General features: G+C 39.9%; 2 protein-coding genes and 1 non-coding gene across 5 annotated transcripts; 2 read left to right on the top strand and 1 right to left on the bottom strand.

The window, feature by feature from the left end:
• The first annotated feature begins 17,310 nt into the window (after positions 1 to 17,310).
• On the top strand, positions 17,311 to 45,046 carry SRPX2 (sushi repeat containing protein X-linked 2). The gene is made up of 11 exons (XM_056124194.1): positions 17,311 to 17,471; positions 19,826 to 20,037; positions 26,048 to 26,128; positions 33,855 to 34,046; positions 36,621 to 36,797; positions 37,257 to 37,383; positions 37,549 to 37,670; positions 39,835 to 40,014; positions 40,530 to 40,663; positions 42,762 to 42,883; positions 44,353 to 45,046. Exons 2-11 carry the CDS (start codon positions 19,956 to 19,958, stop codon positions 44,531 to 44,533), a joined length of 1,398 nt encoding a protein of 465 aa, XP_055980169.1. The 5' UTR covers positions 17,311 to 17,471; positions 19,826 to 19,955; the 3' UTR covers positions 44,534 to 45,046.
• A 7,913-nt stretch (positions 45,047 to 52,959) lies between these two features.
• On the bottom strand, positions 52,960 to 123,955 carry SYTL4 (synaptotagmin like 4). 3 transcript variants are annotated; one of them, XM_056124192.1, is made up of 17 exons: positions 123,845 to 123,955; positions 82,460 to 82,632; positions 81,996 to 82,211; positions 81,750 to 81,859; positions 81,418 to 81,520; positions 69,078 to 69,179; positions 68,526 to 68,607; positions 68,132 to 68,222; positions 67,910 to 68,017; positions 67,303 to 67,403; positions 65,778 to 65,956; positions 65,376 to 65,478; positions 64,695 to 64,856; positions 59,958 to 60,066; positions 57,894 to 57,993; positions 56,917 to 57,125; positions 52,960 to 53,816 (listed from the first exon to the last, which is right to left on the bottom strand). In XM_056124192.1, exons 2-17 carry the CDS (start codon positions 82,567 to 82,569, stop codon positions 53,668 to 53,670), a joined length of 2,034 nt encoding a protein of 677 aa, XP_055980167.1. In that variant the 5' UTR covers positions 82,570 to 82,632; positions 123,845 to 123,955; the 3' UTR covers positions 52,960 to 53,667. The 3 variants fall into 3 exon arrangements, with proteins under 3 accessions (XP_055980167.1, XP_055980168.1, XP_055980166.1); XM_056124193.1 differs by having other exon boundaries at positions 67,303 to 67,400; XM_056124191.1 differs by having other exon boundaries at positions 67,303 to 67,410; positions 67,914 to 68,017.
• Positions 108,220 to 108,326, top strand: LOC130032693 (U6 spliceosomal RNA). Its single transcript, XR_008793869.1, has one exon. It is a non-coding gene; the product is annotated as a U6 spliceosomal RNA (small nuclear RNA).
• Positions 123,956 to 144,179: the final 20,224 nt, after the last annotated feature.

Raw genomic sequence — 144,179 nt, 5'->3', positions numbered from 1 at the left:
GGGAAATGAAGTTGCGTAGTCTTTCACATATGCAATGATTTTTCTCCCAGGGCAAAAGAACTAAGGGGGAATTTATATTAAGACAAGTCCAAGTGAAGTATTTGTTAACTCCATGTCATCTTAAATGGAAGTTTCCTCTGAAGGTTTGGTTTGTACCATGTCCTGAAAGGGATTTTTGTTGTGAGCCACAGTGCAAAGAAATATTTTTGTGGCTGAAGTAAAAGCAAAATAGTCTAGGCAAACAACACTTATTTCCAAGAATGTGTTGATTTTTGTTCTGCGCTCTTCCTCTGCCACTCATAACACTGCTTGGTTTGAATAATGGAGCCAAATTAAACCAAAAACTGACATAAAATTTAATACTCTTTTTATTTGAAATTTAATATTCTTATAGAAAACAACACCTTCTGCCACTGCCTCCCAAATTGTTATGTTTCCCTAGCCCCACCATCATGCCAATAAACCCAGAAGCTCAACTTAAGCTTAGGCCTGGGACTGGGTCCAACTACACAGCAATGAGGCATCTAATCCTAGTAAAGATGGTGTAAAAGTAATTCTCTAGATCTTAACATAAATTTACTCACTAAAGTGATAATGACTATAAGGTGGATCATACACTATGTACTAATCATCATTGCTCATTAACTATATAGCAACCACCATTGCTAAGTGTAGTCATCACTAATTACTTCAATGCATACATCACAAAAACCCTTATTGTGAGGTAGCGCCTATGATTGCTATCAATTTACAGATAAGAAAACAGGGGCAAAGAGGTTAAGTAACCTGACTAAAAGTAAGTCCTAACAAATGCTATTTTCCTCATTGGAAAGACACCTCACTCTGTCAAAAGACACAGTTGCCATATAAACAGCTCTCTCAGCTGAGAATAATCTGAAAAAAAATTGGACTATTCTCAGATATTTAGCCAGAACAAGGTCTCTTTGGCATCTATGAAGCAATTGAATTCCTCAGTTGTGCTTAGTAAAGGGTTTTTTTTTTTTTTGCCTTTATTTCAACGGCCTAATCACGTAACCCCGCTAGTTCCAGAAGGAAAGGTATAGAATACTTTTCCTATTTCACTTCCTTTCTTATTTTTCCCTTTTTCAGATTATAATTACAGATTATAATTTTCCACACTTCTGACTACCACAAATGTATACTGCTGTAGCCTGTTTCAACATTCAAAATTTAGTACATTTTCATTTCTTCCTTATTAACTTACTGTAAGCTTCAAAAATCATATTTAGATTTTTTCTTTAGAATTTAAACACTGTTCTCTGGAAATATACCCTGTTTATTTCCTATTGCATTTACAACATGAATTTTCTGTTTCATAATAGGCTACTATGCTAATCTTTCCAATAAGCAAGATCTGTTTCATATTCTCCCTCCTCACTCCTAAACCTCACTCAAAATTATTTCCCACAACTATGTAAGATTCATCTTAACCCACACAGCTCCCTCTCCTCCCTGATTCCCACACCCTGCACCCTATACCAATGCTCATAGTCTGAGCACTCATGTTAACCCTCAATTACTATGTTGCCTGTTACCTGCTTTCTTCTCTACTTACCTGTCCTATGTCCTGCCATCTAGATTATCAGAAACTACTGAAAAGCCAGTTTGGTAGGACCCCCCTGCACTCTGTTTTATACTAGCCTAACAGTTTAGGACACAGTGGTCAAGTGATAACCACATTTGGCGCTTATCCAATCCCTGTTGATATCCTTGGTTTATTGCTAAGGATAGCCACTAGGTAGTGAATTAAGTTAAATAATACATGTTGAAGCCACCCAGTATCACCCTTTTAAATAAACAGAAATATATAGGTGACCTGCTGGTTAATTTCTTAGACCATTACTATTCACTGTTTTAGAAATAAATCAGTACAAAAACAGCAACCAGAGATATTGGTGAAGGGAATAACACACTGATGGTGGGACTGGTGTTGGAACACTGAATGCCTGAAACAACTTTATTATGAGCAACTTTGTAAATCACAGTATTTAAATAAAGTTTCAAAAATATATTTGGAGCAAAGGAGAGCACAAAGAACAAGAACATATGTTTTGCCTTAGGTAGTCCTGGATTCAATCCCTAGCATCATGCATCACCTGATCCTCCAAAGACAATCAGGAACAACTTCACAGCGTTGACCAAGGAATGGGTACTGGAATTCCTCAGGTGTGGGCCAAAAAATGAAATTTTTGAGAATTTTTTTACAGTGCTACTAAATTTTATTTTACCTTCTGTGATGCAATGATTATTATCTTCTCTCTTATCTCTTAAAGCGAATGAGCCAGAATATTTCACTTGATTGGTGAAGCCCTAGAATAATAATCTGGAAGACTGTGAGGTTTACAACTGATTGATGCACTATCCTCACCAAAAGGAGGTTGTTTTACCCTTCACTTTTTTTTAAATTTTTATTAGTGAGACACCATGAGGTACAGTTGTAGACTTACAAATTTTTGTGCTTGGGTTTCAATTATACAATGATCAAATACCCATCCCTCCACCAGTGCCCAGTGAGATAGTTACACAGTTTTTGTGATCAGATTTCATTCATACAATGTTCCAGCATCCATCCCTCTACCAGTGTACTTTTCCCACAATCAATAAATACCCTCCATATCTCTGTCACCCCCCAAGCCGCCTCCTCCTCCTTCTTCTTCTTCCTCTTCTTCTTCCTCCTCCTCCTCCTCTTTCTCTTCCTAATCCCCCTCATCCTCCTCATCCTCATCCTCCTCCTCCTCCTCCTCCTCTTCTTCTTCTTCTTCTTCTTCTTTTTCTTCTTCTTCTTCTTCTTCTTCTTCTTCTTCTTCTTCTTCTTCTTCTTCTTCTTCTTCTTCTTCTTCTTCCTCCTCCTCCTCCTCCTCCTCCTCCTTTTCTTCCTCCTCCTCCTTCTCCTTCTTCTTCTCTCCCATTCCCTCTCTCTCCCTCCCTCCCTCCCCCTCCTTTTGGGCATTATGGTTCACAATACAGATACTGAGAAGTCATCATGTTTGGTCCTTTACCCACTTTCAGCACATATCTCCCATCCTGAATGAGCCCTTTCAATCATCATTTTCATAACGGTCCTTACTCTACCCCAACTGTCCTCTCCTCTAGCCCTTGAGGCAGGTTTCCAACCTCGGACCAATTTTCCTGGTCATTGTTTCTACTGTCATTGGGTCTCATACTATGTATATATATATATATATATATATATATATATCCCATAAATGAGTGCAATTATTTTATGTCTGTCCTTCTGACTCATTTTACTCAGCATGATACTCTCCGTGTCCATCCATTTATAAGCAAATTTCAAGACTTCATTTTCTTAACAGTTATATAGCATTCCATTGTGTAGATTCACCATAGTTTTGTTAACCAGTCATCTGTTCTAGGGCACTCATGTTGTTTCCAGATGCTGGCTATTTTGAACAGTACTGCACTCAACATACAAGTGCAGATGTCATTTATGCTGTGTGTTTTTGCAACCTGGGAGTATAGCTCTGAAATGTTATGGCTGGATCACATGGAAGCTCAATTTCTAGTTTTTGGAGGAATGCCTATATTGTTTTCCAAAAAGTCTGGACCAATAGTTGACATCCCCACCAACAATGAATGAGAGTCCCTTTCTCCCCTTATCCTCTCCAGCACTGGTTGTTCTTGTTCTTTTTTATATGTGCCAGTCTCTGTGGTGTAAGTTGATATATCACTGGTTGTTTTGATTTGCATCTCCCCTGACTATGAGTGACGTACAGCATTTTTTCATGTGTCTTTTGGCCATTTGTATTTCTTCTTTGAGGAAGTTTCTGTTCATTTCTTCTCCCTATTTTTTGATGGGGTTGGGGATTTTTTTCTTATAAAGCTCTAAAGTTGGATATTAACTCTTTATCTGATGGGTATTTGGTAAATAATTTTCCCATGCTGTCTCTATATCTTGGTCCACTCTCACCAATTCGATTCAACATAGTACTGGAAGTATTTTCCATAGCAGTTAGGCAAGAAAAAGATATCAAGGGTATCCAGACAGGAAAGGAAGAAGTCAAACTATCACAATTTGCAGTTGACATGATAATATACTTAGAAAATCCTCAAGACTCTAAACAAAAGCTCTTAGAAACATATAGGCTTGTATAGGAAAGTGGCAGATTATAAAATCAATATCACAGAGTCCATGCCTTTCTTATATACATATAATGAAAGAGAAGAGAGATATATTTAAAATACATCCTGAAGCTGTAGCGATAGCAAAGTGGGTAGGGCATTTGCCTTGCACACGGCCGACCTGGGTTTGATTCCCAGCATCCCACATGGTCCCCCAAGCACCGCCAGGAATAACTACTGAGTGTATGAGCCAGGAGTAATCCCTGTAAAGCAAGTACCTCAGAATCAGCTTCACTAAAGAGGTGAAGGACTTGTACAAAGAAAGCTACAAAACAGTAATTTAGGAAAAATAAGAGCACTCAAGAAAATGCAGACATATCTCCTCCTCAAGAATCAGAAGTCAAAATGGCAATACTCCACAAAGTATTGTAGATTCAATGCGGTACCTATAAGCACACTCATAACATTTTTTAAACAAATAGATAAAACACTCATGAAATCATATGGAGCAGAAACCCCCGCAAAAATAGCTAAATCAAGCTAAATTTTGAGAAAAAGAAGATGGGAGGCATCACCTTCCCCAACGTCAAACTGTACTACAAAGCAGTAGTAATTAATACAGCATGGTATTGGAATAGAAAAGACCTGCAAGCCAATGGAATAGGATTAAATATCCTGACAGAGACCCTCAAGTATATGATCACTTAATCTTTGGCAAAGGAGCAAGAAATGTGAAGTAGAGCAAGGAAAGCCTCTTCAACAAGTGTTGCTGGGAAAAATGGACAGCTACAAGCAAAACCTGAATGCAGACCTCTCTCTAATGCCAGATATAAAAGTCAGATCAAAATGGATTAAAGACCTCAATATCAGACATAAGATACATGGAGGAAAATATAGGTAGAACCCTTCATGACATTGCAACTAAAGGCATCTTTAAAGATGAAATACCACTGACCAAGCAAGTGGAAGCAAAGATACAGATGGGACTACATTAAGCTAAGAAGCTTCTACACCTCAAAAATAAATTAAAATTTTATAAAATGGACAACCAAGCAAAGTAAGACTATACAAAATAATTATTTGTAAAGTTAATTGAATATTTTTCAGAGGGTAGTTTTCAGATAACTATTTGCTAATAATAAAAGACTCTTCTAACACCCAAGCACTTTTTCATGAATCATAATTATATGAAGAAAACACTAAAATTATTTCACTGTCATCATCACTGTCATCCCGTTGTTCATCAATTTACTCGAGTGGCCACCAGTAATGTTTCATTTGTCCCAGCCCTGAGATTTCAGCAGCCTCTCCTTACTCGTCTTTCCCAACGCTGCCATATTGGAGGCTCTTTCAGGGTCAGGGGAATGAGGCCCATTTTTGTTACTGTTTTTGGCATATTGAATATGCCACGGGTAGCTTCCCAAGCTCTGTCATACTAAAATTATTTATTTGTTAATATTACAAATTATTTATTTGTTAATATTAATAATACACATACTAATGTTTGAAAATGTTTTAAGATTTTCAGATTGCACGTCAAGTCTATGTTCTCTCCTGAACACATATTCTTCCCTTTATCTCCCCTCATATCTAAGAAAGTTTCAATAAAAATCACTTTGCTTCACACAAAAGGGAAAGAAAATGGTTTACAATTTTTTAAGAAACAGCATGGCTTTATTCCTCCATTTAAAACAATCTACCTACATATACAATTGCAATTTTTACTGCTATGTGAATATTGAATTCACAAAATTTGTCAGGAAATTTCTCCTGGCTACTTCTGCCTGTGCTTCACTAAAAGTTGTCAGCACATAAAAAAAAAAACAAGTTGATGGAGGCCAGCCGCACATGCTAGGGGGAAAGGCAGCTCAGACAGAGAAGGGAGCACCAAGTAAAGGGTGTTGGGAGGATCCTCCCAGGATAGGAGAAGCATGCTGAAAGTGGACTCCTGACCAAACATGATTGCCACTCAATGCCTCTTTTGCAAACCACAACACCCAAAAGGAGAGAGAGAACCAAAGGGAATGCCCTGCCACAGAGGCAGGGTGGGATGGGGAGGATGAGGGATGGGAGGGATACTGGGACCCGTGGTGGTGGAAAATGGGCACTGGTGGAGGGATGAGTACTTGATCATTGTATAACTGAAACCCAAGCACTAAAATTTGTAAGTCTACAACTGTACCTCATGGTGTTTCACTATCACTGTCACTGTCCTCCCGTTGTTCATCGATTTGCTCGAGCAGGTCCAGTAATGTCTCTATTGTGACAACTGTTACTGTGTTTGGCATATCAAATGGTCACGGGTAGCTTGCCAGGCTTTGCTGTGCAGGCGAGATACTCTCAGTAGCTTGCCAGGAAGGAAGGAAGGGAGGGAGGGAGGAAAAATGGAGGGAAGGAAGGAGGGAAGGAAAGAAGGAAGGAAGGAAGGAAGGAAGGAAGGAAGGAAGGAAGGAAGGAAGGAAGGAAGGAAGAAAATAGTGTTGGTCCTTTAAAAAGTTAAAATTAAAAAAAGAACCAAAATTTTATATGATCCAGAAATACCATTTTAAGGTATTTATCCAAAGAATATGAAAATGCTAATTCAATAATATATGTGTACTTCTATGTTCATAGTAGTACTATTCAACAATTAACATGATATGGAAAATAAAAGACACAAAATACTGTATGGATATAGAAGATATCACATATACATACATATACTCAATGGAATATCAGCTATTAAAACCAGAAATTGTGTCTTATGCAATATGAATGAAACTTGACATAACTATGCTAAGAAACGTCACTGTCACTGTCCTCCCGTTGTTCATCGATTTTATCAAGCGGGCCCAGTAACGTCTCCATCATGAGACTTTGTTGTTACTGTGTTTGGCATATCGAATACGTCACGGGTAGCTTGCCAGGCTTTGCCACATGGGCGAGAGTTACTCTCGGTAGCTTGCCGGGCTCTCCGAGAGGGGCGGAGGAATCGAACTCGGGTCGGCCATGTTGATTGCTTGCAAGGCAAGAGCCCTACCCGCTGTGCTATTGCTCCAGCCCAGGCTAAGAAACATAAGTCAGAAAATTAAATAACAGATAATCCCTCTCTTATATGAAATAAAAATAACCAAAGAAAACCAAAAATATTACAAAATGAAGATAACTAACTCTGTCTTACCTCTTATTCACATAGCAACCTTACCATTTTTAGTTTTCAATTACTTTCACAGAATCCCTTCAAATGCTTTTGGCTAAGTTCCTATAATAATATGCAAAAGTACTTCCGACTTATTTTCCTAAATTTTGACAATTTACATTACAATCATCAGATAATATTACTTAAATAGATCATAAAAACATTTAGATATATAATTTATATGTACATTTTGAAAAGTCAGTTTCTGGTATAAGATTATCCATTTTCCTACTGTCTTTATACATTCTTATTTCTTCTCTGAAGTTCTCTTCTATAAAATTTATTTATTTTTTACCACTGACACCCTTCAGATTCTCCAAGAATCCCTTCCTTTCCAGCTCTCATCTTTCCTTATTAAGGAAACAACATACATATTAAGACATATAGAAATGAGAAATACTTTTGAATGGTATTAAAATTCACAATTCCTTCCAATTCATTTTAGTATGTTTTCTAAGATAATTGTTTCTGATCTACCCTTATTAATCTTTGCTGAGATTAACAATTATTTCTTATTACATTTACAATGTGAATTTTTCTGGCCTCAATAGACTACTATGATTATCTCTTTTTTAATTTTTATTAGTGAAACACCAAGAGGTACAGTTGTAGGCTTACAATTTTTTGTGCTTAGTTTCAGTTATAAAATGATTGAGTACACATCCCTCCACCAGTGCCCATTCCCCATCTCCAATGCTCCCAGCATCCCTCCCACCTCCCCAACCCCCATCCCACCCCACCCCTGTGACAGGGCATTCCCTTTTGTTCTCTCTCTCCTTTTGGGTGCTGTGGTTTGCAAAAGAGGCATTGAGTGGCAATCGTGTTCGGTCTATAGTCTATTTTCAGCGTGCATCTCTCATCCTGGGAGGATCCTCCCAACACCCTTTACTTGGTGCTCCCCTCTCTATCTGAGCTTCCTTCTCACCTAGAACGTGTGGCTGGCCTTGAAGTCATGGAGCAAAATTCCTGGTACTAATCTCAGCCATTACTGGGTGTTAGTCTTCCGTTTTGTTGCTTTATGTTCCCCAGATTAATGCAATCTTTCTATATCTATCCCTCTCTTTCTGACTCATTTCGCTTAGCAAGATACTTTCCATGTAGTACCACTTGTATGTAAATTTCATGACTTCATCTTTTCTAACAGCTGCTTAGCACTCCATTGCGTAGATGTACCAAAGTTTCTTTCCAATAACCAAGATCTGTTTCTTATTCTCCCTCCCCACTCAAAAACCTCACTCAAAATTACTTCCCATTACTATGAAAGATTGATTCTTGTCAACCCACGCAGCTCCCTCTCTTCTTGCCTCCCATACCTTGCACCAATTACCATAGTTTGTCCACTCAAATTAACCTAGGCCCTTAGCCAATTACTGTGGTGCCAGATACCAGCTTTTTTCCTCTGCTTACCTCTTCTATATCTTGCTGTTCAGATGTTCAGAAACTACTAAAGAGTCATTTTTATAGGGCTCCTGCACTCCCTCACTCCCTTTTATACTCTCCCAAGAACATAGGACACAATGGCCAATTTTGACTACACTTGGTCTTTATCCAAACCCTGTTGAGATCCTTGCTTCACTGCTGGTCTCTAAGGGTAGCCACTTAATAGTGATTCAAGTCAATTCCCAAATATTATATTTCTTCAGGTAATATCTTCTTGACTGTTGATGGGTTTAATATTAAATCTTGAAGTTGGAGGCCAGAGCGATAGGAAAGCAAGTAGGGCATATGTCTTGCACACTACCAAGCTGGGTTCTATCCCCAGCAGCCGATAAGGTCCCCAGAGCACCACCACCAACAGGAGTAATTCTTAGGTGCAGAGCCAGGGGGAGAAACCTCTGAGTACCACCAGGTATGGCCTAAAAGGGAAAAAAAACCCTAAGGTTTAAAATGCTAAATGCGTTTTAAGATTCAATTTTTTATTTAGACCATTATTTGCAATTTTATTAGTGCTTAAGGTAAAAAATGTTTCAACTCTACACCCACCACAGTGTCAATGTCCCTCCACTGAGCACCCTGCCATATCCTTCATCCACCTCCTTTGTAAACTTGTTTTTATAATTTAATTACTGTAGTTTTGTTCATATGTCTGTAATAGTGTTATTGCTTATAGTTTTGATGTAAAAAGTTAACTCAACGTCCTTCACGCCCTACCGAGGTCACCAGTTGCCCCCCACGAGCGGCTCTCCAGCACGGCCACAGCCCCAGAAGCACAAGGGCTTAATGCAGAACCCAGCAGCTTGGAGCAGAAAAGTGAAAGGACTATACGTTAATCCAGGCAATCATTTCTGCCCAGAGGGGAAAGGGTGTTGCTCCCTTCCGCCCTCCTCCCTCTGGAAAGAAAGATGGCGGCCACATGGGAGCCTTGTGGACAGCAGGTATGAGCCGGGGGTGTGGGGGCGACTAAAACCTCATGGGAAGGGGGGCGTTCCGGTCCGTCCTTCACGCCCTACCGAGGTCACCAGTCACCCCTCACGAGCGGCTCTCCAGCACGGCCACGGCCCCAGAAGCACAAGGACTTAATGCAGAACCCAGCAGCTTGGAGCAGAAAAGTGAACGGACTATGCGTTGATCCAGCCCATCAAGTCTGCCGGAGGGGAAAGGGTGTTGCCCCATTCGCCCTCTCCTCTCTGGAAAGAAAGATGGCGGCCACATGGGAGCCTTGTGGACAGCAGGTATGAGCCGGGAGTGTGGGGGCGACTAAAACCTCATGGGAAGGGGGGGCATTCCAGTCCGTCCTTCACGCCCTACCGAGGTCACCAGTTGCCCCCCACAAGCGGCTCTCCAGCACGGCCACAGCCCCAGAAGCACAAGGGCTTAATGCAGAACCCAGCAGCTTGGAGCAGAAAAGTGAAAGGACTATGCGTTAATCCAGGCAATCATTTCTGCCCGGAGGGGAAAGGGTGTTGCTCCCTTCCGCCCTCCTCCCTCTGGAAAGAAAGATGGCAGCCACATGGGGGCCTTGTGGACAGCAGGTATGAGCCGGGGGTGTGGGGGCGACTAAAACCTCATGGGAAGGGGGGCGTTCTGGTCCGTCCTTCACGCCCTACCGAGGTCACCAGTTGCCCCCCATGAGCGGCTCTCCAGCACAGCCACGGCCCCAGAAGCACAAGGACTTAATGCAGAACCCAGCAGCTTGGAGCAGAAAAGTGAACGGACTATGCATTGATCCAGGCCATCAAGTCTGCCGGAGGGGAAAGGGTGTTGCCCCATTCGCCCTCTCCTCTCTGGAAAGAAAGATGGCGGCCACATGGGAGCCTTGTGGACAGCAGGTATGAGCCGGGAGTGTGGGGGCGACTAAAACCTCATGGGAAGGGGGGCGTTCCGGTCCGTCCTTCACGCCCTACCGAGGTCACCAGTTGCCCCCCATGAGCGGCTCTCCAGCACGGCCACAGCCCCAGAAGCACAAGGGCTTAATGCAGAACCCAGCAGCTTGGAGCAGAAAAGTGAACGGACTATGCATTGATCCAGGCCATCAAGTCTGCCGGAGGGGAAAGGGTGTTGCCGCATTCGCCCTCTCCTCTCTGGAAAGAAAGATGGCGGCCACATGGGAGCCTTGTGGACAGCAGGTATGAGCTGGGAGTATGGGGGCGACTAAAACCTCATGGGAAGGGGGGCGTTTCGCTCCGCCCTTCACGCCCTACCGAGGCCACCAGTTGCCCCCACGAGCGGCTCTCCAGCACGGCCACAGCCCCAGAAGCACAATGACCTAATGCAGAACCCAGCAGCTTGGAGCAGAAAAGTGAAAGGACTATGCGTTAATCCAGGCAATCATTTCTGCCCAGAGGGGAAAGGGTGTTGCTCCCTTCCGCCCTCCTCCCTCTGGAAAGAAAGATGGCGGCCACATGGGAGCCTTGTGGACAGCAGGTATGAGCCGGGGGTGTGGGGGCGACTAAAACCTCACGGGAAGGGTGGTGTTCTGGTCCGTCCTTCACGCCCTACCGAGGTCACCAGTTGCCCCCCGCGAGCGGCTCTCCAGCACGGCCACGGCCCCAGAAGCACAAGGACTTAATGCAGAACCCAGCAGCTTGGAGCAGAAAAGTGAACGGACTATGCATTGATCCAGGCCATCAAGTCTGCCGGAGGGGAAAGGGTGTTGCCCCATTCGCCCTCTCCTCTCTGGAAAGAAAGATGGCGGCCACATGGGAGCCTTGTGGACAGCAGGTATGAGCCGGGAGTGTGGGGGCGACTAAAACCTCATGGGAAGGGGGGCGTTTCGCTCCGCCCTTCACGCCCTACCGAGGCCACCGGTTGCCCCCCGCGAGCGGCTCTCCAGCACGGCCAGGACTCCAGAACACAGAAACCAATTTCTTAACTATCTGACTTTCAGTAGAAATACTTCCAGGGTCAATAGGTAAAAGAGCAGAAATCCAAAACCAACATTTAATTCTTGAACCCAGCCGTAGAAAGCAAATCACTTCACAATGCTTTTTCAGCATGTCTGATTTGGGGGGGGGGGTAAACTCTAAATAATAGTGGTGAATCTTTTATTGAAACAATGAATCTAATCAAAGCAGATAGAGTGTTAACTAGAATTCATCTGCCTCACAGGGACGGGGAGGGGTGGGGGGTGGGGTTTTATTGGGGTTCTTCATGGTAAAAAATAAGTATTGGTAAAGGGAAATGTGTTTGATATTTGCATGACTGAGACATAAACCTGAAAGCTTTGTAACCTTTCCCACAGTGATTCAATAAATAAATAAAAAAAAAAAAGTTAACTCAAACCAACCCCAGTAAAGCACCCAAGACTCCAAAGTAATCTGATGTTTTCTTATGGTTTACTTCATCATTCCCAAACATCCTCATTCCCTAACCCTTGACATTTTCAGTTCTGTAATATAGGGCCAAGGGTTTTTCATCATTTGAAACCTTCCTTTCAGATATAGATATATGTTAGATAATTTCATAAATTTCATTTTTCCTTCTGACTTTACTTAACATAATACCCTCCAGTTTTGTCCAAGTTGCAATGAACTGCAAGATTTCATCTTTTCTTATATATAGTTGCATAGTATTCAAATATATATATATATATATATATATATATATATATATACCAAATTCATTCATCTGCCATTGGAAATTTAGGTTGTTTATCTATCTTGACTATTGTACTAAGATTTACAATGAACACAAGTGTGCATATATATTTTCAAATCAATGTTTTTTGTTTGGAGGTAGATAGATACCAAGACATGCAAGATGTGAAATCACTGGGTCATATGGATGTTCTCTACTTACTTTGATAAATTTCCATATTATTTCTCACAGAGGCTGAAACAAACAAAATTCCTACCAATGGTGAATAACGTTCCTTTATCACTACATTCCTGCCAACACTAATTATTTCTGGCCTTCTTTATATATTTTCTTCTTTATATATGCTATTCTTACTGGTGTGAGATGTTAAGTAAAGATAAACATTTTTTTCTTGTGCCTATTGGACATCCCCATGTCCCTCTCCTCAACCCATTTTATGATGGCATTACTATATTTCTTTTGTTACTCAGCTTGGATAGTACTTTACATATTTTGTATATTAGCCCTTTATCAGATATATTATTTGCCAATATGTTCTCCCATTCAGTAGGGTGTCTTCATTTAGAGGTGGATTGGGACCACACTTGACAGTGCTCAGAGCTTACTCCTGGCTCTGCACTTAGGTATCACTCCTGGTGGGCTCAGTGCACCACATGTGGTGCCAGGGATCGAACACAGGTTGGTTGTATTAAAAATAAGCACCATACCCACTATACTATCACTCCATGCCCCAGTGTCTTAATTTTTAATCCAACTTTCTTTTGTCATGTAAAACCTTTTTAATTTGATCAAGTCTCATTTACTTTGTTGTTATTCTTGTCTTTGCCAATGGAATAAAAACATACACATTAAAAATATCTCTAAATTCCATATCCTAGGGAATCATGTGAAGATTTTGCTTACTATACTTATCACTTGTTGTCAAATCTAGAGATTCTTAATGCACATTGAATTAATTTCTGTGTACTGTATAAAATATTTACCCAATCTCTTTCTTTAATTTTTTTCTTTTTCATGTGGCTATCCAGTTTTCCCAGAATCTTGGAAAGGCTTCCATTGAAGAAGCTTTCATTTCTCCACTTCATGCTCCTAGCCTCTTTGTCATAGATTAACTGTCTATAAATCTGAGGGTTTATCTCTGGGCTCCCTATTGTATTCTAGTGGTCTGAGAGACTATCAATAAATTGCATCATACCATTTAAATTACCATTTAAATTGTACCATACTAGTACCATTTTGATTACATTTTGATTATACTTTAAGCATTTTAACTTATGCATTTGTTTTTCCTTTGAGGTTTCATAGTTATTGTTTATACTTGTAGTGTTGCTATACCAATCCCTCTACTCATGAGGTGTGGAGGAAACAATAACAGTTTTATATTTATATGTGAAAATGTAATAAATCTATTTATATGTCTTTGTCCTATCTTCAAAAAATATGAAGAGGTATTTTACGTAACTGGATTTTTGTTCTACGTTTTATATAACCTCACAATGTCCAACATAGTGTGATCTGTATATAGTAGTTACTAATGAAATGTTCTTATTGGTAGTGCTGGTGGTGTTGCTGTTGTTTTTACATTAACCCCACCTGATGAGGGTGAGCTCTTCATATTAACCATCCAGGACTCTATAGAAATTCTGTTCTCTTCTCTCATATATCCCCTTAATTTCAGCTCCCTGTGATTTCCATAATCTTCCCTTCACTTTAACCTTCTTCCACTCAGCTGTCCTGCTCCTTCCAGTTCTAAGCGTGATGTGAGGCCAATCACTGCATTCTCATCCTAGAATGTGTACGCTCTGCGATTAATGCTAGGGATATGATTAAGAGTGAAACACTTTTCTCATCTTCTGGGCACTTGTAGTCTAGTAGGAAACATGTAAATTTGAAGAGAACAAGATAATATAATAAGTGACAGAAATTGTTATACATGAGGCCCTCCCGTTGATCATCGATTTGCTCGAGCGGGCCCAGTAACGTCTCCATTGGAGACTTTGTTGTTACTGTGTCTGGCATATCAAATACTCTCGGTATACATGAGTAATAACAATAAATGTAATAAGTACTGTCATTGAGATAGGTAAAATGTTGTATGAAAGAAAAGGAAGGTCAAGTAAATCATGTCTTGCTGGGGTGGGCTGAGGGAAAATTCTCAGCAGCAATGATGGACTGTTTTCAAATGGCTAAGAAAAGAGGAAAAAGAATATAGGACAGAATAAATATGTCTGGAGATAGCACGAGGTTTAAGGCAGTTTTCTCTGCATATGTTATATCCTAATTCACTCTCTGCCTTTACATGGTCCCCCTCCGGAGAGCTGGGATTAGGCTAGCACCGGGGTATGGCCCAACATCCCCCACCCCACCATAAAAGAATAAATATGTCTGTGGAAAGGAACCAAGATGTGAAATGAATACCAGAAAACAGTTTGATCAGAATGAGGAAATCACAGAGTGAATGTTTAAAACTAGGCTGGGGACATACCAGGAGTATCCTTACCCGGCAGGCTCTGTTAAGAACTTGGACTGTAGTCTATCAAGAGAAAACCAGTGAAGTAGTTTTGTTTTGTTTTTTAAAAACCTGAGATTTACTCTCTCTTTCTCTCTCTTTCCTCATCTTCCTCTCTCCCTTCTTCTCTGTCTCCTTTTCTTATCTCTCCCACTCTCCTCTTCTCTTTTCCTCTCTCTCCATTTATTGCCTGTTTCTTACACTCATATCTCTCACACAAATACACTTACTAAATTCAATATTTCATAACACATAAGTTGAGTCAAATCTTGTATTTTATTCCAAAGACCTCACAATCTGACCCTATTTTCTCCCACCATCCTGAAACCCTCATGCTGCCCACCTGTACCCCTCTGACTTATCAGTGAGTTCTTGTTTATTTCACTTCCTCTGCCTGTGAACACATTATGGCAGACCTCTTCCTTACGGTATATATTACACTTTTAAAAACTGGTTCTTTTATTATTTTCTACTTTATTTCACCCTTCTTTCTCTTACTAATCATAAACCCTCTATAATCTGTAGAGTTAGTTCCATAAAATCATGAATCACACTGTTCTTACCACTGTATCTATCTCAATTCTTAGCTTGTCACTTATGCCCAGCGAAGTTTAGTTCCCTGAAAGCACTGTCATTAAGAATATTTTTGTTAAATATCCAACTCCTCTATACAATAAAAGCAAGTTTTTTGTTCTATTTTGTTCACTGATGCCTGATGACTACTTGCACATGTGGCATATAATAAATGCTCAAAAATATGTGTTAATTATGGTTGAAGATGTCAGGGATTTTCGCTTGTCTTACTCCTCACTATATCCACCATCCTTATATAAGAAGAGGCTTGATGGGGCTGGAGTGATCATACAGTGGGTATGGCATTTACCTTGCATGCAGCCAATCCGGGTTCGATCCTCAGCATCCCATATGATCCCCTAAGCACTTCCTGGAGTAATTCCTGAGTGCAAAGCTAGGAAAAATCCTTGAGAATTGCTGGGTGTGACCCAAAAAGAAAAAAAGAGGCTTCATAGATGTATTGAATGAATGAGGCCAAGATCTTTTGGGGTTTTTTCTCTTTCATTATTTTGTTTGGCCAGGCCAGACCTGGAAGTGATGCTCAGAGCTTATTCTGGCTCTGTGAGCAGGAGTTGCTCCTGAAGGTGCTCAGGGAATCATATGCACTGCCTAGGATGAAACCATACTTTCTGTACTATCTCTCCAGCCCCTTCTTTTATATATATAGTCCACACCAATCGTGATTTTAGGGCCATTTCATGCCAGAACTTGAATCCAAGCTTAGCATATGCTACATACTTGCTCTACCACTTTGAGGTGTCACCCTGACTCTCTTCTTTACAACAATTTACCACTTAATACTTCTTTCCAGTGCTGAAAGCAGGCTAGACAACATATTTTAGTGATTGGTGAATTGGAAAATAAAGCAGATTCATGCTTTTCACTGAAATGTTATTATGGTAAGGACAATTTTCATCTTCATGACCAAATAAAGGTTACCAATTTGAACACAGCTTACCATTTTTTTCTACAATTGGTGCTTTTTTAAGGCTGGATAGATCAACTAAGAGAAGGAAGAATGTAATGAGTTGATCTACATTGCAGTAGAATAGTCTCATAACCAGACCTTAAAATGAAGAAAGCTGACTTAGTGAATAGAAACATATCCCTCCATCAGAAACTACTGGGGAAAAGCTTACAACTGGCTATAAATTTCATGTGTACATATCACCTACATTTATTTAAACAGTCTTCTGCTAAAGCCTTTCTAAGCATACTATCCCTCAACTCATTTTTTAAATTAAGTCACTATGAGATACATACAGTTACAGAGCTGTTTCAGTCCTACAATGTTCCAACACTGTCCCTTCACCATTCTACATTTTCCATTACCAATGACCCCAGTTTCCCTCATGTCACCCCACCCCAACCCCCAGCCTGTCTCTATCATTCTTCAACTTTTATTACAAAAATCTATCTTGATTCTTCAGGCAAATTGTGGTAATTTTTGTAAACAATGTTATCAGAAACTGAAGTCCACAGAAGTTAGATCATCAGTAAGAAGATTTCATAAGTGTGTCTGATCCAGTACCACATGGAGAGCACAGCAACTTGGGCAGAGATAATGGAAATCTCCAGGGAATGGCAAACTCAGAGGCACTCTCCTCCAGGCTTTAAAGTCTGTGAAATTTCTTTTCATTCACTTCTGGAGTCATGCTGACTCATACAAAAAGTAAAGGAGGCTTCAGTGTACTGCATTTCTGGGGGCCCTTTAACCAGTCTCTGTTAGTCATTACTATATTCATAGGCACAGGGCCAGTGCCATTCACACTTTTCCCTCTTCTGCAGTAGGCAGACTGAGTTCCTCTAATCCTTGTGTTCTTTTTTTCCCCTCATTTCTCTAAAACCCTCTTTGAGGGAAAAACAGCTATAGCTTTGGGGATAATATAGCTTTAAGGAAACTTTTGGCAGCTGTGGACATCTGGGCAGTGTTAACCGAATCCCAGAGGCCCGGACAGACCAGGAGCCACTCATCTAGGAATGTTAAAGTTTTTCCAACTGATGAGAGGAACAGAAAGGAAGGAGGAAGAGAGACAAGAAGAGAGAAAGAGTGCACCGAAACACACAAAACAGGTAAGATCTGCTACTTAACCCCTTCATACTCTGCTACTAATTGTCCTACCATGGGAGGTGAGAGTAAGGAGAACTAGACTTTAGGCAACACTTGGAGGGGTGGGATGACATGAGGAAGATGTTCTTTTATAAAACTGGATCATATACTGCTTTACACATGAGCCTGGCCAGATTGTACGCATGGGTTCTCACTATATTCCTGGTCTGCACCAGAGGAGTGGCTGACTCCACTATGAGATTAGGGAGGAAGTGGTTATGGAAAGGTCTCCAACTTAGCACTAATTCTGAAAAGGAAAGTCCTTGCTCCAAAACCACGGGGACTGAGACTAGAAGCGAACAGACATCATTGATTATTTTTTTATCTAGCTGTTTATTTTCCTGACATTTCTTTAATCTCTTTTTTAATCATTTCATATCCTCTTTCTACTTTTTTCAGTTCATAGAGATTTTCTTTTCTTTCTACCTTCCTTCCTACATCTTTCTACTTTCCTTGCTTCCCAGGCTTACTATCTGTTTACTCTATCCTGCTTCCCTATTACTCTAAATATAACATAAAGCCAAATAGCAATCAACTGGAAAACAACTTTTTGCCATTGTTACAGTCTCACATCTGTTAGGGTGGCTGGCAGAATCTGAAACATGTCACTTGAGGGGGCTGGGGATAGGACAAGGAGGGGGCACTCCTATAAGGGAGGGAAGCACTCAACCAGGAGGAGGAGGTGGTATTGAAAGGTGGTAAGATGTTATGTATGAAACCCAATCAGCAATAGTACTGTAAGCCACAGTGAAAAAACTTTTTGAAAAGTGCCTCTCACCTTCCAGTATGCTTCTATGAAATGGGGGAGGACTTGGTGGCAAGAAGTATACACTGGTGAAGGGATCAGTGTTGAAACACTGTATGCCTGAAACCAATTCAAGAATAGCTTTGTACTTTCATGGTGACTAAATTTTAAAAAGAAAGAATCAGCCATATTTTTTGTTTCTCCATTTTGAGGATTGATGCCTCCCCCAAAGCATGCATTTAATTGAAGGCATGTGAATGAATGGGTATTTGTTGAAAGGCTCAGTTTGTACCAATGGGAAGAAAGTTTGATTGCTGTCAATTACAAACCATTTGCTTGCGGGGTTGGAGTGACAGTACAGTGGGTAGGGCATTTGCCTTGCACACGACTGACCCAGGTTCAATTCCCAGCATCCCATGTGGTCTCCCAAGCACCACCAGGAGTAATTCCTGAGTAAAGAGCCAGGAGTAACTCCTGAGCATCACTGGTGTGACCCAAAGAGGAAAAAAAGCATTTGCTTGCTGCAGGACCACAAAATTCTCATCTCAATGGAGTGAGGGCATAATACAAAGTGCAGTCAATTGGAGTTTGCACACCTTCTCCTCACTTATCAAATTAAGTTCTTTCCAATCTCACTGACTTCCTGCAGGATCATCATGGTAAAATTAGTAGGTAAGGCTTGACTTGAAAGTCATACGTCACCACCAAACCACTAAACCTCTGAATTCAAAGAACAGAATCAGGGTACAGTTATTGCTTGAAAGACTGGAAAAGGAGGAATCCAGTTATGTTCAACAAAAAGTTGTTTATTATATCGAATGTATATTGATATTTATTATATGAATGTATATTATATGAATGTATATTATATATGTGGCAGGCAGTAATATATTTATACTAATGTAGATATTGTTTGTCTCATTTTGTAAATTATAAAACGAAGGTGGGGGAATGAAGGGATTTGTCCAAGACTCCCTACATAAACTTAGGGTATAATTATATATACATCAGATCTGTGTAACTCCAGAGTTCATGCTTTTAATCCATTCACACTAATGCTTTCCCAGATTAGGGATTAGAAAATAGTTAAATGAAAAAAAAGAAAATAGTTAAATGAATTAAATCATCAACTGGCAACCTGTCAAACACAGAATCCCCTTTTAACTTCATAGGAATTTATCTATGTGTTTTCCTAATGTTGGTACCTTAATGTCCCTCTCTATAAACTGGACCAAATAATATTTGCATCTGACCTCATTAAAGTCTAATGAGAAACTTTCGTTTGTTTGGGACCTACACCCAGTGGTACTCAAAAGTTTCTCCTGGCAGTGTTAGAGGGTCCATGAGTCGCTGTGGATTGAATCTGAGCCTCCTATAGGCAAAGCATGCATTCCAACCCTCTGAGTTATTTCCCTCAATAGAAAACTTAATGTTTTACACTCTCCGTGTCCCAGGAGTAAAAGGGACCATTAACAACAAATAGAATCTTGTTATTCTATAAATTAGGAGATAGTTATGAGCTGGGCATTATAATAGGAACTCATTAATTTTAAGATCTCTTTTTCCTTGCAGATCTTGCACTTCCCTTTACTCTTCAAAGTTCATTGATGGCTTATTTTTGAAAGTTATTTTCCATTTCCCTGGTACTTCTGCCACATATTCTTGTCTCAACCCCCTGATACCACAACCACACCTTTCAACAATGGCAAGTCAACTAACTCAAAGAGGAGCTCTATATCTGCTGCTATTCCTTATTCCTGTAGTGACACCAACATGGTATGCAGGTAAGTTCCAGAGCTATGCCTTCAAATATTTTCCTGTCTGCCAAGGAGAACAAAACCTAGACCAACTCCTGGAGGATGCAAAAGTTAGACTGCAATAAAAGATACTTCAATTAGATACTAGGAATGACTATTCTTAATAATAAAGTTGGTTAATGATTACAGTCAAGGATGGAGAAGGTAGAATGCTTGCTTTGCATGCAGTCAATGCATATTTGATCCCTGGCACTACATATGGTCCTCGGAGCCCCACTAGGAGTGATTACTAAGTTCATAGTCAAGAGTAAACCCTAAGCACCAGGTGTGGCCCCCAAACAAACAAAAATTGTAACAGGCTGCCAAGGGAGATTTTGGGGCAAAGAAAAGATACTAGAGAAATAAAGTATAACAGCATGGGAAAAATTATAAGACAATATATACTTTGATATATAGCCACTGTTTCACTTGCTTCTGAGCTTAGTATCTGAAAACCATTTTTGAATATTTATTACTTTATGGGTTCAATCTTAATACCCTTATCAAGACAACAAAAATACCGAGGGCAGGAGAGAGAGAGATAGAGAGAGAGAGGTGTCTGCCACAGAGCTGGGGTGTGGGGTGGGAGGGAAACTGGGGACACTGGCAGTGGAAAATGTACACTGGTGAAGGGACAGTCATTATATGACTGAAACCTAATCATGAAAAACTTTGTAACTAAAAAAGGGTGAGAGGAATACAAAACTTAGATCTGTCCTACTTGGAAAAATATGGGAGACAGGTAATCTTTTTAAGGAGTTCTTAAAACTACCTCTCTCTCTTTCTCCACCCTTTTCCTCTCTCTCTTTTCCCCAAGATATTTATAGGATAAGATTTTTATAGCCCATCTCCACAAAAAATGATAATGGCAATACAGAAATACAGATCACGTTCTTTTAAACAAGATCTCTGGCTTGTTCCTTACTTCAGAACAGATGGAGATTTCTATTTCCTGAATGTTTCATTCTTTGCCCCTGGAGACACAGGAAGCCAAAGAGAACAGTTTTGGTGAGGAGAGAGGATAGGGAGAAGAAGGAATACAGGAAGGACAATGAGGTGGCAAATAGAGGTTTTTTATGGGGTCCAGCTGGCATTTCAATTGCTAAGAATATTCTGTGGCCTGCATAATCTGTTCCCACAGAGGATGGGGAGAGTAGGGGACAGAGACAGACCCAACCAGTGGATCTAGGAAGATATCCAGATGAGTAAATAACAAGCTACTGCCATCACAGCCACAGTCATTGCAGCTAAAATTTTCCATATGCCATTAGCTTCTAGTGAAGGTCTTTTGGCAGTAGGTCTGTTTATCTGGAACAGCTGTATCAAGCTTCCAAACAAATATGCAAGCTTCTTCCCGAACTCTTTGGCTTAACACGACTCTGTAGGGGGTGACACACAAGGGCTGACATTGAGATGAAGAAATTAAAGCCAGGCCCTTGGCAGATTACACACTGTTCAGGGTTAAAGGAGCCCCAGGTCTCCAGGAAACAGCATGTATATTGTCCTCCCCGAATTTCCCCAGCTTCAGTTCAAATATATAAGCTCAAATTCTGGTCAAAACCCACAGGACTAGGTAGTGGAGATTACTTGACTTAAAATTGAATTTAAACAAATGTGAAAAACTTCATGGCATTCAAAAGCCGTTATCTTTCCCTGAATGGAAGTCTGAGTTATGAAATCTTGAAGACAGAGCAATATTTTAAAATCCTAGATTCACATGAGGCTTTCGAAGGGCTTTTTGCGAAGGTGGCATTCTACACTTCAACAAGAATCACCAAGGTCACCACTTCTAGGCAGCAGAAGCTAGGGAGGTCTCTGATAGTCCTGAAAACCCACTCATCTTGCCCGCTTCTATTTTTAGGAATCTTCAAGACTGAGAAATAAGGGACTTTTCCTTTAATTTTCCCATACATTTCTAATTCAGCTATCTAAGGATAGTTTGTTCATCCGTTAACTCATTCATCCAACAAATACTTATTGACCAGTCTATATATCCACCAATTTGAAAAAAAATTGGGGGCCATACCCAGCTGCACTTAGGGCCTATTCCTGGCTCTGTGCTCAGGGATCACTCCAGTGGTGCTGAATGGATCATATGGGACGTCAAGGATTGAATCCTGGTTGGCCCCACACGAGGCAGATGCCCTACCCACTATTTTTGTTTATAGTTAGCCTTGTCTTAAATGGGAACAGAACAAAGATAGCAACAAAGTGCAAATTTAAAGATAATGGGGAAAAGGGTCCAGGGGTAATAAGCATGGGTTGGGAAAGGTTAATCACTGTCACTGTCATTTTCCACCCATTGTTCATCGATTTGCTCAAGCGGGCCCAGTAACGTCTTCATTGTGACAATTGTTACTGTGTTTGGCATATCGAGTACATCACGGGTAGCTTGCCAGGCTTTGCCGTGCTGGCGAGATACTCTCGGTAGCTTGTCGAGCTCTCCAAGAGGGGTGGAGGAATCGAACTCAGGTCGGCCATGTTGGCCGCTTGCAAGGCAAACGCCCTACCCACTATGCTATCGTTCCAGCCCTCAGGAAAGGTTAATAATATAAGTAAAACATAGTTGGTTGAAAGTGTATATTAACAGAGCCTAAACAATAGTATTTAGCAGGGAGCTTGCTTTGCATGTCGCTGACCCCTGTTCAGTCCTTGGAACCCCATACATATGGCCCCAGCAGGAGTCATCCCAAACCGAGGAGTAAGCCCTGAGCACCATCAGGTGTGGTCCAAAAGCTCCCCAAAAGTGTGTATTAACATTTTTTCACAGTTCAGGAACTCAGATTGTACTTGTCATCATGAAATAAGTATTATAGTGTTATATCATCATATATAATATATGTAATAAATCATACAGCATTTCCAATTTTGTGAGGTGAAGATCTTACAGGTATGACTGCTATGGAAATTAGAGGAACTCAGTAATGACCTCACACTGATTAAAGGAACTGAGGAATACTGCCCAAACATCTCCCCCACAAACCCAAGAGGAACTCAAGAGGGTCAAGCCAATAGTACAATTCTAGAAAGCTACCGAGAGTATCTCGCCCGCACAGCAGAGCCTGGCAAGCTCCCCGTGATGTATTTGATATGCCAAACACAGTAACAACAAAGTCTCCAATGGAGACGTTACTGGGCCCGCTCGAGCAAATCGAGGAACAACGGGAGGGCCTTTACTTTTACTTTTACTTTAGAAAGGTTGTCCATCTAGTGTTACTTTTATACATCATCTCAGTATCCTATTATTTGAAAAAAATACCCCAATACAAAGAGGGGAAATAAGGAGGCTTAAAGTAGTAAGGTAACCAAGTCCATACCTGTTATTAGGCAAAACTGGCACTACAACTGCCTTCGCATGTGGTTGTCAATGGTAATTATATAACTGAATCTTCCCTTCAACTTTCTCACCTCTCCTATAATCTTTATAAATCCAGATGGCCTTTGATCTCTCTCTCTCCCCATATTGCCCACCTCCTCTCTCACATACACACAGTAAAAAAGCTGAGCTGCAAGAAAGATTCTGGATTTTAATCCCTACTGCCATCTTTAGTGAAGTATCTGAGTTTAGTTGGTATCAAGGGGTTAAATAATCCTGGACTGGAATGCTTACGCTGCTCCTTACTATCTGGGAGACTTTGAGCTATACCCAGACCTCCCAACTTGTTATCCTGATCTGAACAATAGACAGCAATAAGGGAATCTACCTCTGTGATGTCAGGGTCCATAATGAAATAACATATGTAACGGGCTGAACATAGAGCACATGTTGGGTGATGGATGCTAGCAGTCAGTAATGTTTGTTGCTGCTGTTATTCAGTCATAGACCCTTCATACCCCTATGTGTTACTATGGTAAACAGAGGCTTACTATTGCCAGATTTCTTCTCAAGCAAGCTCTGTAACAAGAGTATTAGGGCCAAATACTTGAAGGAATCACAGATATTTGACCTCATTACAGGAGTTTTAAGGCTCTGAGGCTGATACTAAACTGAAACAGCTGAGGAGAATCGCCCCCCACCCACATACACACACATGCACAAAGAAAGCTCCCATATGGAAGAAAGAGAATAAAGAAGATGAGGCCTAAGAGAAATAGAGGGGGCTGGAGAGAAAATTCAGTGAGCACGGTGCTTTTCTTGCATGCAAGCTGACCCAGGTTCCATCTCCAGCACCCCAAAGGATCCCCTGATCACAATCACTGCTAGGTTAACCCCTAGCTGGTTGTGCACCCCCACAATCTCTGCTGCTGAAAAAAAGAATAAAGGGAAATCAGGAGAAGAACTAATTGGGATAAAAAAAGAAATTTCAAAAAGGAAAAAGGAAAAATGAACTTCTGCTTCTGGAATGAGGATAAACCAAGCAGGACATGATTTCATAAGTCAAACCTTCAATTTGATTCATTCTCTTGTTCATCAAGTTGGACTGGTTTTCCACCGTCACTCCCAACCCTCAGGAGGGGCTTGTGGGAAATGAAGGAGCTTCATCAGCTAACCCTCTACTCCACCCTTTTGTAGAGGGGGCCCTGTGCCTCTCCCCTGGGAAGAAGCGTGCTGGTTTGTGGTCTGAGTGTTTACACAAGCTAAAAGGCTCCAGAACTAAAACACTCCTGGAAGTTCACCCGCCCCTGGAAATGAAGAATTGTCTTCTGATTCTGACATGGTTGGCGGCTGTGTTCCTGTGCGTGCATGAGGGCTTCCGAAAAACTTGCTCCGGAAAGAACCTAGTTGTTTTCCAATTAGTTCGTGCTCATAACTGATTTCCTGCCGTCTGGTGGAACACATTGTTTAGTCTCCTAGACAGCCGCAGACCTGTCTTCACCAAGGACTGGGCCACTTACCCATATGGGGGTGGTCTGGGAAAGTTCTCTAGTTAGACTGCTCCCTTCTAAAGCTCCTGATGAGAGGAAACATAAATTATTCCAAAGGACTTTGCCTCTTTTTAGTTTTTAAATTCTTTTTAAACCAGGAACAGCTGCTCAGGATACAAAACTATTCTTATTCCTCCTTGTGTTTTGAGCCTTCCTTTTCTGCCTCAGCCTGCTACCCCTAGCAACAGCAACCAGGTTACACAAAGCTCATGTCAGCGAGCTAACGGAAATTTGAGAAATTGTTTCATTTTGAAGACCATAAATAGGCCTGTCCTAGTGAAAGACCCTTAATTGGGCTCCATTTTTCCTTCCTATCTGAGAAAACATTCCATCCCCAGTGCCTGATGACAAGCTTCTCACCAATCAAAGCTTGTGAAGCACATCAAGGAAATGGATCGTTTATAACACAGATTAATGAGAATAATGAATGGTCAAAAAGTTTATTTTTTTTCAAAATTAGCTTCTAGTGCTATCATAAAACACTGACCATGCTGCCTTAACCAATGATGTCTGAAATACCCAGCAACCTGAGTTGATGAGGTTGGCCCACAACAGTTCTATTGCTATGCTAGGCAGAAATTTCCCCACTATCTCCCTGTCTTCCTATCCATATCCTCAAGAAAGAACCAAGCTGTTTAGGGGGAAAGGTTAGCAAAAGCTTGAGAGAAATTAATATATCATCTTGATGCTGTTTTCTTTAATTTTTTAATTTTAACCACAATTGATAATTTTACAACCTTGTCAATTAAAGAGTTTCATGCATACAGCATTCTAACACCAACCCTACCACCAGAGTGACTGTGGTATTACTGTCACTTCTGTCTCAGAATTCTCCCCCCCAACTACCTCTTACAAAAATATCCCCACTGTACCCCCATATCTCATTGCCCTGGTAAACTCCGTTCTGTAGACCAGTTCCTAGATTCTGTTTCTTTTAGCAATTTGTTGTTCCCTTACTATGTGGTTTATATCACACATTTGAGAGAGATCATTCTGTATGTCTCCTCCTAGCTAACTTCAGCTATCATGATAACTTCTAGATTTACCCACACAGCAACAAATTGCATAACTTTATCTTTTCTTGCAGCCAAGTAGTATTCCATTGCGTATGATATCATCTTCTTTATTCTAGGCTCAGGCTACTCTCCAGATGAAATCTACAATGAAGTATATGCTGAAGCAGCTCCACGTGACCCTGCCCTAGACTACAGAGGTAATTCTCACTCCTCAGGAGCAATCTTTTCTGGCCCTTCGCCTAAGCTTTCTGTAAAGTGTAAAGCTTGGTTCCTATTTATTCAAGTCACGGTCATGGTCACGGTCCTCCAGCTGTTCATCGATTTGCTCGAGTGGGCCCAGTAACGTCTACATCGTGAGACTTGTTGTTACTGTGTTTGGCATATTGAATATGTCACGGGTAGATTGCCAGGCTTTGACTCTCGGTAGCTAGCCAGGCTCTCCGAGAGGGGCGGAGGAATCAAACTTGGGTCGGCCATGTTGGCTGCATGCAAGGCAAATGCCCTATCTGCTGTGCTATCGCTACTATTCAGTAAATTAGGAACTGTGGTTTCTAAACACAAACTTGGTTACTGACTTGCTATGTGGTAGGTATCAGCTTTCTAGCACTAAAATAACACATCTATTAGTAATCATTAAGAATAAACTGGGTAGCTATTATATGAATAATGCTTTGTAAGATAAGACAGTGGGTGATACAAAATTTGTAAGATAAGACAGCACAGCGGGTGATACAAAATCTAAGAAAGGGGTTTGTTCCCTCAAGGAGCTCCATAATGCGCTCTCTCTCTCTCTCTCTCTCTCTCTCTCTCTCTCTCTCTCTCATGTGTGTGCGTGTGTTGTGTGTGTGTGTGGTGTTGGGGTTGAAACCAGAGCCTCACACATGCAAGGCAAATGTTATACTGTTGGAAAAATTCTTTTTAAGAAAAAGAAGTCAGTGACCAGAGGTTTGGCTTGATATCACATGCTAATTAGGAAGGAAGAAAGAAGGAAGGGTTGGAGGGAGGGAAGGAGGAAGGGAGGGAGCGAGGGAGAAGGGAGGGAAGGAAGGAAGGAGGGAGGGTAGGAGGGAGGGAGGGAGGGAGGGAGGAAGGAAGGAAGGAAGGAAGGAAGGAAGGAAGGAAGGAAGGAAGGAGTGACATGCAAGGTGAAATTTAGATTAGGCCTTGAATAATGAGTAGATTCTGATAACTGGAAAAGGAGGCAGAGTGTTAAGCAACACAGATGAACACAGTTATGGATGTAAAAATGAATAAAATGTAAAAATGAAATAAGCCTAACAGGATAGAGGAGATATAATACGGAGGACGTAGTATACAATAAAGTTGAATATAGATACCATATTAGGAAAGGCTCCAAGATCTTGGGACCCTTTTAAGTTTCCCTAGAGGCAAATGGAAATAGAAAGATGAAGTTTAGTGACTCAGCAGTTTAGATGCATAAGCTGTCTGAGGGAGCAGAGGGCTAAGGTCAGAGCTTTAGAAGGTATCACAGATAAGACTAGAAGAGCAGCCAAGAAAGGAAAAAGGAAGTTAGAGATCAGTCATATAGAGGATATCAGAGTATATCTATGTTATTACAGAAGATACAGAAGAACATTTTAAGGAAGGGGAAGGCCTTGTAAAAGATCAACAATGTCATATAATGCAGAGATAAACTACAACAATGTCAGAGGTTGAACTGAAGATAGAGCAAATATTATATTTGGCAAGAAGGGAATTAAATGGTGACTTTTGAGAAAACAGTTTTGACAGAAAAAAGTGATCAGAGCTATGAGTTCCTCTGAATACCTTCCTGGCTGGAGCAATAGCACAATGGGTAGGCCTTGCACACAGCTGACCCAGGTTCAATTCCTCCATCCCTCTCAGAGAACCTTTAAAGCTACAGAGAGTATCCCACCCACAAGGTAGAGCCTGGGAAGCTCCCTGGGGCATATTTGATATGCCAAAAACAGTAGCAACAAGTTTCACAATGGAGACATTACTAGTGCCCGCTTGAGCAAATTGATGAACAAATGGGAGGACAGTGCTACAGTGCTACCTTCCTTGCTTCCTTCTATCTATCTTCTTTCTGGCTAACAGTCCACCACCACTGTCTTTCTGACTCAGCATCCACTAACTTCTATGTGTCCCAGAGTCTATTTCCCACCCACAAATCTCCACATCAGCACAATATCTATTTTTTCTCTTTCAGTTGAGGTTCTGTGGTTTGTAACCATTTCCATATCACTTCCTCCTACTATAACACCACTCCCACCAACAGTAACCCTCCACCACCATCCTTAAGTTCCTTCCACCTAGCTCTTTGTAGCGGCTGTTCCCATTCTGGTGATAATGCCCTGGGGTTTGTTTCCATTGGTGATTGTCTAATTCTTTGCTTTGTTTCCTTATATGCCACATTTGAGCAAGGTCATCTGGTTTTTGTCTTTTACCTTCTCTTCACTTAGCATGATACCCTCCTAACAGCTTTTAAAGCTCACAATTTCCTAACAATGCTACATCTGTATGTCCCACTGTCTGTTGTTAGGGGGCTATGTCCACGGTGCTCAAAGACTATTCTTAGTTTATGTGCTCAGGGGTCATTCCTGGCAATGCTTAGTGATTATAGCAATGTCAGAGATTGAACTGAGATAGAGCACATTACAAGGCAAGTGCCTAAATCCCTTAAGTCCCCACATGGTTCCTTTTAAAGCTTCATTCTTCTCAGTCCATCACCATCTGTAAGAACATCCCTCTCTTTTTTAATCTTCCTTCCTTGGCCTTCAGGACATTTCACTACTCTGGTCAGAGCTGAACACAAGAAAGGAGATGGTGACAAGGGGAATAATGAAGTATAGACCTAAAGTTTGGCAAACTCTGACATAATCTCCTGAACTACATTCCCACCTATTGCTAGACAACTTCTATTTGACAATATCTAACATTAAGTCATCTTTACAGAAAAAGGCCCTGATACCAGACCTTTCAAGAAATACCTGCAATACCTTAGTGGCACCTTTATAACCCCACTTTCTGCATCATCTCTGACCATTTTCTATAAATCATCTTTTCTTTATTAATCCCTGAGGTTCAAACTTCTTGGCAAGATAATAAATTTTTATTAATATCTAGTTTATTTTAAAATAATATTAAATTAATAAATACAATGCATGGAAATTAACATACACATGTATATGACCTACATACAAAATTTTGGCTATTTAAGATGTGGATTATCAGAGGGAATAAAAAAAGCTTTATGGGGCTGGAGCACAGTGGGTAGGGCATTTGCCTTGCACGTGGCTGACCCGGGGTTCAATTCCCAGCATACCATATGGTCCCCCAAGCACCACCAGGAGTAACGCCTGAGTATATGAGCCAGGAGTAACCCCTATGCATTGCTGGGTATGACACCTCTCCCCAAAAAAAGCAAAAAATAAAATAAAATAAAAATTGAACTTAAAAAAGTTTTATAACGCTGCAATTCTAGTTCAGGCACTTATTCTTCACCATCACGTTTTAAAAAATAATTTATCCTCAATCAACTGTCCAGACTGGATAACTAATCATTTTCTGACATAGAATCAGTGCCTCATGTGTGACATGGCTGTATATATGGCCATGTAACACCTCCTCCATGTTTCACAGTACTAACATCCCAGTAGAAGCATAGAAAATTTGATGGGAAACTTGTGTAGAAGTACAATAACACAAGTCTCAACTAGCAACAACCAGCTCAGTAAATCCTTAAGCAATGGCTTTACTAACAATGATCACAAATTGACTTTTATTTTCTGATAATCTCATTTTCCATTTTGTTGCATCAAGCCATATGAAGTAAATCTGTGTGTGCCTGCTAAGAGGATAGGCTTGAGGGTTGGTAAACTGGGAACAGTGGTGGAAGGAAGTCACACTGGTGATGGAATTGGTGTTAAAACATTGCCTGAATGCCTGAAACAACTGTATTATGAACAACTTTGTAAATTACAGTATTTAAATTTTAAAAAATCTGTGCTTCAGCCAATTTAGTAGAACTTTTTCTTATTCCTATTTTTATCCAAATTGAGTTTCCCCTCATCTCTCCAACCATCCTTTCTAGCATTCATTTATTCTATACATATTTATTATTGAGTACCTAGTAAATGCTTCTTGTGGAATAAATGACTATTGTTGGGAACCATACATTTGACAATCCTTGTTTATTGCCTTTTTGACTTACTTTTTGTTACACCTCAACAAAATACCTATTTAACAGAAGAACCATTTATAACACACACACACACACACACACACACACATACACACACACTGGCTAGTTCACATCCTCGGAGCAAAAGTCAGATTGCACAAGAAAGTAATGGGAGAAGTGGGTAGGAAGAAACAGCAGATGAAGAAGATAATTTCAAGGAATCTGACAGCCTTATAATATTAATGTACCCATTTTTTATGTTTATGGTTATGTTTATGAGAGCACAAAGCTAATCAAGTGGGGTTATCAGCAATGAGTGGCAGAAGGGATGTGCATGAAAAGTACAACAACTTTGTAAACCATGGTGCCAAAAAAGATTGGGATATAGCCAAATTGCAGATCACTGAATACCTGTAGTATTTGAGACTTTTTATAATATGGGAGATAGTATTTCCACAAACCACTGGTTTAGGGCTAGGTTTTTCACACATTATAGCTTCACTTGATTCTTCAAAACAGGCGAAGAAAACTGGTTCGGTTTTCCTATTTTATACTTCAGGAAAACAAGCTTAGAATAGTTAAAATCACAGATCTTGGATGTGGCAGAAGAAACATTTTAGACCAAGGTCTGACTCCAAAGCTAGGCTCTCTCTTGTAAACATATTTCCTCTCTTTACCCACTCACATGTCCTTTTCTGTTGCTATTCTTTGGGCACATCAAGCGGTGCTCAGGGAATATTCTTGACTCTGCTCAGGGTGATGATATATATATATATATATATATATATATAATGATGTATATATATATATATATATATATATATATATATATATGCCGGGATGATCTACATATAGAGTGCCAGGGATCAAACTCAGGTCTGGCATATGCAAGGTAAGCACCCTACCCACTGTACTATCTCCTCCCACCCCCCATGTTTTTCTAAATATCATTCAATAAAAACTGCCTTTATTCACAAAAATGTACATGGTATATGATTGCTACATGATGTTTTTCTAAGGTCAAAAATTTAGATGTTGGAGGAGCTGATGAAAATATAAAGAATATAAAGAATCACACTTTGTATACAGTAGCTGCTTTATAATGACACATATTTCTACCAGATGTTTCACCATACCATATTTAGCCATGTTCTTAGTTTGCTTCCCATCAGCAGTTTTTGGATCTGGTTGGTTAGCCAGTTACAAATCTCCATAATGGTACTGTCACTTTATACTGATAGTATAAAAGACATTTGCCACATGCTTCTATATATAACTTACCATTTCCTCTACTCTGCCAGTCTGGTTACAATATCCCAAAAGGAAATGACATCAGTGTGGAATTATTCTTGAGGGCAGCTGAAGATTACTACTTCCCTTTCTGTCAGACTCCTGTGTTCAACTATTCAAGGTTGCTATCACTGCTGTTGGTTTTCCCAGACCATAGTTCCTAAAGTCTACCTTACTCCTTTTGGGGAATCAAATGTACAGCATGGTAACTACAATTAATAATACTACATCACTGGATTATGGAGATAGCTCAGAAGATCTGAATTTGAACTCTAACACTAACTCAAAAGTTAACATTTTGAGTTAGAAACCACAAGCATGTTGCTGCTTGAAGGAGCGTTTTCTCATTGAAATCTGTCTTTATTCTCCAGCTGCCCTCAAGTAGAGGCTCTAACTTTTGTTAATTTAGCTCCTTGTATGCTTTCTGTCCGAGCCTCCTTTTTGGATTACAATTTTTGGAACCAAATGAGCCCAAATGGAGCTTTAGTTTTCCCAGCCCAAGCAAACAAGTATGTATCACTTCGGGCAGGTGGCCCTCCACCTGATTATATGTATCTCTTTAAAATCTGAATCCAGTATCCAGTAAAGAATCATTTTTCATATAGTCAATGAGGGGAATTTTGGGGAGGGGTGGTTGGTGAGCAACACCCAGTAGTGCAAAGAATTTACTCCTGGCTATGTTCAAGGGACCAATATGCAATGTCAGAGAGATCGAACTGGGGTCAGCAGCAAGCAATGAAAGTATCCCTCCAGCCCTTCAATGAGAGATCTTTATGGTGTATTTATGATTTAATTACCCCATAACCTACTGTTCTTATTAGTGAACTGGAATTGGACTTTCACTCCAAAACAATCTTTGACGTTGCATTTCCTTCTTCTCACTTGCTTACATATTTCTGTGGATTTTAAAAACTATTTAAAATTTACATGACAAAATTCACTCTTTGGGAACAAATAGTTCTAGGAGTTTTGACAAATGCATAAGGCCATATTACCACCATGACCCTTCAAATAGTTCTATCACCTAAAGAACTTGCTCAGGGATGCCCCACTAAGCTTATTTATATCTAACTTTTACCCCTGATCTTTGGCAACTACTGACCTGTCCCTATATTGTTTCCTTATCCAGAACGTCATATAAATGAAACTTTTGCTCGAGCGGGCCCAGTAACGTCTCCATTGGAGACTTTGTTGTTACTGTGTCTGGCATATCGAATACTCTCGGTAGCTTGCAGGGCTCTCCGAGAGGGGCGGAGGAATCGAACTCGGGTCGGCCATGTTGGCCGCTTGTAAGGCGAACGCCCTACCCGCTGTGCTATCGCTCCAGCCCAAATGAAACTTAAACATTTATATATAGAATTTTTTATCAACACAAGATTTTATTTTACTTGGCTAAATATCTAAAGTGGTACTGCAGAGTTTCAAGACAAGGGTATATTGACCTTTATATGAAAGTACAAAATATTTTCCAGAGTAGCTATTTCATTTTGTATTTCTTCCAGAAATGAGTTTCAGTTTCTTCTCCTTTCCAACACTCTGTACTACAAGGCTGTTTTTTTACCTTTAAGTCACATTATTGTGTGTATAATGGCATCATATTGTTATTTTAATGTCACTTTTCTTTGTGTGGGGAAGGTTGGCCACATCCAGCTGTGCTCAGGAATTGCTCTGGGTTCTTCACTCAGGGATCACTGCTGGTGGGCTTGGGGGACCATGTGGAGTATCAGGGATCAAAGCCAAGTTAAGCACCCAATCCACTGTACTATCACTCCAGTTTTTAATGTCACTTTCCTAATAACTAATAATGAATCTTTTCCCATGCTTATTTACTATAATATATCCTCTTCAGTGAAATATCTTTTCATCACTTTTGCCCATATTCTAATTAAATTCTTTCCTTTTCTGTTGAGTTTGAGAGTTTGTTCTGTAACTTAGATACTAATTCTTGGTCAAATGTATGGTTTTCATATATGTTCTCCTAATTTCTAGTTTAACTTATTACTGCCTTTCAAAGAACAAGAGTTTAACTTTGACAAAGTATACTTTATTGATCTTTTGCTGTAATGAGATGTGTTTTAGATATATCTCAAACCTTTTTCCAAGCCCTAGAATCCAACGGTTCCCCATTTTCCCCTAAACATGTTATAATTTTAATCTTTATATTTAAATGGACACAATCCACTTTTGTATAAAAAAGGAGAATTCTCTCTCTTCCTCCCCTCTCCCTCCCTATCTTCTCTTTTACTCCTTCCTCATTCTCTTCTTGGACTAGGGTTTAGTTGTTTTAGCACTATTTGTTCAAATGACTGTCTTTTCTATACGGAATTTCTTTTGCATCTTTCTTCAAAATCACTTTGGTATGCTTGTAGAGATCTATTTGGGGTCTTTTGTCCCACTGACCTTTATGTCTGTCTTTTCAACAATATACTGTCTTGATTACTGTGCTTACTTTTCTTCTATCGCTACAGCCCCCCGATGGTGTTATACATTAAATATCCAGGATGGAGAAGTCACATGCTACTCACCAAGGGGAAGAAACTATTACAGCAGCCTGGGCACTCGTTGTGAGATCTCCTGTGACCGAGGCTTTCGGTTGATTGGAAGGAGGTCGGTGCAATGCCTGCCAAACCGCCGTTGGTCTGGAACTGCCTACTGCAGACGTAAGTTAAGTGTGTGTATATGTGATGTGTGTATATGAGAGGTAAGCCAACTGATCATTGAAGGCACATGCCTGGTGGTAAATTATGCCATCTGTCAATTGCAAATTGAGAACTTTCCATAGGCCTCTAATAGAACCTTCTATTGTAACAAACTATTTTTTCTCCCTGTTGTTATTGTCCTAGGAATTTGGAACATTTCAGTAGCAATCATCAGTTCTGGCTCAGGGGGCCCAGGAGTGCATTTTGGAGCTTAAGGCTTGAGCCTGAGGCCTATGGACCTGAGCCTGCCCCTGAAACTATCAAGCTGTGAGTTCTTAGACTCTTTCCCACTTGTGGTAAACAGCTGCACTTCCTGGACTAAGACCTTAGAAAGCCTTGGCAGTAAAGTTATATCTGCTGTACTTCATTTGCTTCTGAAAGTCAAAAACAATTCTTAAGTCTAGAAGGGAGAATGCTAAAATACATAGGTTCCAAATCATAGTTTACCGTCTTATCATTTGAGCTTTGTTTGTCCATTTGTCCATCAGTCTGAATGCTATTTGTTAGACACCTGTGTGTGCATGAATACAGTGTACCTGGACATAGAGTGCTACTTATTCAGAGAAAAATGGTGTGGTCAAATAAGAGGATAAGGAGAAGAGAAATTTGATAGCCTGAAAAGAAGCCATCACACCCCTCTATGTAGCTGTAATTAATTTGTTTTTCGACAGGCTCCATTATGTTGATCACTTTGGAAGCTTTTTTAATTCCTAAATTATCCCCAGACTGATTGCAGGTTAATGGGATAGAATCAGAAATGTGTGTACATGAATATGGTGTACCTGGATGCAGAGTCCTAACTATTCAGGGAAAAAATGATGCTGTCAAAGAAGATACTGTGGAGAAGAAGTTTGATAGCCATAAAAGAAGCCACCACACCCCCTCTAAATGACTGCAATTAATCTGTTTTTAGACAGACCCCATTATTTCCAAAATGAATTTGGGTTGGCCTCACAAAATTAAAGTAACATGTGATAAATTTAAAGTGAACATAAATCCAGTTAAGAAAATGAGAACTACTTAGTTCCCGGTGCCTGGGGTAAGTTAATTACTATAATTGAGCACTGAAAAATGGCTTTGTATTTCCTCATGAGAGACAAAAAGGTGAAGACTTTATCATGTTCACTGTCATGTAATATTAAGTAAATGAATTCCCCTGAAAAGATAAGCCTTTTCTTGGCCCTGATTTCAAGGACCCTTTTTTTGGTGTAGATCTTTACATAAAGGATACTAGAAAAGATAGAAGGCAAAAACCTTTGAATGAATATGTCTTGACCAGGAAACAAAATGAATTTTAATTTATGTAGAATTTTTCTTCAAAGCTCCAGAAACTGACCTAGGTGGGAATAAAACTTAAACAACCTAAAGGAATGTATAACTTACCCATTTCTCTCAATTAACAAGTATCTCAAAAGAGACTTTGACACTCCCAGAATCACAATCAATTTGCAGTAGTAGTCTCTGTTGTGGCACATGTAGTAACTAAAACACTTCAATTTCTCTTGAGTCAAATGCCACAAAGCTGGTCTTCCAGGTACTGGTCTAACTTCTATTTTTATGTAGATAGAGGGCCAACCTATTTCTGAAAAGTGCTTGTGAAAACAGCTAGCTGAATTATACTCCCTCAAAAAAAGGAGTTTAGAATTTGTTTAATGACTTTTCACATTTGTGGAACAAAAGACAAATGCTAACAGTTGTTGAGACCCTAAATGAGTGCAGAGTGTTAAATGCAGTGTCTCTTCAATCTGCATAACAATCCTATGAAGTAGTCACATTTTACTGATGATAATACCGAGACTCAAGAGAGATAAAAAAAAAATGGGGCTGGAGTGATAGCACAGCAGGTAGGGCGTTTGCCTTGCAGGAGGTCGACCTGGGTTCTATTCCCAGCATCTCATATGGTACCCTGAGCACCACCAGGAGTAATTCCTGAGTGCAGAACCAGGAGTAACCTCTGTGCATTGCCGGGTGTGACTCAAAAAGCAAGAAAGAGAGAGAGAGAGAGAGAGAGAGAGAGAAAGAGAGAGAGAACATAATTTGCGTAAATCACAGAGCTGGTTAGTTGGGGTACTAACTCTGATGTGATTCCAAATTCCATGTACTTGCTGCAGCCAGAGAGAAAGTAGAGTAGGTAGGTTACATGCCTTGCACACAGCCAATCCAGGTGAGAGTCTCGGCACTCCATATATATGATCCCCCGAACTCTGCCAGGAGTGATTTCTGAGTGCAGAGCCAAGGGTAAGCCCTGAGCACCAATGGGTGTGGCCCCAAAACCGCAATAAAAAACAAACAACAAAGTCCATGTACTTGGACAAGTACTTTAATTCACTAAGTCCCTCCCTTCCCCTTGAGCACTATGGTGTTTTGAACTATAAAAATAAAAACACAAAAGAGGCAATAAGGTGCAAAATGTCAGGTCCATTGGGGAACTCTGTATTTTCTGCTCTTTCAGATACTGATATAACTCTTAGGTGCCCAGGCATATCTCCACATAATCCCACAAGTTTCTGAGCTTGCTACTTGGTTTTCTTTTAGAGGTGAGATGCCATGCACTGCAGTTCATCACTAGTGGCACCTACAGCTGCACAAATGGGGTGCTTCTTGACTCCCGGTGTGACTATAGCTGTTTCAGGGGCTATCACCTGGAAGGTGATCGTAGTAGGATCTGCATGGAAGATGGACAATGGAGTGGGGGCGAGCCTGTATGTGTAGGTAAGTGCTGCTTGCTACCGTTACCCTACTGCAAAGAGCCCCTGGCACGATAGAGGATGATAATTCTTACCTTAGAATGCATTCCTGCTCACTATGAGGGTGGCACCCTAGGCACATGCTTAACCTGTTTGAAAAAATTGATTGCATTCTCTGGAGCTGAACTTCTTTTTCCAATTTCCCTCCATCTTGAACTGAGAATTTTAAGCCTACACAGTAGTGTGGCATTGCATCTATGGGTCCACTCTAGGAAAGATGAAACATTTGATTTTGATTGTTTGCGCGGACTACACCCAGTGGTGCTTGGGGGGGATACTCATAGGCCAGTATTCCAGGATTGCTCTGGTGCTCTCAGAAAGATATGAAGCCAGGGATCAAACTCAGGCCTCCTGTAGGCAAAGCATGCACTCTAGCCTGTTGAGTCATCTCTGTAGTCTAGTCCTGGGTTTGTCACTTTGACAGACATAGATCCTCCCAAGATCCGATGTCCCCACTCACGTGAGAAGATGGCAGAACCAGAGAAACTGACTGCTCAAGTATACTGGGACCCACCTTTGGTGAAGGATTCTGCTGATGGTACTATCACCAGGTGAGCTCAAGCAAATCGGTGACGCCCTTTGGTCTCCTTGCAGCTCTCCCAGGCTCTCAGGCTGCTCTCAGTGAACTACAGAGGTTGAGGCTATAGTGATTATAATTGAGATCTCAATTTTAAGGGTATGTTTCCACAGTGGCTCTTTCAACCTGTCCCATGCAGGGTAACACTTCGGGGCCCTGAGCCTGGCTCTCACTTTCCCGAAGGAGAACATGTGATTCGGTATACTGCCTACGACCAAGCCTACAACCAGGCCAGCTGCAAGTTCATTGTGAAAGTACAAGGTCAGAACGAAGTCTTACATTTCTACAAGGTCTCATTTCCTGCTCCTGACCTTCTAGATGCCCATTGCAATCTTCTCCTCTCTGTGTCTGAAACAGAAAGCTTATTTATATTAGGAAAAGAGAAGAGCAAGTTCACTCAGCTGAGTCATTCAGGAAGTTTGTATTACATACATATACACATATTTTGAAACTTTACTCCCAAGACTTTCTCCTTTTCCTAAATCTAGATAAAACTCACTTCTCTGTTTCTTTTCTTGGACTTCCAGTTACTGACTTGTTCTCAGTGTTTCATCCCAGGCTGAAAATGATGGTATTGGTCGCTTTAATTTCCTGTTTTGTGTTATATTGTTTTGAGTTGCTTTTCTGATGATAAAAATGATTCATTTTAACTAAAGAAAACAAACTGATTAAACAACAACACTAACTCCTAGGCTCGGTTTGAAAAAAATTGTGATGGTTAACAAAGGAAAAGGGGGAAGGTGGGAAGATCTTTGATGGTGAGCAGGATGGTATTGAAACTTTGGTGGTGGGTGTAGTGAATCCTATACACAGACAGAGGTGTTAAATTTGTGTGGTATTGTAAACCAGTGAAAATTGATTTCAAAGATGGAAAAGCATGAAACAAACAAGATAAATAAGTAAAAATGGTGCAACATGAAAAAAATCATGCTCATTGTTACACATTTTGGACAGAAAGAAATAATCAAAGGGGAAATCTATTACACTGCCGTTCAAAGTAAACTGCTGTTAATCATTTTATTTTCCTTCTAGCTTTTTCTATATACACCTAAAATATATATAGTTAAGAAAAATCATGTATTTAATCTTAGACCACCCATTTTACTTTTCCTAACAAGTTTTCCATGTTTCTCACACATTCTTCAGAAATACAAATGTTTAATTTTAGAAAACAATTCAGAGTTTATGCAGGTTGTTTCTTGCATTGATAGTCATTAAAAGGAGGAACAAGGGTTCAGGAAACAGCTCAAAAACCTGAGTACATGCTTCGCATGCAGGAGTCCCAGGTTTGATCCCCAGTATTGCAAAAAACCTTGATCACCACTGGAAGTGATTCCTGAACAGGGAACCAGGAGTAGCCCCCAAGTGCTGCTAGTATGGACAAAACAAAACAAAACAAACAAACAAAAACACACAAAAGAAAGAAAAAGGAAACAGCTTTTAGTTTTATTTATTTTTATTTTAATTTTTTTTGCTTTTGGGGTCACACACGGCAATGCACAGGGGTTACTCCTGGCTCTACACTCAGGAATTACCCCCGGCAGTGCTCAGGGGACCATATGGGTTGCTGGGAATTGAACCTCGGTTGGCCGCGTGCAAGGCAAATACCCTACCTGCTGTGCTATTGCTCCAGCCCTGGCTTTTAGTTTTATTTAATTAAATTTTTGTGGGATTTTGTTTTGTTTCATCTTTGGAGGGGGCACACCCAGCAGTGCTCAGGCTTATTCCTGGTACTCCTGGTGGTGCTCAGGGGACCATATGTGGTACCAGGGATTGAACCCAAGCACTCTACCTACTGTACTATTGCTCTGGTCCCACCTCCATTTCTTCCTGTAGATGTCCCAAGGCTGCAGGTATGACAGTTCAATGCTCATGCCCAGTTATGTGATGTTTGAAGACCATCAAGGCAACACCATGGATCAGGATTCAGAGCCCTGATGTACTAGGAACCACAAATATTTTAATAACAGACTAACCTACTTCTAAAAATACATCATGATTTACTTAATGCTTCTCCTATTGATGAAAATTTAAGTAACCAATGATTATTTTTATAATTAAAATAATGTTTTAAAGTTGTCACCTCTATGCAAGTATCTATAAAATTTGAAAAAATGCTACATATATGTGCACACATATACATATATATATATACTCACACATATGTATATATGACAGATTCATGGTTTTTTGATGACAATCTCATACTTTTAGATTTTTGAGCATTCCTATCTGCATTTCAGATTTAATTTGTTAAAGAAAGGAAAATTCTGACTCCATTTTGGACTTTAGAAATACAGAGAAGTCATTTATAGTGATTATGTTAGTTTTCCACATTTGGAAAACTCATCATGGGCACCTTCTTAGCCCTTTTCTTTGTCTGGGAGAGATCTCATAGGCCCTAATTTGAACTCCTCCTTAACAGTGAGACGTTGTCCAAGTCTGAAACCACCAGAGCATGGCTACCTGATTTGCACCTCAGCAGGGGACAACTATGGTGCCATCTGTGAATACCACTGTGATGGAGGTTATGAGCGCCAAGGGACCCCCTCCCGAGTCTGCCAGTCCAGCCGCCAGTGGTCAGGAGTACCTCCCACCTGTGCTCGTGAGTGAAACCAGGGAATAGGGAAGAGTGGATAGATCAAGGCTATTTTAGAGGATCTTCTAGTGTGTGTGGCACAAGGGTCCAAAAGCAATGTCTGTGAAGTGGGAATGGAAGTTCTGTGGTGAATTTAAAGGTCAAAGTCACCTCCATACCCCATAGACTATTTCTACTCTATAAGAGGAAGAGTTTAAAATCTAGTTTTTTGGGATTTCCCTCAAAGAAAGGGGTAAACCCTCAAGGGGGTTTACTCCACAGACCAGAACTCAAGATGTTATTAGCCATGCTGAGATGAAAAGGGGTATACATTGGGGGCCAGATAGTACTGCGGATAAGGTACTTGCCTTGTACATAGCTGACCCAGGTTTGACCCCCAGCACCCCATATAGTCCCCTGAGCCCACCAGGAGTAATCTCTGAGCTCAGAGCCAGGAATAAGCTCTGAGTACTGGCAGGTGTGACCCAAAAAAAAACAGAAAATGAAAAAGAATATACTTTGGCCATCTGTTTCTGTCCTAGCTATGAAGATTAATGTCAATGTCAACTCAGCAGCTGGCCTTCTGGAACAGTTTTATGAGAAACAGAGGCTTCTCATCATCTCAGCTCCTGATTCCTCCAACAGACACTATAAAATGCAGATCTCTATGCTACAGGTGAGACCCCCACACACACACCCTTAATTGGGGCTTAGCTATATTACATACCTCCTCCCCCTAACCCTTATTCCCTTACCTTTTCCAAGTCAAGGAGTTGCACGTTTTGTGGCACAAACTCTCTTCTTCAAACTTTTTGTGGATAGAATCTGGTAAGTTTTTCTGCAGGCAATTTTACCACATTTAAAAAAATTGAGACTACATCTTTAATTGAAAAAGTAGTTAGAACACTGGAATGGTGAGAGTGACTTACAGGGAATCAGTGAAGAACAGAAAAAGATTTTTTAAAAAGAATGGAAAAAGAACAGGGCAAGGTACTCTGAAGACACTTGTAAAACTGGTATGATCAAATGCGATTGTGTTTATTTCAAGAAATATTAGCACTAATAAATACTTAAATGGTAAGTACCATAAAAGCCTCAAGTATGTAAGTATCTGCTTTGTACAGGTTTAATTTTCACAACCACCCTCATGATGTGTGAACTTTTACTGTGCCCATTTTATAAGTAAGGAAACCAAGGCAGAGAGAGGCTAATGACTTATTTACCCAAGATCACTAGGTACTAAGTGTCAAGTCAGGACTGAACCCAGGAAGTCTGACTACAGGATCTGTGCTTCTAACCATTACTAGTAGGAGAAGAGAAGGAAAGGTGTTGTGATATTCATAATTTTGAGAGGGTTGCACAGTTGTTTTGCAAGAATACAAGATACCTAGCCTTCGCTACTGGTAGGAGCAGGAAGACTAAGACACAACATACATGGCTATTTGGAATTCAAAAGAGAACAGAATAGATTCATGAAGAACACTCAAGAACCCCTGTCAAGATGAAAAGAGTCAACTCTGAGGAACTTCAAGGGATTGCTTATACATGTAAGAGAAGAAATGATTTAGGGGGGATTCTAAAGATTGAATCTTGCAAGTTGCTAAGTCAATATTCATTGAACTGATGGGGCAGAACTTAATGGTAGTAGTTAATAAAAGGATGACCTTGGATGTCTAAAACAAAAAGAACCTAGTTCCTCTAACATTAAAACAAAAAGGTAGCAAAGACACTACATTAGCTCCAACAGGAAACAAGAACAAGAACAGGAAGTACCCAGTAAGTACAGGCACTTTGAGGCTTATAGGAATAACCCAAATTAAGTTAGGGGTGGAACACCAAGAAATGTTCACTGCTTCTTTAAACCTATCCCAGGTAAATGGCAAGTAGTTAACCCCGAAGGGCAAAGCAAGACGAAAAATCAAGGGTGGAGATTACTGCCCAGTGTGAGAAAAAGCAACAAAGGATAATGAAAAAAAGCAGTAGTATTCTAGGTAAATTCTGGAGACTGGAAGATGACCTTGGTCATGCAGTTCATGGTTGTGCACTTAGGTAGGCACAAACTAACTATTCAGTCCTCAGTTTGTATCATGGATTAGCATGTTATTATTGCCATGCACATTTACACAAATAGGTCTCTTTACACAAAAAGTTGTGATGATCATACTATTTCTGTGAAACATGTGAACATGTGTTCAGTAAACAAAACCCATTGTGATATCACAATAGCCTCCTGTTAAGATCCTATTCTATGCATTTTAAATCCTGTGAAAAACTAAGCAATGATAGATCATAGGTAAAGGTAAAGGTAAAGGCCCTCCCGTTGATCGTCGATTTGCTCGAGCGGGCCCAGTAACGTCTCCATTGGAGACTTTGTTGTTACTGTGTCTGGCATATCAAATACTCTCGGTAGCTTGCCGGGCTCTCCGAGAGAGGGGCGGAGGAATCGAACTCGGGTCGGCCATATTGGCCGCTTGTAAGGCGAACGCCCTACCCGCTGTGCTATCGCTCCAGCCCCTGATAGATCATATTCCTGCAATTATTCAATTACTTTTCTGTTTTCTCTCCTGCATGATAAAACTAGTTTTACATATTTCATTAGAATAAAGGATAGGGAAAGCTCCTCAGGAATGACAGAGGGGAGAGTTTGTAAACCCCTTGGTGAGAGGGTTCAAGGAGAAGCCCCTCCTTTCCCACACTCCCCTACAAGGTCCCAGAAGGCATCAACTAAGCAGCCTTAGGTTGATCCTATTACATAAAGCATACTCTCTTTCCAGCGATCCATCTGTGAATTGGACCTGCGACATGTGACCATCATCGAGCTGGTGGGGCAGCCACCGCAGGAGGTGGGGCGAATCCGGGAACACCAACTGTCAGCCAACATCATCGAGGAGCTCAGGTGCAGGCTGGGAAGCTGCAGGGGAGGGTCTGGTAGGACATGGCAATATAGGTTCAGCAGAGAATCAGCAGACACTACTCTCTTAAGGAGCAACTTTTTCATATGCATCTGGTAATACAAAATAGTGGCAGGCCATCAAGGTCAAGTGGGGTGGGGCTTCAAATACAGATGACCAGGTCCAACATCAAACCAATTTAGGCCTATACTGTTTTAAAGCATGTCAGGTGACTCTGAAGAACTACCAGTGTTCAGGCAGTTACACCCAGCTATAACTAAGAGAAACTCTGATTCTGTTTCCACGTCGCCTTCATCTCTTTATTTCCAGTCACCAAATAAGGAGCAGAAGTCACTGAAATCTGAGTCATATCCATCTATCCATACCAATCTTTCCATAACCAACTGGGGAAAGAGAAGCCTATAAGCGACAGGTAGCAAAAGTTGATTTTTCCCCATATCTGTTCATTGTCATTCTTTCAATACCTCTACACATACTCAGGGTCAATAAAATAATCATTTCCTGCACTATAAACAATACTTGCATTTATGGTTCAGTCTTAGTGGGGATAGAAAGAGTCAGTAGAAACTGGGGAACACTCAGAGGAGGAAGACTGCAGATTTGCAGCTACAAATAGAGAAGCTGATCAATCTCTGTGATGTCAAGCATGGCATTGCATGTTATGCCAAGCCCAATTCTTTTTTAAATAAAATATGACTTTGGGGCTGGGGGGATAGCACAGCAGGTAGGGCATTTGCCTTGCACGCAGCTAACCAGGGTTCGATTCCCAGCATCCCATATGATCCTCCGAGCACCACCAGGAATAACCCCTGAGCATCGCTGGGTGTGACCCAAAAAGCAAAAAAAAAAAAAACGACTTTTATTATATCATTCTTTTTTACTTTTTTATTGAATCACTGTGAGATAGACTGTTACAAAACTGTTTATGACTAGATTTCAGTCATGCAGGATTCCAACACACATCTCTCCACCAGTGTACATTTCCCAGCAACACTGTCCCCCACCCCCACCCCCTGCCTGCCTCTAAGATGGCAGGTGCTTTTATTCTTCTTCTTCTTCTTCGTCTCCTCCTCCTCTTCCTCCTCCTCCTCTTCCACTCCTCTCTCTCTCCTTCTCTCTCTCATGCCCAGCCCAATTCTAGGAACACTAGTCCACACCATAGTACATGTGACTAGTGCTCCCTAGTTATTCTGTGCATCCTACAGAGCACTATGTGATGGATCTACATATAGTATCTCTAATAGAAGCCTGGAAGCAAATGCTTGCAGTTAGATGTATAAAGGCAACAAACCTAGGTAGTCCAGTACAGAAAATGGGACTTGAGATAGGTAGTGGAGGGAATAGGGACAAAGGATTGTGTGGATCAGGAGTTAGTTTATAAGGAGAGCTATGAAAAATCAGATGGGATGGAACCTAAACAAGGTCTCACACCTCTCTGGGATCCTCTCTACAGGCAATTCCAGCGCCTCACTCGCTCCTACTTCAACATGGTGCTGATTGACAAACAAGGAATTGACCGGGAACGCTATATGGAACCTGTTATTCCAGAGGAGATCTTCATGTTCATTGATGACTACCTACTAAGTGACCAGGAGCTGAAGCAGCGCAAGGAACAAGAGGATTTGTGCGAATAAAATTGAGCCAGGACCTGGTTGAGATTGAGATCAAGAGAAAAATTCCACTAGTTAGCTGAAACCAAGGCCTACTAAGTTGGACAGTGGTTTCTCATGGTTCTGGGGTCAGGACTGTGAGGTGGGTGAGTTTTACAAATTCTTGGGCATTTCCAGGCACCCCTTAAAGACTGTGTCATAGTTTCCTTAAGAAAGATTATGCATTAGCTAGTACTGGATCTGCAGAAGAAGTCAGGAAGGGACTAACAATAGGCCCTGGGCAGCAGTTTAAGGTTCCTTGAACTGTGTAAGTTCTTTTAATCAGACTAGACTATCTTTGTTTTCTGACTGAGTGTCTGCCTGCTCATTTCTTCAGTCTCACAGATAAGTGCATTAGTATCTCTTATCCACAGAGGATGTATTCCAAGACCTCACCAGTGGATGTCTGAAACTGTGGATAATAAGGAATACCTATATATACATATATATACATATACACTGTTTTTACTATACATACATATCTATGATAAAGTTTAATTTATGGACCAGGCACAGTGACTAATAAAATAGAATAATTATAACAATAACAATACTATTAATAAAAGTTACATGAATTGTGGTCTCTCTCAGAGTATCTTATTGTACCTACTTTTGAAGATTGGGTTGGCAGCATGTACCTAAAAATACAGAAAATGAAACGTTGATTTGGGGCCCTAATATAAAAAAAATGTGTTGCCTTTTTTTTAAGTGATTACTCTCTCAAAATGACAGCAGAGGGCAGCACTGTCACAACTATCAGGACACTGACTCAAGTGAAGGTAGACTCTGTATAGGTTAACTGTACACTGAAATAACATGTCAGAACTTCTTGAAGTTGTCATTTTCCCTGTTAGGGTACTGAGCTATAAATGTAGCACTAATAATTGCTTCATATAAGAAATTTAAAAATGTAGTGGCAGAATGCTTGGGAAGAAAAACAAGACAGAGCAGAATGCTTTCATATGACCTCTCCTGCCTGCAACGATCTCTTCTAAGTCTGTAGTTCACACAACAAAGGCAGCCTATACTGCCTCTTGCTCAGTAATGCCACAGTTTGTAATCTAGAGAATATCACTGCCACTTGAACCTCTGTAAAGCTAAATAGTGAAGAGAAAGGAAGACGTATTTAATATTGGATATTAACTTACTCAAATTACACTCTTAAAAATTAGTTCGCTAGGGGCTGGAGAGATAGCACAGCGGGTAGGGCGTTTGCCTTGCACGCGGCCGACCCAGGTTCGGTTCCCAGCATTCTATATGGTCCCCTGAGCACCGCCAGGAGTAACTCCTGAGTGCAGAGCCAGGAGTAACCCCTGTGCATCGCCAGGTGTGACCCAAAAAGCAAAAAAAAAAAAAAAAGTTCGCTAAACTATAAAGATTATTTAAAAAGAAATAAATGAGTGTAGAGAATATGGGAGCTTTGTCTAGCACATAAAACCTTAATAAGATGATCTGAAATTAAACTTGAGGCCTATGTCGAGTGGAACCACAATGATTCTTGCTCTAGCCTCCATATTTAAAAGAAAGCACATTTCCTTGCAGCTGAAAACTTTGTTTTCCACATTGGTAGAATCAGTTTTATAGTTAAGACTCATAAATATTTCTGTTATCTTTATGTAGAATAATAAGTGAAAAATGAGGGGAGACAATAGTCTGGGTAAAGGGGAAGTGTTACTAATTCTTTTTTGGCAGGGGGCATCCCAGTGATTTGAAAATCAAAGTACTGTGCGATGTGGGGTCCCCAAAGCTAATCCCAGAAACACTCAGTGGACCAGTAGAGCTGGGGATTGAACGAGGATTAGTCATAGGCCAGGCATACACCATAGCTCCTATGCTAACTCTTAGAATACTGACCAAATCAGACCTTGATTCCAACCCCAACTGATTTTCATCCCAGGTGATATACTAAGGAGCAGTTCTAAAAGTTTTATCAATTGACTAAAATTTTTACAAGGTAGGTGCTGTTATTGGCCCCATTCCACAGGTGAGAGGACTAAATCACAGGTAAGTGAAGCAACATGCATAAGATCAAACAACTAGCTTGTGGCAGTATTGGGATTTAAACTTCAGCAGTCTGGCTCCAAAGGCAATGCTCTTAAACAGTATGCTACATACTTCTACTTCTTTTTCTACTTTTCATTTAAAGATAGCTGACAGCTCCAATCAAGAAGAAAGGTTTCATCTTTTTTTAATGTTACTTAGACAAGATTCAGAGTGGGCCCAGGAGGAAAGAGGGAATAAGAGGCTTTCAACCAAGAAAGTTCACTCTTGAAAGCAGAGTGATGGCACATAAATCATGAGCCCAAGATATATCAGGGTAATAGTGAGTCAGAGAAAAGCTATTTCCACAGGTTTTTTTAAAATAGAAATATCATTTTTAAAATGCAAAATAAAAAGTTAAACAGTTTCTAGGTGAATGAGACATAAGAGATGATCAAGCTTGCAGCACAAAGGTTCCCTCTCCCTCTTCTTTATAGGAACTATAAAAGGCACGAGGAAAGTTGTATGTAGAAAGCAAATATCTTTGCTCATAGAGGATCAATGTTTCCAAAGGCAAAGACTTAAAAATAAATCATTCAAAATTAATGTCCATTATTAGTAACACTTCCTTATCGGTAACACTTCAAGTGGCAAGTCAGGACATGCTAGTAGGTCAAAGACCCAAGTAAGAACTCATCAGTGACTACTGAACAGTTCCAATTTGGGCTTGATTCATTTTTTTAAGTAGTCAATGCTGTTACATCTTGTTTAGTTTTTTTTTAATTTAGATTTTTATTAGTGAAACACCACATATCTTGTTTAGGTAAACTTATGCTATAATTTCCTCTGTAGCTAAAGGCTAAAGAGGGCTGGCACCAGAGAGATACAGTGGGCTTGCCTTGCATGCAGCCAATCTGGGTCTGATCCCTACACCCCGTACAGTACCTTGAGCACCACAAGGAATGATTCCTGAGTGCAGAGTCAGGAGTAACCCCTGAGCATAGCCAGGATTCCTGCCCCACTCTACCACAAACAACAAAAATAAAGTAGGGGAGGAAGGGAGCAGCTAAATCAGATACATTTTCTCTGCTCCGAAACTCCTCTCCTCTCCTCTCCTCTCCTCTCCTCTCCTCTCCTCTCCTCTCCTCTCCTCTCCTCTCCTCTCCTCTCCTCTCCTATCTCTCACCTCTATTCCCCTTAGAACTCCCTAACCCCTCCCCGCACCCTCCTCTATCCCCTGTCTTCACTCCTGCTCCTCCCATGATGTAGCATTCTAACTGTCCTACTTTGTAGAGTCAGACCTTGAGTTCAATCCCAAATCTGCCACAAGACAATGGCCTTGATTTTCCTCATTTTCTACTTAGTAGATGATTTTTCCCGTTTTCCAAAGAGGAAGTGATGTGCTTTAGGAAATTAAGGAAACTATATAATAAGCCTATGCACAAAAAGAATTCAATACATTTTAGTATCATTTTGCCTGAGAGGTCAAGAATCATTTGGGTTCCACCTAGGAACCAGAAGCCTTGTTTCTGAGACGGGTTAGTTAGCAGCATTTTTATCTCTCAAAACTAAATAATGGTAGTAGGAGTAAAAGGGTAAAAAAGGTCTTAACTCCCAAAGAAACATAAGAATCCAGAAAGAAACATATCAAGCGATGTTTTCCCTTCCATATCCTCCTATGCACATGTCTCTTTCCTTCAGATAGATAAAAGTGGAGGGGAGTGAGTGTGTGTGCAACTGAGAGAATAGAGAATGAGGGGGAATGAGAGAGAGAAGTGAAAGTCCTGTATTCCAGATATCAAACATGAATAAACAAAAAGGACAAGGAATTAGAGTTCAGTGGAGATATCAGTTAGCAATGTGGAGGGAAAAAATTTTCTTAAAATGTGAGAATGGCTGAGAGAAAAAAAATTTCTTAAAATGTGAGAATGGCTGAGATCAAAATTACTGAGAACATTCTCTGTTGATGGGGATGTGGTGGAAAGAACCTGCATCTACATATACTACTTGTGGGATGTTGTCTGGTCAACATCCTATAGAAAACAGTGTTAAAGGTACTCAATAAACTCATAATTAAACTACCATATGACCTAGTAACTCCTCTTTTGGGTATCTATCACCAGAATAGAAAAACACTCATCAAAAGACCCTATGCATACCATCCTTCATTACAGCACTGAGTTTAATAGCTAAGATTTGGAATCTACCTAGATGTCCAATGACAGATAAGTAGATCATGAATATGTGGTACATATTCAAAATGGAATAATACATGCCTGTAAAGAATGATGAAATCATGCAATTTGAAGCAGCAACATGGAGAAACTGGAAGACATCATGCTAAGTGAAGTAAGTCAGAAGAAAGATAAACATGGAATGATATAACTGATGTGGTATTTAGAATAACTGAATAAGGAATGCAATGTTTAAAGTGATGGGGAAATGCCCAGATTAATCTTGGACACAGAGTATAGGAAGGAGATGGAAAGAAAGAGTGGTAGGGATGGGGGTGGGAGAGACAGATGAGAAACAATGGGGGCCAGGCCAGGGGGATTCAGGTACAAAGGTAGTATCAAGAAATGACATAATTTTTAGAAAACAATATGGACATTGCTCCAAAAACTAGAAATTGAGCTTCCATATGACTCAGTAATACCACTCCTGGGAATATATCCTGGAGATGCAAAAAAAAGCACAGCAGAAATGACATCTGCCCTTGTATGTTTATTTCATCACTGTTCACAATAGCCAGAATCTGGAAAAAACCCGAGTGCTCCAGAACAGATGACTACTTAAAGAAACTCTGGATTATCTACACAGTGGGATACTATGGAGCTGTTAGAAGAGATGAATTAATGAAATTTGCATATAAGTGGATGGACATGGAGAGTATCGTGCTAAGTGAAATTAGTCAGAAAGAGAGGGAGAGACATAGAATGATTGCACTCATTTGTGGAATATAAAATAGCATAACATGAGACTAACACCTAAGGACAGTAGAGATAAGAGCCAGGGGCATCATGCCATAGTTTGGAAGTTGGCCCCATGTGCTGGGGGGAAAGGCAGTTGGAATGGAAAAGGAAGAACTAAGTAAATGATGATTGGAGGGATCATCCGGGATGAAAGATGTGTGCTGAAAGTAGACCCAGGACCAAACATATGGCCTCTTAGTATCTCTATTGCAAATCATAATTTCTCTAATTTCTCAACCAAATCAGAGAAATAGTAAGAAGAATTGTACCTCCCACAGAGGCAGGAAGTGGTATGGGGTAGGGGTGGTGGGTGGGACACTGGGAACAATGGTAGTGGAAAATGTGCACTGGTGAAGGAATGGGTGCTCGAGCATTGTATGACTGAAATGTAATCATGCAAGTTTGTAACTGTATCTCACGGTAACCCAATAAAACTTAAAAAAAAGAAATGACAGAGTCAAGATCCAAACCACAGAGTTAACAACACTTATAATCAAGAGACCCAAACTTTAATACCCAAACATAGAAAAGTGCCTATTAAGAGGGCAGGCTGGAGGGGGTAGGGGGATATGTAGGGGAATCTGGAAACACTGATGGAGGGATATTGACAATATTGCTGCAATATTGATGCCTGAAACTCAACTATGAATAACTTTGTAAATCACGATGCTTTAATAAAATAAAACAAAATTAAATTAAATCAGCACAGGGCGCTTTTAAGAAGGAGTACTTGTCACATTTTTTCTTATTATTTAAGTCAAAGAACAAGCAAAAACACTAAGTCAGGACATCAGAAGCAAAATCATCTATAGAACTAAGAAAAAAAATCTGATAAATGAAAAAGTTTTATTGCATTACACATACATTTGGGGAAGGAGTAGAGAACAAAGGATAAAATGTTGGACTCTCCATTGTAGTATTAATCTACTCTAAATGGACCTTTTAAAACACTCATCCCATTCAGTTCACTCATATTTTAGGGACCAGTGTATGTGACCCTCAAATCAGTAGACTATATATACAGGTCAAGTTTAAGAATTGATAGAAAACTTGGAATTACATATGGAACAATAAGCCCCCATGAATAACTAAAGCAATCCTTGGGGGGAATATAAGCATCACCTTCCTCAACTGCAAACTGTACTACAAAGTAGTAGTAATTAAAACAGCATGGTGTAAGAATAGAGAGAGATCTGTAGACCAATGTAATAGAGTTGAATATCTATCAGAGACCCTCAAATACATGATCACTTAATATTTGATAAAGGAGCAAGAAATATAAAGAGGATCAAGAAATGTGAAGTGGAGCAAGAAAAGCCTCTTCAACAAGTGGTGCTGGAAAAAGTGGACAGCTACCTGCAAAAAAATGAACTCAGACCTCTCTCTAACATCAGCCACCAAAGTCAGATCAAAATGGATAAAATACCTCAATATCACATCTGAATCCATAAGGTACATGAAGGGAAACACAGGCAGAACCATCCATGACATTGAAGCTAAAGGCATCTTTAAAGATGAAACACCACTGACCACGCAAGTGGAAGTAAAAATAAACAAATGGGACTACATTAATTTAAGAAGCTTCTGCACCTTACAAGAAATGGTTACTGAAACTTAATCATGAAAGCTTGTAACTGTATCTCATGGTGATTCAATAAAAATAATTTTTAATTTAAAAATAGAAAAAAGAAATAATGACCAAGATACAGAGACAGCCCACAGAATGGGAAAAATTATTTACCTAATACCCATCAGATAAGGGGTTAATATACAATATACATAAGGCACTAGTCGAACTTTACAAGAATAAAACATCCAAACACATCAAAAAATGGGGAGAAGAAGTGAACAGAAATTTCCTCAAAAAGAAATACAAATGGGCAAAAGGCACATGAAAAAAATGTTCTACATCACTCATCAGGGAATGCAAATCAAAATAACAATGAGATATCATCTTACACCACAGAGACTGGCACATATCAAAAAGAACAAGAACAGCCGGTGCTGATGAGGATGCAAGGTCAAAGGGACTCTTCATTCATTGTTGGTGGGAATTCCAACAGGTCCACTCTTTTTGGAAAACAATAGTGGCATTCCTCCAAAAAGTAGAAATTGAGCTTCCATATGACCCAGAACTACCATTTCTGGGTTATACTCCCAGGTTGCAAAAACACACAGTAGACATAACATCTGCACTTGTATGTTAATTGTAGTTCTCTTCACAATAGCCAGAATCTGAAAACAACCTGAGTGCTTTAGAACACACAACTGATTAAAGAAACTACAATACATCTACACAATAGGATACTATACAGCTATGAGAAAAAATGAAGTAATGAAATTCACTTATAAATGGATGGACATGAGGAGTATTATGCTTAGTGAAATGAGTCAGAAGGAAAGGGACAGACATAGAATGACTGCACTCATTTGTGGGATATAAAAATACATAGCATGAGTCTAACACCCAAGGACAGTAGAAACAAGGGCCAGGAGGGTTGGTCCATGGTTAGAACCCTGCCTCAAGTGCTGGGGGAGAGGAAGGTGAGAGAGAAGTGATCACTATGACAAAGACGGTTGGAAGGCATAGCTCTGGATGGGAGATGTGTGCTAGAAGTGGGTAAAGAGCCAAACATGATGGCCTCTCAGTGTCTGTATTACAAAGCATAATGCCCAAAAGGGGAGGCAGGGAGGGAGAGAGAGAGAGAGAGACAGAAACAATGAAAGAGAGAAAATGCCTGCCATAGAGTCAGACTGTGGGGTCGTGGGGGAGTAGTAGTGGGGTGGTAGAAGGGATACTGGGGACATTGGTGGTAGGAAATATACACTGGTGGAGGGATGGGTGTTGGAACATTGTATGACTGAAACCTGATAATGAAAAATTTGTAATTGTGTATCTCACAGTACTTCAATTAAGAAGAAAGAAAAATAGGAATTGAAAACATTTCAAGACAGAAATCTGAATAACTAGGTGAACACAATCTCTTGGAGCACTAACAGTGCTCAACATGGAGAATCACTATATGAAATTAGATAGAACTTGGCTATTTTGGCCAATAGAATGTTATTAAAAGAACATATTCTTGGAAGCAGAGATATAATATAGCAGATAAGGTGTTTATCTTGCATGAAGCTTCATTGGGATTGATTACTAGCATCGTGTATGTCCCCTCCAAGCCCTTCCAGGAGTGATCCCTGCATGCAGAGCCAGGGGTAAGCCCTGAGAACAGTTGGGTGTGTCCACTGCTCCCCCACACCCTAAAAATCCACAGCATTCTATATGGTAACAGACACTAAGAAAGATGTTGTACATGTGGTGAAGATATCTCAACTTTAATTAGAGAAATAGAGGGTTCTTTTTAACACTTTCATTAAAAATACAAAGAATTTAGCACAAGCTGCAAGATAACTTCACCCTTACTCACTCTGGTCATATAGGACCTCTGAGATATTCTTGTTAGGTATGTTCATAACTCAGTCAAAAGATATTATCTAATTAAAGTGCTTTTCAAAACTATATCCATCTTAGAGCTCCCCCAAAGATCTAGCGAAGGTGTCCAGAACCAGAAAGAACAGAAGAACTTTTAAAGCATTTCAGAGAAAACTACTAGAGTTCAAGGAAGGTGAAAACTGCTTTAAAATGAGAACAGTTAAAAGCCAAGTTTCAGAAATGTATCAAAGCCTAAAATTAGTTGAAAGCATGGATTGGAGATGAGGGAGAGTACTTACTCACCTTTCTCCCAAATTTCCCTGTATTTAATGACCCAACCCTGCTTCCCAGAGTCTTGACCACAGATCAGGCACACCTTGAAATACAGACCAGTATGAATGTCAAAGGGAACTGGGTATTCCCGGGAAATTAGAAACAGGATAGCAAGATGAGCGATTGAAAAAAATGTTTTTAAGATTTTTTAAGTTCAGTAAAATTCATAAAGATGTGAGAAAAAGAGACTCTGAAAATACTGGATTGTATACATAAATTAAAACATTTAGAAGAGACGCTTATTCTTGAAGCTTCTATAAAAAGAAAAGTCTGTATCACTCTGTATATAGATTTGTAGAAATACAAGTTTATACACACATTAAATTATAAATGTTTGCTCTTGGTTTCTTCGCTTCCTCTGTCTTGCCCTGAACAGGGCCAGACCTGCAGAGAAAGACAGCGGCTCATGAGCCCAGCTTCTGCTTGGCCATCGAGGAACGGAGCTGCAGAGTCCCTTCTGCCCAAGACCCTGGATACTGTTGCATCTTCTGCCACAGGCTCACTTCTTCCCCAGTCGAGTCCATCCAGTCCACCACTTCCCCATTACTGATCCCTGAAGAAAAACACCAGAGGAGACTGAACAGGGGCCCCACTCCTCAGCCCACCAGAAATGATGGGATATAAAGAGACAAAGATGGAAAGATGGAATATGAGACAAAGATGGAAAGATAAACAGGTGGAGGAGAGGAGCCTGGGGCCTGCTCCTTGTTGATTTTGTGTAGCTATTTCTATGTTCCTGAGACTCTATGGAGAGTTCAGGTTGATAAAATAGAACTTTAAAAGGTACACTGCAGCTACCTGTAGCTGAGACTGTTACAGGGCTCTAGTACCTGCCATCTCATGCCAGTGATCATGCCTTCTCTTACAGTCAAGTTGACTTAAACACTCTTTTTAAAAGGAACAAGCTAACACAGAATTTTCTCTAGTTGCATACTCAGGCCTTAAGTTCAGATTGTATGTCACCTCATGTCTATTCTCTTGTATGCTCCTTCATTCAACAAAAAAGTTTTAATTCGGAGCTGGAGCAATAACACAGTGGGTAAGGCGTTTTCCTTGCACGTGGCCAATGGGTTCGATTCCCAGCAACCCATATGGTCCCCGGAGCACTGCCAGGAGTGATTCCTAAGTGCAGAGCCAGGAGTAACCCTTGAGCACCGCCAGGTGTGACTCAAAAAGCAAAAAAAAAAAAAAGTGTTATCTATCCATTTAATGCCTACTGTGTACCTACCAGGCAATCAACTCTGAATACATAGCGTGAACAAAACATGAAAGTCTTATTGACATGCAGCTTATATTTGAATCAAGGAGAGAGAATATATACAAATAAATCAATGAGAGTATTTCAGAAGGTGAGGCAAATGCCATGGAGCAAATAACACAGGATGATTTTGTGCCTATAAGCCTTATATCTAATGGCCTTCTTTAGATAGAGTCATTTAAGGGCATATCTGAGATGAAATGATTTGAGTGAAAAATATGAAGGACTGGAAGAATTCAGTCTTTCTAGAGGGAGCACTAATTGCAATGGTTATGGTGTGGGAACAAGCATGGAATTTTGGAGAGCATATATACAGTCGTTTGTGTAGCCTAGTGAATAAGCAGGAGGATACATGCATAGGATGGATCAGAGAGGAGCAGACGGTGGCTCAGAGGAACAGCACAGAGGTATAAAGTTCCTATCCTGCAAGCATATGTTCAAATCCTATCTTCAACATGTGCTGAGCACAATCTGGCGACTCCTATTTCCATAATCCCTGGTGTTGCAAGCAATTTCTGGCCAGACCACAGGTATAAACCCCATAAAAAGAGGTGCAACCTTAGGCAAAAACACAAATAAAAAATAGCAATATGGCCAGTATCACATGTAGGAAGTACACCCCTGATGGACATATTTGTGAGTCCTGCAGGAACCCTTATAACCAGAACTTGTATGCCTCAACTAATAATGCAATTCTCAGTATAAGCACCAGAACTGAATGAGTGCAAAGCTTTATGAGCACTGTGTCTAACTGTGCAAGTACCTGAACCCAATATGCAACTCCACAACTGAAAATTGATGCCAGGCATATATGTAATCACCAGTCATAACAACTGTAGCACTGTAACACTGTCCTTCCATTGTTCATCGATTTGCTCGAGCAGGCCCAGTAACGTCTCCATTGTGAGACTTGTTGTTACTGTGTTTGGCACATGGAATACATCATAGTTAGCTTGCCAGGCTTTGCTGTACAGGCGGGATACTCCTGGTAGCTTTCCTGGCTCTCCAAGAGGGGTGGAGAAATCGAACCCAGGTCAGCCGAGCCAGCCACGTGCAAACGCCCTACCTCTGTGCTATTGCTCAGCCCACTACATAACAACTACCACCACAAAATCAAAAACAACAATGAAGGGAAGAAGGTGGAGGGAAGATATAAAAATAGTTTGAAAATTTAATTGAAAATTACTCAAATATGTAATCATTTTTAAAAAAGGAAAAGAGGGTCCAATCATCTAAGGGTCTGTTCTTATGATGAGAATTCTGAATTATTTTCTAAGTGTAATAGGAAGCCACTGAGGCGTGTTTAAAAAGGAAACTAGGGGTCTGGAACAATAGTATAGATCTTCAGATACATGCTTTGCAAACTGCCAACCTGGATTCAATAATTAGCACCCATGTGGTCCCCTGAGCCCTATGAGTAGTCGTCTATGTGCACAGAGCCAGGATTAATCCCTAAGAATAGCTGGGTGTGTGAAAAATAAATAAACAAATGAATAAATAGGACACTGACATGAACTGGCTTACAACTATGAAAACATAGGTCTAGATGCTTTATGTTAAATGCTTTGTCTGAATATAGAGTCTTTAGAAAAATAAGAGGATTCAAAAATAAGCTTTAAGAAGTGCCAATTTTAAGAGTTTGGATAGAGAATGAGGAATACACAAAGAAAAGTACAGAGTTCATAGAAATTAAGCTTTCACGAAAAGGGGAGTAATCAAAAATGTTAAGTGGATTTAAAAATTGTAGGCAATATTAAAATAAAACTTTTCCACTAGAAATTTCTTAATGGAGTGGTGGAATAGAAGTCAGATCATAGTGTACTGAGGACAAAAGGAGAGGTAATGAAATGGAGATAATTCTTTTTTAAAAAATATAGAGAAGGGATGAAGTGTCCAAGGAAGGCTCGTCTGTTTCTTCAGGTTGGAAATACTGGCTCAAAACTGTAATCTACTCCAGTAGAACAGTAGAGAGAACAAAGTTAACAGAAGGAGTGAATTCCAGAAGTCAGCTCACTGAAAAGATGAGTATTTCCAGTATAGTAGGGAAGAGTTTGGCCTTGGTTAAGACCCTTCTTTCATAACAGGATGGAAGGCAGAAACATAGCTACAGACATAAGTAGGTTTGTAGATATTTTTGGTTTTGGAAGATGATGATATTCCTAGAAGTCAGGGTCATATTTATATATACACATAAGAGGATATGAGTGCAGCCTTTTCCTAAGTCTGGAACACAGCAGGCACTCAGGAATACTTTCTGAACATTAACTGAAAAGAAAGAAGACAATCTTTTCATAACAAAAGCTTGAGGAGAGGATAGGTGTGGGAATTAGACATGTTGGAAGTGAAATATACAAGAGGTCTTTAAGACAGTGAAGTTTGAGGGAGAGGCGCTCACCAGTGCCAACACCCAGCCTGACCCCTCCCAGGAAGTCATTGCTGGACAGAGGCTCCCGGTCCCACACAGTCAGTTCCAGGCACATATGCTGTAGATCTTCCAGTCTCACACCATTGTAGACAAATGTATGGTTGTAGTGGGGATTCAGGGTCTTCTTCATCACAGGAGTTTTACGCTTACTGGCCTTGTTCCTCATGGGAAGGAGGTATCTGGCAGAGGGTGGGGGATTAATCAACAACCTACTCAAAGTTGGTAATAGCCAACTACATTCCTCTTTACCTACCACAGCCTATCCTAGGAAAATGAGTCAATACTCTCAGATCATGGTATACCTACTCCTTTCTCTGAATCTGATGAAACAGAGTTCCTACTGCCTCTACTAGACCATTCATCTAACTCAATTCCTTTAAACCTAGAGAAACAAAATCATATTATTAGTGTACTGTTGTGTATGTCCACCAAAAATGGGTTTTATATATTCGATTCTACTTCTATTGGGTAAAGTTTTCTTTAAATAAATCTGATGTGATTTTAAGTAAAACAAGAAAGAGTCCACGTGATTTATTAAAGAATTCAAATTAGTGAGGGTGATCTACAATTTGAAGAATACTATAATATTGGGCACTGCATAAATACTTGGGGTAAAAAACTTCCAAGTTACCACATTTTGATTGTCAGGAGACAGACTTTTATTCAGGATTAATGAGGAGAATTAATCTACAACAAAGAAAAATCAGATACATCTACCACCCTCCTCTGTGAAAATCAACACTATAGCCCAGTTCAAACTGAGTTCAGACCAGGGCAAAGCAAATAGTGGATTTTTTTAAACATTATCTAGTTTTAAGAAAAAAATTGGCTGCTTGAAGTAGGTAGTAGAGCACCCTAGGTAATAGCCATAGAGAAAGGTAAACTGAACCCTCTCTTAGCTCTCTGGTCCTAAAACTGACTAGTTTGGTGCTAATCCAGGGACTCACCCCTTGACAAAGCTGTCTGAAGTCCCTCCTGATTTGGCAGCAGTCAGGTTCTTGGCTTCTTTGATCCACACCTGGAGTTCTCCCCCTTCCCCACCTTTACCTGTAAGGGATGTCAGCCATAACAAGTAAACCCTTAACATCCAGATTTCTATCAAGCTTTACCTACATAGCACATCCTCTCCTTCGTGAAAGCAGAAAGCCCCATGAAAATTGGACCATGTCTGACTCATATTCTAAGTATCCATCAACACACTCAATTAACAACAACAGCAATAAATTCTTATTGAAATCTACCTGTGTGACAGGATTTATGCTAATTCACAGAAAACCTTCCCTCTAGACCGATAGAAAATTTTTATTGATTTTATTTTATTAATGATAAAGTTGAGGGTGAAAGGAATAAAGTTGATTGATATTTGTTGAATGGTTTAAAAAGAGGGAACTCACTCATGTTCTTGACCTAATCCCCACTTCACATGATTCATCAGGAGTCATCAATTACAACTTCTACTTCCTTATGCAGTTTTTCCTAATAGCAGTGGAATGTTATTGCCATTAATTTATATACAAAAAAGCTAGATTCCCAGAAATCAAAAAACAACTTAAATAAATCATATGAACTAGGAATATCTCTCTCCACTGATCCTGTCCCCTTTCTAAACATATGCTAATATCATCTATTCTCTTAAAAATTATCCCTTTAAGGGGCTGGAGCTATAGTACAGCAGGTAGGGCGTTTGCCTTGCATGTGGTAGAGTCAGGTTCGATCCCCAGCATCCCATATGGTCCCCTAGCACCACCAGGAGTAATTCCTGAGTGCAGAAGCAGGAGTAATCCCTATGAATCGCTGGGTGTGCCCCCCAAAAAAGCAAAAATAAATATCCCTTTAAAAGAAAATCTTTCAACAATATCTCTTTATCAAGCTATTTATCTTTTTTCTTTCACCACCAATTATCCTTTTAAAAAATTGTTTCCTCATTCAGTGAGGCATATCTTCTCAGTTCTTCTCAGGCTTGACCTTCTGAAAGTATTTAGACTGTTGACAGTATAGCTCCCTTCTTCAAGTTTTCTCCCTGGCATTGCTCTCTCCTGAAATCCCTCTATATCTCACCAGCTTTTCTTTCTTTCTTCATCCGTTAAAATGTTGCTGTTCCTTTTGGTTCAATCCTTGTCTATTCTTTCTCTAGTCATATTGCATGCTCTCCTTCAGGATCTCATCAATTCCACCCCAGCCTAGAGATTAAACTTTGCTGATGATATCTTTTTAAAAATTTGAGTTTTCCCATTGTCAATTATTAAGATAAACTACTTACCATGATGTTCAATTCCCCTTCAGATGGAGTCCAACCTCATCTCCAAATCTAGCCCTGTTCACATATACTCCAGCCTCAATGAAATTGGGAGTTTACTCCCTTTCAGTTACATACAACCGCATATTTACCATGTCACTCTAAAACCTTCACTCATGCTTGTCTCCTCTTCTGGAAAAGCCTTTTTCAACACATCCTGTTCCATTTTGTGTCTCGTACAATTTCACAATTTTTCCCTCTTTTAGCTCTCCCAAATGTAACCAGAAAGAATTCATCATTCTATATCTGTGACTCTTTAGCACATGACTTTCTTTCTTACTAAACTAAGGTCCTCAAGAGAGAAATCATAATATTCACTTGCTATTCACAATCAATAGTAAAGTACCTGCCAAATTTGTTTAATCTTTCTCAGTCTTCAATTTCCTGCCCATCATAATTTACCACCTTTTCAATCACCCTTTCTCAGCCCCAAAATTTCTGTTCTATTCTGCCCAGTTAGTAGCATGCCACAGCTAGACCAATTTCAAGTCAGTTTGATGACCTGAGGGGAAAAAAGAATGCCAACCTCAGGGCATTCCCTTCTGGTTAAAACTGCATTTAATGACTACTTAGTAAAGAAATTTTCCCTCGAAGCTGATCCAGGGTGTCTCTCAATCTGGTCTCTTCAACAGTATAAGCTATTAGCAAGCACCTCCTCACACAGATCCTGTGCAGAAAACTAAGTGCTAAATCCAGGGCCCCAAAGAAAACTCACTCTTTTTCCGGTCACCTCCAATGGGGAGTTTGGAGGCTGGGATGTATTTCAATGAAACCACCAACTCGCCTTTGTGTGATGGCAAGCCAGTCGGGGACTCAGCACTGATCTGAAACACAGGGAAACCCAACAGGTCAAGCTGGGCTTCTCAGAAATTTCTGGAAACTCACTGAGGAATTCTAAAATTACCACCAAGAATAGCTTCATGGAACAAGAGGATCCGTCTCATAAATACAATTCAGAGTCCATCGGACATAGCAGCAATAATTTCTAGGGCAGTCTCTTCTGAATGAACTGTAGAAGAACCAGCAAAGAATTTTCTGCATTGCCCTCTATATTGTTACATTGGGAAGACAGTTACTAGATTTTAAACAACACAACAGGTATTCTAGTAAGGTTGCCACAAACTCAGGGAACTGACATCAAGAGCAAGAATCTGATTACTAGCATGATTAGTAATAGCCAGAAAGTGGAAAAAGCCTAAATGCTAATCAATATACGATAGGTTAATTGGGTGATTTTAATATGTTAATATGGTATATGACATACAATCATCAAAAAGAATGCAGGGAATTAATTGTTCATGCTGACATGGAAATATGTCCAAGTTATATTGTTAGGATAGCAAGGCAAGATAGAGAAAAATATATCCCATTTATATTAATATATATTCATATTTACACATGTGAATATATATTTATATAAACAATGATTATAATTTTCGTTTATATAGTACTATGTACCAGGCACTGTTCTAAGTACTTTAAAATATCATCTTGTTTAGTCTTCAAGGCAGTCTCTATGAAATGATATAGATATATTATTCCCATTATGTCAAAATTAAGGTAAGGTAAGGTAAAGGCCCTCCCGTTGATCGTCGATTTGCTCGAGCGGGCCCAGTAACGTCTCCATTGGAGACTTTGTTGTTACTGTGTCTGGCATATCGAATACTCTAGGTAGCTTGCCAGGCTCTCCGAGAGGGGTGGAGGAATCGAACTCGGGTCGGCCATGTTGGCCGCTTGTAAGGCAAACGCCCTACCCGCTGTGCTATCGCTCCAGCGATAAAAATTATGTGATATTATTATTCCCATTTTACAGGTTATGAAACAGAAGAACAGAGAGGCTGAGTATATTTCCCAAATACACAGAGATTGAGTTTGACAACAGCAGGATTCAAATTCAGACTCTGATTTCAGAGTCCATGCTTTTAACCATCATACAATACTACACAGCGCCAAAGCAATAGCACAGCAGGTAGGGTGCTTGCTTTGATTGCAGCCCACCTGGATTTGATCCCGGCATACCATAAACCCCCTTAGAACTGCCAGGAGTAAATTTTGAGTTCAGAACAAGGAGTAAGTCTAGAAGAACTGAAGAACTGCCACGTGTGACCACAAAACAAAAATAAATTAAATTTAAAAATTAATTTAAAAAATACCACACAAAGAAACCCAGAAGGATACAAAATTAACACAGTCATTTCTTTGAAGGAGAAGAGGGGAGTGGAAAGAGAAAGGAAAGAGGAATTTCACTTTTCAGTTCTGTATATATATATATATATGTATATATATAGTGTTTTTAAATATAAAAATGGTATGGATCATTTATCTGATTTAAAAGGATTAAAATTTCTTGATATTTGGTTTTATAAAAATTGATTTTGGGGGAGTAATCTATGTCTGATGGTATTGGGATCTTATTCCTGGCTCTGTGATAAGCAGTCACTTCTACTGGTGGTTAGGGGACCAACCATATGTGGTACTAGGAATCAAACCAGGGTTAGCTGTATTGAAGGCAAACACCATAACCCCTGGACTATCTCTCTGGCCCCAATAAAATTGTTTTTATAAAGAGAGCATGCAGGGATTGGAGAGAAAGTACAGAGGTTAGGGTGCCTGCCTTGCATACTGCTAACCCATTTTCAATGCCAAACATTGCACATGATCCCTGAGCACCAACAGGAGTGATCCTTGAACACAGAGCCAGGAGTAAGCCCTGAGCACCCACAGGGTATAGTCCATAAAACAAAAAATATAATTATAATAAATGAGAGCTTGCAGTCCCCAGAGCACTGTCACAGAAGTGATCCCACGGAAAGAAAGTATCCCCTGAGAGGCGCAGCGTGTGCCTCCTCGCCCACAAAAAGGGCACTTGCAAAGTTTTGAGGACATATTAGAATTCTTTCTCAAGAATTTAAATATGAAACATTTTTTCATCTTGTAATTACTTTTGATTAATATCTGTCTTTGTCACTTGAATCTAAGTGGCACAAAGACAGAAATAAGCCTACTTTTGTTCATCCTAGTATGCCCGATATTTAGCCTGGCACATTGAAGATGATCTGAAAATATCTGCTGAATGACTATAAGAATGAATGAATGTCTAGGATGTATAACAAGTAGCCTATTATCTTTGGCTGTGGGTAACAATTGCTTTATCCTATTGTTTCTCTCGAGGCATAGATTGGCTCTTCAGTTTTGGTATCCAGAGTATAAATTAGCATAGACTGGAGATGCCCTTTCATCACTTGTCTATATTCACTTTCACTGGGCTTCTACCAACCTTCATCATCACACTGAGTATAGTGATGCCAGGAAGGCATAATCCACTCAATTTGGGAAAATTTAACACATACCTAGAATGCACAGTACAGAGTATGGAGAAATACAAAATAACAGGGTAGTGGACATCTGGAAGAGAAGACTGAATGTTAAGAAACTAATTATTAGGGTTTTCAAAATGTGCAATATTTTAAATAAAAATAGGTATTCAATACTGTACTGGACCTTTTTGTTTATAAAATATACAGTTTATTATTTTCTAGACTGTTAAATTGAGTGGACTTAAAAACTAGAATTTAGCATCAGCTGGAAATTAGTATATTTTTTTCTATAGCATATTCTCATTCTAGTCAAACATAAATTCAAAGAACAAATACCTCCATTCCAGAGTATTTTTTCTTTCAGTGTAAAATATTCTTCAAGGCAAGTGCTTATAAAGGTTTATAGTGAATTTTTAATGTAATTATATCAAGTATATAATCCCCTGTGGGCCCCTGAGACAAATTTCAAATGCTTAAGAATGTCTAAATGCCTAATAATATGTTATTTTTTGTTGATAATTGTTTTTTCTGTTTTTGTTAGTATTTAAGGGGTCATATTTAATGCCATCACTATATTTTCATTGACAGCAATCTAAATACTGAGCATACATATTCTTGACTGATCAATTCCACCACAGAAATTTCTCCTATGATTACATTCACAAATGAAGGCAAGATATTTTACAGCATAGTTTTAAGAGCAAAACAACAAACACATAATTTAAATGCCTATTAGTGGGGTAATGGTAAACAATAAATGATAATAAATGTAAATGAAAGAATACTACGTAAAAATTAAAAGAGATTGATCTGTAAGTGATAGCATAAGAAATATTCAGATAAATAATAAATCATCAAATTACAAATAAATGAAGAACTTTATAACTCTTTCTTGGTGAGTCAATAAAAATAAAAAACATTTTATGCACAATAAAGATTATATGAGCATATATTTTTAAAAAGTAAATATATACATAAATTCATAATATGTCTATCCATGCTACTTAATATAACATTTATATAAAGATAATCATGTAGTTGACAACAGTGGCTCTACCCATGGAATAGAATCCAATTTTCATTTTTATATGTGCTGTTGTTTTGATTTTAAACTATTCACATATAAGTGTTTTATTCTAATTTTTCTGAGTAAGCTCTATATAGGCAATGTAAGAAATTCAAATGTTATAGAAAGGTATACAGATGATCCTTGAACAACATACAGCGTACCAACCCTCCAGTCCTTATGCAGTTACAAATCTATGTATAACTATGTTGACTTATCCCAAACTTAACTACAATCATCCTTTGCTATCTTTGGGGTAATGGTTTCAGGACTTCCCTTTGATATCAAATCCATAAATGCTCGAGGCCCCTATAGTCAGCCCCCCCTATAAATGTGGGTTCCACATTCATGGATTCAACCATTATCTGTGGTTTACTGAATCCATGAATGTGTAACTCTGGGCTAAAAACAAAAAACAAAACACATATTAGTGAATCCATGGATTTCAAAACTTTGTTGTGAAAGGGTCAATCACACAAAGAAAACAAAATCATTTTCCTACCTCAGTCTCCCTTCCTGTAGGGAGCTGTCAAGTAACAGTACTATATTAAAATCCAGGTTGGTATTCATATCCCAGAGACTATTGTGCAGTCGGCTACACTCTCACCTGAGATGCCATCTCCAAAGTAAAATTGTCCCTGGATTTTATGACCAAATGCACAGCAGTTGAAACTCCATGAATTGAGTTTCCACTTTTTCAGTGAAAAGGTTAGCTTGTAAAATGATTAGAATACATCTGAAAGGTTAGCTTGGAAAGGAGGTGCCAGTTAAAATATTAGGATAAACCAGGACTCCAGGATGTTAAGGAAGTATAGCATGACACACATATGAAAGACTTTTCAAAGAAAATCCATGGCTTCATCCTTTGGCTAGCCTGCACAGAAGAAATGACTCACAGATGACATCCAAAATTACTGTCAAATTCAGAAGCCTCAGCTGGGCCAAAATTTGAGACATTCCGAGACACAGACTACATTCAGAGACACTAACAGTATGTACCAGCAGATAGATGTCACTACAGACAATTATACCTCAGACCCAAATTGTGTAACTTTTAAAGGTAGACTACCTTTCCATGTAAAGGGAGGCAATGATCCAGTTTCTTATCAAGCATCCAGGAATCCAAATGGACCTCTGCCTCTCCAAGGAAAGTGTTTCTTCCAAAGCGACCGTGATGCCAAACAGAGAATTGCAAAGTCCTCTGGGTCAGGAGAGATTCTGGGATCTCATACTGTTAAGGGAAAGGAGAAGTTCAAGATGATTAGTTGATGGTAATTTCTCAGAAACTATTTTTGTAGAATCTGAGTAGCCATGCCTAAGCTTATCATACTGAAATTAAATTCCTGAACCCCTAACAACTTTAAGTTTTCTTACTCAAAGCCTCAGTCTATCCCATTTCACAAAAACCTTTCATATTTCATGGGAGGATCTGGAAAATTCATTTATTTCTCCTAGAGTGAATGAGAGAACACTGAAAACCTCAAAAAGAGCTGCCATGAGATTTCTTATCCCAAATTACTTTTTTAAATGAGATCTTTTAAAAATGAACCTACAACTTCACATACACACACACCACCTTATTCTCATTTCTGAGAAGCCAGGATGTGAACCATATGCCCTAAGTGTATCCTTAAACACACAGACAGAATTACTGAAACCCATGATAGGCCAAGATAACTGCAGAGGAATAAATAAATCTCACAGCACAAGACAAAGCAAATTCTTACATCCTTCTGATGCAGATACTTACTCTAAGGATCTCCTCATACAGTGGATTGATAGTGTCCCGCTTAATGCTGGTTTTTCTTTTACCTTGACGGGACTTATCAGGCAGAAGATAAGTCTTCACATACCTAGAAACCAAAGAGAGCACTAAGTAACTTGACATCTTTTTTTCCCAACCTACTCATCATGTCCCTGCTCTCTATATACTTATGCCATGATGAAATGAACACGTTGCTTAAAGCTCTCAGACATGCCATTCTTCCAGTGTTTTCCCAGTCCTGGTTCCTAACTCATATCTGCTCTAACTGCCATCCATCATACCTCCCTGTCCCTCCAAGGCGTGATAGCATCAGTTCAAGTGTGCCTGGATAGATGCCAGGCTCTGAGCTTTCATCTCAGATATCAGTCAGGTTACAGAAGCACTCACGGGTTAGAGTGCTTCTTGGTTGCATCAGCATAGGCCAGCTGGTGGCACTCCTTCACGTGGATGACCAGAGTCTGTGTTTTCTGTTCATACTTCAGGGAAAAGTAAATCTTGCCAGTCACAAAGATGTTCCCAAAATCACCAGCTTCACTATAGATGCTCATCATGCTGCCGATTGTACTCTGAAGATAAAGCACCCACAAACATCTGGGGAAGGCATACTCACCCTTCCACTCTGCTTATAACTTCCCTCACAATAAAGTCACAGTCACAAAACACAAGCTTCAGAATCCTCTACAATAATCCGGTACAACCACTAGTTTTGTAGTCTTGTACCAGAATATAAGAGACAGTAGTAGTACACTCACAATTGTTCAAATGGATAAATTAAGTGATTGTTCACCTAGGAATTTAATTTCTCCTGTTCTCTTTGTATACATTTTACTGTTGAGTTTGTTGGTTCAGAAAGTTGGCAAGGAGTACTGAGAGGTAAAGTATAGCTAAGTCCATTTCTTATGCATATTTTATATACTAAAATGTTGGCTACAAGGGTCAAATTGCTAATATTAAAAAGGTGCTTTAACTATCTGGGAGTTTCTTTAACCTACCTGACCCTTATCAAGAACTATAGATAGAAGTGATTGGACTGGGAATATATTTTCACCTTAGGTAGAAATGAACTCTGCAAGACCATCATTCTCTTCCAGTATGTGAGCGGGGAAAAACTCTAATCACCCTGGTTCCTTCTGTATTTCCTCTAACCATCTAATCTTCATACTTACAACAGAACTAGACCTTAACTGTTACATATCACTTTAAATTTATGCTTTCGATCATATTGTTGCTCTTGAATAAAAGGCTGATGCCAGTTAGCCTGGCCAGAGCCCTTATAGATGTAGATGCAGACTCTGACTAGTTCTTTCCCCTCCACTACTATTATTCATGACCCTGAACATGAGATTGGTTGTAGGCAAAGATAAAGAAATCTTCACACTCCTTCCTCTAAGGATATTTTTTGTAGCATTTTCAGTGGTTTTTCATAACAAACAACAGAAAATATATTGCTTCGGTTCTTCTTTGGTGCAGGGGTTGGGGTTCGGGATAGAAACATCTAAAATATGGTGGTGGAAAGGTGTATGATGGTGGGATTAATTTTTGAATATTAAATGTAATCAAATATTGTAAACTACTTTATAAAATTAAAAATAAAAGAAATCTGATCTTACTTCACAGCATCAGTACCCCGAATAGAGTAGGTCTAGCTTACTTTTCATAAGCCTATGATGAAATCTGTCTCAAGATGTTATAATTATCAGATACAAAAAATCTCCAAGGGAGAGGCAAGAAATTCACCTAAATATGCTCTAAGCAACTCTGGTCCAAATTGAGAATAGAAACAAAAACACATCTGACTTACCTGGAAAAAATAACTGATGATCTCCCCTAGTTGTTGCTCTGCTCTATGGAGGCCCTTGCTTTCTTCCTGATACCCCAACATGTCTCTATCTATAGAACTTAAGCAATTTACCATGGAAGAGCCACTTCGCATGCTGCTTCTGGCTAGCTTCTGGCGATGCAACTTCACCAGGTGGTCAATATCCTCCTCTTCTTCTTCTTCTGCTTCTTCTTCTTCTTCCTGGGATAATATTTATTTAGAGTTAATACAAATAATAATAAGTTCAAAGAACAACAGTTTCCCTTTTGTGGAAACCACAATTGCTGTTAAGCTCCAATGTGTAATGAGCACTTGAGCGCACATTTCCTTAATTTAATGTCTCCCTATTTTAGGCATCCAGTTTATGTTCCAACCATCTTCCTCAAATGTCAAAAGAAGTAGATAAGGTTACCTCTTTCACATTAGAATCTTCCAACCTACCCATCCTTTTCATTTTAATCAAAATGTATATTTATTAGATTTCTCAACTTTATATTTAGCACTGTGTTAGAAGACAAAGAGATAATGAAGACAATTCTTTTCTTTTAAGCAAGTCATCAATCAAACAGAACTGGTTTTGGAAAAGGGAGAATCAAGACTCATGTAGCCGTACCCTAAGTAATTAAATATGTTGGTTTAGTATAAACCATGTTTAGATACATAAAATTTCATATATACTACAGGGAAAATACAAAGATACTTACCATATCCACACTGAGTCCTGGGACAGATTTGCTTCTGTCTCCCAAAGAAGCACTTTCGGGTTCCATATCTTCCAGGCGAAGATCAATCACAGATTTAGTATATTCTAAATAAAAACCCAAAACCCAAGTCAAAAGAGACCTACCCTTTTCCATACCAAGAACCCATCTAGGATACTAGTAATTTTTCTCTCAAAAGTCCATGAGAGGAAACCAGCTACCTGAAGGTCTGAGGATCATTTTGGTGTTCTTCTTGAAAATCATTTCACTCTCATCAACAGATACTACATTTTGACCCCCAGGCTTAATTTCCTAGGAAGGAAAGACAAAGAAGTGGAAAAGGACACTTGATTAGGTAAAACTATGGAATGAAGAAGGGGAGCATACTAAGAAGGGGGGGCTCAGATTTTTTAAGGAGGCTCAAGTATGACACAGTTAAGCAAACACTCAATTCCTAGGTAGCACAAAACTTCCAAAGTTGAGAAAATTCATTTAAATTCTTCCTGACAAAACAGACCTGAGGAACTATGAGAGAGAATGAAGGAGTGAAAGAGAATGGAGGGAGAGAGAAATAAAGGAGGAGAGAAGGGGCATAGACCATAAACTATAGCTTACCATTACCACAGGTACTTGAGATTTGGGGGCAGACATCTTCTTCCACTCTGGAAAGAGGCCAGATTTATCCAGAGAGTCTCTCCTGGTGGTAGATACTGGAGTTATTAAAGAAAAGCACTTCCTCCCTTGCCTTTCTATCCAGGGACCCAAGATCTATGAAAGTTAACTTGAGGTCACTGTAGGAACCAAATCCACAAAGTAATATGATTTCTGATTTACCTTGGAAGAATGCAGATGATTGCATAAGCAACACTATAAAAATGCTCACAGCCCAGTTCCTAAGGGGCAATAGCATAGTTGCTACTGCTCTAGGAAGACTCTTCCAAGGTAGCAGACTGTTGAAGTTAGCATGTTCTAGAAGGCTGTGCTCAGAGTTAAAGCTGTAGCAGTGCTACTGAAGGACTTGTAGGGGGTTCAGAGAAAATAATGTATTCAAATTCCTTAGAACTGAAGTAAGGAAGACTGAAAGTACAGGGAACCAGTATTTCAATGTTGAGGAACAAAATGCAAACACAGGTTGATTGGGTGTGAAGAACAATGGAAGGTTCTCACCTAGATGTGCTATCGGAGTCAGCGGTGTAGCTATCCAGACTCTCACTCTCAGCCTCCAATGCACTCTTTCCACTTTTTAGCTTAGGCACTTCAAATAGCACACTGGAATTAAAATCAAGAGGCAATGTATCAAGAAAATGGGAAGCTGACTCCTTCCAGCCCATTCAAAATAGAAGTCTTAGTAATCTCTCTAAGATAAAATTCTGAGTACAGTTTTAAATTTATATCATTCTAAGGTAAAATTCTGAATACTGTCAGTCTCTATTGCTGTTAGGGCTGAGCTCAAACTCCTTGGCATGTCAAGAAATTCATCCTTTACTCACCATTTCTCCTTGTACTTTATATTCCAGAATGATGGACTTCTTTTGGTTCTCTGACTAAATCTGATTTCTACCTATTCCTGCTTTTCTATTCCTCAGATGTTTTTTTCACAGCAACTACTTTTCCTTACCTGCCTAAATACACTCTTTTAGATCTCTTCTTATATGTCTATTCCTCCCAAATGCTGTGACCATATCCAGGTTGGTTTAGTGACTTTGCCATATGCTACTAAAGAACCCTAATTTTTTGGTTGCAGTACCACAGATTTAATTATGTATGTCGTTTTAACAAATAATTTAATTTATTCACTAATTTGGATACATGATTTAATGCCCGTCTTCTCCATTAGACTAAATTTCCTGAGATCCGTGACCATATATCTTGTTCACTGTAGTATCCCCAAAGGCTAGAAATTAGCATATAGTTGGCATCCAAATATTTGCTGACTGAATTCTTGACTTAAAGCTTTCAGTGAGGCTAAGGTATATAAAAAAATAAGCAGTATTTTTGAATTATATATTCTAACAACCAGAAATTATTTTTCAGCTTAATAAAGCATATAGGGATAGACACTATGTTTGGGTTCCTTAGCTCAAAAATGTGAGAAAGCAAACCAAAAGGGAAAAAGGAGTCTGCATCAAATATTTGAAGTGATTTCATTTGGCTGGGGGCTGGAGTGATAGCACAGCGTGTAGAGCGTTTGCCTTGCATGCAGCCAACATGGCCCACCCGAGTTCGAGTCCTCCGCCCCTCTCGGATTGCCCGGCAAGCTACCAAGAGTATCTCGCCCGCATGGCAGAGCCTGGCAAGCTACCCGTGATGTATTCGATATGCCAAACACAGTAACAAGTCTCACAATGGAGATGTTACTGGGCCCACTTGAGCAAATCGATGAATAACAGGAAGACCGTGACCATGACCATTTGGCTGACAATATATCATACTTTCTTGGCTTTCTCCTCATACTTGACTGATTCCTCTTTCTCATACTTCTTTCCTGGTCCCTCCTCATCTCCAGACCTCTAAACTGATTCTCTGGAAAGCTTCTCTTCTCTATAGAAGATTATTCCTAAATGACATAATGTAATATCGCAGCTTTAAATATCCTCTGAAATACAAAAACTTCTAAATTTATCTCACTCAAATGCTAGATTTATATTGCCAATGGCCTACTTGCCATCTCCACTTGAATGTCTCACACAACAAGTCTAAAAACCTGATCTTCCTCCTCAAACTTGCCCTTCCTTCCATTTCATCAAGCGATAACTCTGCATTTTCATTTCTCGGTTAAAAAATCTTTGAGGTGGTGGGCCATACTAGGCTATGATCAAGGCTTACTCCTGATTCTGTGCTCTGGAATAACTCCTGGATGGGCTTGGGGAATCACATGGGATGCCAGGATTTGAATCCGGGTTAGCTACATACCTTACCCACTGTACTATATTTGGCCCATGAGGCAAAAAATATTTTAAGAATCACCCTTGAGCGGCAAAGAGATAGTACAGTGGGTTGGGTGCTTGCTTTGTATAGCGCCAGCCTGGATTCAATCCCTGGCCTCCCATATGTTCTGAGTCATTCCTGAGTGCTGAGCCAGGAGTAGACATCGCCAGGTGTGGTCCCAAAACAAAACAAGACAAAACAAAATCACCCTTGACTTCTCTTATTCTCTTATAGTACAAATCCAATCTATTAGAAAATCCTCTTGGCTCTGTTTTCTACGTAGATGCATACTCTGACTAGTTCTTTCCCCTCCACTACTATTACTCAATCCAAACCATGATTATCTCTACCTCCTGGATGGTTGTTATAATCTCCTAAATCATCTCATTGCTTACACCTTTATCCCCATACAATCTTTCCTCAACAACAGTTAAATTTAGTCTTCAAAATACAAATTCCACATAGAATTATCATGTGATCCTGCAATTTCATTTTTAAGTATCTGTCGAAAAGAATGAAAAATGTCCATATAAATGCTTATGCTTGAATATTCATGGTATTATTTGATGCCAAAATGTGGAAACAATCCAAAGTGTATCATCAGATGATTGAATAAATGAAAGGTGATATATTCATACAATGAAATGAAAAATGAATGAAGTTATACTATATAATACAACATGAATGAAACTTGAAAATATTACATTAAGGAAAGAAGCCAAAAATAAACAGTCACCTAGAAACAGTATGATTCCACATACTGGAAACAGTATGATTCCATTTATAATAACTGTCTATAATAGACAAATTCATACAGACAGAAAGCAGATTACAAACTGAGAGAAGTTAGTACTGCTTACTAGGTATGAATTTTCTTCTCAGAGTAGTGAAAATGTTCCAATATTGTAATAGTTATACATTTTAAAAGTGTTGAAAGTCCATGAAACATTCCCTTTAAAATTGTTAAAGAAGATAAATTTTTAATATTTAAAAATTCTGGTCACCTAATTTACAATACTGTTAATGAAAGGGTTGCATGCATACAATATTCAAAAAGCATACACACCACAAAAGTATCCCCCTTACCCCATTCAATTTCCACCTCCCGCTGAGACATGCTCAATTATATAAAACAGTTCTTGGGTGATAATTTTAATTCTAGGGTTTCAATTCTTTATTTAATTCTTAGTTTATTGGCATTTGGCCATTTGTTTATTCCCTTTGTTTCTTTATAATCCCACATATGACAGGTCATTCTATACCTGCCCTTCTCCTTCTAAGTAATTTTACTCAGCATGATACTCTTCAAAACAAAATAGATGGTAATTTCTATGTTAATTTCTCTAAATGTCACTCAAATCCTTCCTTCTCACTTGAAGTTCATACAAGTGCCAAAAAGTTTACATAATTTGCTTCGTACCCCACCTCTGTCCTTATCTCCTCCTTCTCCAGAGCCATATCCTCCTAGCTCACTCAGCTCCAGAGTACTTTGTGTCAAGTACAAACTCATCATAGAGACTTGATCTGTATTGGCTCCTCTGCCTAAAATAATTTCCCCCCAGGTACTCTCAGAATTTTCCTCCTTATTTGTCTTTACTCAAATGTCACCTTAATATGTAAGCTTTTTCCTGGCTATCCTAAATAGAACAATAAATGCATATACATGCTTTGCTAGAACCCCCTATCTCTGCAGTCTATTTCACTTTTTCCAAAGCACTTATCAAGTCAACAAGTAGCAAATATATTTATATATATCTGATTAATTACTGTCTATGCCTCATGCCCCAATCTAAGCTCAACAAACATGGGACTTTATTGTATCCGTTGGTGGTATATCCCACCACTAAGATAATGTCTATAAAATAGTTGGCACATATAGATATTCATAAATAAACTAATAAAGAATAAAGTAATAAAAACCTATAATTCCTTAGGCAGTAAAGAATAAACTTTTCAAGTTATCACATGCTGTTTGAGAGAGCTGTATGAGAAAAGACAGCGGGGTTGAAATCTTCGGGCATGTGAAAAGTAAAATACGTCTTTTCTTTCAAGACTTTTTAGTTTTATAGTTCAAGACATAACAATGAATGTATTTCATTTTTATATAATAAAAATTTTAGAATAATTATTTTACTCCTTTGCTCCAAAGAATAAAGAGCCCAAAGTAGAACCATTCCTCTAAAGAGGTAGTTTGACAAGGATCTATGGAAAGTGTTTTCTCCTTGTATTTTCCCCCTAAAGATTAATATATACTGATGCAGAGCTGATATAAACCACTCTAGGGCAAACAGGCAATTATTTGACATCTGTGCAGTGAAAAATAGACTAAGAGATGGGAGTTCTGGGCTTTAATGATCTTTATGATCTCAGGTAAATCACTTATCTTGCTTTCTTTTCTGTAAAAATAAAGGGGTTAAATTAGATTATGTCTGAGGGCCACATCATTTTATGGAAAAGATATTTTATGGCCACTTAATCTGTTTCCATGTTTAGGAAAAATAAAAGTCTTCTGGGTCCAATGAGACAGGTGGTCACAGGCAGCCAGAAGCAGGTTTTATAAAATACATTCTAGCCAATGATGTCAGATGTGTTAATCAGGCTCAGGAAATAAAAGTCATTCTAATTCTTATCCACACAGGAAAAAGTGTGCCCCATCACCTAGAAGAGATTAGTCACCTATTCAAAGCAGGGTGAATAAAATTAGAGTATGTATGTATGTATGTATGTATGTATGTATGTATGTATATATGTGTGTATATATGTCCCTCTCGGAGAGCTGGCAAGCTATCGAGAGTATCTCTTGCCCGCACAGAAGAGCCTGGCAAGCTCCTCATGGCGTATTCGATATGCCAAAAACAGTAACAACAAGTCTCACAATTTGTTATGAGATGTTACTGGTGTCCGCTTCAGCAAATTGATGAACAATGGGAGTGCAGTGCAGTGCTACTATGTGCGTGTGTGTATATATATATACACACACATATATATGTATATATATATGTTCATGTATATATATATAAAATTAAACATTGAGGAGGTAGCAAATAAAATGAAATAGACCTTTTCTGTTGACATGGAAAAATATAAGTGTTATATTTTTTCTTGGTGCATCCTGACATAGTACCTGACATAAAATGCAACATATTTGAGTATGCAATAAGATTTTAAAGGGTTTTTCTTGATTGGAGATTTGTGGTCACACCTGATTATTCTCAGGGTTAACTCTTGGCTCTGAGTTCAGGGGTCATTCCTAGTAGGGTTTATGGAATGTTGTGCCGGGAAAAAATTCCAGGTCACTTATGTGCATGACAAGAGCTTTACTTGCTGTAGTCTCTCTGGGCCTATGATTTTAAGTTTTAGCATATGAATACACCCAGGGAAATATCACATTTAAGTAAATCAACATATCAATCACTCCCAAAAGTTTTCGTTTGCCCTTTCATAACTCTTCCCTCCATTCCTGCCATGTCCAAGACTGATGTGCTTTCTTTCACTAATATGCATCTTAAATTTTCTAGAATTTTATATAAATATAATCATACAATATATCCTTGGTTTTGTTTTGGCTCCTTTTACCAGCATGATTATTTTGAGATTCATCTCTGTTTTGTATATATCAATAGTTAATTCCTTTCCAATGCCAAGTAGTACTTTATTGTATCAACAAACTGTACTTTATCCATTCACCGTTGATGGACATTTGGGCTATTTTCCACTTTTAACTACTACTAATAAGCCTTTTATAAACATTCGTGTGCAAGTTTTTGCACAGACCTAATTTAATTTCTCTTGAATAAATACTAAGAATGGAATGGGAATCAAGATAGGTGTACACTGAACAAAGCACTGATCAACTGTTTTCAAAAAAGACTGCACCACTGTATATTTCCTTCAACAGTTTATGAGAATTCTAGTTGTTCTTCATTATCATTAATATTTTCTATGGTCAATCTTTTTAACTTTAGTCACATGTGGGTATACCTTAGTTTTTTATCATGATTTTTAACTGTATATCCCTAAAGACTAATGATGTAAAGAATCTTTTCATGTAATTATGTGATGCTGTATATTGACTTTGATGAGATGTCGTTTCAAAATTTGGTCCCAATTTACAGTGTGTTATCTGAAGCACTGAGAATTTATTTATGTTTTTTGTGTGTCTATATGTATGCATGAAAAATACATGTAAGTACCAGAGACAAATTTAGAGCCCCATGCAGGTAAACAATGAACTTTTCACAACTATATCCCTGGCTTATATTACTGATATTTCAAAGTTCTTTTTTTCTTTCATTTTGTTCACTTAACATGTATGATGTATGTGCCCAAGAACAGATGACTGGTTAAAGAAACTTTGGTACATCTACACAATGGAGTACTATGTGGCTCTTAGAAAAGATGAAGTCATGAACTTTACATACAAGTGGTACAATATGGAAAGTATCATGCTAAGCGAAATGAGTCAGAAAGAGAGGGATAGACATAGAAAGATAGCATTCATCTGGGGGATATAAAATAATAAAATATGAGATTAATACCCAAGAATAGCTGAGAGCAACACCAGGAGAATTACTCCATAACTTAGAGGCCAGCTGGGTATTCTAGGGGAAAGGACAATTCAGATAGAAAGGGGAACACCAAGTGGAGGGTGTTTGGAGGATCCTCCCAGGAGGGGAGATGCAGGTTGAAAGTAGACTGGACTGAACATGTTCGCCACTCAATGCCTCTTTGGCTGATCACAGCGCCCAGGAGGAGAGAGAGAACAGGGGGGAATGCCCTGCCACAGTGGCAGGGGGGGGATGGGGGGATGGGAGGATGGGGGGGAGGGATATTATCCTGGTGGTGGAAAATGGGCACTGGTGGAGGGATGGGTATTTGATCGGGGTATGACCGAGATCCAAGCACAAAAATTTGTAAATCTACAACTGTACCTCATGTCGTTTCACTAATAAAAAAGAAAAAAAAATGTATGATGTATATCAATACTTTTCAAATGTAAAAAAATAAATATGTAAGAAACCATGTATGTATATTAAACAGTATGGTAGTTCATGCACCAAAAGTATTAATTACTAACAGTAATTGTCTGGGACACAGGCAGTGAGAACTGGCTTTATGTATTGCTTTACTGGGGACTTGCTCTATATAATGCTTTTTAGTAGTCATATTAAATATAATAAAGTCATTTCTCTTTGGCTGGGGGAAAATTAGAAACATAAAAAGTCAACAATGCACCAGCATCAATCACATGAGGTCAGAAGCAAAGTCATAAAGTATAAAATTCAGAGCTAAGAAAATACAAGCAAAACTACCAATGTGGAGATATGAATAATAACTGAGTAGACACTAGGTAGTTCTGGGATAAGTCAAGAAAAATAAAAAGCTCAAAATATCAGGAATCACTAGGGCACCACAATAGAGGCAGATGAAACTGCAAGTGTTTGTATCTTCCAGGGAACTAGTATGAGCTAAAGGATCCAGTTATTTTAGAGCTGAAATGAGTGAGCCCTGTAATCAACATACAGAATTTCAAAATACTGAAACATTGGATGGTTATAAGAATGAAGCACTGGGGGGGTCTTCCCGTTGTTCATCGATTTGCTCGAGCGGGCCCAGTAACGTCTCCATTTTGAGACTTGTTGTTACTGTGTTTGGCATATCGAATACGTCACAGGTAGCTTGCCAGGTTTTGCCATGCAGGCGAGATACTCTCGGTAGCTTGCCGGGCTCTCTAAGAGGGGCGGAGGAATCGAACCCAGGTTGGCCGGGCTGGCTGCATGCAAGGCAAATGCCCTACTGCTGTGCTATCGCTCCAGCCCAAGAATGAAGCATATAGAAAGCAATACTGTATTCTCGAACGAAAGTATAGGAAGTTATGGGGGAAAGATATCAGTTTAGGTGAGAGGTCCTATAATAAGTCATTCACACTCATCAGAACAAACAAAACATGTAGTAAAGCTTCTCATACTAAACTTAAGTAAAATGAAAATATATGGTTTGGAAAATATATAAATAAGTCATGGTATTGGGGGAAACTTGTAAGATAAAAGAAGAATCCATTCTGAAACCAAATATAACACTGGGGCAGAAGTGGATTTTTGGTGAGTGCTTTACACTACAGAGGAGCTTAACAGAATATAGATTTGACAAAACACAAGAGCTGAAATACAAGATACAAGCAACAAAAGTACTAAATACAAGATTGAGAAGAAATAACAAACCACCCATAATTCAAATGAGTAAACTAGACACTACAAAATAAAAGAGAAAGGAAGAAGAAAATGGGAGAAAATGGTTGGAAGTCAAAGTAACAATATAGAGGAAAGAACTGAGAGAATTATGGTTCATTGCTTTAATCTTTCTCTTTTTTACTATCACATTTCAGAATTTAAAAAAGAACAGAGAAGACAGGATGAGAAGACCCAATATCAATGAGACAGAGTACTTAAGTAATCAAATGAAAGAAAATAATTTGGAGGGCACAATAATGAAAAATTTTCCTCAAATACAAGAAGAACACACAAGTATACTACATATCAGGAGGAAATGATACAGGATGGAGAATAATGTATATCTCTATTAGAACTTTTATTAGACTGCTCAGATTATTTTTACCTTGCCATGATTTATAACAATTACATTCTATTTTTGCAACCATATTTTTGTTTTGGGCTTGAGCAATAGCACAGCAGTAGGGCGTTTGCCTTGCACACAGACAGCCCAGCTGAGACGAGTTTGATTACTCCACCCCCCTCGAAGAGGCTGGCAAGCTACCAAGAGTATCTCGCCTGTATGGCAAAGCCTAGCAAGCTACTCATGACGTATTCAATATGCCAAACATAGTAACAACAAGCCTCAAAATGGAGACGTTACTGGGCCCGCTAGAGCAAATCGATGAACAACGGGAGGACTGTGACAGGGTGACAATGATTTTTTGTTTAGTTCGAGCTAATATTTTAAAAGATTGCATGCTTATAATCAAGCCTTGAACCATGGCTTTTATACACACACACACACACACACATATATATGCATATATATAAAATGAAATTTAATCTTGTGCAAAGTATACTGATAATGCTTAATATTGAAGAAAGAATGAATAACTTACAACTTGACCAAGTCACTACACTCTACCTTAACAAATTCTAGACACAAGATTAGCTAAGAAAACTAAAAGGATTAAAACTGGAATAGAATATTGAGGGAAGCAGCAGTGAGTCCCAGAAAACAGCAGAGCGCCGGAGGTCTCTCCAGACCCTGTACCAGCCAATATCACTGGGGGAACCTCAGATGGAGCAGGTGTGCCCTCTCCACCCACTCCAGATGAAACCCTAGAGATCAAGAGCTCTCAGAAGCAAGGACCAGGTATGCGGGTTCCAGGACTAAGACTCCAGGCTTTACAGTGGCAGTAGAGGAGTAGGGTTGTCCCTCCCCATCTCCCAACCGGCTTAGGGTTCTGGCTGTCACACCCACAATCTGCTTCTGGGCACCATCTCAGAACAGCACTACCATTATTTGCATAAGACATAAATAAAGATACACATAGAAAGGCTGGAGTGATAACACAGCAGGTAGGGCTTTTGCCTTGCATGTGGCTAACCCAGGTTTGATTCCTCCATCCCTTTCAGAGAGCCCAGCAAGCTAGCAAGAGTGCCCCGCCGCATGGCAGAGTCTGGCAAAGCTCCCCATGGCTAACAACAAGTCTCACAATGGAGATGTTACTGGTGCCCGCTCAAGCAAAATTGATGAACAATGGGAGGACAGTGGACAGTGCTACACATAGAAACTCCTAGAAATTCCATTAACTGTTAGAAACAATAAATGAATATTGCAAGGTTAAGCATGCTACAAAATCAACACACAAAAACCAGTTGCAGAGCCTGAGAGAAAGTACAGCAGGTAAAAAGTACTTGCCTTACACGCAACTGACCCCAGTTCAATCCCCAATACATATACGGTCCCCTAAGCGAGCCAGGAGTGATATCTGAGTTTATCTGAGCTCAGAGTCAGGAGTAAGCTCTTTGCACAGCTTGGTATGGTCCAAAAACTAGAAACCAAAACCAAAAATCTGTTGCATTTCTATATTTCTGCATTTATATATTTCTATTGAAACAGGTGAGAAAGAAATTTTTTTAAATCATTTAACATTTTGCCCCCCAAAATACTTGGGGCCAGAGCTATAGTACAGTGGGTTAGGTGCTTGTCTTGCATATGACTGACCCTGGTTAATCAGGTACCCCCAGCACCACATATAGTCCACTGAGCACCACCAGGAGTAAGCCCCGAGCACCGCCAGATGAGGCCCCAAAAGAAACAAAAAAGTCAGGTATTTAGAAATAAATTTAACAATAGAGATTAAATGTTTATATAACAAATACTATTGAGTCTACTAACAGAAAAAGATTAATTCTCAAAAGATTAAAAATAGAACTTCCATAGTACCTAGCAATTCCACCCAAGAATACAAAAACATTAAGAAATATATGCACTTATGCTCACTGCAGCACTATTTATAATAGTTAACATCTAGAAACAACCCAAATGCCCAAAGACAGATGAAAGGATAAAGAATGTGTGGACTACTAATTACTCAGTTATAGGGAAAGATGAGATCCTGCCTTTTGTTACAACTTGAATGGGACTAAATGATATCATGTTAAGTGAAATAAGGAAGACAGAGGACAACTGTCAGATGATCTTAATTATATGTGAAAACAAATCCTTGGTCTTTGATTATGTAATTGAGGTTACCAACTTGGAGGAATGAGGTAAGGAAGAAAGAGATGAACTGTAATTGATAGAACATTAGTGGAGTGTCTTTCTCATTTTAATGTTGGTGGAGGTGAAGAATCTTTGCACACCAATTTGATCATTGTATAATTGAAAACCAAGCACAAAATTTGTAAGTCTACAACTGTACCTCATGGTGTCTCACTAATAAAAAATAATAATAATAATAATAAACACAAACACTAACACTAACACTATTGTGATACCCCACAAAAATAAAAAAATGTATGTCCATTGGTGGAGAAGAGGTCACATTGGTGTGGTATTGGTATTGGAACATTAAATGCCTAAACATTGTTATAATAAAAAATAAAAACTTATAAAAGTGTATGTCCTTACAAAATCTTACAATTTATGTTCCAAGCAGCATTACTCTTAATAACGAAAAAATAGAAACCATTTAAATGTTCATCAACAGATGATAAAGAATTTGAAGCACATACATAGACTATTGGGCTGGAGCGATAGCACAGTGATAGGGCGTTTGCCTTGCACGCAGCCAACATGGCCGACCTGAGTTCGATTCCTCCGCCCCTCTCAGAGAGCCCAGCAAGCTACCGAGAGTATCTTGCCCGCACGGCAAAGCCTGCCAAGGTACCCGTGGCATATCCAATATGCCAAACACAGTAATAAGTGTCACAACGGAGATATTACTGGGCCCACTCGAGCTAATCGATGAACAATGGGAGACAGTGACATAGAATATTAAGAATATAGCGGCCAAAGTAAAAAATAAGAATATTATTTGGCAACAAAAACAGAGAAGTAATGATGCATGCTGAAACACAGATGAATCTTGAAAACATGTTCTGTGACAAGAGGCAGTTCAAAGAATTACATATTGCATGATTCCATTTAATTAAAATGCATAAAATTCACAGAGACAGAAAGCAGATTAGTTATTGCTTAGGGACAGAGAAGGATAACAGGACTTGAGGGTAGACAAAGGTAAAAGGTACATTTTGTAGTGATAAAAATGTTCTAAAATTTTATTGAGAGGGCCAAATTGATAGCACAGCACATTGTGGCTGACCTCAGTTCAGTTCTCTGAGCACTCCAAGAGCAATCGCCAGGCACAACTAACTGTGATCCACAAACCAAAATAAAATTGTCTGAGGTAATGATGCGTAATTCTGTGAATATAATAACCACTTCAATGTACACTCTATATGAGTAAGTTTTATGGCATGTGAATTAAATCTTATAAAAGCATAACCAAAATAACATTGAGAAAAAAATGATCACTCTATAATTTTCATATTTTTCCCTTAAACATAAAAGATGTTAATGACTAATACCATTTGTGGTCAAGAACATTTGTCAAAAGAATAGCTATTCTTCTATTTTATTTCAGAATTTTATTCAGTTAAATTCCAGTAAATTAAACAGAACACTTTAAATTCAGTATTAAATATATTGTATATTTAGTTTTTAATATTTTATATATTATAAAGTTTTTTAGTCTATATATGTATGCATAAAGGATATAATTTTGTATTATGTGTATGACGCATAATGGCAATTTGGATGATGTACTGTTTTATTTTTTTGTTTCCTATACAGGTTAAATTTTTAATTAAAAATGCATTCTTTTTATGTCTTCAAATTATTCTTGTAAAAAACAAAGTATGGCAAAATGCCAACACTTACATGTGAGTTGCAGAATTGCAACTTTTTTCTTTATAAATGGTCCTATATTTTGAATATCTTATTTTATAGATAGAAGAAAATAAAATAAAAGAACAAAAGAATGAATAGCATTCTTTTATTATTGCTAGGTTCTTACCTGGAATCTTTATGTTGTTCCTGGATGCTCTTTCTCCCCGGCCAAATAGTGCCCACTTGTGACTGGTGAAGGAGAGACTGTGGCACGGTCTCTCTTTTATTCACTTCAAGGAAAACAAAAGCATGGCAGAATGGTGATGAGGAAGAAGAAAAGGAAAACACATTATATCTATAGAAATTCTGGTAATATAATCTTTCATATTCTTCACAAATAGGCTGAGCCCCCAAAGCATTACGAACACCCAGTAAGAATAGAGTAGAATTCCATACTATAAAACTTATCACTGAGCTCATGTACCGCAAGAACTATCCCCAAACAGGTATATACCATACCTGCAGGTTTGCGGCGCAGGGACATCCTGATGATCTCACTTCCTGTGTGGTAAGCAAAGCGATTCACTTTCTGGTCATAAAACCAGTCTCCAGTCGCCATCTTCAATTCTCTGGAAAGGAATAAAAGAAGATACCAGAAGGATAAAGAATGGTTCTTGTCATTCAACCAGCAAAGGCTAAGGAGAGAAATCTTCAATACAGCCAGAAACTCATACCCTCTCTCCAATCACTATAGGTAACACTCACATTTCCTTGGCGCACACCTTGCACCTCCAGGTACCATTGCTCTCCTGGATGCGGCAATCCCGACACACAAAGTGATTACAACCCCGGCAAGTGTTGGTTTTAGGAATAAACCGACCCAGGCTTTCCTGGCACCGGGCACAGGTGCGATCACTATAGTGTTGGCTGCCTCTTTTGGCCCCTTTCCTTTTTATCTCCTGTAACTCATTCTTCAGTCGCCTGAGAAGACCCAAAAAAAAGCACAAATGAAATCAAGATTTGCAGAGGACAATGAAGTGTGGTTGAGGGGCAGAAATGGTAAGACTAATTGGTTCTATGATAGACACAATCTCAGAGCCAAACCTGACTCAACAATTTATAAGCATCATGCACCAACTGCTTTAAAAACCAGATGTTACGTATCACAAAAAGTCTGGATATCATTGATAAAACATGTAGGAACTCATGATTTCTTCAGGGATGCTTACCTAATCCTTTTCTCATCTGCTTTCCGGAGCTCTTCATCTCGTTGTAGAACACTGAGGATCAAATCCCTTTCCATCTCAGATAGAAAAGAAAGGTCAAGCATCTCCGACATGACTTACTGGACTTACTGTATTTTTTTCTTCAAAGTAGTAGAGAAGGGAAGCGACAGTGTTACCTGAAATAAAACAAGATCTCATTTGCACAAATAATTTACTCCAGAACAGATTGCACAAAGCATTTACTCCAGAACCGCCTGGGAGCAGGGGTGGGGAACATCTAGCCTTAGAACATGATGGGACAGACAAATATGTTTCCTGTCAGCTTCCCTGACCGATCTGCCTGTGTGAGATAGTCCCAGAGTGATGCTATAAATACCTATGTGACCTTTGGAATAAAAAGTTTCCCCACTCCTTCCCTAGAGCCTTTTGTTAAACCATTTTCATCCTGAGACAGGCTAAAGAGACAAATATATGTAGCTGACCAATTCCTACTCCCATCTGAATCCTGAAGAAATTTTGATTTTTAAAGTAAATTTTTATAACAATTTAAAATTTTTATTAAAAAATATATAAAGAAAAAACTCTGGGGAAGGGTTGGTTTTTTCAGGATAAGAATCTTAATCTGGATAAACCACAGAACATCTGAGTCTTCTATTCCCCACCAAGTGGGTTTTTAATCATCCAATTTTCAGTAAGAGTAAGTGTTTTCACTTTCTAAGTCAAGGTATTAAGTCAAAGAATTAGACAGAGGTCTTTGTAACATAGGAGTAAACCACATGGGGATTCCTGTCAGTTTAAGCCTTGTTTCTCCTTTCCTGATCAGTTTGCATATTCTCAGAATTCATCAGATTACTGCTGCACTTAAAACTCTCCATTACTTACTTTATCTCCCAACATTCTGATTACTATGACTACCTCAATATTATCTTCACTTGAACAAAATAGTTAGTACAATGTGTAAGGTGTTTGCTTTACAGACTGCCAACCGAGGTTTGATCCCTGGGACCATATATGATGCCCCTAGCCCTGCCAGGAATTAACCCTGAGCACAGAGCCTGGATTAAGTTCTGAGCACTGCAGGGTGTGGCCCAAGAAGAAACCAAAAAAGTATCTCCAGTCATTTTACACAGTTCTGTTAAGCACTAACTCTGCCAGGCATTGTGTAAATTGCTGAAGATGACACAGAGATGAGTAAGAATGACAGTTTTCTATTTTTAAATTCCAAGAGTAATAGGGAAAAGAGATATACATAAATATAGTACAATACAGTGACAGAGATGAATAATAAATTAAGTGTTATGGTAACGTAGAAAGAAATTAAATAATTCTGCCTTACTAACATGAGAGAGAGAGAGTTGTACACATAAAAGGTTTTAGAGAACAGGTGTATTTGCCTATATATATATTTGGTGGGGAAGCATGTAAGAAAGATAGGTTAAAGTCATATTACTACATCTCAAACACCTTAAAATTAAGAGATTTTAAAATGTATTATATAGACAGTGGGGCAGGAGCAATAGCACAGTGGTAGAGCATTTGCCTTGTGTGCAGCTGGCCTGGCCGAGCCGGGTTCAATTCTTCCGCCCCTTCCAGAGAGCCTAGCAAGCTACCAAGTGTATCTCACCCGCACGGTAAAGCCTGGCAAGCTACCTGTGATGTAGTCAATATGCCAGACACAGTAACAACAAGTCTCACGATGGAGACATTACTGGGCCTGCTCGAGCAAATCGATGAACAACGGGAGGAGAATGATGCCGTGATATAGACAGTAGAAACCCATCATATATCTTTGATTTTGCCTTGTTTTTTGTTGCTTAACATCACATGATTGAAGTTCATTTACAAGATCACTCTACACTATAAAAAATTGTTTCAACAAATTGAAGTGCAATTGATATAATTAACAATGTGAAAAATTCATTCTCCTTAGCCAAGCAATAGTACTTCTAAGAACCAGCTACTAGAGTTGGAGGGATCGCTCGGGATAGTAGATGTGCGCTGAAAGTAGACTACGACCAAACATGATGGCTGTTTGATATCTGTATTGCAAACCATAATACTCAAAAGGACAGAGAGAGTAAGAGGGAATGTGCCTGCCATAGAAGCAGGGGTTGGGAAAGGATGGGGGTGGGGGGAAGGATACTGGGAACATTGGTGGTGGAGAATGGGCTCTGGTGGAGGGATGGGTACTTGAACATTGACTGAAACACAATTATGAAAGTTTGTAAGTCTGTAACTGTATCTCACGGTGATTCATTAAAATAATGAATAAATAAAAAGAACCAGCTACTAGAAACTTCACACAGATTAGCAATTGTTATTACAACATTATTTTTAAGTGCAAAAAGGGTGCTTTAACAGAGGAATTAATTAAATCATACTTTCATATAGTGAAATACTATGCATCCATTTAAAAAATATTACATATCCACATGGGAATACAATCCTGAGTGTAAAACAAAAGTGATTTGCAGACCACAATACCCAAAATGAGAGCGAGAACAAAAGGGAATGCCCTGCCACAGAGGCAGAGTGGGTTGGCGGGGGGGACGGCGGGGGAGGGATACTGGGATCCATGGTGATGGAAAATGGGCACTGGTGGAGGAATGGGTATTTGATCATTGTATAATAGAAACCCAAGCACAAAAATTTGTAAGTCTACAACTGTACCTCATGGTGTTTCACTAATAAAAAATTTTTAAAAATTAAAAAAAAGAACAAAAGTGACTGCAGAACTAGAATGAATGATCTATTGGTGAGGTATTTATACATTTTTGCAAAGACAATAAAGGTCTAGAACTAAAGGCATTATCATTTGTTTCTTTTGCAGAGTACAATTTAGAAAAGCAACTTTCACTCTTTTATTTGCAGAGTACAATTTAGAAAAGCAACTTTCACTCTTTTATTTGTGTAATTTTGTCTTGAGCATTAATATCTTACATTAAATATAAAAAAGACAATTTAAAGGAAGATAGGAGTATTATTGTTACTGTCCAAACAAAAGAGAACCTAGGTTTACTAAGTTTGAGTCTAAGCAAATCCATTTTATTTCCATCACCCCAATTTAAAACTAGAATGATTGATCGAATAGAGAGGATGCAGAAGGTAACGTCAAAGATACCTACTTGAATATCTAGGTTAAACGGCTAACTGGCTTGTGACAATCCTGCCAAAAATAGAAATTAGAAGAGAAACAACAGGTTTGGAAATGAGTTAGGAAGTTTCAATTCATCCATATTGAGTTTGTGTTGCATGCAGGATACCCAGGTAATTAGGCTCAAGAAGTAGCTGGAGACACTGAGCTAGACCTCAGGAAGCTGTATATAAAATAAAAATTTGGTAGCCATGGGAACTGACGGGTACAAGACAGTAAGAAAGAATACTTAACCTTCTCTGCTTCCCTCCGAAATTAGTGTATAGGTCTAATAATTTTTACTAATTACCTACCAAATACTAATGAAAATAAATAATACAAAAACTTATAAAGGATTTTTAAACCTCAAAATGTTCTCAGTTTGACTATTATTTGGAATTTATTAAATTAGAAGATACTAGCTAAGACTCTTTGTTAGGTCCATTTCACATAGTCATCTTAGTTCTTATCCCAAGGATAATATATGCTCTCCAATGAAACATGAACTTTTTAGATATTCTTCTATGTATTCAGTCCAACCCTTAACACAATATTTATCAGTATCCATATGCCACAGCACTATTATTAACAATCATCCCTGTCATTGTCAATTCAACAGCTCTATTTCTTAAGAATTCACTATACAGCTAGCCAATCCAAACTTTACATATATTAACTAAGTTAATCCATATGACAATCCTGAGAGCTATAGTGTACCAAGTTTATATATGAGAATACAGAAGATTAATTTGCTCAAAAGTAAGTACCAAGTAAGTGAATGCTGGGATTAAAGCCTAGACAATCTGATTCTAAGCTAGAATCCCACCAGCTCCATCCAGGCAGAATCAAGACCAAAGCAATTATATAACACTGAACAGTGCAATAAAAATATTTAGAAATAGATTTCCATATGTGTGATTGTGGTGAATTTCTGGTCAATATGTCAGTCATTCCTGTAAAAAATAATATCACTATTTCCCCAACAACTAAAGATGAAAGATAGCAAAAGTACACACATGCACTCACACACAGTGTAAATGAGAGCTAATTTAAAGTTATTAAAAACTGGTACTTGTAGTGAGGTAGCAGAATTCTGTAAGACACAATAATAAAATCAAGTTATATAAAAACAAAGGAAAATAAGATAATGGAGGGAAGATAATAGCAATCTAAGAAAACAGAACTGTTTATACTACACATCCTTCTCTTATTTTTCACTTGTTATCCTAACCAACAGAAACTGCCAACCTTAAATTCATGAATCTCTACTTTCCAAACTCCAACTCACTGACATACCTTTTCTTAATCTCATCATGATTAGAGTCTCTTGAGACCTCCATTTTCTCTTGATCTACTTGACTACCACTTTTTGACTACTTTGACTACTACCACTTTGACTACTACTCCTTGACTACTGCTTTTTTTCTCTCTATCCTGGAATCCTGAACCACTGTCCTCTTCGGTATCTTCCATATCCATGTACTTTCATCCACAAATGCCCATCAAAATTCCAAACCCATTACCTATACTACAGCCTGCCTTTTCTGCTCCTACATCCAGGTACTATAAAATTCCTACTATCTAGTCTCAGTTGGACATTTTGTCACCTATAAATATTAATTATCCTTAATTCAGTTTTCCCCCATCACTTTCAGGTTGTTTTAAACCTTTATTCATCTCAGATTCCCACTGCTCTTTCATCAAGTTCCATCAAACTATAGCAAACTAGCAAAAAAAATTTTTCAGAATTCATCAGTCTGTATCTCCATCAACGACTTTCTCTCTTCCATTACTCTCAGTCAAACTCCTTTCAAAAAGTCATCCCTTACACTCAGATACACCTTCAAAAATGTGTTACTACAAATTCCAACACCAATCCGATTACCAATCAGCTCACTTGAGAGAACAGTAACAGAGTAAAGGGGAAAAAATATCAGGGGAGAAAAGTAAGGCAGAGAGAAAATGGAATGCAGTATAGTACAGTGGGTACGGTATTTGCCTTGCACACAACCCACCCAGGTTCGATCCCCAGTATCCCATATGGTCCCCCAGCACTGTGAGGAGCACAGAGCCATGAGTAGCCCCTGAGCACTGCCAGGTGTTCCCCCTTCAAAACACAAAACAAATAAAGAACAGACAGAAAGCAAAAGATAAGGTGGTAAAAACAAACTTCAATGTCAATAAATTTAAAATATATAAGCAAATCTCACCATTTAAAATATAGAGATTAGGGGCTGGAGCGATAGCACAGGGGGTAGGGCATCTGCCTTGCATGCAGCTGACCAGAGTTCGATTCCCAGCATCCCGTATGGTACCCCGAAGTACCGACAGGAGTAATTCCTGAGTGAAGAGCCAGGAGGAACCCCTGAGCATCTCCGGGTGTGACCAAAATTGCAAAATAAAATAAAATAAAATAAAATATTGCGATTAACATGATGGATAAAATTTCAAACCCAGTTATGTGCCATTTTTATAAGGGCACCTCTTAAAAATTATGAGGAAATCTGATAGTAAAAAAAGATGGAAGAAGTTATCAAATGGATAACCATATTGTTTTTTAAAATATAGAATATTTACCCCCCGAAATGACTAATTTGAGTGGTCATTGAATTCAAGTTGCCTTGTTCTGCATGCAAAATATGCTGAAACACCTAAAAAGAAATCATTTTCAGATATATCCTGGCCTCTAATATCAATTATATGAAATATAAGTAAATCTAAAAATACTTAATATTTTATGAATATATTTTATTATTTTAATATACTATATATTTTATGTATATATTTTATGTAGTTAATATATTTTATTAAAAATATAAGTAAATATAAAAGGTAACTTTTAAGTTTCAGTCTTTTGTATTTTGGGCCACACCAGGTGGTGCTCAGAGCTTGCTCCTGGCTCTGTGCTAAGGCCTCATTCCTAGTGGTACCAGGTGCTAGTGGGGGGACATACGTAGTGCTCGGGATCTAACCCAAGCTGACTACATGCAAGGAAAACACCTTACTTTCTATGTTATCTCTCCATTCCCAAAAAGGTAATTTTTAATCCTAACACTTTTTGGAAGTTTAAAGATGAATGAGGAAATGCAATAATGCAATGGTTTAAAGTGTGTGTGGGGGTGGGGGGGTGGGGGGGGAATTCCTAGATCACTCTTGTTTCCAAAGTATAGGGAAGAGAAGGAATGAAAACAAGTGCATGTTATGCAGAGAAGACACAGATGAGAAGCAACAGGGGCAAGGGTTATGTTGGTGGTGTTAATGATAGAGGTAAATGTACAAACCACAGAGTCAACAACACTGAAATCATGAACCCAAACTTAAATAAACGAACTTACAAAGATACCTGTTGAAATGGCAGGCTGGGGTGTGAGTGGGGGTTCGGGATGGAACCTGGGAACACTGGAGGAGGGATATGAAACTGGCAGTGAAATCAGTGACATAACACTATGTCTAAAACCCCAACTAGGAATAACTTTGTAAATCATAGTGCTTTCATAAAATAAAATTTGGATGGGAAAAGACCCATGTGTTTTACATTAAAATCATAATTGTACAAAATCATTAACATCATAAAGATGGAACCAGCTGCTTACCTTATCAATACCATCTCCATGTTTTCTAAAAATTCATAAAGTAAAATATGGAATAAAAACATTTTTTTCATGTCTCTTCCAGTTTAATCTCTTGCCTTGCATGCAGTCAGTGCATGGGATCCCTGGAACAGCATTGGGTCCCACAAGGATTATCAAGAATGACTCCTGAGCATACCTGGGTGTGGCTCCTAATCTAAAACCAAACAAACCAACCCCAAACTAACAATGCTTTCACATGAAATGAGTTAAGTGATATCATATTTATGGTAAATGGTACACTACAATTTAGAAAAATAGAACTCAAGAAACTACTAGTAAGAAAACCAGGCAGATTGGAGGTGGAAAAGCCTATGAGCTTTCATATTCTTCTAATTGACAGATATCAAGGTTTAGTGGAGAAACTAAAGCCCAAGGAAACTTTTGAGGCATTCCAATGAAATACAGATGTGCAACTTTCTGAAGTGGAGGTAAATGGATGGACACTTCGTTCCTGGTTAGTTGTAGTGTGTCAAGACTCAGATGAAATATTTTAATAAAGCATTATGTGGGACTACATAACCAAAAGAAGAGATTTTTTTTTAAGATGGCTTGGGTTGGAGCAATAGCACAGCAGGTAGGGCATTTGCCTTGCATGCGGCCGACCCAGGTTCAATTTCCAGCATCCCATATGGTCCCCCAAGCACCGCCAGGAGTAATTCCTGAGTGCAGAGCCAGGAATAACCCCTGTGCATCACTGGGTGTGACCCAAAAAGCAAAAAAATAAAAAAATAAAAAAGATGGCTCATTTAGTAGGAAAATTTGGACCCAGTATGTTGATTTGCTTTTAAATTTCTAGTCCTTATTTGTTCAACCTAGAGATGAGTAAAAATAAATTCTTAATTTAAAAAATAAAATTATTCATTTTTGATATATTTTTATTAGTGAAACACCATGAGGTACAGTTGTAGACTTACAAATTTTTGTGCTTGGATTTCGATTACACAATGATCAAATACCTATCCCTCCACCAGTGCTCATTTTCCACCACCATGTATACCAGTATCCCTCCCACCCCCATCCTCCCCTCTCACCCTGCCTCTTAAACATATTTATTGCTTAAAATTTGAGATTATGTATAAAATTTTATTTTAGTCTCCAATACTCTTAATTATAGGACTTATGCAAGCAATATTCCAATATTCCACACTGCACCAAAGTATTTGCTTCATTCCACCACTGTTTTAATGCCCCTTTAAAACCCCTACATTTCCTTGTCATTGGTGAGCTCAGTTCTGTAGACCAGTTCTCAGGTTCCGTTGCCTTTAGTCATTTGTTATTCCATTACTATGGTTCTTTATATCCTACATATTAGAGAGATCATTCTGTACCCATTCACCTCCTTCTGACTACACTCAGCATGATATTTATTCTCCAGATCCATTCATTTATCAGGAAATTGGATAGTTTCATCTTTCTTGCAGCCAATTAGCATTCTATTGTGCATATATACTGTATTTTTTCTAGAAACCACTGTCATAATTTTTTTGTTTTTGTGTCACACCCAGCCATGCTCAGGGCTTACTCCTGGCAGTGCTTGAGAACCATATGGAGTGCTAGGAATTGAACCCAGGCGGGCTGTCTGCAAGGTAAGATACTAACCTGCTATATCTCTCTGGCCTCAATAAGCCAGTTTCTTCATCCAGTCATCTATTCTTGGACATTTGGATTATTCTCAGATTCTGGCTATTGTGAAAGTGATACAATGAATATAGGATCACAGACGTCTTTTCAGAATAGAATTTTGGGTCCTCATGTGGGATCATAGTTTAGTGCAAACACTGTGTTATAAAAGCAAGGAAACTAAAACGAATCAACTATTAAAGTACAAGATTAACATGCCTCTCTTAATTATTGATAGACTATCAGTAAGGTTGATAAAAATAGCAAATATATACAATTTGAACAATAGAATAAGTCTGAAACAATGAATAAATGTAGAATTATGTATCCAAATGGGTAGATTTAGTTTAAACTTTAATCCTATAAATTCGGATAATAATAAATAAACATAACAACATTAATTGGTTGATACTAACATTTATTAATTAGAAACAGTAACCACTGTCACTGTCCTCCCATTGTTCATCGATTTGCTCGAGCGGGCCCAGTAACATTTTGAGACTTGTTGTTACTGTGTTTGGCATATTGAATACACCACGGGGAGCTTGCCAGGCTCTGCTGTGTGGACGAGATACCCTTGGTAGCTTGCCAGGCTCTCCGAGAGGGGTGGAGGAATCAAACTCAGGTTGGCCAGTTTGGCTGCATGCAAGGCAAACGCCTTACCCGCTGTGCTATCGCTCCAGCCCAAACAGTAATAAATAATTAATAATATTTATGATCATTTATAATTAATACTAATTAATAATGAATTTAGTTTATTATTTGATAATAAACATTATAATTATCATTAACACTGCTGGTTTTATAAACGAAAAGCTGCCAAACTGACAGAGAGCATAGAAAAATAAATATAGTTGTATAAGATAGACTGCAGTTCAAATCTTAGCCCCACTATTTATTAGTGATATGGTCTTAGGTATGGGTCTAGAATATGTTTAAAATAATAATAGAAAGATAGCATTCCAGGCCAGAGAGTATAGTGGTCAAGGCACACCTTTCATGCAGCTGACTCTGCTTCGATGCCCAGCACTGCATGATTCGCTGGAAGCACTGTCAGGAATGCGAGTGTTCTGGTGAACTGTATCATTTGATTAAGGTAAAAGGTAAAGGCCCTCCCGTTGATCGTCGATTTGCTTGAGCAGACCCAGTAACGTCTCCATTGGAGACTTTGTTGTTACTGTGTTTGGCATATCGAATACGTCATGGGGAGCTTGCCAGGCTCTGCCGTGCGGGCGAGAGACTCTCTTGCTGGGCTCTCTGAGAGGAGCAGAGGAACCCGGGTCAGCCTCATGCAAGGCAAATGCCCTATCCGCTGTACAATCATTTGATTAGTCATTTTAATTTTCACCTGATGAAAAGGTATCCAGTCATAATACTTATTAGAGATGGGATATAGAAGGAGATAAAAGGAAGCCCCCAGTCAGGCAACTCTCTTTTTTCCTTTTCACCTAACCCTAGAGAAACAGCAGAGGTTCTCACCCACGTGCATGTGGCCATGGCCAGAGTCTAAGGAAATCCAAGGGAACAGGAAGCCACTAGAACACAGTTCTAGAGAGGCCCAGTAACAGGTTACAGAGCAGTAAGCACCAGCAGGGGCAAGAAAATAGGTAACCGGATTCATGCTGGACATTTCAGACCAGGACTTCATACACTGGACAGAAAATGGTGTACAGACAAGACCAGCCATTATAGAGTTGAGGCGAGCAGACAGAGATGTATAGGACAAGGACATAATAATTGGGACCAGGCATGGAGGGACAGAAGATTGACATTGTACACGGGGAAAAGGAGAAGCCTGGACATTGGTCAGGAACACGGACTGAATCTGTACAATAAACTTCAAGTTCTTAAACATCTGAGTTTTGGCCATCTTTGAAGCGTTCAGAATAAGAGAAGGAACACATGGAGGGTGCGGGATCCCGGAGGAAAAGAAAAAAGAAAAAACAGGTTCCAAAAAGAGCCGAGAGCACCGGCAAGTTCCAGATGGAGTAGGCGCCGCATCCCGCCTCCCCCAGATGGAACCCTGGTGACCAGAAGCCTCTACGAACACAGCTCGAGTATGCGGGAACGAGGACTTTTTCTCAAATCTGCCGGACTACACCTCCCAGGTAACCTCTGATTCCGGAAGTCACGCCCACAGCCCGCCCCCCAGCGCCATCTTTGAAGCGTTCAGAATAAGAGAAGGAACACATGGAGGGTGCGGGATCCCGGAGGAAAAGAAAAAAGAAAAAACAGGTTCCAAAAAGAGCCGAGAGCACCGGCAAGTTCCAGATGGAGTAGGCGCCGCATCCCGCCTCCCCCAGATGGAACCCTGGTGACCAGAAGCCTCTACAAACACAGCTCGAGTATGCGGGAACGAGGACTTTTTCTCAAAACATCTCTCTATATACAAAGTGATCAATGAGAAGTAAACCACCCAATCTTTCTCCCTGAAAATCAGAGTTAAGTTTGGAGCATGGCCACAGCCCCAGAAACACAAGGACTTAATGCAGAAACCAGCAGCTTAGAGCAGAAAAGTGAACGGACGATGAGTTAACCCAGGCCATCATTTCTGCCCAGAGGGGAAAGGGTGTTGCCCCATTCGCCCTCTCTTCTCTAGAAAGAAGGATGGCGGCCGCATGGGAGCCTTGTGGACAGCAGGTATGAGCCGGGGGTGTGGGGGGCGACTAAAACTTCACGAGAAGGGGGGCATTCCGGTCCGTCCTTCACGCCCTACCAAGGTCAACAGTTGCCCCCCACGAGCGGCTCCCCAGCACGGCCACAGTCCCAGAAGCACAAGGACTTAATGCAGAACCCGGCAGCTTGGAGCAGAAAAGTGAAAGGACTATGCGTTAATCCAGGCCATCAAGTCTGCCGGAGGGGAAAGGGTGTTGCCCCATTCGCCCTCTCTTCTCTGGAAAGAAGGATGGCGGCCGCATGGGAGCCATGTGGACAGCAGGTATGAGCCGGGGGTGTGGGGGCGACTAAAACCTCATGGGAAGGGGGGCGTTCCAGTCCGTCCTTCACTCCCTACCGAGGTCACCAGTCACCCCTCACGAGCGGCTCTCCAGCACGGCCACGGCCCCAGAAGCACAAGGACTTAATGCAGAACCCAGCAGCTTGGAGCAGAAAAGTGAACGGACTATGCGTTGATCCAGCCCATCAAGTCTGCCGGAGGGGAAAGGGTGTTGCCCCATTCGCCCTCTCCTCTCTGGAAAGAAAGATGGCGGCCACATGGGAGCCTTGTGGACAGCAGGTATGAGCCGGGAGTGTGGGGGCGACTAAAACCTCATGGGAAGGGGGGGCGTTCCGGTCCGTCCTTCACGCCCTACCGAGGTCACCAGTTGCCCCCCAACGAGCGGCTCTCCAGCACGGCCACAGCCCCAGAAGCACAAGGGCTTAATGCAGAACCCAGCAGCTTGGAGCAGAAAAGTGAAAGGACTATGCGTTAATCCAGGCAATCATTTCTGCCCAGAGGGGAAAGGGTGTTGCTCCCTTCCGCCCTCCTCCCTCTGGAAAGAAAGATGGCGGCCACATGGGGGCCTTGTGGACAGCAGGTATGAGCCGGGGGTGTGGGGGCGACTAAAACCTCATGGGAAGGGGGGCGTTCTGGTCCGTCCTTCACGCCCTACCGAGGTCACCAGTTGCCCCCCACGAGCAGCTCTCCAGCACAGCCACGGCCCCAGAAGCACAAGGACTTAATGCAGAACCCTGCAGCTTGGAGCAGAAAAGTGAACGGACTATGCATTGATCCAGGCCATCAAGTCTGCCGGAGGGGAAAGGGTGTTGCCCCATTCGCCCTCTCCTCTCTGGGAAGAAAGATGGCGGCCACATGGGAGCCTTGTGGACAGCAGGTATGAGCCGGGAGTGTGGGGGCGACTAAAACCTCATGGGAAGGGGGGCGTTCCGGTCCGTCCTTCACGCCCTACCGAGGTCACCAGTTGCCCCCCATGAGCGGCTCTCCAGCACGGCCACAGCCCCAGAAGCACAAGGGCTTAATGCGGAACCCAGCAGCTTGGAGCAGAAAAGTGAACGGACTATGCATTGATCCAGGCCATCAAGTCTGCCGGAGGGGAAAGGGTGTTGCCCCATTCGCCCTCTCCTCTCTGGAAAGAAAGATGGCGGCCACATGGGAGCCTTGTGGACAGCAGGTATGAGCCGGGAGTGTGGGGGCGACTAAAACCTCATGGGAAGGGGGGCGTTTCGCTCCGCCCTTCACGCCCTACCGAGGCCACCAGTTGCCCCCACGAGCGGCTCTCCAGCACGGCCACAGCCCCAGAAGCACAATGACCTAATGCAGAACCCAGCAGCTTGGAGCAGAAAAGTGAAAGGACTATGCGTTAATCCAGGCAATCATTTCTGCCCAGAGGGGAAAGGGTGTTGCTCCCTTCCGCCCTCCTCCCTCTGGAGAGAAAGATGGCGGCCACATGGGAGCCTTGTGGACAGCAGGTATGAGCCGGGGGTGTGGGGGCGACTAAAACTTCATGGGAAGGGGGGCGTTCTGGTCTGTCCTTCACGCCCTACCGAGGTCACCAGTTGCCCCCCGCGAGCGGCTCTCCAGCACAGCCACGGCCCCAGAAGCACAAGGACTTAATGCAGAACCCAGCAGCTTGGAGCAGAAAAGTGAACGGACTATGCATTGATCCAGGCCATCAAGTCTGCCGGAGGGGAAAGGGTGTTGCCCCATTCGCCCTCTCCTCTCTGGAAAGAAAGATGGCGGCCACATGGGAGCCTTGTGGACAGCAGGTATGAGCCGGGAGTGTGGGGGCGACTAAAACCTCATGGGAAGGGGGGCGTTTCGCTCCGCCCTTCACGCCCTACCGAGGCCACCGGTTGCCCCCCGCGAGCGGCTCTCCAGCACGGCCAGGACTCCAGAACACAGAAACCAATTTCTTAACTATCTGACTTTCAGTAGAAATACTTCCAGGGTCAATAGGTAAAAGAGCAGAAATCCAAAACCAACATTTAATTCTTGAACCCAGCCGTAGAAAGCAAATCACTTCACAATGCTTTTTCAGCATGTCTGATTTGGGGGGGGGGGGTAAACTCTAAATAATAGTGGTGAATCTTTTATTGAAACAATGAATCTAATCAAAGCAGATAGAGTGTTAACTAGAATTCATCTGCCTCACAGGGACGGGGAGGGGTGGGGGGTGGGGTTTTATTGGGGTTCTTCATGGTAAAAAATAAGTATTGGTAAAGGGAAATGTGTTTGATATTTGCATGACTGAGACATAAACCTGAAAGCTTTGTAACCTTTCCCACAGTGATTCAATAAAAAAAAAAATCTGAGTTTTATAGGCAAATCTTTCACACAGTTCTCAAAAATTCCTGAGCTTGGGAATAAGTCTGTATTTGTGCTAACAGGAGCAATGCCCTAAAACAGATCCAAGATAGTGATAGTAGTCACCAGTACTTCTACACATGGCCATGCATATATTTCCTTGTAAAACAGTACTTATATGAAAATCATTGTTGGCATTTTCAAAATGGAAACTGATGTGAATTAGAAAAACAATAAGTACTGTCCCTACACTACATCACGAAACAGTGTTTTGCTGTATCCAATTTGCTGGGCATGTTGATACCCCTCCCAAATACGTAGCATACGTATAAACAAAAATGTAGTGGTAGCTGGGTTCAAATTGGAAACTTATAGCTAATCTGACTTCTTTGAGGGAAGCACTGGATCTGTATCTCATGTCATGCCACAGGGAGTTCCCTTAGCATAGTGTCTGAAACAGTATGAATTCAATAACTGTTTATTGAATGCCCCCATCCTAGAAATCTGTGTTTATATGTTTAAACTTAAACCCCACAGAAGTCAAAGATATTACAGCAGGTAAGGCCCTCGTCTTACACCCAATTGACTGGGGTTGGATTCCTAGCACCCCACATGGTCCCCACTGAGCCTACCAGGAGTGATCCCAGAGCACTTCTGGGACTGGCCCAATAGCAACTTAATAAAAAAAAAGAAACACTTAGAGCTCACAAAATCTGAAACAGTAACGGAACTAAGAGAAAAGATTTTTCCCTTATCAGGAGGCAAATATAGAATCCCGATTAAGAGCAATGACTCTGAAACTGGAGTGTTCATATTTGAATCCCAACTTCACCATTTACTATGTGACCCTGGGCAAGTTACTAAACCTCTCACATCCTTAATATCCTTGTTTTCAAAGTGAATACAATAACTAACTATATTTATGCTCTTGGGCATGTAGAAATATTAAATGAGCTGTAAAATTATGTAAAATACTTAAAGTAATATGAATAAAGACAATGCTTTCCAACTATTTTTATTTTGCTGGTCTTATAAAAACTGCCTTAGGGATTCAAATGGGTCTTTCTAATGACATTTATTTTCTTTTAAATATAGATTAATTGTAAGTAAGCTATATCTAGACATCACTTAAAGTTTCAAATGTAAAAGAAAAACATCTTTTGAGGGCCAAGAGTGATTTCTCCTAAAAGCTTTCTTCTTCCAAGCAGAAAACTTTTCCCCTGAGCAAGGAAGAGCTAAAAATTCCTTTTAATTTCCACTTCAAGTTTCTTTTGATAAATAAGATTTTTAAGTAGGCCCTGAAACCTGTCATTTCTTAACATATTTGTGAAAGTAAAAGATCTTTCTTCAGGAGGGAGGAGCCACACTCAGCAATGTTCAGGGCTTTAGAGCTCAGGGATGTAACATCGTTGACTGTGTGCAAGGCAAGCAACTTACCCACTGTACTATCTCTCTCAGTACAAATGCAAAAATTCTTTTCTCAAGGATTGATTGCATTTTGGTGAAATGCAATCCTGCCTCAAACCCCCAAAATACATATGCAGTCTCTGATCAGTCAGAATGTTGGAATTACCTGATATGAGACATTTTGTCTATTCTTAATTTACTACAAATGTAATTTTCTTCTCTGTTAAGGATAACCTGTTTTGTCATAAGTATAAAAATCTGTGCTAAAACTGAGAAGTTTCACTCTTAACTTCTTCAGTGGGGCTACCCCAAATCCCTGAATAATGGGAATAATTAAAGTTCTTTAATCCAAAGTGCAAAAATATTTTATCTGACAAGGGAATTTTAAAAAATGAACTATGATGATAATTTTAGAGATGAGAGAAAATTTTAGAAAAATTGACTCCTATTAAATTGTCAAAAGGTTAAACTGATATTAAAATGATTTTATAAAAACTGGGCTGGAGTGATAGCACAGCGGGTAGGGCGTTCGCCTTACAAGCGGCCAACATGGCCGACCCGAGTTCGATTCCTCCACCCCTCTCGGAGAGCCCGGCAAGTTACTGAGAGTATTCGATATGCCAGACACAGTAACAACAAAGTCTCCAATGGAGACGTTACTGGGCCCGCTCGAGCAAATCGACGATCAACGGGAGGGCCTTTACCTTTACCTTACCTTATAAAAACTATTATATCACTATCCCTGTTTGACTCAAGGACAAGGGTTTTTGATTAAAAACTGGTAAAGAACATGTTTCACTGAACATGTTAAATTGGTTCAGAGTCTTTCAAAGGATATTAGCTTAACCAAAAAGCTCAGAATTAAACTATTATCGTTATGCATAATCAGTCTGTGTTATACACAGAAACTCATTAGTGATGTGAGAATTCACACTGATATTTATCAAATTCTACATAAAATAGATACTTAGATCTGACTCAGGTATCTTAAATGTTATGGCATCTACATTCATGAAAGATTAGACTTGAAATTCAGCTAGTTTATAATTGGTCATGAAAATTTACAATGATGTAAATTTCTGAACAATTTAGATTAGCAAAGAATGGAATTCTACCCTTTCAGAAACCTTCCAGAAACACCAGCATCCCCCTTTTCCCCCCAAACACACAAAATACATGAAACAAAGGGCTTTTTAATGGCGCTAATTATGAGGCAATTAAGAACCACATTCTTGTCTTGAGAAAGCTTCCTGACCCTGGTGCTATAGTGGGGGAGGGAAGATGGAAGGGAAGGGAACACAGTAATTTAGTTACATAAAATGGGGGAAAGGAAAGCCTTTTCAAAAATGATACTGAGACTGGGCTGCAGCGATAGCACAGCGGGTAGGGCATTTGCCTTGCACGCAGCCAACATGGCCGACACAGGTTCGATTCCCAGCATCCCATATGGTCCCCCAAGCAGCGCCAGGAGCAATTCCTGAGTCCATGAGCCAGGAGTAACCCTTGAGCATCGCTGGGTGTGACCCAAAAAGCAAAAAAAGTGGTACTGAGAAAGCTAGCCACACGCAAAACAATGAAACTGTGTTTCATATCACACATAAAAGTAAACTAAAATGGATTAAAGATCTAGATATGAAACCTGAATTCATAAAATAAAATTGAAAAATACATAGCAAAACATCCCATGATATTTGCTTTGAGGTGTATTCAGTGATTCAACAACATTGGCAAGGAAAACAAAAGCAAAAGTAAAGTAATGGGACTCCATCAAACTAAAAAGCTCCTGCTCTTGATAAAAATCTAAACTAAAACAAAAATATATCCCACAAAATGGAAGCAAACTTTTGCACAGCACAGGTCTAATATCCGAGGTAATATATAGTACATAAAAAAAAACTTGACAATAAAACAAATAATCCCACCAAACAATAGTGAGGAGAGATGAAGAGGCACTTCTCCAAAGACATATAGATGTCAACAGGGTATATAAATATTTTTTATAAAATGATCAAAAATATTGAAATCCCTTTTGATTATAGGGAAGTAAAAGAAAACCATTCTTACAAATCACCTTATGCTATCATGATTCTGCTTGCACACACTTCTGATATGCTAAGAAAGAATAAATCATTCTGATAGCTGTAATGAGGCTATGCCTGTGAAAATAGTGCAGCATAATGAATACAAATGTGTGCTGCCATAGGTATATTCCAAAGTGATCTCTATTAACTGTCAGCAAAACAATTATAATACTTGAAGCAGATCTATCTAAAGCATCATAAGAGGGGTCGGTGAGTTGGGAGGGAAGTTTCAATGGCAGAATGCATGTCTTGCATGCGGAAGATCTGGGTTCGACACTTGGCATCAGCAAAAATGAAGAAATAAATAATATAATATAGCACTATTGTGTGTGTGGGTTTCCAAAAATTAGGTGAAGCATAGCCCTAAAGTAAACAAAATACAGTAAACAAAATATTAACATCTAAATGTAAAAAAGAGTACAGGAAAACAATACCTAATCCAGATTATATAGTGAATCTATATAGCTTTTAAAAAAATGAGGGAGATGCCCAAGCTTTAGTCACTCTAGGAGGTCAAAACTAACAGAAAAAGCAGCCCAAACAAGCATCAGCAAAGGAAAGTAAATGTATTGTTTAATTGCTAATTATTCAGAGGCAGGGTCATGCTGGCCAAACAGAACCTGTGATAGCATTATCCCATGAGCTCAAAAAAACCTACACCTAAAAAGAATCTTGCTCAAAGCCCTATAAAACAGGACATGGTGGAGATCTCATACAAAGTGAAGAGGGGGATGTGGGGGGGCTCCCTTGATAGGACAGAAGCTCTCTACATCACATTTAGCTACTCTGTTCTTTAGGTCCATGATATTCTCTGTACTTCTCTCAAGCTTTCTTTCATAGTTTCACTCTTTGTTGAAATTCTTGCCTATTAATCTCCAGGTTCCCCTAAGATTGATCACAAAAGCCTGTGTGTGACTATGGCTTATCTTAACAGGAGGCTGGGCCTTACTTTCCATACTTACTTGTTGCTGAATGAAAGTACAGGAGATATAGGGATCCCTTGCTAACTAACCATGATTTATGAGGCATCCATGGTGCTTGTAGGAGTGTCCTTGTTAGTAGCCAGTGGTAGCCTTATGGGGTTTGGTCTATTTAGCTTCTCTTAAGCAAGTAAGAGTATCTAGTTGCTTTACTCTTATCACAGGTTGAGTGGAACTTATTTCAGAAATTCACAAAAGTGAATTCCTGTTTCTAAATAGAAAGATCAGATATATGGTAAGGCTCGGGTCTCAGAAATGTTCAAGAGACCACAGAGATAAAGCTTATCCTAATTCTATTCCCTGTATATATTTTATAGTTTGTTGTTCCCACTGTGGCAGAACTACAGGCCTGCAGTTCATTGTAATCCACCTTGTTTCCCAGTAGAGTGTTCTGAACCTTTGAGGTATCATCTCAACTGCCACTTGCTACTACAACACTCACCTCACCATTATATATGTACCTGAACTTCCCAGGAAGGGTTGTATATCTTAGAGTTATCTTCTGAACTTCAGCTTGTTGCTTTCTAGTGGGGTTTCTGTTCACTGATGCCAAAGCTAGCTTATAACTTGGACAAGTCACAGCATCTATCTGTCTGTCTCATTATTTGTGAATGACCCTGCTGAACAGAGGTCAAAGGTACCAATCTGATAGATTAGACTCTGGTAAAACACCATGTAGGTCTTCTACACTGGCTCTGTAAAAATTACTAAAGGATCTCATACAAAAGGCAAAGAAACCACACTTGGAAGTAACAAACGTCTTAAAACAAAATTTTGGAAAGAATTGTAACTATGGAATTTCTTAGAATGAATGAAATTTATTTTCATAAAGTTTCAAATAGGATGCAAGCACAGAACTCTAGACGTAAACTTCATGGGACCATGAAAATTAAAATACTTAGAAGAAACAATACGGTACAAATGGAAACTAATCATTATAAAACAAGGTGATACTAAAGCATAAAGGGATAAAATAAAAGAAAAAAAGGACAAACTGTAAAACACTCATAATTCAAATAGAAAGATGACAATATATTCCTTTATATCAATAATTTCATTTAATTTCAATGGCCTATACTCACCAACGAGAGGGCCTTTACCTTTACCTTATACTCACCAATGAAAAAAAGAGTAGCAGACCTATCAGGAAACAAAACTCAACATCCTGCTGCTTATAGGAGACCCACTTGAACATCAATGATAAATACAGACTCAAAGTAAAAAGTTGGAAAAACCATACAATTATAGCATAGAAAAGGCAAAAAAGCCAAATTTCTATCAGATAAGACATATATCAAACTAAAAAAGGTAGTAAGAGACAGCATGGACATGATATAATTATTAAGGACTCAATAAATCAAGAAGATATAATGATCATTAACATATATGCGTCAAACAAAGGAACTTCAAAATATATAAAGCAACTGCTAATGAAGAGACCTATCGAGCATTCAGCCAAGGAGAAGGACAACATGGAGGGCGGGATCCACAGATCCCGAAGGAAAAAAAAAAAGACAGGTTCCAAAAAGAGCCGAGATCATCGGGAAGCCCCAGATGGGATAGGTACCACATCCCGCCTCCCCCAGATGGAACCCCGGTGACCAGAAGCCTCTACAACCACAGCTCGAGTATGCGGGAACTAGGACTTTTCCTCAAATCTGCCGGGACTACAACTCCCAGGTAACCTCAGATTCCAGAAGTCACGCCCACAGCCCGCCCCCCAGCGCCATATTTACAGCATTCAGCCAAAGAGAAGGACAACATGGAGGGCGGGATCCACAGATCCCTAAGGAAGGAAAAAAAAAAACAAGTTCCAAAAAGAGCCGAGATCATCAGGAAGCCCCAGATGGGGTAGGTACCGCATCCCGCCTCCCCCAGATGGAACCCCCGTGACCAGAAGCCTCTACAACCACAGCTCGAGTATGCGGGAACTAGGACTTTTCCTCAAAACCGCGCGGCCGCTCGCGTGACATCTCTCTATATACAAAGTGATCCATGGGAAGTAAACCACCCAACGTTTCTCTCTGAAAATCATAGTTAAGTTTGGAGCACGGCCACAGCCTCAGAAACACAAGGACTTAATGCAGAACCCAGCAGCTTGGAGCAGAAAAGTGAACGGGCTATGCATTAATCCAGGCCATCATGACTGTCCGGAGGGGAAAGGGTGTTGCCCCATTCGCCCTCTCCTCTCTGGAAAGAAAGATGGCGGCCACATGGGAGCCTTGTGGACAGCAGGTATGAGCCGGGGGTGTGGGGACGACTAAAACCTCATGGGACGTTCCGGTCCGTCCTTCACGCCCTAACGAGGTCACCAGTTGCCCCCCGCGAGCAGCTCTCCAGCACGGCCACAGCCCCAGAAGCACAAGGACTTAATGCAGAACCCAGCAGCTTGGAGCAGAAAAGTGAAAGGACTATGCGTTAATCCAGGCCATCATGTCTGCCCGGAGGGGAAAGGGTGTTGGTCCCTTCCGCCCTCCTCCCTCTGGAAAGAAAGATGGCGGCCACATGGGAGCCTTGTGGACAGCAGGTATGAGCCGGGGGAGTGGGGGCGACTAAAACCTCATGGGAAAGGGGGCGTTTCGGTCCGCCCTTCACGCCCTACCGAGGTCACCAGTTGCCCCCCATGAGCGGCTCTCCAGCACGGCCACAGCCCCAGAAGCACAAGGATTTAATGCAGAACTCAGAAGCTTGGAGCAGAAAAGTGAAAGGACTATGCGTTAATCCAGGCCATCATGTCTGCCCGGAGGGGAAAGGGTGTTGGTCCCTTCTGCCCTCCTCCCTCTGGAAAGAAAGATGGCGGCCACATGGGGGCCTTGTGGACAGCAGGTATGAGCCGGGGGTGTGGGGGCGACTAAAACCTCATGGGAAGGGGGGCGTTCCGGTCCGTCCTTCACGCCCTACCGAGGTCAACAGTTGCCCCCCGCGAGTGGCTCTCCAGCACGGCCACGGCCCCAGAAGCACAAGGACTTAATGCAGAACCCTGCAGCTTGGAGCAGAAAAGTGAACGGACTATGCGTTAATCCAGGCCATCAGGTCTGTCCGGAGGGGAAAGGGTGTTGCCCCAGTCGCCTTCTCCTCTCTGCAAAGAAAGATGGCGGCCGCATGGGAGCCTTGTGGACAGCAGGTATGAGTCGGGGGACTGGGGGTGACTAAAACCTCATGGGAAGGGGGGCGTTTCGGTCCATCCTTCACGCCCTACCGAGGCCACCAGTTGCCCCCCACTAGCGGCTCTCCAGCACGGCCATGACTCCAGAGCACAGAAACCAATTTCTTAACTATCTGACTTTCAGTAGAAATACTTCCAGGGTCAATAAGTAAAATAGCAGAAATCCAAAACCAACATATAATTCTTGAACCCAGCTGTAGAAAGCAAATCACTTCACAATGCTTTGTCAGCATGTCTGACAAAGGGGGGGGGGGTAAACTCTAAATAATAGTGGTGAATCTTTTATTGAAACAATGAATCTAATCAAAGCAGATAGAGTGTTAACTAGAATTCATCTGCCCCACAGGGACTGGGAGGGGTGGGGGGTGGGGTTTTATTGGGGTTCTTCATGGTAAAAAATAAGTTTTGGTAAAGGGAAATGTGCTTGATATTTGCATGACTGAGACCTAAACCTGAAAGCTTTGTAACCTTTCCCATGGTGATTCAATAAATAAATAAATAAATTTTAAAAAAAGAAAATAAATCAATAAAGTCAGTTTATGATGATTAAAAAAAAAGAGACCTATCAACAGCAATATAATAGCAGTAGGAGACTTTAACAACCCACTCTCACAACTGGACAGATCTAACATAAAATCGATAAGGAAAAACGGTCTTAAATGAATAATTCAAAGACAAATACATTTACAGTGCTCTCCATACTAAAAAAGTCATATACACACTCTTCTCCAGTGCACATGTAATGGTCACCCTAGGACACAAAAAGTTGGCCAAAATCATGAATACTGAAATAAATACTGAAATAAAAAAATTTCAGATCAAAATACTACAAAGGTAGAAACTTCCCATAAAAAAAGAAATTTGGGGAAAAAATCGAAACATCTGGAGACTAAACAAGATGCTATTGAATAGCTATTAAAAATGAGAAAATAAAAAATGAAAAAATAATTACTAGAAATAAAAACGTGGCAGACTACAAAATCAATATACACAAAAGACATCCTATTGAAAGGGAGAAAATATTCACATAGCATGCATCTGACAAATAGCTAATATCCAAGATACATAAAGCACTCAAAACTCAACCACAAGAGCAAAAACATATAACACCATAAAACAATGGTGAGAAGAGTTGAATAGATGTTTCAAAGAAGACATAGCATGCACATGAAAAAAGTGATCATTCTCAATGATCATTGGGGAAACACAAATAAAAAAGATGAGATATCACCTCACACCAGTGAGAATGGCCTATATATGAAAACCCAGAAACAAGTATTGTTAGGGATGTGGAGAAAAAAGGAAACTTCCTTTACTGAGATGGGAAAAAAATTGGTTAAACCTCTTGAGTATTTGTGGAGACTTCTCAAAAATTAAAAACAGTGACTTTCTGCTCCTGTTCTGCCACTCCAGGTGAGGCCTGCCTCTGGGTACCACCACTTGGACTAATCCAGAACAGAAAGCAAAGAACCTCCCTTCCAGCTAGATACCAGCATCCTACACACCAGATATTAAAGGCCCACACCACTGGTTCTGAAGCACTTGGCCACAAGAAGATCTACCCAACAAATTATGCTACTCACAGTTATTCTTCTTGACATTTGGTGAAGGCGGGCTGAGAAGAAAGAGAGCAACCTCAACCTTAACTTAATCCCTTGTATCTTCCAGGAATCTAATGACAAAGACTCACCCTCAACACTGCAAAAACACTAGAAAATTAATGGGTAAAACACTTAGAAACACACCAAGCTCAATGAGTGAAAATAATATTACCAAAGACATAAACACCACCAGTAAATCCTCAGGTAATGTCTTTAATAACACTATGATGAGAATGTTCAATGAGTTCAAAGAAATGATAGTCATCAAAGTATAACCAAGTATGAGTGGAAATGAAAAAATTACTACTAATAGAAATGACAGAAATGAAGAACATGGAGGTGTCATTAAAAAGTCAATGAAAGGGGGTATGGTGCTGCCAGCAGGTCAATCTGTACCTGTGAGGTGAGTGCATCAGCAGCCTGATGGTGCCTTCAGACTGCCAGATACCCCAAAATTGCTGCTGTGCCTATGGCCAGACCCCAAAAACTTGGGGCAAAGTACACCAAGAAAGTAAATGGCCAAAAGTTTGTGGAGACACATCCACAAATCAACTCCAGCTCAGCTATAGACTTAGAGGCAAGACCTCTCTGGTTCCTGATCAAACTGCTTAATGGCCATGATCCCAGAGATTCAGAAACAAATCTCAAAACCCAACAGCTTTTGGCAGAAATGCATCCGGTCCCTGCAGTAGGCTACTAGTGCTGGGCCACCCCAGGTGGGAATAGGTTTTGTGCCCTGGCCTGTTCCCCCTGGTGGCCCGGTGGCCGTCATCCTCCAGAGGCCTCTGGACAGTCAGGTTTGGGCCCTCAGTGAAGAGACACATGGGGACTCATGGGATGGTGGTGGAGCCGGCCCTTTCCTCCCCATCCCAATGAGACCCCGAGTTGCCGCCCACAAACAACCTCTCTGGCTCCTGATCAAGCTACTTAATGGCCATGATCCCAGAGACTCAGAGACCAATCTTGAAACCCAGCAGCTTTTGGCAGAAATGCGTGTGGCCACGCAGTAGGTTACTGTTGCCGGGCCACCCCAAGGGGGAAAGGGTGTTGTCCCTCTGCCTGCTCCCCCTAGGTGGCTCAGTGGCCCCCATCCAACAGAGGCCATTGGACAGTGAGATTTGGGTCCGCAGTGATGAGACAAGCGGGGCCTCACGAGATGGGGGTGGAGCTGGCCCTTTCCTCCCCATCACAATGAGACTCTGAGTCGCTGCTGCCCATGAACAACCTCTCTGGCTCCTGATCAAGCTTCTTAACAGCCATGATCCCAGAGTATCAGAAACAAATCTCAAAACCCAGTGGCTTTTGGCAGTAATATATGTGGGCCACACAGTAGGTTACTGTTGCCGGGTCACCCTAGGGGGAAAAGGGTGTTGTCCCTCTGCCTACTTCCCCCAGGTGGCTTGGTGGCCACCATCTTCCAGAGGTCATTGGACAGTGAGGTTTGGGTCCACAGTGATGAGCCACACGGGGCCTCAGGGGATGGGGGTGGAGCCGGCCCTTTCCTCCCCATCCCAACGAGACCCTGAGTCGCCACCCACGAATGGTCTCTCTGGCTCCTGATCAAGCTGCTTAATGGCCATGATCCCAGAGACTAAGAAACAAATCTCGAAACCCAGCGGCTTTTAGCAGAAATGCTAGGTTTCTGTTGCCAGGCCACCCCAGGGGGAAAGCGTGTTGTCCCTCCGCCTACTCCCCCTAGGTGGCTCGGTGGCTGCCATCTTCCAGAGGCCATTGGACAGTGAGGTTTGGGTCCACAGTGACAAGACATGTTGGGCCTCATGGGATGGGGGTGGAGCCGGCCCTTTCATCCCCATCCCAAAGAGACCGCGAGTCACTGCCCACAAACAGACTCTCTGGCTCCTGATCAAACTGCTTAATGGCCATGATCCCAGAGACTCGGGAACAAATCTCGGAACCTAGCTGTTTTGGCAAGAAATCCCTCCAGATTTAATTTTTAAAATTTTTGAATTTCAAAATTGCGCAGCCACTACTGCAGCCATGCGACATCATATGTTATTCATGACCAGCAATAGAAAACAAAGTGTCTACTGTTGCCTTTTCTGCAGGTCTGAGTTTTGGGGTAAAATACTAAATAATAATGGTGGGTGTGGTGTCGAAATGTTGAATGTAATCAAAGTATATAGAGAGTAATCTGGAAATCATCTCCCCACTGGTAGGGGGAGGGTGTGGGATGGGGGTATACTGGGGTTTTTGGTGGTGGAGAATGAGCACTGGTGTAGGTGCGGGTGTTTCATTGTATGACCGAGACTTAAACCCAAAAGCTTTGTAACTGCTCTCACGGTGATTCAATAAATAAAATTATAAAAAATGGGGGAAAAAAGTAAGGTGGAGTTCATGCAAAATTCAATCAGCCTAATCAGTAGCCGAATAAATAGCAGCACTCCTACATTTAAAAAAAAGTCAATGAAAAATCTGAATAACAGAATAACAGAAGCTGTGCAGAAAGTGAAGGAGCTCCAAGATGAGAAGGAGTAAACTTCTAGGAAACAGCAGAGTATGGAAGAGTCTAGAAAGAAATCTATAGCATACCAGAGAACTATAGGAAGAACTCAAGAAGAACACTGTAAGACTCATTGGAGTCTCTGGGGAACAGGAAGGTAAATGCGGTAAAGAAACAATATCCAAGGAAATAATTGATAAGAATTGTCCTGATTACGGTACCATGATGAAAGAGGCTTGAAGGGTCCTAGCAAAAACAGACTCAACTAGGAAAACTAAAAGACACACTGTACTCAAATGACAAACTCCAAAGATAGAGACAGAATAATGAAAGCAGCAAGATCAAAAAGGAACTTACATACAAGGAAAGTCCACAAGATGTACATCAAATCAAATGAAATGAGTGAAAAGAGTACGGGGATGCTCGCTTCAGCAGCTCATATACTAAAATTGGAACGATACAGAGAAGATTATCATGTCCCCTGCACAAGGATGACACGCAAATTCGTGAAGTATTCCATATTTTTTTAAAAAAGAAAAGAGTATGGGGGATATAGCATAAAAACTTAACAAAATGAACATCTCACTGTGAGTACTCTATCTAGCACAACTATAATACAGATCTGAAGGAACAATAAAGACCTTCATGGACAGGCAACAGCTTAAGGAATTCATAGCCTTGAAACCAGTTTTTCAAGAAGCATTAACAGAGCTTCTCTAAAGGACAAACTTCCCAGGATGTGGGAGTGAGTATGTCACTCATCAATGGCGTATTTGGTTGCCCTCTTCTAGATTAAGAAAGGTATGTTTACTCCTAGATTGCTAAGGGATTTTATACATTTTCAGTAATGAATTAATGTCTTATTAAAATATTGGTTATAATCACTCAGCAATCAATAATCACAAACTGGCCTTTATTGATTTATTTTATGATAATTTAAGTGTTGTTGGAGTAATACGAAATAAATTTGTTATATGCCTGCCAAGGCGGGTGGCCAGGGGTAGGAGGGAATCTGGGGACATTGGTGGTGGTATTGGTGTTGGGACACTGTATGTCTGAAACAACTATTATGAACAACTTTTTAAATCACAGGGTCTTAAATACATAAATAAATAAAATTTAAAATAGAGCTACCATTTAGTCTAGCAATTCCACCCCTAGAAATCTAGTCCAAGAACACAGCAACACTAATTCAGAAAGTATGTGAAACCCTATATTACATTGCCTTAACTATGGCCAAGACCTGGAGCTAGCATAAGTGTCCAATAACAGATGAGTAGATTAAAAATTGGTTGCACTTTTACCCATCCGGATTTCTTCTTTGAGAAAGTTTCTGTTCATAATGTCGCCCCATTTTTTGATGGGGTTGGATGTTTTCTTCTTGTTGAGTTCAACCAGTACTTTGTATATTCTTGATATCAACCCCTTGTCAGATGTGTATTCGGCAAATATCCTTTCCCATTCTGGAGACTGTCTTTGTATTTTGGTCATTGTTTCTTTGGAGGTGCAGAAGCTTCTTAGTTAAAGATAGTCCCATTTGTCTATCTCTGTTTTCACTTGCTTGGCCAGTGGCGTGAAATCTTTGAAGATACCATTAGCTTCAGTGTCATGGAGGGTTTTGCCAACTTTGTCTTCAATGTACCTTATGGATTCCGGTCTGATGTTGAGGTTATTAATCCATTTTGATCTTACTTTTGTACATGGTGTTTAGTAGAGACCTGAGCCCATTTTTTTGCATATAGCTGTTCAGTTTTGCCAGCACAATTTGTTAAAGAGGTTTCCCTTGTTCCACTTCACATTTCTTGCTCCCTTACCAAAGATTAGATAATCATATGTTTGGAGGGAGATGTCAGTATATTCAACCCTGTTCCATTGGTCTGAAGCTCTGCCTTTGTTCCAGTACCATGCTGTTTTAATTATTACTGCTTTGTAGTAGAGTTTGAAATTAGGGAGGTAGATGCTGACTAAAATCTTCAGAATCTATGAATTCTCTATAATACAGAACAGCCTCTTCTACTTGGACTTGGAATTTTAATATGCTATATTTATAAGTGAGAGCAATATAGCATAGAATAGTGCCCATGCATGAGGTTTCATACACTTTTTCCACATGGGGACCCTTTAGCCCCAAAAATGCAACATGGGTGACCACTGGAAAAACATCTTGAATTCATTATGCATTAGGTTTTAAAATACTTTTGGATACTAGACATTCATAAATCTTTTATTGTTTCCAAATTTTATGTCATCCCCCATTTGCTAATTATATGACAACTTTGGGATTGCAACCCGCAGTTTAAGAAGCTAGGACTAAGAGCGTAGGATCAGGACTCAACTGCCTGGGTTAAAACTTAGCTTCAGAACCACAGAGATGGATCAAGAGGATGGTATATTTGTTTAGCATGCAGGAGGCCCAGGTTTGATCCTTGGTACTGCAGGTCTCCCAAGTATTGCCAGGCATGACTTGTAAGTTCCAAGCAAGTGAGTAGGCCCTGTGTGTGTCCAGATGTGATTCCCCTTTAAAAAAACAAATCTTGAGGCCTGAGTGATGTTACAATGCCGATAGGGCATTTTCCTGGCACATGACCAACCTGGTTTGATCCCTTATATCCATATGGTACTTCAAGGAATAATTTCTGAGTGGATAACCAGGAATAACCCTTGAGCATCACTGAATGTGGCCCAAAGACCAAAAAAAATCTTAGCTTCATTAATTTTTGGCTATATAATCTTAGGCAAGTGATTTGACCTCCCTGAGTCTCAGTGTCCCCATTTGTGAAAAACAGCTCCTATCTAAGGCTGTGAAGGACATAACATAGTGTCTGGCATAAAATAAGCATCCAATGTTGGTAGCTGTTTAGTTTTTATTATTATTAACCATATGCTTTGGAAAATATATGAGCATATGGCTGTTTTGACATCTTACTATGAAATTCGAGAAACCTAATCAGTATTCTTGCCCAGATGAAAAGTCACCTACCTCTCTGCATGGAAGTAGGCTGACAAGCATAAATATTAAGCTAATGTTAGTAATCAGATACGATCGGTTTTAAAGACATCTATTTATACACTGTTGTTCCAGACAGGATTTAAAGAGACAAAGATACATAAAACATAACAAAAACCACATAAATTAAAGAAAAATATGACCAAAAAGTAGAAAACAAAGGTGGAGACATAGTAGATTTGTTGGAATTAAAGCTCTAAAACCAAAGGATATGTAGCACTGCCCCAAGGTCAGCAAGTATTTCCCAAACTACAAATGCTAGCCTGCCACTGGGGAACACTGGAACTGTAGGGGGGCAATTAGTATCCTTGAATGTAATTGGGGAGCAATTTTTGTTTGTTAACTTAAGGAAGGTATATTTTTATAGAGGCGCTGAGTGATTCTTTTTCCCAAAAAGTGGGACTATAGGCCAAATAAGTTTGGGAGCATTCTGGTGTAGGCACTCGCCTATGGAACACATTATCACTTTTCTACACTTGGATCCAGTCTCAAAGTGTTATGGTAGCTAAGCTGTTTATTTTTATTTTATCCTAACAACAAGAAAATTTATAACTACTTTTCACTTTTATACAATTATAAGTTCAGTTTTACAGTGAGTTTCTTTCATGTCCTTAATCCTTTCAAAAAGTAGAGTTTTGCATGTACTGAGGCATTTTGCAGTTTTATCTGCTCTTTAAGCTATCCACCAAGTGATGACAGAAGTGAAGATGACGGAAGAAAAAAGGAGAAAGAGAAAGCAGCAGACACAACAGCAGATAACAGCAATATATCTATAATGCTGAATACTAAGCACTTCTCTAAATATTTTACATACATGGGAGTTATTTAGTCCCAATAGTCATATTAACACATAGGTACTATATTGTTATTTTGGTTTGGTTTGTTTGGGGGGGGCGCAAACCTGGGATGCTCATGACTTACTAGCTTTGCTATCACGGATTACTACTGAAGAGGGGTATAGGGGACCACATTGATACAGTGGGAGTGGATGTGGAGAATGCCTAATAAACTAGTTAATATAAAATTAAGCTTATATGATCATTTAGTCTCACCCACCTGAGAAGGTCTATCAAGTGAAGTACAGATAACTAAATGACTAGGGTGGGAAACAGCAAATGAAAGAAAGTCCCAGCAAGGCCAGCTGGCACACTCTCTCTTTATACACTCACCTATGCATAGACAGACTGCAGAATTAGGTATGGCTCAGGCACCCAGAGTGTGCAGAATTAGGTATGTCTCAGACACCCAGAGAGAAGACAGAATGAGGTAGGGCTTGTAGGCATGGGCAGGCAGCAGGACTAAGCAGGGCTCTTATGCCTAGATAGGTGGCCAAATTAGGTAGAGATTTTGTGACCAGACAGTAATAAGGTACTAAGCACAGGAGTAATGCCCACATGACCATGATCAGAGACTAAGTAAAACTGTGATGTCAGGGAGCCACTGGGGTACAGTCCAAGAAGTGGCCCAGTGAACAAGATTTCAGACTAGGAAACATTTGTACACTGGATAGAGAATGACATAGAAATAAAACAAGATCATTGTACACTGGAGGTAACCAGATGAGAGAGAGAGAGAGAGACAGAGACAGACAGAGACAGAGACAGAGACATAGAGACAGAGAGAGACCAGATGAGTGACTTTATACAAGGGTAAAGGAGAGGTCTGTACATTGTGGGAACTGACCACATCGACTTAAACTGAAACCCATCGACTTGAACTGAATAAATGTTTAATTTCTTAAGCACCTGAGTTTTGTATGCAAATCTTTCATATAATGCTCAAGAACCCATTAGCACAGGCCCACTTTTGTGGTAAAAATATGGGGTACCAGGGACTGAACTTAGGTCAACTGTGTACAAGGCAAGCATTCTACCTGCTGTGCTATCACTCTAGCCTCTATATTACCATTTTTTAAAAATGAGAATTGAGGCCACTTCAAACAGATAACTTGCCTAAAGTTGTATACCCTGAATGTAATCTGGTTTTTAAATCCAGGTAATATTGCTATAGTGTTGGAGTTCTTAATTCTGGTCCTGTTGATCCCCTTATATTCTATAATATTACTCCATACATGGTAATATTTGGAAAAGGAGATATTCTGCCCTCAGGAACAGGAAGGGAAATGTTTTAAAATTACCCATGAGAGTTAAGATGGTAGAGCTTGCCTTGTGCACAGTAAACCCATATTTAATCCCTGGGACCACAGGAAACCATCAGGAGTGCCCAGTACCAGAAGTAAACCCTAAGTACCACTGGGTGTGGGCCCAAAACCAGTATTTTTAAAATAAAAAATAAAAGTGCCCAACTACGGGTGGGAAACATAATACAAGTGTATTTTCCTTGAGTGTGGCCAACTCTGGTTTGATCCTTGACATTCATATGGTTCCTTGAGCACTTCCTAGAGTGATTTCTGTGCATAGAGCCCTGAACACCCAAAATCAAACCAAAAAGCATCTATCTAGGGGCTAGAGTTATAATAGAGGAGTTAAGGTATGTACCTTTCATGTATCCAAACCCAGTTTGAGTCGCAGCCCCACCTGGTCCCCAAGAGCACTGCTGGGTACAGCCCTGGAAACCCTGGAACATCACTTGGTAAGACTCTGGAGACACCAGAGCACTGCCAAGGAGGGCTCAAATAATTCCTGACACCACAGGGTCCAAGCAGTGCTAACCTTGGACCCTGACATTGAACCATAAACCCAATTTGCTGAGAATCACTGGAAGGGCCACTGGTCCCTGAGCACTGCTTGGGAGGCCCTCATATAAATAAATAAAAGTGCCTATCCAATAGCAAATGAACTTTTCACAGGCACTTGCTCCAGTGTACTTTCTCAGTCCCCTGAGCTTCTTCTGTAATTTTTAATAGGCTGAGAACAACTATATACCCATGAAAGGATCCATTCTCCTCATATAAAACATTACTTTTTAAGGATAGTAGGAGCATATAGGGGAAGGTGCAACTAGAATATAATCTCTTTTGTTAATTCTTAGAATCAAAGTGGGGGCAATTCCCTCCCGATTAAATCTTTATGACTACCTTTCCATGCCACTAAATACTATTCATAAATAGTTTAAAGAAATACCACTTGCATTAATATGTTTTTCTAATCTATGTCCCAGAGGGATTCTATCTAAATATACACATTTCTCTTGCAGAGTGGTAGTCTAGATACATGGAAATGAGGTCTTATTTTCATGGTTTCACATTTCTTGTCCTGTTCCTCAAGAACTCCAGGCACCATAAACCTACCATCATTCCTCCAAGTAGACCTTGGTAAATATGGCACACAGAAGTAGAAAAGATAGTAATAACAATATCAAGTATCCAAATACCCCATTGTCAACAGGGTAAAGCACCTGATAAGACAAGAACTATTTAGCTTTCTTGCTTGTAAGACCTGCAATGATGTTTTCTCTCACATGAACTAGCAGGATCACAATCCACTGAGGTTGGTGTGGAAAAGGATGGCCAGTAATTCTCAAAGTCCATTTTCATAAGAGTTCAAAAGCTTATACTTATCTAAAATGTCCAAATAACAGAGTACAATATTCTAAAATCTGGGTCACTTATACATAAAACATTGTTTTTAAAAGTCTGCAGAGAGACAGCACATTGTCACTTTTCAGTAAGCCTCATTACCACATGGAACACCACTCTGTCCTTAGTCAACAAGTCTGGATAAACCAGCACGGCTACAGAGAACATCTTCTTCTGCCAGGGTCACAGATGGTGGGAGTTTATGAGCTGAATTCTAGCCATCACCTATTTCTTTCTTTCAGGCCAGGTCACCTGAAAACCACCCGCAAGTCTCCTTAAATGAGAAATCATGATGGTTTGTGACTAATCCAGCCCATGTTCACACATAACTGTGATTTCATGCATTTGGTTTCTTTTTTAATTTTAGGGATGCTGTGATCTAGCTACAGCCACAGAAATCTTAAACACAATCAAATAATCTGCAGCCAACCTTAAATTGAATTGTATATGTGGCAGATAATTTTATTAAGGTGTCATAAACAAAATGTAAATGCCAATTTATTTCAGATAAAATCTTAATATGCATGAATCTAAGTACATAAAATAGGTATAAATTTAATAATATAAACTGAAGGTAAAATATTAATTCACCACAAGCCCTCTTTTCTTCCTTAATTGCTTAACCATAATTACTTTACACATTACACCAAATCCCTAGAATAAGATTAGTGCATTAGCAACATCTTGTCTATTGTTAGAAACAATATCCTAATATTTAAAAAACAACAAATCATAAAAAATTAAAACAGCTAAAATGTTCAGATTATATATGTATAAACTGTTTTATCTTTAATTCTGATAAAGCAGCTTAAAGTACCTGAAAAAGTTCTAAGAAAGTGTGAATTTTAATAATTCGGTTAATATAACTTACAATAAAGTAATGCTCTCAGAAGCCTAGATGGACTTCCTGTAACCACAAAAGCAAATATTTGACCATGATATGTTCCAAATAGAATTACATATTTGAGAATCTATATATAAAAGGTGTTCTTGTATTTTACAAAAATAAATAATCTTCTCTACAAGAGGGTAAGCTAAATCAGAGAAGGGATTTTGTTTTGTTCCCCTCTGTACCTTCAATGCCTACAATTTCTATCTGGGATATAATATGCTCACAATAAATATTTGTTGACTGAGTGAGCTGGCATCAAAAATACCACATAAATTCAGTCACACCCAAGAGCTTATCACACAAGACTTCACTTTTGAGATAATTAATTCAAATACCCCAGTCTGACTACAACCCCTATTTACTAGACTGTTTACTCAAAGCCTTCTCACAGCCCCACCTCTGTTCTCAGGCCTCATTTGGAGGAAGAGGTAGACATTTATAGATACTTCTAGCTTCACCCTGTCTGCTCTTTTCTGCCTTTGCTTCCTTTCCCAGACATGATTTTATTGATTCAATTGTGCTCTTGTCAATATCATCAATAACCCATACTTTTATTGCAATATCAATAAAAACATAACCCTAAAACAGCCTAGCTGTTGTACTTTTAGGCCTGCACTGGATTCCTGAGTTCTATTAAAGAAAAGCATCACAGTCTGATAGACGATTATCAATGTGAATTCTTCATAACCAAGATGACAATTACTGATTGATACTTCAACTAAGTGTTGCTAGTCTTAGCTTGCACTTTAGCCATGGCAACTATTTAAAATCTTCCTTGAACACCTCAAATCTCCAACTCCAATGTGCCCCACTTCAATTTTCAGTCTATAAAAACAGGAAATCCTGGGGTGGAAAGATAGTATAATGGACAGTGGGCAGGGTGCCTACCTTGCACACAGCTAACCCAGGTTCAATCCCTGTCACCACAGATGGTCCCCTGAACCCAGACAGGGGTGATCCCTGCGTGTAGATTCAGGAGTAAGCACTGAGGACCACTGGCCCTCAAAATAAAAACTACAACAAAAAAGAAACCCTGATATATGTAAGAACATAAATAGACCTAGAAAGTGTCACAGTGAAATAAGCCAAATGGAGAAAGAATAAAACATTGTATAATTTCAATTATATGCGGTATATTGAGAAAACAAATGGATGAACTAAGTAATAAAAATTATCTTCTGGATTATAAAAATATTTCCCTTTGGCAACATATTGGTGGTTGCCAAAGGGAAATAGAACAAAGACAAAGAACAAAATTATATTGTGAAAGACAAAATTAAACTTTTATGGTGAACTTCATATAATATATATATTAACATTCGATGATTCATACAGATATTTAAATAATACTATCATATTATATTATTTAAAGTTTTTAAAATAAATTTAAAAGAAAGTATTATCCCTTCCATCCCATTGGCTACTAAAGATATCTAAGTCCATCTTTTTTTTGCTTTTTTGGGGTCACACCTGGCGATGCACAGGGGTTACTCCTGGCTCTGCACTCAGGAATCACTCCTGGTGATGCTTAGGGGACCATATGGGATGCTGGGAATCGAACCCAGGTCAGCTGCATACAAGGCAAACACCCTACCCGCTGTGCTATCACTCCAGTCCCCCTAAGTCCCTCTTAAATTAAAAGAAAAACCCAGAGTTCTGAAAATGTGGTGGTTACAAGAGGAAGAAACAAGGAGGAAGGGAAGAGGGCATCAATTAGACAAGATAAGTGGCACGAGAACTTTAGTAGTGAGGCATAGTCACATAAACAGTTGTACTTCCAAAATGTACATATAATTACGAACCAATGAAAAATTGTAGCACTGTAGCTCTGTAGCGCTATCCTCCCATTGTTCATCTATTTTCTCGAGCAGGCACCAGTAACATCTCCATTGTGAGACTTGTTGTTACTGTGTTTGGCATATCAAATATGCCATGGGGAGCTTGCCAGGCTTTGCTGTGCGGGTGAGATACTCTCAGTAGCTTGCTGGGCTCTCCAAGAGGGGCAGAGGAATCAAACCCGGGTCAGCCGGGCCAGCCACATGCAAGGCAAACACCCTACCACTGTGCTAACGCTCCAGCCCATACACCAATGAAAAACAAATAAACAAATTTTTACTATCCTGCAAATCAACTCTTCCCCTACTACCATTGTTTCCTATCTCTTTATAGCCTAAAATATTTCTCTACGGAAATGTGCATATTCACTTGTCATACTCTTTTTTTCCATTCATTTCTCAACCCATCAAAGTCTAGCATTCTTCCTCCTCCCCACTTCCCTGAAATTTTACTCATTAAGGCCGTCAAAAATCTCCTAAATTCAATGGCCAATTTTCAGCCTTCATCTTCCTTGATCTCTCAATCTCTAGCATTACTGATCATTTTTGGATGGAGACATTTCATTTATAAAAACTAATTCTACTAGTTGGAGAGGTAGTACAAAGGTTTAGGAGGTTACTTGCTTGCTGCTGATGCCAGTTCAATCCCTGGCATGGTACATGGTATTCTGAGCACTGCCTGGAATAAGAGTAAGAGACCTAAGAGTAAGCTCTGTACAACACTGGGTGTGATCCAAAATCACAATTTTAAAATAAAAGTTATAAAAATTTATCCTATTGATAGTCAAGTAGATTCTAGAATTTTTCATAATAATACTCTTTGAGCTAAGACACAACAACACATAATATGACGGTAAACTGATTAAACTAGGGTATATACATATAATGATATGCTATGCCATTTAAAAGAGAGAATGTTTTGGTGCCAGGCAATACTATAGTGTGTAAAGCACTTGTGTTGCACACAGTTGACCCAGTTCAATCCCCAGTAATACCTAGGGTCCCCTGAGCCCACCTGGAGTGATCCCTCATCACAGTAAGATGTGCCCCATCCCCCAACAAAAGGAAAGAATGTTTTTATATGCAGATATTGAAAACTTAGCATAGTAAGTTTAAAATATGCTAATTTTAATACATAAATAGAGAGCAACTACATATAATGAAGGATGTATTTTTATATAGACTTGTAAAATGTCTGATATACAAACTTACTATTGCTACATTTTGGGAATAGAATGAAGAGAGTATAGAAGGCATATTATGTTACCTTTTCTGGGTCTAGTAAAAAAATATATTAAGATCCCTTAGCACACCATTATTTCCAAAGTAAGTAAGAAGTTCAATGAAATTCAAAAGGGAATTGCTAGAAACAAGTTAAAGTATATCTCATTTCTTTCCATAGCTAAGGAAGGACTTTTTACAAAAGTTAAGGAAGGAGTATACTGATGGAGAGAAATGACACTGATGTGAGATTGGTCTTAAAATATTGTATGCCTAAAACTCAACTGTCAATAACTTTGCAAATCACAGTTCTTTAATTTAAAAAAAGAAAAAGGAACTCTTTCCATATACACATGACTGGGTTCAATTTTTCTATATTTAAAACAAAACAAAATTAAAAACCATTTTTGTCTTCTGTGTCCTACCCTGTACAAGAAACATTTTCTCTTTCTCACCATAGCTAAGCATTTTATTATTATAATCATTATCATTGATATTATTGTCAGGTTTTTCTGACCAATGTTTCGTGGGAGTTATAGCTAAACCTCAAAGTGTATACCATATTCCTTAATAATCCTTCCCACTCCCCACTCCCCAACCCTCTATAATCAGCTTTCTCTCCTGCTGCACTGATGTCATCACTGACCTCCTAATTGCAAAATCTAATAAAGATAGTTTTAAAAATGTTTTATAGTGTGTTTTATCTGATTATGTGAGGGACACACATATGAACAAAGTTATGGCATATGACAGACTAGAGAGAGAAAAAACATGTACTATGTGACAGGCGATGGGTAAATATCCCTAATGGATAAATTGTTCTTGCTAGCTAATTAAGCATATAACTCAACAGAAAAATGTGCCAACTATATTAAGGAGAATTTCTCAGGGAAAATACAAATAGCTAATATACACGAAAAGGTACTCAGGACCAGTGGGAAGAAGTGAAATGCAAGCTAAATAAGTTAGATATTTTTCACCTAACAGAATAACAAAAATTTTAAAAAGATTGTTCCTGCTGAGCAAGGACATAGAGAAAAACACTCAACATTGAGAATGTAAGCCCTATTGGATGTCACTCTGAGGAGCAATTCACATTTCTTTGATTTAACAATTCTTCTTTTACTACAAATAGATACCAAAGAAATATTTGGGCTATGTACATGTGCATCTATATTTATGTATATAAACATATATAACATATATATAACATATACATCTCCATCCTTTAGAACTGTGCAAATATATATGTATGTATACACATATATAAATATATATGTGTATGTATACACACATATAAATATATATGTGTATGTATATACATATATTTATAACAGCCTTGAGCTGGTTTGGGCTAAGGTGATAGGCAGAGAAGATGAATATATCCAGTAGACTATATGATATAGTTGATATCATTGGAAGAATAGGTTTATGATCTTTCTGATGAATCAAAAGTGGGTGGAGTAAGAAAAGAGGTTTGGGTTGAATGGATTATGGTGCCATTTTACTGAAAGAGGAAAGAATAAGGGAAGGGACTTGTGAAATTAGAGGACTCAGGGGCACTGTTTTGGCTCTATCACATTTGAGATGTCTTTTTGACATCCAAGTAAAATGTCAAATATATTACTAGATACAAGAGGCTTCCACTTAGAAAAGGGTTTGTGTCAGTGATGTTAATGTAGTTGAGCAAGTATATACATAGATGATGTTGGCTTATTTATTAATTTATTTTTGTTTTAGGCACATTCCGCAATACTTAGTGGCTAGTCCCAACTTAGTTCTTGAGGAACCATGCCAAGGATAAAAGCCTTGGATATATAATATGTAGTTATTTTCAACATGAAAATGGTATATCAAAATTTATATACATGGATGTATATAAAAATTCAGATATAAAGCATGTGCTGTAGCACTAGATATATGATTTTTAAAATTCTGTAAAAAAGGAAGTAATTACAACTAGTGAGAACTACCATTAATAAACTCTCAAAGCAAAACTCAAGAAGGGAAGCTGTGCAAGAACTGAGCGTGGGGTAACTTTAGAGAGAGAGAGTAACAGACTTGGGATGCTTAGTTCTGGATCTGAATGAGACAAAAAGCATACTAATTCCTCGAACAGTAATGTCATTCATCAAGTCATTTAACAAACATGACTGAAAGGCTGGAGAGATAGTACAGTAGGTGACCCTGGTGGTTTGATTCCCAGCACCGTATATGTTCCCTGAGCATGACCAAGTGTCAGTCCTGATAATAGAGCCAGGAATAGTTTCTGAGCACTACCATGTATGCACGTCCCCCCAAAAAAATCCCTCCAAGTCAAAAAATACACACGATTATATACCTATGATGGACCAGCTTGTTATGAGTTCTAGGGCCTGATAATTAATGTAACAGAGAGATATCCCTTCCCATGTGAAACTTACATTATAGAGAGGGGAATACAATATAATAGACAATTAAGAAATTACTGAAATACATAATTACTGGGGCCAGGGAGATAGTATACTGGGCAGAGCATTTGCCTTGCACATGGCCAACCAGGGTTTAATACCTGGCACCCAGTATGGTGATCCAAGCACATGAGGAGTGATTGTGAGATCAGAACCAGGAGTAAGTCCTGAGCACTACTCTATGTGGCTCCCAAACAAACAAAATTATATAATGTGTTATATTAGACTAATGACATAGGGGAGCATACTGAATGTTCAGGGAAATGATTGCAAGTTTAATTAGAGTATTCTCATGGAAAGCCTCTATGAGAAGGTGGTATTTAACTTTAAATTTATGTCAGACTTTAAGAACCTCAGGAAAGTGTCTTCTGCACTTTAATCCAACTACCACTAGGCATCAGATCCTAGAAGGCAAGGTATCCCCAGCTCCTAGCCTAAATACTAATCTCTCATATTTATGACAAATGAACTCCAAGGCCTAGGCCTTAACCTTAAAGAAGTTATAATCTTTCAGCTGGAGAACAACAAAGACCTGTTAAAGGGTAAACAAAGTGTTCAGGACATAGGATAACTGGTAATTCTGCTAAGGGGAGAAACCAGTATCAGTAAGGTAGCCAAAGGAGGTAGCCAGAAGTAAATCTTGACAAATAAATAGGAATTAATAACAGAGATGTTAATATGGATGGCAAGTTAGCTTTTCAGGAAAAAAAAAAACAGGAACAATTTGAACAAAGACCCAGAGATGGTATCAGGGAGGACATTTTCTCCTGGACTGTCCCTGCCTAAAGTACTATATCCATCCCCTGATAAAACAAGCACACACTCAGCCTCAGGCTCTCAGGCCTGACAGAAATCCTTATCACTTTCCATACCCTCATTTCCCCCTTATCAACAGAAAGATAATGAGTCAGGCACACATCCCTAGAATCCAGGGTTACCCTCTTCTTATTTCAGGACAGTAACTGCTGAGAGCCCTGGAGGTTTCGTTCAGTATAATGCACCCAAGGATAAGTGTTTCTAGTGTCAGTGTAGCAAACAGGCCCCATGTTGGAGAGAAGTGGGTGAGACATAAGTGAGGCAAGTAGTACAAAATCTCTATTATACATCTGAGGTAGAATCAGGAATCTAAAATTAGAATGTGGTCCAGGGGTAGAGCTGAGGCCCTGGGTTCACTTACCAGCAAAACACACACAACACACACACACACGCATGCACGCACACACAAATCAAAAAGCATATGCTTTGGCTTGGATGAAAAAATTTTAATCACATAGCCCCCACCCAGTAGCTATTGACCGCTAGCTCTTATCGTCATCATAAAATGTAGTTCTAAATGTAGTACCTACCACATAGAGTTATATTAAGACAAAGACAGTTATGCAAGGAACTTATCACAATGCTATGCCCAATGGTTCACATAACCATTATTAGTCACAGCCTTTAGATGTAAAATCTCATAGAACATAAATGAATGCTAAATACACTCACAAACCTACTATTTTAGAGCCTCTAAACTTCATTTTTAAAGCTATGACCTAGAGTGAGGGATCTGAAATTGTGTTATCAGAAATGGTCATCCCTGGTCAGGAAAATTCTCATAAGCCTGGTGATCTTTTCCTACTAGGATTCTTAGTTAGTGCTAAAAAACAAAACAAGAGAAAACCATGCATACACATGTGCACACATGCACGCGTACGAGGGTGGGGGGCACACACACAAATTTTCCTGGGATCTTAACTCTGTATATTAATTCTGTGCATTGAAAGCATTATTCTCTCCACAGACCAGACCAGCAAAGCCAACACATCAGGTGATTAAGACCTTATATTAATGAATTTATAAGGGGTAATTGTAGGGGTCTTTAAGAATAGGGGGGAAAGCAGTTGAAATGAGAGCTCCAGGATGTATTGAAGACTAATTTCTAGGATCAACCGTGAAAAATACAGTATTCTGAAATGCTATATCTTCTAGTCCTGAAGATGGCGAATGGGGGTGCTGTTGTTGGTTAATCATAAATAGATCACTTCTACCAGAATTCTAACCAAATTTTTGTATACCAAAAATCCAACCATCTTGGTGCTGGATAGTCCAGCAGGCAGGGAGCTTGCCTTTATTGGAGGAAACCCTGGTTCCAAACCCAGCACCCCATATTTTTCCCTGAGAACTGCCACGAGTAATCTAAGCATAGCACCAGCCATAAGACCTAAGCCCCACCAGGTGTAACCCCAAACCAAAACAAAATCAAAAATCCAATCATTTTATTTAATGTTAGTGACTGAAGGAACATCTTTTCAGCTCCTTTACAAACCATCACAGAAGAGATAAGTGTTCGGTGTCCCTTGTGAGGACTCTGGGGGGCCTCCTCCTGGAGTAAATGCCAGCAACTTTCTTGAAAGGTGGCAAGGTAAAGCAATTTAGCCATATATCACACACAGACGGGTTCCCAGAGCCAAGTGCAGGGCGAGCTCTCTAAGGTAGGATGTGGAACCACCCTTTACCTGTGATGGCACAGTGGAGAGCAGAGAAGCTGACCCAGAGAGATTAGAGGTCCTGGCAGCAGAGCTGCTGAGAAGCTGAGCGAGGAATGAACCGCTGAAAGGGTGAGTCCATGACTCTGAGGCGAATTACCACTAGAAGTTCGGGCCCCAGTCCCGCCTCCCCCCTTCCTCCCCGGGCCAGCTCCCGGGAGGGGCCCCAACTCTCAGGCAGGCGGGAAAAGCCAGGCAACACCGTGGTGGGAAGACAGGAACAAGGTAAAGCCCAGAGGGGCACAGTCAGTGTTAACGACGGTGGGCCCTGGCAGCCGCCAAAAGAGGCCCAGGAGAAACTAAACTTATAAAAGAATGATCACTCCCAAGCAGAAGGGAGTCAAAGTTTAGGAGGTGCTGTCCAGAGATACAGACAAAAAACTGGAGAAAGCTGGTGAAAGAGACGGAAAAACTGGTGGGAGGTGGGGGGGGGGGGGGGAGACGGACGCTGGCCTTTGAGATGGGGGTGGGGGCGCTTAGACAGTGAAAAGGTACTGGAGGGAGCGGGGGTGGGGGGGTGGGAGGAGCGCGGGACAGCCAGCAGAGGCGGCCACTGAACGCGCGCAGACTTACCTGTCACCTGCAACAGGTGCCGCGAGTCGGGTGAGAAGTAGAGGCGTTCCAACGCTGGATTCAGAGAAGGGTCTTCAGCTCCAGGAAGATCGTAACCTCCCTCTGGCTGCCGGCCCTTCTCACCCTCCCGGGAGGCGGAAAAAGCTGCAACTTTCCCCGGAGCGGGGAGGAGCTGGACTCTTAAAGGGGCCGCACAGCACACGGGGCTTAATAAGGGGCCACAGCAAGTGAAGGGGCACTCTGGGAGCTAAAGCTTTAGGGCACTAGAGGGTTGCCTCTCGCAGGTTAGGAAAGGGAGCTTGAGGACTGAGGTTAGCAGCTAAGACTAGACTTACCCCTTCTTTTACTGCCACCATATGTGGTCACTTTCTCAGATGATATAAGTTACCAGCCTCTTCCGCTCAGCTGAGCCAAAAGTTGTCCAACTATTGAACGCTTCTAAGAAGAGGAAGACTCTAGATCGTATAATTTGAGAAGTAAAAATATGATACCGCTCTGATCCTTTGACTTTTGACCTTTTATGGCAAGTGAGTGTTTTGGGCAAAGGACAGAGACTAAGTTGTCACACACACATGCACATATTGACATGACCGGTTAAAACATTCAAGTCACCAATAACCAAAGGAGAGAAGTGAGAGCAATACTGTGATTATTTAACAAAGTATTTTGTTTGTTTTTACAACATGTCATGGTAGGTATAGTGTTGGTTAACAAACACATTTTTAAAGCACATGAGTAATAAATATCAAAAGACATTGGGGGTGAGCTACACCCCGTGTTGCTCAGGGCATACTTCTGGCTCTATGCTCAAGAACCGGTCCTGGCATGCTCGAACCTGGATTGGCAGCATGCAAGGCAAGCTTCCTACCCACTCTACTATCTCTGCAGCCCCAAAAACGACATTTGAATGTTTATATCTATCCAGTAACAGTAGATTAATTCTAGATTAGTATTTGCCCTCTCCAGGTCAAACTTTCCTATGCTTCAGTGCCTCTCAAATTATCAGCAGTTAAACTTGCTCAAGTCTCTGACATCTTAAAAGGCAATCCTGCCTACACACTAGGTACTACTCCAGCTTTCTGTTTCAGCAATCTCCACTCCCTCACTTTTCACACCTTTTCATGTGACCTCCATGGGGTATTTTCAGTTCTAATCCTGCTTTAGATCCTAATGATCCCAAGAATCCTAAAGATTCTCTCCCTTACATTTTGTGATTATTAACCAGTTTCTCCTCTGTGAAACTAACTATGGCATTGATAGTGCCACGTTATTTTTCCTTTCCTCCTGCCCCTTTATCTCAGTCTCCTGAGAATTTGTAAACTCTTTTTCTACTATGCGGGCGAGATACTCTCCGTAGCTTGCCGGGCTCTCCGAGAGGGGCAGAGGAATCAAACTCGGGTCGGCCATGTTGGCTGGTGCAAGGCAAAAGCCCTACCCGCTGTGCTATCGCTCCAGCCCGCACAGCAGAGCCTGGCAAGCTCCCCGTGACGTATTCAATATGCCAGACACAGTAACAACAAAGTCTCCAATGGAGACGTTACTGGGCCTGCTTGAGCAAATCGATGATCAACGGGAGGGCCTTTACCTTTACCTTTACCTTTTTCTACTATTAAACCTCAGCAAACTTACCTCTGGTGTAAGCTACATATCTTGGCTCCCTGAAGGATCTCTTTCAGTCACTGGCTTCAGAAGCCATCTATGACCACAACTATAATTTTAAGATCTTTTCAAACCTTTTTTTTACTAAGTTCTGCTTTCTTGACAGCCCCACTTACATGAATTAATCATCGGACATAATCAATAAATGTGTGTGGCTCTGATAACACAAATTTTTCTTTTAAAAGTATTTTAAAGGACTCTTTAAGCTCCTTAAGGGCCATGATCCAGAGACACACAAAAGAATCTGGGAACTGAGCAGCTTGCTGTAGAGATCTCTCCAGGCCCTAATTATCTAAAATTTTAGAATTCCATCTTATGTTATTTACAACAAGCAACACAAAATAAATTTTCTAGCACTGCCTTTTCGACAGGTTTGAGTGGTGGCATGAAAATTACAAATAGTAATGGTGGGACTGGTGTCAAAATATTGAATGTAATCAAAGTTGAGAGAGAGAGAGTATTGTGGAAATTGTCTTCCACTCAGGCAGGGGAAGGGTTTGGATGAGGGGGAATACTGGGGATTTTGGTACCGGAAAATGTGCACTAGTGAAGGGATGGGTGTTTGATCACTGTATGACTGAAACTCAAACATGATTGCTTTGTAATTGTATCTCAAGGAGATTCAAATCACAAATCATCCTGTTAGTCGTCGATTGCCTCGAGCAGGCCCCAGTAACGTCTCCTTCATCCTAGCCCTGAGATTATATTCAAGGTTCTTTAGGAGAATGAGACCCATCATTGTTACTGGTATTTGGCATATTGGGTATGCCACAGGGAGTTTGCCAGACTCTGCCGTGTGGGCAGGCTACATTTGGTAGCCTGCCAGTTTTGGACAAACTGGCAAGGAGATTCAATTTAAAAAAAAGTATTTCAAAGGTAAAGAAAACTTATTTTAGTAGACAAAAACTATAAAGTCCAAGTTCTTGGCTCTACCAGTTTTCTTCCATTTTGTCCTTTTTTGGGGGGAGGGAAGAGGGGCAACCCAGCTGTGCTAAGGGTCGATTTCTGGCTCTACCTTCAGGGATCACTGTTGGCTAGGCTCTGGGAACAATATGAGATGCCAGAGATCTGTGATGGAACCTAGGTCTGCCACTTGCAAGGCAAGTGCCCTACCACTGTACTATCTCTCCTGTCCTTTACAGTCTGGAATAGGAAGAAGTCACTTCAAAAAGGTAATCCCTTTGTCTAGCTCTGCTAACTCAGTTGGTGGACTTCTTGGCTAGTTCTGGGCTTTAAGTATGTTCCACCCTCCTAATCTAGCCTATAGGAACTCAGACCAAGCTCTTCATTTCTTTACAGATGGCATTTGGAAGCAACTCTCATTGAGAAAGGACTTCAGAAAACATCTAGTCTAGGGTCCAGAGAGAACAGGGGATAGGGCACTTGCCTTGCATGTAGCCCACTCCAGTTTGATCCCTGGAAGCACTTACAATTGGATCCCCAAGTACTGCCAGGAGTAGCCCCCGAGCACCACTGGGTGTGGCCCTAAATCAAACACACAAACATTTAGTCCAACCCCTTATTATTCAACAAGATTTCTGCATATTATTCACTCCCCAAAGTCCACCTCAATAAAGATATATGTATCTGACTGTAAGCCAGTCTCACTGAACCAGTTTAAAATGGAGACAAAGAAACAAATGAAAATAATGTTATTCAAAGGCCTATTTAGACAGATTATTTGCATACTATTCATTTACATTTGATACTTCTTATTTACCCCAAATGTTCTATGCTCAAAGTATACCTACACTGGAGAAATGGTACAGTGGGTAAAGTTGTCTTGCATGCTCCTGACCTGGGTTTGATCCCCAGAATCCCATATAGTCCCCTGAGTTGGCCAGGAGTGAATCCTGAGTGCAGAGTCAGGAGTAATCAATCCCTAAGCACCATCAGGTGTGCCCCTCCCCCCAAAAATCTTATACCTAATATTGTGAGAGGTGCACTCCAACCAAATTCATGTTCCTATGCAACAAGATGAACAGAAATTTATGGATTATTTGACAATATACACTTAGAGTAAGCTCCTAGGTTGAATGATTTATTAATTTTGCCATACTGAGGGTGTTATGAACGTTAGACAGAGCGGCATCTTGAACTCCCGAGAAACCTCAATGAGCTTGGTTATCGTGTGGATATGGTCGATGGTGCTGAATCCTTTGCGGAACCCGGCTTGCTCGCATGGTTGTCCTTCATCTAGTGTTCTGCCAATCCTATTTAGGATGACTCAAGTGAACAACTTGTAGATGACAGACAATAGGCAGATCGGGCGATAGTTGCCAATGTCATGGATGTCTTCCTTTTTGAATAGTAGTACAGTTCTGCTGGTTTTCCATTGGGATGGAACATTCGGATTTCAGAAGGGAGAACATTGGGAACGACATATCCATCCTGTGGAATTTGGTATGTCGCAAGTGGACATGGCTATCGAAAAGATTTGAGTAGAAGTCATGGATAATCTTCTCCATTGCCATTCTGGAGGATGTGATAGATCCATCAGGACGTCGGAGGGCAGTCATCTTGGTCTTGTAGTTGGTGAAGGACAGGCGGGTGTTACGAATACTTTTCCCGGCTTCTGCCACATCTACCAGCACTTCTGCTCTTCTCTCTTTGAGGTCTTCCTTGATCGCATCTCTGCACTGCTTTGCGAGTGCATTCAAGCTCAATACATCAAGATCCTCCGTGAGCTGTATTGCGGATTCACTACCAGGATCTCACCATTCTACAAAGAAGTAATCATTGATGTCAAGAGAGGGATTCATCAGGGAGATACCATTTCACCGAACTCTTCAGTGCCACCCTCGAGAACATCATGCGACGACTGGAATGGGAAGGAATGGGAGTGAAGATAGATGGTCGGCAACTACACCACCTCCGCTTTGCTGATGACATTGTTTTAATAACACCAAACAGCCAAGCGGCACAAATGCTGGCCGACTTCGACCATGAGTGTGGAAAGGTAGGACTACAGCTGAATCTTACGAAGACAATGTTTATGAGAAACAGCCTCGTTCCTGATGCCCCATTCGCTCTCAATGGAACGACCATCTCTGAATGCAACAGCTATGTGTACCTAGGTCAAGAAGTCAACATGACAAATGACCTGGCACCTGAGCTGCACAGGAGGAAGAGAGCGGCTTGGAACGCCTTCAAGAGCGTCGAAGAAATTGCTAAGAGGACAAAGAAACTCCGGCTCCGGGCACATCTCTTTGATTCCACTGTTCTTCCTGCATTAACATATGCCTCAGAGACCTGGGCCCTAAGTAAACAGGATGAGAACGCTATTCGGGTCTCCCAAAGAGGAATTGAAAGAGCTATGCTTTAAATATCACGTTTCACTCAAATGAGAGAAAGAATCCGGAGTTCCAACCTCCGTCAACGATCAAGAATCAGGGACGCTGTCTCGTTTGCCAAGGTGTCAAAAATCAGATGGGCTGGTCACGTAATGAGATTTAAAGATGACCACTGGACTAGAGCTGTTACCGACTGGATTCCACGGGATGTCAAAAGACTGCGTGGCCGCCCACCTACCAGATGGTCAGACATCTTCATCAGGATCACGAACGATCAGTTTGAGGCTCTTCGTGTTCCTAGAGTGAACAGACGCCATTGGGCTGCACTAGCACGCGACAGGGACAAATGGAGACGTTACTGGCGCCCGCTCGAGCAAATCGATGATTAACGGGAAGTCAAGTGATCAAGTGATCAAGTGAGGGTGTTATGGCTACTGAAAGCTAATATAGACAATCCCAGGTGTCAGATGCCTCATTATTGATCAAGTAAGTATTCCATTTCCAATATACATAACTACATACAGAATTAATATAACAAGAATATGCCCACTACCCAGCTTAAGAAATAAAGTTCTACCAATACTGTAGATGTCTTTAATATCCTGAAGTTTTCACAATACCAGATGTGATCTTGTTTCTACATTGTATTTTTGGGCCCTAGGATATATTCTGAGGAGCGGTATTGCTGGATCACTTGGAAACTACTCAATTTCTAGTTTTTTGAGCAATGCCCATATTGTTTTCCAAAAAGGTTGGACCAGTTGACATTTCCACCAACAATGAATGAAAGTCCCTTTCTCTCCACATCTGTACCATTGCAGGGTGTTTAACAACATATTTTGACCACTGTGTACTAGATGTTAGTAGTAACAGTCAACATTTCTTTAAATATTATCAAATATCCCTAGAACCTCTGGTTATAATATATCAAGCACCTATTATATATGTGAAAAACTTCAGTGTGTACTCAAATGAGAAAGATCATGAATAAACTGATTTTTAAAGTCTTATTGTGTGCTATAGAGATAGAATAGAGGTTAAGGTGCTGTCCTTGTATGTATATGAACCCTCATTCTGACCACTAAGCACAGAGCCAAAAGCAGCTCCAAGCACCACAAGGTGTGACCCAATTCTCACCCCTCAATAAAGTCCTCTGATTCAAAGATATGTATTGAATATATGCTACAAAAAATGCTGGGATCTTTATGATCCTTTCCTCAGTTTGTTTTATTGTTTGGAGGAAAGCATACAAGTCAAAATACAACATTTAATACAGCATGTACAGTTGAAAACTAGAAAGAGATAAAAGATACGTGGGAACATCTAGAAAGGTCACATTTCCCAGCTTGGTTGGGAGTGTGCAATGTAGGTTCTTTGGAAAAAGTAATAATTCCTCTGGATATTAAAGGATAAGTAAGAATTAGCTAGAACAAAAACACATTGCAGGCAGTCAAAAAACATAAACAAAACCAAACAAAATCCCTAAAAAATATATCACAGATTCTATGCAAAGGAAGTTTTTATTGCTGTAGTAGTACTGAAGTGTAAGGAGAGGAGTACAAGGAAAATGTGATAATAGATGAGATAAGAAATATAGTGCATCTACAGTTGTTTGTTATGGCTGGTATACCAAAATACCACATACTTTAAATTAAACTCCAGAAGTTAATTTATTACATTTCTGGAGGCTAGAAGTTCAGGATCAAGGTGTCTGCAAAGTTCTTTTTGAGACTTTATGAGGAAACTGTTCCATGTTTTCTTGTAGCGTCTGGTGGTCGTTAGCAATGTTTTGGCATTCCTGGTTTGTAGAAACATTATCTCTATCTTATCTTTAATGTTCACATGATATTCTTCCTGTTTGTGTTCTTTGACTAAATTTTGCCTTTTTGTAGATACCAGTCATATTGTGAGGGTCCTGCCTAGTGACTTCATCTTCAGTAACTACATCTGAAATTAATACATATTCTGAAATACTTTGACTATTATTAGGTTAGGACTTTGACACATGGATTTGGAATGGAGTGGAGAGGGACACAGTTTAACCCATAACAGAGGTAGAGATTAAAACTTCAGAGGAGTTGTGAGCTACGTTAATGAATTTGAACTAATTTATAGCCCTTTTAGGACCCACAGAGTTCTCCAGTCTAGCCCTATTGGTAACATAAGTCAAATATTTCTTCATTCTAGTTGATTGGCAAATAATATTTCACCATATGAATGTACCATATTTTGCTTATGCATAGATCAGTTAATTAATTTTTTGGTTGTTTCAAATAATTACATAGACATTCACGTCAGAGATTTTTTTGTTCCTTTGGGCCATACAGAGCAGTGTTCAGGGTGTACTCTGGCTCAGTGTTTGGGACCATTCCTGCACGCATTTGAGGGACCATGCTCTGAAGGTACTGAGCACAGCATACGCTCAAGTCCATCGTGCCATCTCCCAAATTTCTAATGTTAAATCTTATAGTAAACAACCATAAGATTTGGTTGTTCACTATAACAACACTGGATATTACAACATGATTATATCAGTTTACAAAATGATTATATCAGTTTTCATTGCCATAAGCAGTATATGATGGCTCCAATTTCTTTACATCCCTAATAAACTTTCTACTTTCAGGGTATTTTTTTTAAATTACAGATACCCCAAAGGGTGTGATTGATAAATTATTGTAGTTTTGATTTCCATTCTACTAATAACCAATGATGTTAACCATGTTTTCATATATTTATTAGTATTTAGAACATCTTATTTGAAGGACTATGTATACAGATCTTTTGCTTACTTTTAAATTGAGTTACTGCTCTTTTCATTATTAAGTTACAGCTCTTTTTGCCACACCCAGCAGTATTCAAGGTTACATATTGCAGGTATGAAGTTTACATTCTGAGTTAAAGAAAACAAATACACATGGCTCTTGCAAATACACATAATAGCAAATAATAACATTTGCCATTATTCTAAATACTCTTCTAAAGTATCAATCTAAGATAGACATTTCACTTGATCACTTGACATCCTGTTACTCATTGATTTGCTCGAGCGGGCACCAGTAACATCTCCATTCATCCCTGTCACGTGCTAGTGTTGCCCAATGGCCTGTGCTCACTCCAGGAACACGAAGAGCCTCAAACCAATTGTTCAGAGTCTTGACAAAGAAGTCTGACCATCTCGTAGGGGGGCGGCCACACGATCTTTTGGAATCCAGTCCATGACAGCTCTAGTCCAGCGGTTGTCTCCAAATCGCATTATGTGTCCATCCCATCTGATTTTCGATGCCTTGGCAAACGAGACAGCATCCCTGATTCTTGATCATCGATGGAGGTTGGAACTCCGGATTCTTTCTCTCACTTGAATGAAGCGTGATACTTCAAGCATAGCTCTTTTGATTCCTCTTTGGGAGACCCAAATAGCATTCTCATCCTGTTTTTTTAGGGCCCAGGTCTCCGAGGCGTATGCTAATGCAGGAAGAACAGTGCAATCAAAGAGATGTGCCCAGAGCCGGAGGTTCTTCAACCTCTTAGCTATTTCTTCAACGCTTTTGAAGGCGTTCCATGCTGCTCTCTTCCTCTTGCGCAACTTAGGTGCCAGGTCATTCGTCATGTTGAGTTCTCGACCTAGGTACACATAACTGCTGCATTTGGAAATGTTCATTCCGTTGAGAGTGAATGGAACGTCAGGAAAGAGTCCATCTCTCATAAACATTGTCTTCGTGAGATTCAGCTGCAGTCCAACCTTTCCACACTCATGGTCAAAGTCGGCCAGCATTTGTGCCACTTGGCTAATGTTTGGTGTTATTAGAACGATGACATCAGTGAAGCAGAGGTGGTGTAGTTGCTTACCATCTATCTTCACTCCCATTCCTTCCCATTATAGTCATCCCATGACATTCTTGAGGGTGGCACTGAAGAGTTTCGGTGAAATGGTATCACCCTGCCTAACCCCTCTCTTGACATGGATGATCACTTCCTTGTAGAATGGTGAGATCCTGGTAGTGAATCCGTAATACAGCTCACAGAGGATCCTGATGTACTGAGTGTGAACGCCCTGTTTGGCTAGGGTTTTGATGACCACTTCAGTCTCAACAGAATCAAAGGCCTTCTTTAAATCAATGAACGTTAGACAGAGTAGCATCTTGAAGTCCCGAGAAACCTCAATGAGCTTGGTTATCGTGTGGATATCGCTGATTGTGCTGAATCCTTTTGGGAACCCGGCTTGCTCATATGGTTGTCTTTCATCTAGTGTTATGCTAATCCTATTCAGGATGACTCGAGTGGAACAGCTTGTAGATGACAGACAACAGGCAGATCGATAGTTGCCAATGTCATGGATGTCTCCCTTCTTGTACAGTCGTACAGTCCTGCTGGTTTTCCATTGGGAATGGAACCTTGCATTCAGACATTTAGTCCGCACAAAATTCCTATGATAGGCACTGGAGCGATAGCATAGCAGGTAGGGTGTTTGCTTTGCATGCTGCTGACCCGGGTTCGGTTCCCAGCATCCCATATGGTTCCCTGAGCACCACCAGGAGTAATTCCTGAGTGTAGAGCCAGGGGTAACCCCTGTATATTGCCGGTGTGACCCAAAAAGCAAAAAAAAAAATTCCTATGAGATAGACACTATCATGATTTACATTTTACAGTTAAAGTAACTGAAGCACAGAGAGGTCAAATGGTTAAGTCAGGGATTTAAAGCCACATTGCATGAAGTTCATGCCCAAGTAAATCAGCTTAATCAATGGCTGAACAAATAGCAGTACTCCTACATTATTAAAAACAATAAAAATAAAATAAAATAAAACCATGCTCCATAGTTTCAGAGTTTATGGCTTTTTGCTTTTTCCTGTTGTTCTCTCTTTTTTTCTGGCTTTGTTTTTTGCTTCATTTTATTTTTTGGTCAAACCTGGATATGCTTGGGCTTACCGCTGGCTCTGTACTGTTAGCAAGGCTAACTATACCCAGAGTTCGTGTTCTTTGTTATTTATTTTTATTTTATTTGTTTTTTTTGTTTGTTTGTTTGTTTTTGTTTTTGTTTTGCCACACATGATAGTGCCCAGGGTTTACTCCTGGCTTTGTATTCTAGAAACACTCCTGGAAGTGAGCAAAGCAAGCAAGAACCTCACCAGCTATACTATGTCTCTGTCCCCCATGCATGTTCTTTTCTTAAAAAACAAATTTAGGCACTGTGATTTACAATATTGATACCGGCAGGGTTTGATGCAAAAAACATTCCAACACCATACGCTCCACCAGAGTGTTTGTTAGCTTCACTTCACCATGTCCCACTTTGCCACCCACCCCAACCAATCCCACCATTCCCCCTACAGTGACATGCTTCCTGATAAAGGCCATTTCTCAGTTTCTTTTGCCTTTGAGTATTTGTTTTCTTTACTATGTTACTTCATACACTACATATGAAAGAGATCATTCTTATGTTCTTGTGGCTAACTTTGCTCAACATAGTACTGTCCAGATCCATTCACATAGCTGAAAATTATATGATTTTTGTATTTGCTTTTAGCCTAGTATCATTCCATTGTATATATGTATGATAGTTTCTTTATCCAGTCATCTGTTCTTGAACACTTTGCCTGTTTTCCGATTTTGGCTGTGTCAGTAGTACTGCAATGAACACAGGAGTGCAGCTGTTTTGGGTTCTTGGGTTAAGCACCAAGAAATGAAATTGCTGGATCATATGGGAGATCAAGTCCCAGTAATTTTTAAGATGCATTATGTTTCACTTTATTTATTTTAAATTTTACTTTTTAATTGAATCACTGTCGATTGATCAATTTCCAGTTTTTTTAAAGTGTCCATATTATTTTCCCAAAAGTCTGGACCAGTCGACATGCTCACCAGCAATAGATGACAGTTCATTTTCTTCCACATCCCTGCCAATAAATGGTTGTTTTTAATCTCTGTGATGTGTGCCAGTCTTACTGGTGTAAGATTTTAAGACTCATTGTCGTTTTAATTTCCATTTCCCTGATGATGAGTGATGCTAAGCCTTCTTTTAATTTTTTTTACTTTAAAAGTAGTTCACAATATTTGATTACATTTAATATTCAAAGACCAATCCCACCACCATTGCGCCTTCCCAGTACCATTTATTTTGGGTGTTTCCATCCTGAACCCCAATCCATACCCCAAAGCAGAACCGAAACAATATAATATTTCCCTCTAAGGTTGGTTGCCTCCTACTTTGAATCCCATCAAATGTGGTGTGGTACTCTTGGAGTATGAGTAGGGTGTGTCCTATGAAGTGGCATTCGCAGCTGTGTGGTTCAGGAAAAGGTTCACTCATGGGTGAGGCTTGGTCCAAGCATATAGAGAGCCGCCATGAGCAGGGCCGCTGTTGGGTTCTGGAGATTTTCAGTTGCCAGATCTGGGTCCCTTTGGGTAGGGAAGGGTCTCACCCACCACTCTATGGGGCATCTCAAGTGAAACAGCCTGGCATGGGGCCAAGCGGCATGGTTATGGCGAGTGTCATGTGGCTCCCTTTCGGGAGAGAAGGGTGTGTGTTCTGGACGGTGGCCGATGACAAGATTATCTGGCACCAGCCATTGGTGGCTTATGGGCTTGACTGCTGAGTTGCCAGAGATGGGGTGGTGTGGGGGGATAAGGGCAGCGGATCTCTATTCCCAATCCCCACTGAACCCAGAGTTCTCAGTCACAAAGTCCCACATACCTGAGTTTCCTGGGGGTTCACTCATGGGTAAGGCTTGGCCAAGTGTGTGGGGAGCAGCCAAGAGCAGGGTGGCAGTTGGGTTCTGGAGATTTTTGGCTGCTGGGGCTTTGTTCCTTGGGGCAGGGAGGGATGTCACTCACCTGCCTATAGGGCACACTGAGTGAAACAGCCTTTTTAATGGCCAATTTGTTCATCTGTATCTCTTCTTAAGGAAGCTTCTCTTTATCTCTTCTCCCCATCTTTTGATGGAGTTGGTTGTGTTGTTCTTGTAAAGTTCTACCAGTGCCTTATATATCTTGGATATTAACTCTTTGTTAGATGACTGGTGGGAAAATATTTTCCTCCACTCTGTGAGATGTCTTTTTATTCTGGCCATTGTTTCTTTTGCAGTGCAGAAGGTTCTTAGTTTGATAGATTCCCATTTGTTTATCTTTGCTTCCATTTTCTTGGCCAGTAGCCCTGAATCACTGAAGATGCCTCTATAGTCAATGCCAAGAAGGATTCCGCCTATTTTTTCTTTAATATAATTTATAAATTCTAGTTTGATATGAGGGCTTTTAAGCCATTTTCATTTGACTTCTTTGTATCGTGTTAGAAAGGGTTATAAATCCAGTTTTTACATGTGACCAACTAAGTTTTTCCAGCACCATTTGTTGAAGAAGCTTTCCTGGATCCACTTCATACTTTTGCTTCTTTACTGAAGATTAATTGTCCATATACATGCAGATATATGTTCCCAGTCCATAATCTTTTTTTGGGGGGGTAAATTTTTTTTTATTAGTGAAACACCATGAGGTACAGTTGTAGATTTACAATTTTTTGTGCTTGGGTTTGATTATACAATGATCAGATACCCATCCCTCCACCAGTGCCCATTTTCCACCACCATGGATAATATCCCCCCCACCCCCATCCCCCCATCCCCCCTGCCTCTGTGGCAGGGCAATCCCCTGTGTTCTCTCTATCCTTTTGGGTGTTGTGGTCTGCAAAAGAGGCATTGAGTGGCAAACATGTTCAGTCCATAGTCCACTTTCGACATGCATCTCCCCTCCTGGGAGGATCCTCCAAACACCCTTTATTTGGTGTTCCCTTCTCCATCTGAGCTGCTCTTTCCTCTAGAATGCCCGACTGGCCACTAAGCTATGGAGTAATCCTCCTGGTGCTGATCTCAGCTATTCTTGGGTATCAATCTCATATTTTGTTACTTTATATCCCCCAGATGAATGCAATTTTTCTATGTCTATCCCTCTCTTTCTGACTCATTTCGCTTAGCATGATACTTTCCATGTTGTACCACTTGTATGTAAATTTCATGACTTCATCTTTTCTAACAGCTACATAGTACTCCATTGTGTAGATGTACCAAAGTTTCTTTAACCAGTCATCTGTTCTTGGGCATTCAGGTTTCTTCCAGTTTCTGGCTATTATAAAGAGTGCTGCAATGAACAAACAAGTGCAGATGTCACTTCGACTATACATTTTTGCCTCTCTGGGATATATATTGCTGGGTCAAATGGGAGCTCAATTTCTAATTTTTTGAGAATCGTCCATCTAGTCCATAATCTTAACTCATATGTCCATTGCATTTCAGCAAAAAATCTATAAATTAGACTTTCTAAGGGGTAGACAAACTAGTACCTCAATTATCATTGAACTCTGCTGTGTATGGGAGAAGTCTAGAGAATAACTTTAGGAAGAAAAAATATTTTGAAGGCAATTCATGAAAATAAGAAACATGTAATGTTCTTCAAGCAAGGTAAAAAGATCCCAGGAACACTGTTCAAGAGGAAAGATTTACAACTTAATCCCAGTCTTACTATACCATCCAGTTTTTCAGGCCTTTCTGTGTTGCTTCTGAAGCCAGAAGAGTTCATGGGAGAACTTTACATATGTACTGTGGTGTCTGGAAAAGAGACTTGTGCTTGATTTTTACCTGAAGAAATCCAAAGTCAGAGGCAGATTGAAGTTTTTCACAACTCCAGGACAAACAAAGAGGTCCAACCCGCAACAAACCTGCTTTCCAATGGGTCACGTTACCTCTGAATGTAGTTGGAAACTCCCGCAGAAGAATGAGGATCACATGAGAAGAAAGTTGTGTAGCAAGGAAAAAAGTGGATGACAGTCAGAGCACATACTATTCTCATTAGGCAAGAAAAGGTTCCCACTTGGGTATGGAGAGTTAGATGGGTTGATGAAGAAACCACAAAAGTGCATCAAGCTCTCAAGCTCTATTGTGGAACAGAGTGATAGATAGTATAGTGGGTAAAAAACCTGTCTTTCATGCAGCTGACTTGAACTCAATTGCCAGCTCACATTATTCCTCCAAACCTTCCCTCCAGGAGCGATCTCTGATTGCAGGCCCAGGAGTAAGCCTTGAGCACCACTGGGTATGGCCCCAGAATAAAAAAAGAAAGAAAGCTATATTTAAGTATTTACCTCTTAAATGATATGTATAGACAAATTATACCAGCACCAGTCCAGTAGGCTTCTAACCCTCCCTGGATATTCCCTCTCCTTACATTCTCTAGTACTCAGTCCTAGAGGAGTCACAAGTAGTAAGTAGGGAATGAGAAATAGCTAAGAGAATTGAAAAACAGATAATCCATTGTTCTCTGGTCATCTGTGGAATCTCTCATCGAGATACATTAGATGTTGGTGACTGGAGGAAATGTTGAATTTGGATGGAAATTTTGACTTTGAGTGGCTGAACTTTTTAATGTCTGAGAATTAAACTACTATAAATATCTAAGATAAACCAAAAAGTGAATTGATTAAATGTATAACAACATAATATGGGTACCCCTGTTACTAAAAAATGAGTAAAGTGACATGGAATAATAGGGGTGATAATTTATATATGTTACTACTCAAGGAAAGTCTTTCACAGGAAGTGAAACAAATGAAGTAAAGAATAAAATCACAGGAATGTCCTTGGTCTTTTTCAGTAATCATACTTCCCTTGAATGATTTCACCATTCCTGTGGCAGCAATTTTCCATGATGATTCATCATTTCTATTTTTATTTTTATTTTTATTAAAACACCATAATTTACAAATCTGTTCATATTACAGCTGTTTCAGGCATATAGTATTCCAACACCAATCCCACAAATGATGTAACCTTCCCTCCACGATGTCCCCAGTTTCACTCCACAAGCATGCTCACTAACCAGGCACATAACAAATTAACTCTTCATTGCTCCAACAAAATGGCAAATGGAATTATCAGAAAATAGTCAGTAAAATCAATTTGTGCTGGTTGTTGCTATATTGTTTTAATCTGTGTAAATAAAGAAATTCAAATCAATCAATACAACATAATCTAATCCAGGATAATTTTTTTGTTGTTTGTTTTTTGGCCATGCTCAATAGTGTTTAGGGAATATTCCTGGTTTTGTGCTCAAGGTTCACTCCTGGTGGGCTCATATGGGCCGTATGGGGTTATGGGGATCAAACCCAAGTTGGCTATGTGCAAGGCATATGTCCAATTCACTGTATCCACTCCAGCCCCTACATGATGATTCTTAATTTTGTAACAAAACCCTAAATATTCTCCTGATCTTCAAACTCATAGTTACTATCACCAAATATTTCTACCTCAATGATCAAAACACCCTCAAATTCATCTTTTCCCAACTTAAACTTAAGCTTCTTTTCATCTTCTTCCTCCCCAATAATCTCAATTGTAGTGAAGAGCACAGTGTTCTAACTTATAACACAAGACAGAAACTGTCCTCACATCTAACTAGTCCCCAAATTCTGTTTGACTTCTCACCTAAAGAAATTCCTTATCACTTATACAAACCTCACCCAGGTCATAATCATCTCTGCCCTGAATACAACAGCCAGCTACCCAGTCATCCAACTTCCAGTCTATTTTCTACAATCCTGCCAATTTTATTGTCCTGAAATTTAAATAAAGCCATGGAGAAACTTTTGATGGTTCTCAAAATTGTGCTTTTGTGGAACTCTGAAGTATTTTCACAGTCTGTTTACTATTTACAGGTGAAATCTTGCAACACTACTTGTTCTGGAGCTTCTGTCTCATCAAACTAAATGATTTGAATTATAGCCCCCAAATTAAAATTCTCTTATGTCTCCTCCATTCTATTTATTTTCTCCCTGATAATCATTGTCATTCTTCAGTTCAAATATGATCTCTTGAAAGCCTCCGTATACCCAACTAAGCTGGACACCTCCCTTCTGTACTCCCACTTTCACAAAATAAGCTTTGTATATTTCTGTCATGAAATTTTCTCCCATTGCATTCTCATCATCCAAGTGGTTGCCACTCCTACTAAACGGTGTCTTCCTGAGATTATGATATATGTTTCACTAGTTTCTCTATCCATAAATCCTGGTATATGAAATACGGTCACTTTCAAAATCCAGGAAGTTCCTTTGCCTGAACTCTTCTTTCCTTCACTCCCCCTTGCCCTTCGAATTTTTAGTAATTATTACCACACCATATTTGATGTGGTTCAGACAGTAGGCAACAAATCATCGAGGAATATATATATATATATATATATATATATACACACACACATATATATATATGTATATATATGCCTCTTGGAGAGCCAGGCAAGCTACTGAGGGTATCCTGCCTGCACGGCAGAGCTGGAAAGCTCCCTGTGGCGTATTTAACAGTAACAAAAACAGTAACAATAATGGGTCTCATTCCCCTGACCCTGAAAGCGCCTCCAATGTTCGGCAGCGTTGGGAAAGACGAGTAAGGAGAGGCTGCTAAAATCTCAGGGCAGGGACAAATGGAGATGTTACTGATGCCTGCTTGAGTAAATTGATGAACAATGGGATGACAGTGATACTATGATATAGTTATGAAATATTCTATTAGTTTCACCTATTATTTATTTGCCAAATAGATGATTAATTTCTCTTCCTATTATTTCTTAACTGGGGAACATGTTGCCTCCCCTCCACAAATGACATTTGGCAATGTGTGGAGACAGTTTACCCAGTTTATCATAACTAGAAGAGGGGATGTTAGGAGAGGTGCTATTAGCATCACAAGGGTAAAGGCAATGGACACTGCTACACACCCTGTAGGTACAAGTTATCCCTCAGAACAAAAACCATCCAACTTTTTATTCAACATTAGTAGTGCTGAGGCAAAGTAAAGCCCCTCAATTATCAAGTAATTTTGAGACTCTTTCTCTTCTGTTGAATTACAGAGCTGCTTGAAAAATTCAGTCCTGTCTTCTGGGTTCTAAGATAATGATGAGGAGGGAAAAGGAATTATAAAGATAAAATTCTTGTGGGCTGGGGTTTATTTAGCCTTGTTGAATAAGCTACAACACATTTGAGCATATGCTAGAGTCCATATTTGGAAAAATGCTCCACTTCCTAAGAACTTTGGTTATAGGGCCACACCCAGCAATGCTCTGGGCTTTCTCCCAGCACTATGCTCAGGTATGGATCCTGGCAGTGCTTACGAAACTATATTTGGTGCCAAGGATTGAACCAATGGTGGCTACATGAAAGACAAGCATCTTAACCTGTATAATATCTCTAGTTGGTGAATTCATAAAACTTGTTAGGACTATTAGTTTTTACTCAAGAAAAACTACTATAGACAAACTATTGTGCCAGAGGAAAAGAAAGGGAATAAACAATTTTAAAGTAATTTTCAAATTTTTACATAATAGTAAATAGTATTGCCAGCACAATAGTACAGCACATAGAATGTTTGCCTTGCATGTGACAGGCCAGGGTTCATATGTAGTATATGATCCAACAAGCCTACCACAAGTGATTCCTTAGCACAGAGCCAGGGATAAGCCATGAACACAGATAGGTGTGGCCCATCCCCCCCAAGTTATTTTCATATGCCAAACACAATAGAAAGAATTTTCCTCCTTCCCTTCCTATTTGTGTTGGGATGGAGCAATAGCACAGCAGGTAAGGTGTCTGCCTTGCAAGCGGCCAATATGGCCAACCCGAGTTTTATTCCTCTGCCCCTCTCGGAGAGCCTGGCAAGCTACCGAGAGTATCTAGCCTGCATGGCAAAGCCTGGCAAGCTACCTGTGACGTATTCGATATGCCAAACACAGTAACAACAAGTCTCACGATGGAGATGTTACTGGGCCCACTCGAGCAAATCTATGAATAACAGGAGGACCTTGATCGTGACCGTGACCCTTCCTATTTGTGTTATTGCAACAACAGGGGTCACACACACTTGATTGTGTGGTGTTACATACTTCTAGTTCCATTGCTTATATATGTGCTCAACAGGTGTTACACTCCTTTAATTATGGTGCTTGTGCATATTCTGGTTGTAATGGGTCACTATGGTGCTCACACACATCCTCACTAGAGATTCTACTGGCCAAAGTGTTTGTACATATTTAGTTGCAGTTATCATCAGGGCTCACATACCTTAGTTGTGGTGCTTGCACATATCTGGCTCTGGTACTATGGATCTCACACTCCACCGAAGCACTGGGATTCCCAAAGAGCAGAACTGTTGGCACTCTGCTCCACATGTGTGAACAGCACAAGGGGCAGAACTTACAGCTTCACACTCACACTTGGAAGGCAGACACTTTTGCCAGTGAGTGATCACCTGGCTCCTACCGGAAGTATTTTATATGCATTCTCTCTTTTTAATCCTTGTAAATACAGTATAAATCAAGCACTGATATTGCCTCCCCCCCATTTTATGAATGAGAAAAGTATATCTTGAAGAAGTTAGACAACATATTAATGCGAAGTAACAAAATAGCTCCCTATATGAATATCCATTATATGATGGTATTATGAATTAGTGTTCAACACATAAAAATTATGTTCTCAGGGCAGAAAATATCTTCTAATATTTTCAACATTTTCTGCTTATGTCAAGCTATAAAATAGGAAATATAGGGCTGAAGAGATAGCAAGGGGGTTAGATACTTGCCTTGCACATAGATGAACCCAGTTCAATTTCCAGCACTACATATCGCTCCCTGAGAACCACCAGGAATGATCCCTAAACAAAGAGCCAGGAGTAAGCCCTAAGCACAGCAAGATGGGGACCTGTTCATCCCCACAAGAGAAAACATAGTTTGGAATCCACTCAAAATCCATTTAACTGCTTGATTCTTCATACTGAGTAGCATCCATTTTTCTTTGGTACATTTCCATTTAGGAACACTTCAGTCCAACAGAGTAATGCTTGACCTAGAAATCAAAATATCTGAATTCATTAAGTTAACTATACGTGCTTCAAAATAATGGGGGACAGGGTAGATATATTAATTTGTAAAGCATATACTTAACACATACCTAGCATCTATAAAGCCCTGAGTTCAATCTCTGTCACCACATAGTCTCACATGCACTACCAGGAGTAACCATGGAAGCTCCCAACTCTGCTGAGTGTGGCCCCTATAGAAATGGCTGTGGCATTTACTTTATTATTCCTTGATTTCTACTGAAAATCAAATTGTGTGATAAGGGTCCCTTCTCAAACACAGAATTACTGCCTAGTTACAGATTCCTAGTATTTAGCTTTCCTTTCCCTTCGGCAGCAATACTCCCATCCCCCTGTTCTATACCATGAGCAATAGTCTATATATTTAAAACTATCACATGAGTTCCTTTCATACCACTGCTAAACAAATCTTTTGCTCACAGAGAGTGACTACTGAGTTAGTAAGAATCAAAGGAAAATATTGATTATGTGGCTTGTCTGTTGTCATAAAGAACATCATTGAAGAGTATTCTAGCAACATATATAGTGCTTCATAGGAATGGTGGTCACTGTAAAATGAGTACCTACCTTATAATGTCTCAAGTACTCAATCATCTAAAGTTGTCCCAATGTAAAGGACAGTTTATTTTGATACTAAGACATATAGTCTGACAATTCCACATAAAATTCTTCATTCCTAGGCTTTCCTTCACTCTGCTTACACCAAATGTAACATCACAGCTGCATCTTCAAAAATATTGATATCAGTTATCTATCAACCTTGCTATTGCCATTCCTTTCTGATAATTCAATTCAAAATCTCTCTTTAGACATACAAGGAAAAGTTAACAGCATATCTCTTCACCTGGGTTTAACCCTCGCTTTCTAAGCATCTATGGGTCAGCCCCAGTGGCCTAATGGACAAGGCATTGGCCTCCTAAAAGTCTATGGTTCTTCCTGCTCTCCTGATTGACTATCTTGGGACGGTTTGTAATGTTTAGTCATAGGCACGTTTGAATGAAGTCTAACAAAAATACAAGGCCAAAGAAGTAGTACAGCAGGAAGGCACTAGTTTTGCATGTGGATTACCTGGGTTTGATCCAAGGGCACTTCAAGTGGTTCCTTTAGCACCTCCAGGAGTTATTCATATGCATAGAACCAGGAATAAGCACTGAACATAGCCAGATGTGGCCCCCAAACCAAAATAAAACTAAAACAAAACCAAAATAAGCTACAATTACATATTCAGGCAGTCACTAGGAAGTTTCAGCATATTTATTGAATCCTGGTACTCATTTTAAGTAAACAAATAACTATAATATAAGTTCACCCTTCCCAGATGTCATTCTGTTTGGAGTTCAGCAAACATACCAACTATTTCACTTTAGCATGAACTGAGAAGGTGCAAGAGTTCCAGATAAAAATATTTGATTTTCACATATTTTAGTTTAAGTGGAAAAGTCTTCCCCTTTAAAAACTTAGTTTTCT

The sequence above is a fragment of the Sorex fumeus genome, unplaced genomic scaffold, assembly GCF_029834395.1.
Source record: "Sorex fumeus unplaced genomic scaffold, SorFum_2.1 ptg000050l, whole genome shotgun sequence".
NCBI classification, from domain to species: domain Eukaryota; kingdom Metazoa; phylum Chordata; class Mammalia; order Eulipotyphla; family Soricidae; genus Sorex; species Sorex fumeus.
The sequence above is the reverse complement of the archived record's forward strand: the minus strand, read 5'-3'. Positions and strand labels throughout refer to the sequence as shown.

What these genes read in the sequence shown, in the direction of transcription:
- SRPX2 (XM_056124194.1), top strand. Translation starts at nt 19,956, where the DNA reads ATGGCAAGTCAACTAACTCAAAGAGGAGCTCTATATCTGCTGCTATTC. An exon ending in GGGCGAGCCTGTATGTGTAG is followed by an intron (nt 36,798 to 37,256) that starts GTAAGTGCTGCT and finishes TCACTTTGACAG; the next exon opens with ACATAGATCCTCCCAAGATC. An exon ending in AACATCATCGAGGAGCTCAG is followed by an intron (nt 42,884 to 44,352) that starts GTGCAGGCTGGG and finishes TCCTCTCTACAG; the next exon opens with GCAATTCCAGCGCCTCACTC.
- SYTL4 (XM_056124191.1), bottom strand. Translation starts at nt 82,569, where the DNA reads ATGTCGGAGATGCTTGACCTTTCTTTTCTATCTGAGATGGAAAGGGAT. An exon ending in GCCTCCCTTTACATGGAAAG is followed by an intron (nt 60,067 to 64,694) that starts GTAGTCTACCTT and finishes CCTGTGTTTCAG; the next exon opens with ATCAGTGCTGAGTCCCCGAC. An exon ending in TCAGACAGCTTTGTCAAGGG is followed by an intron (nt 57,126 to 57,893) that starts GTGAGTCCCTGG and finishes ACCCTCTGCCAG; the next exon opens with ATACCTCCTTCCCATGAGGA.